Below are 144,179 nucleotides of genomic sequence, written 5' to 3'. Positions count from 1 at the left end.
TGAATGGATCCACACAATGCAAAGCGGGTAATTGAACTTAGAAGTCTCAGTTCCTTTCGTCAATGTTTCCTTCCCTTCACTATACAAGCCTCCAGCTCATTCTACTTTGATCACAGGAAGTCAGAGAAGTCATGAGATTCAAGGGAGGTGCGCAGAGCTTCACATCTTCCTTACGAGACGGGCTCTTTTTTTCTCCCACAAATATAGTTATGATAGACTTCCTCTGGGAGTTCATGATGATGAATGACATCAACCCCAATCACCACCAGAGGTTCAAAAGCCCCCAATACCACTGCCACCTGAATATGTACATGCCTTAATCTCCCCTGGCTCTGTTATCCTTCAAATTCCCACTCTGAAATCCTATACTATCATCAATAAACACCCCAGGATCCCAACCTTTTCTTTCTCTGAAAATCACCATTCATTTTATTTGCTTAAACACAAGTGCTTTCCAAATTTAACTGTTCCCCTAATCACCTGAGTGATCAAGCACAGATTGAAGGCTCATCTCTGACTCAGCAAGTCAGTGGGAAAGACACAGAATTTTCATTCTCATCAAGTTTGCCATTGACATTGACGCTGCAGGGTTTGGGGACCACACTTTGAGACCCAGTGGTCTTTGAGGACACAGTTCCCCACACACCTCTCAAACGGACGCTGTGCATCCATCTGCTCTGTAAGTACAATTACAGCGTAAGAAGGTTTGGGTGTTTGCTTTGCTCCTAACCACTGTACCCTGTATCTTTTCCCTCTTTTTCCAAATATCCTGAAAAGCCATCAGATTATGCCACCTGCTGTGCTTTTTGGGTGACTGTTTTCCAATTATTCCCCTTTTTCCTCAGTGGAAAATTTTATCTTTTCTACTTTGCCTTTCAACGTTCCTGGTGCCTTCACACTCAACATATAGAACTCAGGATCTCTCTATCACCTCACCTGCAACCCCTTCCTCTTTCCTCACACTGATAACATCGAAGACTTGAGAAGTCCCTTGTCTCTCTATTTCCCAGGAAAAAAAATACTAAACCTGGTTAAACCTAAGTCTGCCAATTCTGAGCCTGAACCCAAGACCCCTTACGCTTCTGGGAATAACAAACAAAACAAAATAAGCATAGCTCTGCGGCAAGCTTCCTCTTTAAAGCTATGACACTGGAAACTCTAGATCAGCTTGGGGCCTAGTGGTAATGCAGTTCTATAATATGGTGAGAGGGATCTGGGTATGGGTGGAGCAGGGTCTCAAACTCTCAGGCAAGAGGCAAAACAAAGTCACTATCACCAGTAGATTCTGGAATCAACATGTCTGGTCTCAAACCTCCTTCTGCCTTTCATCCATTGGGTGTACTGGGGCAAGTGACCTAGTTTTTTCAGGGTTTTGATCCCTAATCAAGAAGATTAGGAAAATAATGGTTTATGCTCAAAAACTTTTGGGAAGATTGCATAAAATAAAGTGCATAAACTATTCACCATAATGCTTGTCTGATAGTAAACAGAAAATATTGGCTCTTATTATGATCAATATTTACTTTGAACTTAGGAGCCATGTCTTCACTTTACCAAGACAGCTATATTTTTGGAATTAGAAGGTAACGTTGTCTTCCTATATCTCTTATTTTTACAATGCCGATTCTTACAAATGGTGTATAAATGAGCCTCTGAGCATATTCACAGCATGCATCAAGCTGGCTACCCTGAAGGATTCAGCTCTTTGGGTGTTCTGTAACCTGAAGGAAGTTTTATAACTGGATATTTCAGCAGAGTACCTCCCTGAGCACATATTTGATTGCTTTTCCTGGTATAATTAAATAGCTTCCAAGTCCAGCCATTCCCTTTCCCCCACCTTCAAACAAACAGAGCAAATGAAAACATTCTGGAGGAAGCAGCAGCACACTAAAAAGTGACTCTTACTTGATGAGGTAGTAAATCCTGGTTTCCTTAACAACCATTAAGAGCACCATTCATGAAAAGCAGTCAAATGATTAAGGAAAGAGCTGACCACAGAGGCAAGGCTTTGCTTCTAGAATGCGGTTCGTCATCGACGCAATCAGGTCATGATCTAGGTCAGTTAATACATGTCATAGGGAATGGGCAAGGAAAGGACCTTAGGGGCTCCTAAGGTAGAAAAATATTCTTCTTTTTTTTTTTAATGTATCAGGAAGAAAATAAAAGCAGAACATTGAAGGACAAACTGCAGGTAAAATGGAAAAGAGTTACCATTAGGAAATTCCCATTGGTAATGGCAAGAGAAAGGAGGTAATGATTAGTGGTAATGGCCCTGTGCTTACTAATGGATGTCCTCCCATCTGTCTCCAACGCCAGGGAACCATAAACATCTAATTATACCAAGTTTAATGTTTCGGTAAAAAGATCTTGCTTCTTCCTTAGTACTCTCAGGGAGCAAACATTGTATTTGAGCAAAGGTTATTATAAAATTGAGATCACTGTGAAGACTTTTGTTAGGTAGTAGTTCCTGTCATCAATAGACCGATTCAAAAACATTATTATTTGAACATTTTAGTTTAGAACATAACCATATCATAACGTATAGACATGATGTAAAAAAAAAAATCCTGCAAGGTACAAATATTTCCCTTAGTCATAAAACAAAAGTGAAAACAACACAGTCAGGAAGAAATAGATGAGCTAAAGAGTGGTGAGCCAATGAAAAGCTATATTTGGAATAATTTTTAAAGCTGCTGCTGAGTAAAAGAAATAGCATAGCAGAAAATGGAAAGGTTGAAAGTATATTCTTTCTAATAGCAAAATTTCACATACACACAGAGAGAGAGAGAGAGAGAGAGAATTTCTAACTGTATTATATTTTTTATTTTATTTTGTTCCATAAGTGCATTAAATTAACATAAAACTGGCAAAGGGCTCTGGGTATCTTTTGAAGTATGTTCATCTATTACAGAATTATTGCAAGGATAAAAAGCTAAAACAAGTGAATGATTGGAACAATGCCTGGTATAAACTAAGTGCTCAAACAATGCTATTAGCAAAATATAGGTCTCATCCTCACCATCACTATAAACAACCTGTGTGTCCCAGCTTTTCAGATAAGCCAATTACCAGCTTTTAAAATATAACAAGATTTTTTTTTTTTTTACTTAGCAAAGGCACTTTTCAAAGTTATTTATTGTTAATTATTTCAAGACTTAAAGAACTATTGGCCTACTGGATAATAAATCACGTCACAGAGCTGGAGCAGGAGAAACAATAAATAAGCAGGTGAAACAGGAACAGTGTGTACTGTGGACAGATACAATCTACAGCATCATTTCTTAGAAATTTCAGTAATCTTTGGTGGGATCTGAAATCCGTAGAAATATACCAACAGTTGCATTTCTTGCATTTTAATTAAAAGATAAAATCGTTTCTGTAAGTTGCACAAATCATAAGTGTGCCATTTGATGAAATTTTACAAGAGAAGACATGGAACCATGACATATCAAAATGTAAATCTCACTAACACCCCAGCGATTCCCTGTGGCCCCTGTCCTTTCAAAATTACTTCCTTTTATAATCAATCATCACTTTAATTAGTAGCTCATATTTTAATTTTTCCTGTTTTTTTTTTTAAATCTTACACAAGTAGAAGCTTTTTGATTAGGCGACTTTCCTCCATGTTATATTTATATATTTATATATTATATATTTGTCTTTATTATAACTTTATTATAAACTTTGTCATTCTTATTGTGGTATAAAATTTAATTCTGTGATATATCCAATTTTATTACCCATTATATTATTGATTGACACTGAATCATTTTTATTGTTAAATATTATGTTTCAAGTATGGGATATTGTTATTTTATATTTTTAAATATAATCTAAGTAACTGTACATTCCCCGTGTTCCCTTTTTCCTATTTCTTCTTCTATTTATTATTTGTTAGATGTGCACTATTTTGTTGATTAGTTAACATCACTCAGTGTACGACATACATCTGCAACTGGCATTGCTTTTGTTACTTCTGCATGACCCAAAGGCTTTGTGACAGTGACTCTATTTGCTTTCCTTTGGTCTTTTATTATATTTTTGTTTTATTATACACATAGTCTGGTCCTATATGGCATAATTGTTATTTAAAGTCAATACGTATTTATATCTGTATAATTATACTTCTTGCCTCTTTATTCTCTCTCTCTCTCTCTCTCTCTCTCTCTCTCTCTCTCTCTCTCTCTGGCAGGGATGAGGCTTCATTGTTTCATTGTTCACAACATCATAATGGCTCCCCTCTCTCCCGTCCTTCCAGGTTTCGTCCTCGTACTTCCCCTTTCCCTCCCCACCTCTTTCCCCCTGTTCCTCTTCCTCTTACTAATGTTCCTTCTATTTATTTACAGTTTTAATCAGACCCAGAATCTAAAAATGTTCACTCTATATTTCTTACTTTTAGAGCTTTCAGCTGGGATCATATTCTTTCTTTTCAAAGAAAACCCCTGACATTTAATTTAATGTTGATCTGATGGTGACAAATTATCTCAATATTTGCTTTTAAAAAAATATATCTGTATTTTACCTGCAGTTAGAAAACTTTCACTCACTTGGACTTTAGGATATGGAAGGGGGCCATCTGACTACCATTTTTTTTTTTTCAAAAAAGTCAAGTATCAATCTTATTGTTTTTCCTTTGGAGAAGATTTTTCTTTTTCCTTTAGGTGATTTAAAAAGTTTTTCTGTCTTTGATTTTCAGCATTTCCCTTTACTATGCCCAGGCACGGTTTGTTATTATTTACCCTGCGTGGTGTTTGCTAACGTTTGAATGTTTGGATTAATATATTTCTTTGTTTTTGAGAAAATCATCGACCAGTGTTCCCTCCAATATTGCTGACTTATCCTCTTTCATGTCATCCCAGGTATCAGGTTGTGTGTAATTTTGACTGTTCCACCACATTTCAAGCATTTCTGTTCTTTCCTCTACTTTTTGTTTCTGAGTTTTAGTTTGTATTTTACCTACTATCTCACTGAATCACCCTCTCTTCCATTTTACGTCCAAATCTATTGACTTGTTGATTTAAATTTTTTTTTCCATTCATGGAATTTCCATTTCTAGCCTTCTGAATATTAATCACCATTATCTTGTATCTTCTATCTGGAAATTTTAAAATCTAGGTCACCCTGAATCTCTATTTCTGTGTTTTTTTCCCATATTCCTATTGTATGGCATATTTCATGGTTTCAATTGGATGTCATTTATTATGTATGAACAATTGTTGAGTGTTTGAGTGACATTTGCTTCTACAAATAGTATTAACTTTTAATGGCAGCCCAAGGTTTAGCATTTATGAGAAGCTATTTCCAAAAGTACTCTACCTTCTGGTTGGAAGGCCCTGAGGGGTCACAGCTATAAGTTGGCCTAAACCCAGATGACTATTTCCATAGCACCAAATAACTGTTAACAGCTACTTTGCTATTTAGCTCCACTTTTGCCTTCTCAGACACTGCACACTTTTGCAAGTGTCTAAGGAGCATGTCTTTGCAGACATCTGTATCTGGTCTCTGGGATTGGGGCCCCTCAAGAAATTGCTTCCTTGAAAACCCTCTAATCTAGTCCTTCCTTGATAACCCTCTAACTCAAGTCCCCCGTGGAACAAAGGCAGGGCCTGTCAGGCTCACCTCAAGGTATTTCCTCTCTCAGCGTCTTGGATGGACCCTCAAGTCCTTGCTTTGTAGTTTGCATCCTATAGCCATCAAATAACTTTGTTTCCAAATATTATCTAACTTTTATAATCACTATCCGTGGGAGAATGCGATTGATATTAATAATTTCATTTTACTAGATGTTGATGCATGAATAAATTAATTGTTCTGTATCAGAATTTTGGAGGTAAATGCCTGTGCTGTGTATGACAACTGAGACATGAGAGGCTTGGATGCTGAGTATTCAAGACAGTCATTAGTATAAATAATGATTTTACTCAAAGAAGACATAGCGCCCAAGGAAGATTATACACGGTAAGAAAACTGTGAAGTGTGGTGTTGGAAGCCCTGAGAAATTTCAGCATTTCAGTAGCAACTGCCCTAAATATGGCCCAAAACTGCTTGGTTTAGTCTTCCAATAACCTTTAATTGTGCCAGCAACAATTCAGCTCTTCAAAAGAGTCCCAAGAAAACAGTGAGTATGCATGAATGAATCCTTGATCATTTTAAACCAGTGTCATAAGAGAAGAATGCATATGCTAGACAAAATGCCAAAAAACAGGAAAAATGATTTTTCCATATAGTATTCTAGGAAAATCTGTTTGTTGTTTAGAAGGGTTAAAACAATTGGAACTATTTGGACAGATGATATCATATATCATGATAAATTTCAAATGACAACCATGACCTCTAAACTTAAACTTTTAAATATTTTTAAAACTCCAATAAACAAGTGTCTATCAAATTACTTCATCAGGAATGGCTTTTTACCCTGAAAAGGAAAAGACTGATCATCTAAGATGATAAAAAATGAGGGGGGATTAAGTCTCATATATAGGACAAAAACAATTTTTTATAATATGTGAAAAGGATGTAGAGATTAATATTGAGAATATTCAGTGGATAATAAGGAAAAAGGATATGGGGTATCCATTCACTGGAAAGAGGCATATTTACTTTAAGAGGAATTAGAAATGAATTTTAAAATATTTATACAGGTAAATACTCAAATAAATGTGATTTAATTAATAATAACCTATTCTAATTCTCTCAAGTTATCCAAAATTCAAAAAAAGGGGAGAGATAGGTAATAAATAGCCACCATTGGTGAGGGTATAATGAGCTGAAATAGGCATACTTATAGAAAAGCTTTATAGCTACACCTTAAGAACAGTAAAATATATAGAAAAATTTTCAGTGAAAGTGAGTATACTTAGAAATTCTAATTCTGCCAATAATGATTAAGTAAAGTTTGTAAACTAGATAGTTGAAATGTTATCTTACCATTGTAAAGGTGGTTATTTAGACTGTTATATAATAGTGTTCATGTTATACTATTAAAATAAGAGTATAAAGCCTTATGGCATATCAATCATATGCAGGATGTAGAGAAAAAATCAGTAGAGACATAGATTGTCAGGACCTCTTTTCTTTGCATGACATAGTGGTATATTTAATCTCTATCATATTTTTGGTTCTTCTTATGTTTTCCATATTTTATATAAGAAATACGAACTGTTTTGTAAGTATTTTTCACATGTCATATGTTCTTTATCCAGGGAAATGCATTTAAATGCTTACACAGATCTGTGTAAGGACTGTGGTTGGAGCTCTGGGGGACATGGTCAGTTTTAGATTCTTTTTCTTTCCTCTTTTCCTTTAGAATTATCAATATATCAAAGACAGATATAAGTATATGTATTTAAAATGTATAATGTGATGTTTTGGTTCTGAATATATTGTGAAATGACTACCCCCACTTAAACTATGTGTGTGTGTGTGTGCAAGTGCAGATGAGAAATTATGATCTTTTAAAATATTGAAATGAAAGATTTTTTTGATTTTTTGTTTTAGAGCATAAGCTATATTTTCCAACAAAAATTAAGAGACGAAAGTCACTTACTCACTCGTTTGTGAATCTGTAACTTCTGACCTAATTGAAAACTTGTGTATTCTCCTACCAGCTTCTGTTGTCAGTCAGCTGTGATACATTTTGATAGACATACATAAAGACAATCACATGACAGGTGGCTAAAAAGAGGAGAATAATTTTAATAATCTTTAAAATAATTGTGATAATCTGCCAAGGTCTCGGCTTGGCACCAGAATCACAAGCCACCACACACCTTTGTAGGTTCAAACAGCAATTCTTTATTCCCGCTCTCACACCGCCTCCACACAGGTCCAGGGGCAATCGCGTTCTGCCGTCTCCTCCACAATTCACCTACTCCACGAGGCTATCTCCAAATCCCATTTTAATCTCACGAGAACTCAACGGGAACAAGCAGCAGGAACACCCTAATCCCAGCAATAATCTTCAATCTCCAACTTCCCTAAAACCCATTATCTTAAACTGGCAACGCCTTAAACTCAAGGAGCCGGTTACTTCCTCAAACCTGATCAGCTCTAAACTCGGATCCGCCTTGGTCCTTGAGCAAGGTCACCTTATGAAAGCACGCATGCAATGTCCCATCGAATGTCCTCTAAGCAGCATGGGGTACGCTTGGCAAGGAAATTTCGATGCGTCATTCCTACTTGGTAATGGCCCTCAGCAATAATCCTTGATATCAAACTGACAGTGGACATGTGGTAACCTCTTAAAGATTATTTGCAATGTAGAGTCAGAGACCTTGACAGTGGAAGTTGTATGCCACAGGACAGAAAAATCTTTTAGTCAACCCTGTACTTTGAATGCATCCTTCATTCTTGCATAATTTAATATTAACATGCATTGGTCATTAGGAAATATTGGTTCTCTGACTTATGCAGATCTTACAGTATTAACATACCTGACTCCATAATACAAAATCACTCTTTTTTGAGATAGTCACAAAAATCAGGGTTTAACTATCTTGATGCTAAAGGTTCACAGTAGCTATGGGATTTCCAAAATTCCAATTATCTTGTGAATGCTCAAAGTTTATCACTGACAACAATTACTGACAGCTGAGTGGCTTGAGCCAAAAGGTTCAGTCTGTTCATTTATAAGAAAATTTCATCAAATATATATCTGAATAACCGCAGTTCTGTCAGTTTTTTCTTTCAAGTAAAAAAGCATTCTCATAGGAAAAAATGGGGTTCATTCAGCTTGCCAGTCAAACAATTGCATAAGCACAAAACAACTACTGTATCTCCTCAGGGGGCAGATGTGTCTTATAAATGTGCCCCATTTCATTACACAAAATAACCAAAAATATGCACACCAGATAATGATAATTTAATACTATTAATGAGTTTCATTGATTCCTCAAGGATATTCTTAAATGAAACTGGCATTTTTTAAGCTGTGTGTGCATGTGTAATACTCAAATTACAATTGGTACCTCTTTTCTTTCTGTGCCAAATCCCCTGATATCAACTCCCTTGTGAACTCACCATGAGCCGTTGCTGAAATGAAGGAGGGAGATAACCATGTCTTAGAACCCGGCTCTTCAAATTAATCGAATAGTTAAAAGGTGTTGTAGCAGATGATATACTCTTGAATGAAAGGGAAGATGGCAGGTCTAGGGCTGGAGAAAATTTAGTACCTCTTCTTTATTTGGGGCTAAGATGTCAACAATTATACCCACATGGCTATTTCATCCTGGATATGGATATCAGCACAGTATGCAAGGCAAGCAGTATCCTAGTAATTTTAGGAAAATATATTTATCTTTTGGACTTCCTGAAAGGGTCTTGGGATATCCAGGAGTCTTCAAACTAAACTTTGAGAATGCTATAGTAACTCATTTAGCTCCCAGAACAGCCAGATAATAATAGTATCCCATTTAATCAGCGAGGAAATAAAAAACATAGGGAGGTGAGTAACAAGCACAAAGCTGTGCAACTAATAACTAACAAAACGGTGATTTCACACCAGACAGTCTGGGAGTGTGGTCTGGGCTATTAACTACTGTACTATATTATACTCAGAGCAGAACGAACGTTTTGGGAACTGAGTTGTGTTGAGGAACTTGGAGTTTCAAGTAGAGCTCATGGTTGTGGGTCTTCATGTCACAGTAGACAATATCAAGGGACTTGGTACAGAAAAAAAAAATATAAGCCAGTTGCCGAAATGATGTAGGGCGATAAATATGTATCTTGGAATCAGGCTCTTCACAATAATTAAGTAGTTAAAAGGAAAAAAAAAAGATGATGGGGCTAGGGCAGTGGAGAAATTACTTCCAAGTAGGATCACAACCGGGATAGGACTCTTCAAAGAAGTTAGTGGAGAAATTGAGGTTAGGGGTATAGCTCAGTGGTACAGCCTAGCATGTATGAACCCTTGGGTTTCAATCCCCAGCCCAACAAAAAGAGAGAGAGAGGGAGACGGAGAAAACACTGGAGAGGGGTGTTGTGCTGGATTCCCTCTTAGGGAATGAATATTTAGGTGTTGCAGTTACCATTGATAGTGCAGAAGTATAGCTACTTGTGAAAAAGATCCTGGACAAAAGAGGATTAGCACATATTCAAAGAGGATGTAAATTATAGTAACAGAATGTTACAGAAATGATATATGTGTGTGTGTGTGTGTGTGTGTGTGTGTGTGTGTGTGTGTATACTTTTTTTTCCCAACAGTGATTGGAGTTAAACTTCCTGACATATTTCTTCTTGGTTGATCAACAGTGTACATTTTCTACCCATCGATAATTCTTTGATTTTAGTTGAAGAAGAAAATATTTAGTTTAGGGGAAGAGAATTTATAAGAGTTTTTTAGCATCTTGAAACATGTCCTTACTTGGAACAAACAGCTGATAAGCCAACTCCCTTAATTATGTATATAATAACTCATAATTATATGCCGTGCTAATCCTGGGTAAACGCAGAGTCAGTTTCTGCTTATGGAGGGTATACTACCCAGAGGCAATGCCCCGTTTTTCTTTTTCCTTTCTTCACAAGAAAAATGGACTTAAAAACAAGACTGAAATGTTCACATCTTATTCCGGCATTTACTTAATTTTTACAAGTCATGTCTAAACTCAGATGAAGTTATTAATTTGCCAATTAATGATGTGGTCACTTTAGTCATAACTGTAATGAAGAAAACTTCAACTTGAGTTTGTGTTATACACTTTCCAAAGTTTTTTTTTTTTTTCCCCCTCTTGCTCTAACATTTCCAATAATTGGATTTTGTACACTTTCAGTGCTGGTTCTTTATAAGAGGACTGCCTTTACTATTATAAGGACACTCTTTCCCAGTGGAAATTATATAATGTAAACAGATATTAAGGAAGATCATCATATAATTTCCGTCTAAAACTTTTGACAGTTTCCCATTTATTGTACAGTTGCCTTAATTTCCCTTGAGGGAACATCTGATGTTTCTATGCCATGAGCCACACTAATGTTCTCAGTTTAGTTTCTTCCCTGCTCTAAGAATGCTCTCCACGTCTTCCCACACACAACTGTCTTCAGGTGTGATCCTGGATAACTTCATTGACTTTCCTTCTCTGGCCGACTCCAATTCTCACCTTCTCCTTCTCTGACCAATTTCACTCAAGACTTTCGAATACATTTTCATTTATGCCTCAACATTTGACTGCACTCTACTCTCTTGTGTGTTTTTATTTCATACCTTTTACAATCTGTCTTTGAAGCTATGCTGTGGGTGGTCACTGTTGGAGCAAGTGCCCAGCACTTGTGCCGGAAAGAAAGGAGAGAAGAGGAGAGGAGGGCAGGGGAACATTGCACAGATGTAGCGGATGAGTGGTGGGCCTATGGCCAATCCATCGACGATTTCCCAATTCTTTGCTTGAGCTTTCCTGAGTCAAAATGTTTTTTCCTTCTCTTTTGCTCCATAAGCATAAGCACTTTTGAAACAAGGTCTGTGACTTGCCAGCAAGATATTTTTAATATAAAAGGGATTGTGACCTTTAGGGTGTACATCTTATTGGCTTTGGGTTATTATGATTTTTAATTATAGTAAACTAGATGCTCCTTACAGATTACTTATAGTCTGGGAAGGAAAAATATGTGCTTTTCGTTATGAAGATATCAGGTTAAATGTGAAAATGCATGAGCTTTCGAGGGAGACAACATCAGGTTGAAATTTTTAATCCCCTTCTTATGATCGGTGAGTCCATATAGGGGAGTCCTTGGATGTCTCTGAACCACTGATTCTATTACTTCATTTAGGTAGTCGCCTCAGTTTTGAGGACATTGCTCATCACCTAGCATAGTACCAAAGATGATAGCATTTGATTTGCTAAAGGCATTTTGGGCAGAAGTTTTAATTTTAATTTTCTTACATATTTTGTCTATTGGGGAGAAAACAGAAATCTAAGGGAGGTTTCTGTGAGTGAGAGCTTAGCAAATGGTCAAGAAGACGGACAAATGGTTTGAAATCCCACAGACAGAGTAGATGTTATATCACTCCAAAAGTTGGCTCTTCCCTTATCAGAGTCCTTTCTTTTTAGGAAAAAAATTACAAATACAATTGTGGGGAGTCTCCACATGGGCCCTGATACCCAAATAACCATAATATGCTTGCAAGGAGACTGTTAATGCACTCCTCATTGTCAGTTTCTTAAATATTTGTAAATCATCATTAAAAACCAAGTTCCATTCAATAAGAATCCACAAATAGGGATTTTAAAAATGTTTTATTATCATAGGGTGGTGATCTTTTTTCCACTTCTGGAAGCATTTTTCTCCACTTACAATGGCATGCCCATTAGTGTGATTATTTTATATGTGTCTACCCCAGGCACCTCCACTGCACTGTAAACTCTATGAAAGCAGAACTATTTCAGGACTTGTTAAACATTTTATTGCTAGTGTTTTGCCAGGGAATCTGAAACATAATAATAGGGATTCAATGTGTAATTGTTTGTAAATGAATAATTGAATAGATGAAGAAATTAACTTGAATTTAGGGGATAACATGATATCTTCTTTGGACTCCTGGAAAATGCATGAAGTTTTAGAGATCTGTACATATTTATCAAATTCCTATTACCTGCCTAGAACAAAGTCTTTGCCTTTTAAATTTGGCCACAATAATTTTTTTTTCCAGGATGGAAATTTTAATAATTAGCGTTCCTTCATCCATCTGTTAAACATATCTGTATAAAATAGCACATGCATTTCAACTTTTAAAATCCTCCTTAAAGTTCCACTTTAGTACATGTTAGCTAGTGTTCGCTGCTCGAAAGTTTCACCTTATGGATGCCTAAAGTCATCGGTACAGTGAGTTGAGAGAGAGCATCTGTCACAGAGAATTTATTATCATTTAATGTAAAGGGAAGATACTAAGTGATAAGATACCATGTGATAGTCTCAATGAACTAAAATAGTTTAAATCTCTAATGTGATAGGAATGATGAAAAAGCGAGTAGAATGAACAAGGGGAGATGGAAAGAGCAGTAAATTAGCAGAAGCAAGATATCGAAAAACTCAGTTGGGGCCAAAAATATGGATGGGAGTTAAGACATTATTTTCAATGGTCTAGAGCCAAATGGTCATAAAAAAATACAGCCTCCTGGGATGGGAAATTTATGGTAGAGTCATAAAATCTAGTGATCATAAAGTTGTTAGAGGAGAAAAAAAATCCTAAACACCGTTGACTTTGATTAGACTCATAACTGAAGTCAACCACATCTCAGAGGGGAAGAAGAATGCTGTGGTCCAAGACTGTCTCTGTGTTACTCACAACTGTACCAGCCTTTCTGGGAAAGATGGCTGGTGGGGGTGTCATTTTTTATCACTGCTTCCTTAAAATGATAGTAACTGAGAGCTGAGACGTATGGGGTGTGAATTTCTGACTGGGCTTCTCGTTTCGGTTCCATGACCACCTTGGACTGGACCACCTGCCTTTCTGGCTGGACTCACTACACTACCTCTCCACCTACCTGCTTCTAGTAGACTCTGAGTCTCTTTTAACCCCATAATCAGAGGGATCCTTGGAAGCCATAATTCAAGTCATGTCTTTCCTCTGCTGAACAGGGATTGTTTCTTCTATCACTTGGCTAACCTCGGAGTCCTTTCCACAGCTCGTGAGGACGTCATGAGCTACGTGACTGGCCATTCACTCTTTGATCCATCCCTTCCCACCAGTCTCTTTCCTCCATGGCTCCAGACACCTTGGTCTCCGCCATGTACCTAAAGCATCTGGGGCACATCTGCCACTAGGACCCATACACTGGCTGGCTGTCTCCTCACTGGAGTACGTTGCTCACATTCTGGCCACCTTGAGCCGGTTTTGTCAGGTATTACCTTTTTAAATAGGTCCAGTACTATTAAATATTGAATTATCCTCTTTACTCTCTTCCTATTACCCTACTTATCACATTACTTACCCCCCCTCTGATATGCTAAGTTATTTACTTATTTGTCTTTTAATTGTCATTGAGCCCTCACTAAAAAGAGGGAACAGGGAATATCTTTGTTCACTGATGTATTCCAAGTGCTTAAAACAGAGACTAATACAGAACATGCTGCGTAAATATTTAGTGGATGTTTGAGTTACTTCATTGAATCCCCACATGAGCTCTGTAGAAGTTTCTCGTATTATTTTATTGTTTATGGTTAAGAGACTATAATTAGATCTCTTGACTTTTCCTTGGTTTTAAAATTCACGTTGTCTATAATTCACACACACGACAACAAATTATTTATATAACGGAGCTCTTATGAGAACTGCATTATAGCTCAAGGAAACTTTTGAAACATGAGGTAGCTTGATTTTTTTTTTAAATTTATTACTTTTGCATAAGTGAATTTAAAATCCCTGAAGTGAACAGGCGGCATTTTCATTGAAATTTTTGCTTTGAGACTCATAATACTAGGATACAACATTCCTTTTCAAAACATCATCATCAATCTCCCATTTCTGTTTACATCTGAGAATTCCAATTCATCACTTCCACTAAAGACTGCAGTCATTCGCTCCTAATTGGGCATCGTGTGCACTCTATCTCAATTGCAGAGCAAAGCTGCCTGAAGCTCCTCATTACAGAAGCAGAAGCCTGGCAATAAACATCTTCTGCAGCCTCCCTTTCTGCCAGGAAAAGAGTTTTGCTCCTCTGTCTGGCTAATGGTGTTCTGGGCTCCTAATTGTCTCGCATCAAAATTCCCAAAGTACTTTAGTGTCCTTGCCAGAATAACAGCAGCCACCAGGTCAAGTGTGAAGCTCCGGCACACACTTAGATGGAGGAAAACTAACCTGCTCAAGACCAGCCCCAGGAGCGGAGGAGGAAGCAGCCAGCAGGTTCCACCACTCTCCAGGGGACAACTGACGCTACCTGAGCAAGGGATCTGGTGTGCCCCATTTTTCCTTCTTTTCTCCTTCCCTTTCTCTCCCCCTCTTCCCTTATCTCCTCCTCTTTCTTTGTACTTGATGTGTTGTGGCTCCATAGAAAGCCAAAAGAGGTCAAGGAATTCTCCTAAGTTACTTCCACAAATGAGGTTCTTCCTATAAGTATACGTATTGTTTAAACATATTTCACAAATCAAGAGACTTTTCAGGAGAGATCCAACTTCCCCATAACCCAAATGGAGAAACTATTAGAATATCTATATGTCACCAGAGTGCATTTGGAGAAGTTATCATCCAGATAATCATTTTTTCTATATTAATCATAGTGGTAAGGAGACCAAGTTCTTAACCTTGGCCCACATCAATCCTACTTTGGTTTTGTTCTTTCAATTTAAGTACACTAATATTTCTCTAATAATCTAGACTATTGATTAAAATATATCAGTGACCCAACAAATATTACCTGTTAGTCGTATTGCTAGCCTTATTATAGTTATCATTATTGGACACTAACTCTGTGCTAGGAGTGTATTAAATGTTATTGAACTCTTTAATCAACTTGATGATGAAGGTGTTACTTATGTTCAGTTTTACTGTTTAGAGGTTTGGGGCTTCAATTGTGATAAAGCATGCCCATGGTCACTCTCCAAGGAGGATCATGGTCATGTTGCTGTAGAGTCACGTGTACATAAGCCACTAGCCAGATTTGATCCATGGGTATATTTTGTTTGATTCACAAATAAAAATAGGACTTTCGTTTGAACACTGAGGGTCAGGGTATGCACTACTCAGCTGGATGCCACCACAGTCACTTCCTATCAAGTACCCTCCTGTCTTTATGTGTTTTTGTTTAGTCATTCTACCTCTATTTTCAACAAGTATGCATTGATGGCTTCCTATATATCATAAGGATGGTGGTAATAGCTTTTCCTTTTTCATATTTTTATTGGTGCACTGTAATTTATATAGTAATGAGATCCGTTGTTACATTTTCGTACATGCACACAATAGAAATATAATTTCTTCAACTTTGAGCACAATAGAAAAAAAGTGCTTCTTGTCAAGCAGTCCCTTACTTCTGCTGAGGAGTAGTTGTTATTTCACAGAGGGGATATATGATGGCCAGGATTTTGCAAATAAAGACACCACTAAATATGTTACCTTTTCAATATAAAATAAAACCTTAATGTGTCATTCAGAATGTCTCAACAGATCTTAAGCTGAAAGTGCAGTTGGCTGCCTGAGGTCTATAATTTGGAAAGCATCAGAAACTATTTTTATCCTTAATTAGATTTTGTACTCATACAACACCGAAAACCACCACTTGGAAAACTCATTTCATCTGGCTAATGCAAAGCCTGTGGTATTATAATGCTAAAACACACAATTGTGAAGAATGTTAAAGTTGATGTAGTAGTCATCTTATATATGCATAGTTTATAGGTATGGATAGGTATGAACAGAGATAGATGGTGGATCTAGGGAGGTAATCATTACACAGTAATTACTAATCTTCATTATAATAAATTATTCATATTAGCAATACAAATTCGTTATGGTAGCAGAATGAGTGAGTAGATCCCAGGCCAAATCAGGGAAAGTACAGCAGCTGGGAACACTTGATAGAATTATTATTTTTGGTTCCATGCTTAGAAAACGTGGGAACTCCAGCAGGTGTGTTTTGTGTTGTTTCTTTTCTCCCTTCCCCCCACCCCTGGAATGTTACATCAATAACACTGGCAGTTGCTAAAGCTGTAGTGTTTAGGGGATTGAATCAAATTAACATCACCCATTTTATTAGCCACAGCTCTCCAGAGAAACAGAACCATTAGAAGATGCAAATATAGATATGGATGATATAGATACAGAGGATCTAGGTAGATAGAGTATAGAAATTTAAGAGATTTATTATTGGCATTGGCTCTGATGGTTATTGAGCATGAGAAAGCCCACAATCTATAACTTGCAAGCTGGAGAACCAGGGAAGCCAGTGATGTCATTCATTCTGAGAACTGAGATCTGAGAATGAGAACTGATGGTAGAATACCAGGTCTGAATCCAAGGCTGATCCAAGGTCAAAGGCCTGAGAACCAGGACCCACCATGTCTGGGGGCAAGAGAAGGTGGATATCTTGGCTCAAGCAGAAAGAAAGAATTTTACCTCCATCTCTTTATTCTATTTAGACTCTGAAAGGATTGGATGAGGCCCCCTCACCTTGAAGAAGGCCATTTTTTCTGGAGCAGTTCACCAATTCTAAGGCCAGTCTTTTTCCAGAAATACCCTCCCAGACATATCTAAAAATACTGCTTCACCAACTATATGGGAAGCCTAGTCTAGTTGATACGAAAAATAACCATCACACTCATGGTGATTATCAAAGGGATTCTGTGGATTCTCCTTGTCGAGGTCACATGTTTTGTGTTGGGAAATCCACAGGGGGAGAGTGGATGGATAAAAGGAATGGGCTAGATAACGTCCTTTGGCACCTCCAGTTCCACTCTTTCCGTTGCACACTGGGTTTGTGCCCTGGGAGGATGACTTTGGTAACCTTCCCAAGTCTCCTTTGCTCTCTGACTTCCAGCGGGGTTCAGCCCACGGGGGCATTAGCTGGTAGTCAGAGGGTGAGAAGAAAGTGAACTCAGCTGTTCCTTCCCTGGTGTCTCCCTACTAAACCATAGCTTGGCAGTTACTAGTTTTCTGTTCCAAAGGCTTTAGCGCCTGTCAGTTAATACTATCCTCTCCGATCATCAGTCCTCTCTAATTTTCCATAAACACCCCTTTGACCTCCACTGGTAGCAGGTTTCGCTGTGGTTAGCACTGTGTTTCACCTCCCTGTGAGTTTATTTTAACCCTTCCGTGTATCTTTTGAAATCCTTCTTTCTTAGACTCTTATCAAATTCCCCACTTGTTTCTGCCTTGACCTTGGTCTCCATTACCAGTAGATGATATTAGCTGTCTCTGATCACTGTCTATGTCTGTTAACAGCCAATATTCAATGAGCAAGCGCACTTTGCTCTTTGACATTGTGTCCCTGAACTTGACAATCTATGTGTTTTCTCATTTCACCCCCACCCAGTTGATGAAAAAAATTTTGATCCATCTCCTCATCTTGCAATTAAACAATCAGAGGCAAATTAAAGAATCTGCCCAATGTTAACCAGGGTTAGGAGCGAAGAGTGGAAAACCGAGATGTTCTATGCCATAAAATGATGGCTTGTAGAAGACTTCATGGTGGGAGAGGGAATAATTCATTACAAAGCAGAAAAAAATTCCAGAAACAAAGCCAGCAAATGGCGATCTGAAAGAACTAGTAACAAACAGGAGACTAAACTTACAAGACAAAGGAAAAGAGGCTTCAGCCCCCTTAAGCAGGAGAATGCATTAATGCATTAGCTCAGATGCTAAAAGGTGCTTAAGTGCCAAATACTTTTGGAAAGAAAGCATCAGCATCTCAGAGTTGAAACATTAGTGCTTACAAAGTGTCCAATTTCCAAAAGGAAGGCTCCAAATTAATCCCAGGATTAAAATCTTCCCTGTCTTTAACAATGTCCTCTGAAATTTCTTCTTACAAATGTTTTCTTCCCTCAGCTGATGAGACTAAGGAAAAATGTGAAGGGTACAGGAACCAGATTTAATTCAAATTTAAGTTATCATTTATCTCTTGTATTTTTTGTCACATACCATGAGGGAAAATGCATTTTATTCATTTTCCCATAAAATGGAACTATTCTGATAAAGTATCAGGGCCTTAGAAGTAAGATAAAAATAAAATCAGACTGTCCCAGGAAATGAAACTCTCTACTTAACCAGTATTTTAAAGAAATAATTCTGCTTCTTTTCTACTGAAATATTTAACTTTTTTTGCCAATGATCTTACCTAATAATTTCAGTAAAATGATAATCATTAAATTTGTTTTTTAAATCTGTTTTTGGTTTTTGAAAAGTATTTAGTACTTTAGAAAAATTATGTTTTGAATTTCAATTTTGTAGACAAAACAAATCATTTGACTGCTAAAGAAGGCAGAAACCAGTTCTAAAACTGCTTGCTGAATACCACTAGAGATGTTTTGGTTTGTTCTGTGTGTATGTTAAATGATGATTTAAATCATGCATTTCATCTTTGAGAATTTTACATTATAATTTTTTATTAGTTAATAAATACAAAGATAATAAATCATAAGCTTATTCTATATTTTTGTACTCATTTTAGCCTCTGTGTTACTATTTATGAAATATGAATGTAAAATCTATTGCTTTTCTCTCTTATAAAGGCTTCCTAATTAGTTAGCATTTTATAGCATTTTCTCTTCAGTTTCTGATACAGTTCTTTCTCTCACCATGGTTTATTAACCTCTGATGGAAAAAAAAAAATAGGTAAAAGGATTTTTACCAGGTAACTCAGTTGTGAGTATAGTGTTGGACTTCAACAAAGGATATATAGTAGAAATATCATGAAGGAAATGTTCTTTCTGGATTTGCTGCTATTCCTGAGTTAGCTTCTCTCTCTCATTTCACTCATTTCTTGTACCTTGTTATAATTTCAGTTCTCAACCCTAATTCTAGCTTCCAGTCCCAAGCCTAAACTCTATGCAGAGAGAAAAAGACTGACCCAGCTTGGATCAAGAGGTTGCAAATGGTCACTGCAAGGTCACACAGGACGCAGCATCAACTCAAGTGTTGCTTCCCAAGATAAAAGAACTTTGGTAGAGAAGGAGGGACTTCACAGTGACCTCTGAAGTCATGCAAATCTTTATGCCCTCCTGATCATTAATGGTTGCTGAACTCAATCAATAACTGTTTGTTTTGTCTCCTGCTTTAAATATATATTTAGTGCCTGTCAGTTAAAATTGTTTTTGAAAATACATGGGCTATAAAACTATTAAAGGCAAAGGTCAGATGAGATCATCTGAGATTAGAAGCCAGAAAAATTTGAGGACAGTATCTAAAATGAGAGAGTGGGAAAGGTGAACATAATTTTATCATTTTCAGTTTTGGGTTTATTCTCCCTCTTCCTCCTCACGGGGTCCTGAATATTAAAATTACATTCTATTATCAAACACTATATTTTGCAAAACTGTCAAAAAACTGGAAGTAAAGAAAAAATAGCTATTCATACCGCTCCACCAGAACAAGCAGTATGTCTCTCGTATCTTTCCCTCAGTGGCAAAATTTTTAATCCATAAGGTCCTTGCTTGTGTCTGAACTAATCTCATTCCAGATCAATCCCTAACCTGGGATTATTTTCTCTTTGGTGTTTCTATTCCTTCAATGTGGCTACAGGATCAGCCTCTTCCATTCTCAACTCTTAAATTGTCTGTGCTGAGTTTTGTCTTCTCTTTGCAAGGTCATCTGTTTTCCTATTTCTTTCAGTAGGATTACACACAATATCTGGGTTTCAACCTTCTGTGTGGTGTCCCTTCTGAGATAATTTAATTCTCCAGGAGGAAGCAGGGTATTTACATTCTGGCTTGTATATTTCATTCTGATCCAATCCCTAAACAGTTCTGATGCTACTTTTATATTTTTTATTTATTTTTCTGGCATTTACACTGATTTTTTTTTTCCAATTTTGTTTTCTGCGACAGGAAGCAGACCCTATGCAAGTTGTCTCTGTTTTCACATCTGTACAATTTAAACATAAACTTCAGCATCTCTCCCCTACTTCTCCCTGTATGATTCTGTTTTCTATCACTATAACAAAATATATGAGGAAATGAACCTGTGAAGATAAAATCTTTATTTTGGCTCCAAGTTTTGGAGTTTCCAATCCAAGGCTGGGCAGACCCATGGCTATGGACCTCTGGATGGTAAGGGTAGGGAGCGTGGGTGGAGCAAACCACTTTGACCACAAACCACCCAGCAAAGCAACAGCTGAATGGGCTGCAGTCACAAGATCCCCTGTAAGGGAAAGTCCAAAATGACCTAAGGACCTTCCACAAAGCCTTACCTCCTAAAAGTTCCACCATTTCCCTAATGCACTACCCAGAGATCAATTCTTTAACACATGGCCCTTAGAAGACATACAACTTCCAAACTACTCCACTCCCCTAATAATCCATTCATGTAAAAGGCAGAGAGGTGGCGTTATTGAAAGCCAGTGTTGCTTGGTTAATGAAGAAGATGACTTAGGTAGCACTTTGCCTTTTGAATGCTTCAGATTTTCGTCACATTAACTTTCTCTCCTGTCTGCCATTCAGGAGTTCTTCTCTTCCTTCGCCCTCACCCCAGGCCATGATCAGGTTATCCGTCGCCTTCCTTCTAGCAGATATTCATATCTCCATCTCTTCCTCCTTTTTAGTTCAGGGCAATTTAATTAGGTTTATCGTAAACATGCTTTCCCAGAAAGCAACCCTTCAGTTACTGTTACTCAGAAAGAAATGGTAAATAATAATTTTTAAAAAGTATATTGTTTATGACTGTCAGAAAATCTAGTTCAATCGCAGATTCATATGAATCACATTAGCACATTGATTTATTATTCTATTGCTTCATATTTAAATTTTTTTCTTTTTATTTACTACAGTGATTTACACTGAATTAAAATTGTTCAAATAAAGCTTTCTCTATTTTTTTAAATCTTAATCATTAAATGTGCATGTGCTAAATCAAAGCTCTGATACCTTTAGAGAAAAAATTCTGAAAATATTTCATTGACTTATGGTTTCAGGAAGAATGTATGACAGTCTATTTTACCACATGCAATTATATAGGATTGTTGTGATTCTTCAAAAAAAGGTGTTAAGTAATAAATTAAGATATTTTATTTTAATTTGCACGTCTATTTTTAACAAGTCCTATTGGATAGTTGGTTAGTAATGATATTTCTGAATTTGTGAATTTTAAAATTGTGTATTTATGTTTTGAATAAATCATGAGGGATTGGGTCATGCTGGGATAAGTGCTAACCATAGAAAATCAGTGGTTTTACACAGAAACATTTATTCCTCAATTATGTAAAGCCATTTGGGATCCAGCTGCTCTCTTGGGTATTTTCTTCCAAGCAGGTGCATACTAGAGGCAGTTGCCAGCTTGTAGCTCTGTCAACTGTGATGCATGACTTCCAGGGTTACCAGTTTAGGGGAAGACAGGTAGCATGCCAGCTCTCCACTGCCTCATCCTGGGAGGAACACCCTTCTCTTCCTCTCACAACCCATTGGTCAGAGCTCAACATGAGACTGAGCACACAGAGGGGATTGAGAACCTGGGCTTTCCTGAGCAGCAGTGGTCCCTCCAATACACAGATTCCTCACTGTTTACCCACTGAAAACCTAAGATGAACAAGCTCTTTGTATAAAACATTAGCTCTCGACTTTCCATTGCCATGGGATTCTCTTTTAAAATTTAAGTTTGCTGTTTCCTTTCAATTTATACTCTATTCTGAATTTGCAAAGGCAGTTTTCTGTCACAAGTACTGGGAATGCTTAGGAGGAATCAAGACATGTCATGATATCATTTGTAAGAAAAGATAAAAGGGGAAAAAGCATGTCAATCTTCCAGTGATTGTTCCTTTAAGGAACTCTCTTCAGTTGAGCCCTAAAGCAGGTGGGGGATCTAGTTAAGGACTGTTAACTTAGGGATCCTGCATCGAAGGGGCAAAGTGAATAATGTGAATACTCTGGGATCAAGCTGTTCACTTGGAAATGGGCTATAGGCACCCAACTTATTCTGCTGGTTCTAGATCTTGCCTTGCTTTCATTATGGTTAAAATTTCCCCAGATCATTTGATTCTGTCTTCCCAAAAAGGAGCACCCACACAAGTGAATTAGAATATAAGCTAAATTGAGCTTTGCTCAAGTGAGCCTCCACCCCGTCAGTGTCTTTGCTCCCCATCCTCCATCCCACCCACACCCCCTGGAAGAGAGGAAGACAGTGTGGATATATTCGTGGTTAAAATTAAAATGAGCCGTGAAATCTTCGTAGACCTCCTTAATATCTTCACCAACTACTAATATGAGGGTTACATTTAAACACAAATATTTATTAAAACTCTTTAAAAGCCATGGCTCCTTGATCTTCCCAAGTGAGGCCAGAAATTCGTTGCAACCCTGATATTCCTCCACTCTATAGATAAGATTCACTGACACTTCCTCACACTCTTCCTCCCATCCTTCTTTCATAGATTCTTGAAAAGAACACCTCATTCAAACTAACGCCATCTTCCTCTAACAGTCATTATGCAGGTCAAAATTGCATGCCTTTTTTTTTAATGAAAACTATAATTTTAATCCTATGCATTTATTCCAGGTCACTTTATTGCAGATTTTTGACTTAAATTTTAGTACATATATATTTGAATTTTGAGTGAAGCCTTTGTTTCTGAAATTGCCCTGTACTTTTTGTAATTGCTCCCTTCATTTCCATTGCTTGTGCAGCTTGAATTGCACCTGAGTTAGAGTAAGCAGGTAGGAAGTCTCTGCCCTGCTTTCAAAGGCAGTTCATTACTGACTCAGTTTTGCTAAAGAGTGATTGTGAAATAGGAAAAAAGGAATAAAAATCTCAACAAAGTCATGACTCATACCGGTTAGTACAAACTTACCCAACAAAGCAAGCTGATTACAATCGAGGTGGTTAGCTACTAGTAGGTGGTGTAGTTAGGAAGATGGTAGCTTCTGAATAAAATATAATTTATTAAGTAGGTGAGCATCATAGAATCTGTGCTCCTGAAACATGTTACATGTATTCACAATAGTAAAGGAAAATGTATGGTCCTATTATAACTGATGAAAATCAAAGCTCAATTTCAAAGGCAAACAGGAGTAAGGGGAAAGAATCTCAGATCTGTTCATGTAGTTGGCAGAAATGGGAAATTTTTCCCTGTGAAGTGAATGATGGGTAACTATGGGTAAGTATGTGATTTTCTATAAATTGCTGCTTTTCTAGGAGGTAAATAGCTGCTGAAAAGTTCAACCCATCAGAGGATGCTCGCTGTCATGAATACAGTGCCACCAGGCAGAGTATTTGACATGGAGGAAATGACTCGGTAAGGTTAAGCACAATATTTACCTAAATTGTGGAACATCATTCTGAAAAGATCATTCCTAGACGTCCTTGAATGAAAAGCGTTTTACATAGATCAAGCTTAAGAAGCTCATTAAGATCCAAGATCCTAGTAGGAAGAGTTAAGAATACGGAAGTTTGTAAACTTGCCAAGTTCCTAAGTGTTTTTAGCTCTTTGGTGGCAGAGGGAAGAGAGTTTTGTTCACAAACATATGGCCAAGTTGATAAGATCTAATTATATGTTTGCAGCTGTTTCAAATCTGTAAATATCTAAAGTCGGTCAACATTATCGACTCATGACAAAGGCAGTATAAATAAAGGAAATTAGCTAAAAATTGAAACTACAACAACAATTCCTTTTGAAGGGAGGAAATTAGAGGCCAAGTTTTCTACGTGTGACTTAAACAGGATAAAGATCAGAACAACAATGCTCTCCATACATAAAAAGTTTGCACCTCATTAACAGGAGTTCTGGAACCAATCTGTGTGTATTGGAAGACCTCGAAGAAAATTTCTCACCAGTCTGAATACAGTTTGAACAAACAGTTCATCATTGGTATTATTAAAAGTCTATACTTTGGTCATTTGGAAGTCTTGAAAATACAATTAAAAGTTGTCTCTCATTCAGTGGTTTTTAAAAGAATATAACATGAAGATTTATAAGCTGTCCACTGAAGGATTATATTCAATTCCAATTAAATGTAAATAGATATCTAAGCATGATAGCACCATACACAGGATTATCGATTTTACAAAACAAAAAATCTTAGTAAGTAAAATAATCTTAATCATGATAGGAAAAATCTTAATACATAAAGTTACCAAAAAAGGAGCAGTTTGTGGGTTTAACTGCAATAGTATGGATGAGAAAAATGGAAAGAATGATGGGTATTATGATTCAGATTTTAAAATACATTTTTTTTATTTATTTATTTACTTATGTGTTTTTTAAATTTATTCTTGGAGTGGTACTGAGGATTGAATTCAAAGGCACTCAACCACTGAGCCACATCCCCAGCCATATGTTTTATATTGTTTTTATCTAGAAAGGGGTCTCACTGAGTTACTTAGCAGCCTCGGTGTTGCTGAGGCTGGCTTTGAATTTGAGATCCTCCTGTCTCAGCCTCCTGGGACAAAAATCCATTTTAAATAGGAATATCAGGTAATTTTATTTTTAATGATGAGAAACAATATTTGACAGGAAAGAGAAAATCACATATTATCATCTTCTTTTTGTTTAATGTCTCCTACTTTATTCTGTTATCTTGTCTAAAACAGAATATTCAACACATGGTATTGGCCAAATAAAGGTAGTACTCCCATTGGATCAAAATAATCACTCTTCAGAGCTTAATGTCAGCTATTCCTTTTATGCATGCTTATGTCCTTATGCATATATAAACTCATATACCTCCTGTTTTTAGTAAGAGAGCACAGGGCACAACAACTTGTTATTTACATGAAAGGTTGACAAGGGCCCGTTGGGCATGATTCAGGCATTTTACCCATGAGGTGGCTTGCTGAATATTTGTAGGTTTACCTTTCACAAACTGGCACATGTGTTATATATACCAGGGCCACTTCCACTTACTGCTAACCAGCTCTAACCATCATGCCTTTGTCCATATGATAATGGCCAGGGCGATGTTCTGCAGAATGCCAAGATGACCAAGGCCACAGAGGTCAATGCCACAAAAACGGAATCACTATGGGAATTGTGAAAACACATTCACAAAGTCAGAAGATGGATCCTAGGTGTTTATTTGGTTTAGTAAACACAACCACCAAAACTATGATTGATTCTTTTGCTTGGTTAAATTTGTAATAGTCCATTATAATCATATTCACACCATTTGGTTACTAAAAGGCTAATACTACAGATTGTATTAGAATACAATGGGGGACACCAACCCTGTTTTATTGATACCTGGAGGGTGGTGCTTTCATTGATTCTAATTGACTTTCTTGGTTGGAAGAAGCAAAACAGTTCCAGGGACTTTGATTTGTTACAGCCTAAGTAGCACCATAGGATGAGTTTGCTCACCCATTTGATCCACTAATCCACCAATAAATCAAGGACATAATTTTTCTGTTCTCCATAAGCTTGCACATAAAAAGGACTAAGTCTCCCATGACCAAGTTCAATTCAAGTGTTGCAATCAATGGATACTTTAGAAAGTCTAAAATAGTCTTCCGTTAAGGGGACAAGTCAGTGTCTGTGAAGTGACTTTGAATTAAAAACATTATTATGACTTTTTCTTTATTGATTCTAGAATTTTTCTACTTAGACTAGTTCATCGTGAACTATCCATATATCTCACCTTGGAACTCCACCATCTATTAGACACTGCCATAGATACCTGTGGATTAAGGTAACCCCACTGCCCCTCTGTTCTTGTTGCCCATTGTACTGATAGACATCATGTTGTCCCTATTAAATTTCACAACTTCATGAGTAGCAAGGAGGCCAGATTCCTAGCATCTCCTACGGCCCGTTCTGAAAAGAGGCCATTCTCAATAAGCTGGGTCTTAAAGCTATAGGGATCCCTTATTTGTTCACTCTCCAGTGCCTCAGTAAAGTGGATGTCCTTTGAGCTCAACCAGAGGACGTATTAGGTAGAGGATTCTTTCCTCTCACATAGTAAGTATATTTTAACTTCCCCACGTTGCTGAACTTTTTGACCCCTTTTCCCGCTGAAGCCATAGTACCATCCACATCTCATTAACATTTGTCCCTCTAATGTATCAGGTTCAAGGAAACAGTCTAACAGCCACTTAATATTGCCTCCAGCTCTACTTGACAAAGATGTTAAACTGAAAGTCACAGGATATGCTTCTGTGTTAGTAAGTTATCTCTTATCCAGTCTTGTATTCTGCCCTTTCTCCGTCCATCAGCCTCAAAATCCACGTATGTTCTCCTAGATCCTGTGAACACATGTTAGCCACATCCCGTGGTGTTCTCATTGCATTATGCATTGCCTCCTCAAGTAGGGGCTGAATTCCCCTTCTCAGACTACACTAACACTCACATCTAATTATCGGAGGTGATGAATGAAGAAGAGAGAAAGTCCTCATAGATAGCAAGTGTGAGTTTATGAGGAATCTATTCAGAGGAGGTCCTTGCATTGTCTCTGGGTGCTACCATTCCAGAATCTTCTCTTGAAAGTCTTCTTTCTGGGCATACCTCTACTAATTACTGGAACCTCTGATTCCCTCCAAAGCGGGGACCAACCCACTGATTTTTGACATGTAGTCAATTTAGTCAACCCAGGGAACAGGAGTGAGAAACTAGAAAAAGTGAAACAGGAATTTTAAAAAAATGATTTTAGAATTTAGAAATGAACTGGCTCTTTTACATAATAGGAGAGAGGCCTGCTTTCATTATCTGCAAGAATTCAGGAGAATGTGGGGGTTTGTGATTGTCCCCCCTCTATAACCACATGTCCTCTGAGAACTATTAGCTTGCTACTCTTCTTATATGGATCTGACCGTAGCATAGAGGACTTGAGCCTGGTTTTCAGTCTCCTTACAATTCTGCTACTCACAGTTAAGTCCTGTAAATGATTTTTTTTAAAATCATAGTCTTCCCTAAACATGTAATCATCTTCACAATATTTGAATTCTTTAGTTACCGTGCCAAGTGCTGAGTGCATGGTGTTGTGTTCCTATAAACCTAACATTTCACCTTCAAGTGCACCTCCATCAATCTACTTGTGATAGGCAGAGTAATGTCCCTCCCCCAAAGATACTTAGGTTCTAAGAAGAGGGACTTTGCAATTGTGATTAAATCTTAAAGTTTTAGATGATCTACAGTGTCGCGACCCCTCAACGGCAAGGGAAACATGACACAGGATTCTTCTTTCAGCAGTTTACTCAGGACCTTTGAATCATGATGAGAAAACAGGAACAAGAGAGAGAGCGGTCAGTCTGCCCTGGCTTAAGTACCCAGCCCCGCCAATGAACTAGCACCACGTGGAAAAGTCTAATAGGTATAGCACAGCGGAAGCAGGCCAGAGCCCAGCCCCACAGCCTTACAAGGAGTTGTTTACTTCTAACAACTCTAACCGCTAAGGAAGCGGAAGCAGAGACCAGCGCCATATTCAGGGTGCGGTCGCTGGCTCCCAACACTACAGATTACCCTGGGTCATCAGAAGAGAATCCAATTTAATTCGAGGAAGGAACTTCCTCACCAAAGGCAGGGAACCTGCATTTGTGGGAATGCATTATGATCACAATAGAAAACTTACACACTCTACAGTTCAGAGTCTTTGATACTATAATCACTCACTCACCAGCAGTTGAGTTTCCATTGTCCTCTGATAAGTAAGTTCTATAATTCCAGAATCTTCACTTGAAAGCCTGCTTTCTGGGAAGACCCCCTACTAATTACTGGAACCTCCAAAGCAGGGCCCAAGCCACTGATTTTAGAAATGCAGTCAAATGGGTCACCCCAGGGAGCAGGTGGGAGAAATTAGAAAGTGTGAAACAGGTATTTTTAAAATAATTTAAGAATTGAGAAACTAATTGGCCACTGCTAGAGACATCTTAAATTTGAGTTCAATAAAACATTTTTGAGAAGGTGCACAAGATACATTAAAAAAATTTTCCCTCTGAGGAATGAAAGTGAGACACAACTGCACAATGAATCCAGTTCCAAGTGGGAAGGGTTTCCCATAGAGTGACAAGTTCTGTGAACTCTGCATTGAATATTCTGTTCTGAAGCATCAAATAAGTCCCAGTGATGGGGAGGAAATTGACACAACAAAAACAAAAACAAAAACTGGCTCTTTCCGACCAGTTCAAACACAGACAGCATAGAATGTGATGACCTTAGCAGGTATGGTCATACCTTCACTGATCTCCAAAGTGGCTAAATTATGATAAATTCCAAAGTGTGAACTTTCCATTGCTAGTTATGATCGCTTAAGTAAAAAAGAAATACACCAACTTCCATAAGTGAATAGTCTATGAGAAAAGTTTAGCTATGGTGATTCCAGGTGCAAGTTCACACAATTCCTTTAAGAAACTTGAGTTTGCTCCTCATTAGATTTGTTCTCCACTAGCTAAGAAAAAATCCTATTCATGGGAGAACTACGTTCTATGTCCTTTGCTAGAATAGTGTCATAAAACATCATGTTTCTGACAGTTCCCACAGATTGATACCCAATTCTCCTTGGATTACTTGGATCATATTTTTATCACTTACCCACTTCTCACAGATGATAATATATAATATACTGACTAGTCAGGTCTGGATAAATTATTTTCTGCTAAGAACTTAGGGTGGGAGGAATGGTACAGCCTGGTTCCACCTAGTTGCATGGATTCAGAACTGGGGAATGGAAGAATCAAAAGGATGGAGAAGTGATTATTGACAGGTAAATGACTACAACTCTTCTCTACAGTGAATAATTGGGATATTGTGTATATAAGATAGGAACCAGGGTTAAGAAGAGGTTTTAGGGTTTGATGAAGCTGGGAATTAAAAATGTCGAAGTCACTTAAGTATAAAGAATAATAAAGTCAACAAGACAATAAAAATGAGGTCAAGTTGGGCGAGATGGCCCAAACCTATAATCCCAGGGGCTCTGGAGGCTGAGGCAGGAGGATCACGAGTTCAAACCCAGCTTCAGCAACTTGGAGAGACCCAAAGCAACACAGTGAGACCCTGTCTCTAAATAAAATTTTTAAAAAGGGCTAGGAATGTGGCTCATTGGTTAAGCTGCCCTGGGTTCAATCCCCAGCATGAAATAAATAAATAAATAAATAGAAGTCAGATAAATTCAGGCTCCATTAAATGACTTGGATTAAGAAAAGAATAAATGGGCATTTACCAAACCAAACACATTAAAATAATTTTTAATAGAAGATTTAGGTTAGACATTGTCTCTTATAAAAAGAATTTGTACCATTTGAAGAAAACTTGGAATGGAACCACCATTTGATCCAGCTATCTCACTCTTTGGTTTATACCCAAAGGATTTAAAATCAGCATACTACAGTAATGCATCCACATCAATGTTTATAGCAGCTCAATTCACAGTAGCTAAACTATGGAACCAACCTAGGTGTCCCTCAATAGATGAATGGATAAAGAAAATATGGTATATATATTCAACAAAATATTTCTCAGCTTTGAAAAATGGAATTATGGCATTTGCCAGTAAGTGAATGGAGTTGGAGAATACCATTCTAAGTAAAATAAGCCACTTCTGAAAAACCAAAAGCCAAATGTTTTCTCTGATATGCAAATGATAATTTAAATAAGGTGAGGGGCACTAGAGAAAAATAGCATTACCTTAGAGGGAAGTGGGGGGGGGAGAGGATGTGGGGATAGGGAAGATACTGGAATGAAACAGACATTATTACATTATGTATATGTGACATTATGTATTATGTGACTGCAAGACTAATGTGATTCTACAACATGTACACTCAGAAAAATGAGAAACTGTATCCCATCTATGTATATCAAAGGGAATAAATGCATTCTACTGCCATGTACAACTAATTGAAACAAATTTAAAAAAAAGAATTTGTATGACTATTACCTGAATTCTCTTAAATAAACAACCAAAACTTTCATTTAACAATAAGCAATACTAAAAACAAATAATAAGACTGAACAATAGGAGTATATTTGAGACCCACTAAATGTTACTAGCAGTTACAGAAACATAGATAATCAAGCTACTGTGTTCATTCTTAAGACAAAACATAGAATACAAATATTAATATAAATTACTTTAATAGTATTTGAGATGCATGCTAAGGAAAACGAAAGCAGCTTGAAGGGAATAGTATGGTTAGCAACTACTGAGCTATCGGTTTGGGATCCCACCAGATCATACTAATAAAATTTCATGTAATAGGAGAACAGATGCAGGGAACACACATGACACACACACGTGCATATATACATTCTTTAAGGGGAAGAAAGAATTAATCTGAATAATGCATTTTAAAAGAATCTCAACAATGTGCATTCTAGCTTTAACTATTTCCATAGAATTTTACCAATTGAATAAAGATGAAGAGAACTGTTAATATAATTTATAAAGCAAATATGTAGCCAGTGTTTTTTGATTAAAATGTAATGTCTACTGCAACTAATAGCTTTTTCCTTTTAGGAATTAGAAAATAATTATAAATATAACTCTCATGTCATTGAGAAAATCAAATCTGTGTTTATAACCAATTTAGTAATTACCAACTAGAATACTGTGAGCCACAGATAAAGTTAAAAATTCCCAGCATTCCATTGTGAAAAATTACATATAAAATGAAACTAAATTCATAAACATTTATCTGAACTGGCTCAAAAAGAAGAAAGAGGTGAAGAATATTGGAAGAAGAAATTCTTAGGTAGAAAATCAGAAACTAAAGACTTAAGTACTATAAAAATGATATTTCTAAGGTAATTTTATTTCTTCTTTTAATATATCTGTAATACTTAAATACATATAAATTTTAGGAATAAGAATGATGATAACACTACTTGCAAAATGTGTTTTTAAGATGTATAAGTCATGAAATGTAACTTCATTAAAAAATGTGCTTGCACTAAGTTATTTTCAAGAGAAATATGTTATATAATTGTATAAACTATTCAATAATATTAAGCTTGAAAAATGAAAAAGTTAACGTGGAAAAATCAATAAAAGAAAAGAGGTAGGCAGCAGATGCATTTTCCTCTAAGGAAATCGTCTCATTAATTTTTAATGAAGGTGTAGAAAGACCAGGAAAAGTATAATTTGTTCTATTTGAAATCCCCATTGTGTGGCAATCAGATAATATTCAAGTCCTGGTCTCTCAAAGACGGGCTTTCACAAATATTTTGATATTATGTATTTGAAAAGCTTCTAACTTCCCCTTGGACTGGTTTTCTTTTGAACATTGATGCCAACACCCATGTCCATATAAGGATAGAAGGTGACATGGAGACACTTAAGTATATGGAGGGTACCAAAGCTGGAAAGGATGCAACTTTTGCCCTCAGACCTGGGAGGCCATGTCTTGTCTTTGCCTGTTGATTCCATATTCATATAGTAATTACTTCCTATGGTGAACTAGAGATTCTCCCCAAAGAGAACTGACTTTGGCTGTTTAAGTTGCATGCATTACCAAGAGAGACTCTATTTTATTGTTCCTAAATTATCTATCTGTAGAACACATATTTGATGACTTGGAATAAGGGAATGCTTCTCAGAAACTAAAGGATAATGATCAAAGTTACACTTATGCTAATAGAAAGAACATTAATCACTGTGCTGGTGGAGATAGTTGGCACATGCAAATCGGGTAATTGCAGATGATTAAAAATAGGAGAAGGGGCTATTTACAAAGAATTTAGGCTAATGCAGCACTCTGGGGTTACTAGGGATGCATAAACACACCAAAGCACTAAAGGGCACAAGGAGGGAGCCATCACCAGGATGTGAGAGGAGAGCAGTGGAATACTTCAAAACCCTTGTGGTCATCTGTCAATGTGTGCAGCCACCAGGTAGGAACAGGGCAGGTGAAAGCAGGGGAACTTAGTACCTGGAACTCACTCTCCCACCACTATCACTTCCTGTTGATGCTTCCCATCATCAAAACCAACCTAAAGCCTGGGGACATGACAGTCCATCCATGTAGTCTGCATGAGTCTGCTTCTAGTGCACAAAGCAAGTGGGATAAATGGTAACATGTAGGTCTTCAGGGTACATAGGATATCCCAAACAGAAAGAATCTTGGGAGATTTGTATTGTGACTAAGATGTGAAACCTGCTATTATATTTTGGAATGTACTGCAAACCTTCTTTTAATTAAGTTTTTTGAGAAAAAAACAAATTCACATTTTTGTAAAAGTTGAGTTAGCATAAACTAAATTATAGAACATAAAGCAAAGACTAGCATGCCTTCCAGTTGCTTGGCCAAATTCTATATAGATATACCAGTTTATAGATTTCCAAGTATTGATCCTTTCATGTACTCTCTCAGTCTTCAATACTAGGCTCAATTTTTAACATTTGGAGATTCTGGAGCAAGAGTAGAACCAGGCCCACATACCATATGTGAGATATTTAAAAGTTACATATCAAGATATCAAACTGTTAAATAAAATCTGTTTTATCTTCTATTCTTGACAAATATATCTTCATAATGACAAATTGAAAGATATGTTCAATGGTTTAGCTTTTTTATAACTGGAAGTGGGCAAAATACCAAAGAAGAGTGAATTAACTTATAACTGTTCATGCCTGGTGTTCAGTTCATATTCAACAGCCTTTGAATGAATGAATAATGAATAATACTGATATATTAATAGTTATATATTTTAATTCCACTTATTTTATTGATTTTATTCTACTGAAATTAGTTATGCATAATCAGTATCTTCCCCTAATAGGCATACTATTGATAAATATGATTTAAAACCTTAAAAATAAATGTATATGTAATGAAAGTATATAGAATTATGTTTTAAATTTTACTTAAAATAATTTTCATTATTTTACAACTACTTAATAACTAATGAACATTTTTATTAAATTAATCCAAATTATATATTAAGGGAAATTATTCCTTGAATACTTTTGAAATTCATTTTTCTTCAAAAAATATTCATTAAAATTAAAAGGGTAAAATCCAAATTGTAATTAGCAAATTCCATAACTTACATTGGTAAGTTATGTAGGTATTCTTATGCCCATCCATGTTATCTCATATTCCCACTATACCTGTAGGGAGGAGGTCTTCACACTTGATTATCATTTAAATGCAGATTTATCTGATAAGTGAGCTTAACTTTGCCGCTGTAAATCCTACAGGTAATGTTTTGCAGCATTGTAAGAATGACAATTATGCAGTGAGTTTGCATCTTACCCATGTTCCTGATTCTGTTCAACTAATAATGCCCTAAAAGAGATAGAGAGTTGCCTGTACTAGGAATTGTACAGAGTCCAAAGTTCCTCTCCCGAGGATGTAGTTAGGATATATCTTATTTGAGAAGGAAAACAGATACATTAAGAATTCTGGGAAGATTGTAAATCTTCTTGTTATTATTAAAATCACATTCTTCAGGTTTAGTACTCAAAATTCATGTTTTGAGTTACAACTAAAAATTTGTGTATCACAGTGTTCAAATTAGTTTACTCTAAGACAAGTTCATTTCCTGTTTCTTTCTTCACTTTTCTTTTTTTCGGTGGGGGAAAAGAGTTATAAAATTGGCATGGTTGTCATATATCTTTCAAAGAAGAACTTTCTAAATTATTTAAAATGATTAAATAACTTGTATGTATGGTTCAGTCTTCTGAATTGTAGTTATAGGTTATGACTGCAGACATTTTGGGTTTAGTAAGTCTCTAGATCTTAAAGACAAAATTTGATAATATCCTGAACTTAAACAAAAATATGGTCTTTCGTCCTTTCTGTAGAACTACAGAAACAAGCATGGGCTGATTACTCTAGGAAATAAAGAAAAAAAAATGCAAAAGGTATCACTTAGTCATAATTTTGGGTATATAAAATCAGCAGTTCTTCATGAATGGCAAAGAATTAACTTAATTTGGAATCCTACCCATGATTGGTTCAAGAAATATACTTTTGGCTTAGAAGGTCATTTAGGGATTTGGAGTTGACCCAAATTTCCTATTAAAACTCTACCCTTTCTCTGACTTTGCTCTTTTTCATGAGAAAAAGAAAATTAGACTCAAGGAAAAATAGAACTGATATGATGTAAATTGTGATCTATAAATCTCAAAACCCTACTCATGTTGGTGGCACCAAGCATAAATTACACTCATGAATGAAGACAGCTGGAACAAAAGTTCAGAGTTGTTTTATTGCACAGAGTTCATGGCCAGTAGCTGCTTAAAGTTCCTCTGTTATGTAATAGAGGTGGGAGGAGAGCAAAGAAAGGAGATAAAGTCTTTATTATTAGTTTCCTTTTAGCAAATCAACTCTCCTAGACCTCAGGCATTTAGGATACCTGCAGAGCTTCTCTGCTAATAACAGAACCCTCCTTTACATTGCTGTAGCACAGCAGTGTTTCAAAATATACAAGGTGGTTCTATATGAAATAAAGGTCCTCTATGGATAGCTGAGTATGTATGTCAATCCAAGATACTAACATTTAGAATATTACAAATGTAAACTCAATACAAATGTATTTAGGGTGAGGTTTTCTGGAATATATTTCCTGAAGGTTTCGAAAACTAGTAATTCCATTGATCAAATTTAATCAAGTATTCCCAATTTGTTCCTTTATTTTATTTTTATAAAAATAGTAATAAATTTAAATGTCTTTGGATAGTTCTGTAGACTTCACGATCCCCTATTTTATAACAATGGTCTCATTGGAAATTTCTAGCAATTAGAGTTTTCCTTCCCTCCCCATTCCCTTCATTTTCTTTTTATATAATCCTGTCATATATCTACTCTGATTATTATTTTGTGTCTTGCATGATTTTTATTTTACAAATGCCTATGTTAAATCTGTCCTGAATTGTGGGTACATGTATCCATACTATTTACTGATTCATTCTTTGGAAATATCTTTTTAAGAGTATTCCATCTACCAAGTCTTTTATTTTAATTATTGCTCTTTCCAAATTTCAAATTGCTTATTTTTGTGTAGACACTTGCTCATATTTTTTAATGTTTATGGTTATTGTTTTATTTTTGTAAGTATCCTAAATTCTTCATAATGTCTTAAACCAGAACTGACACTTTTAGTGATATTACATTGCCTCTCTATATCATGAAAGTGAGCATATTATAAATTATGTATATAAGCTGGAAGAAATTGAGATTCTGAATATCGACTGATGTATTTCCAGAGGTCCTCCTAAACACACAGCTCACTGTGTTATAAACCCTGCATGTAACACTTTCAGGCCCCATTTGCACTATAAGAATCCAAATTCCCATATGATTGGGCCTAAAAATAGCCCTCCTCACTCATTTAATTTTCTGAGTTTTTAGTGAAGAATTAGGGCTAAACTCAATGACCAAATTTTATTCTTCTTGATCCAACCACTGACTATTCACAGTGATAAATTTCAGTAAGTGAATATATGCAGACATTGGTGGGTATGTCTAGTTATTTATTTATAAGAGAATTCTATATTAACAGTGAATCCTAGGAATTGGATATTAAAATTCCTATCAGGGGCTGGGGATGTGGCTCAAGCAGTAATGCATTCGCCTGGCATGCACAGGGCGATGGGTTCGATCCTTAGCACCACATAAAAATAAAATAAAGATGTTGTGTCCATCGAAAACTGAAAAAGAAATATTAAAAATTCTCTCTCTCTCTCTCTCTCTCTCTCTCTCTCTCTCATAAAAAAAAAGTTCCTATCATTTGTTTCTAGGGCTACCAAAACAAAGTACTCTAAATTGGTCTAGATAACGGAGACTGACTGTCTCACAGCTCTGGAAGACAGAATCTGAATTCAAGGTGTTGGAAGGATTGATGCATTCTACCTTGGCTGGATGGCCATCTTTTCTGCATATCTCATCTCTTTATATTTTCTTCCCTCCATGAGTGCCTCTGTACCCAAATTATCCCTTTTTATAAGACCATCAGTCATATTGGATTGGTGTCCAACTTAATATATCATCTCTGCAAAAATCCTATGTCTAAACAAGGTCCAGGTCAGCGGTATTCAATGTTAGTACTTCAAGATGTGAACTTAGCATAAAATGCAATTCAATTCATAATGCAATAAATCCTTTTTAAGGTATCAAATGAATGAAGAAATAGACTGATTAGATTTCCAATTTCAGATATGAGTTATTTAAAATTCCTTTTTCATTAAATTTATGGGTAAAATTGTGTTTTCCATTCTTCTCAGTCAAATAAAATATCAATGGAAGTTTTAAAGTTTAATTCTTGAGTTATTAGAGATTCTAAGTTGAATAGCCATTGGATACCATCTGTCAATCCTCCTATCCATTTTATCAATGTGTTCTTAACAATGAAGGAAAGTAGTCAATGAGATGCTACCTCTGCAAATAGGACTTATGGCTTTAAAGATAATCAGCTCCTCCGTCACTTTGAAGACTTCTGATGGGCTTATACCCCCTTGTTCATTAAATCAGTAATGATACACCACAAGGAAATCTAGTCTTTATTATAAATAGTTCACCTTCCAAAAACTTCTTTAACAAATCCCATAGATGTGATAACAAACACCCGCCTTCATCTTTTCCCTGATCTTCTTCAAGGAAAGGAAGTAAATGACTGGAAAATACACTTTAAAAATACCTTATTTACATCAAATCTTCCTATAAATCCACCTTGTTCACATGGATTTTATTGTCTTCAGATCCATTCATCTCTAGCAGCAAAAACAAGTCTAACTCACTTTGTATATAATAACCCATTGAATACTGAAAGATAACTCGCTTCACCATGTCAACTCTTCTTTATGCCAATGGCTTTTTTCCTCCCTGTATTCCCCATGTGCTACTTTCTGACCCAACCAATATCTTTTAGAACTATTTTAGTATGTGTATAAAACATTGGTTCAAAAAATAATATGGATTAAATCAGAAAAAAAAGTTGACTTACAAATGAAGTAATTATAAATATTGTATTTTTTAAAACGTGACAGTGTGTTAATAGAATAGATATATTCCAGATGTGTGTAATTTATAGACGTATCAGACCTTTAGAAGGATAGGCAGAAAGGAAGCCTTTGTTCAGGCTGAACTCTGTGCACATGACCTTGGTCTTTCTTATATGAGTAGAGCTGATGTTATCTGGTAATTTCAGCTCCTTCAGTGTTACATAGTACAGATGAGTAAACCTGAAAAACAAATAAGTTCATTAGTGAGTGACTGTGTTACCTTTTCCTTGCTGTGACCAAAATACCTGTCAAGAACAATTTAGAGGAGGAAAAGTTTATTTGAGCTCAGGGTTTCAGAGGTCTCAGTCCAGGTCAGCTGACTCCATTGCTCTGGACCTAAGATGAGGCAGCACTTCATGGTGGAAGGACAAGGTGAAGGGAAATGGCCCATGTGATGGCAACCAGGAAGCAGAAACAAGAGAAGGAGCAACCTGAGAGACAAGGTATTAACCTGGGGGTCTTGCTCCCAGCGATCTAGTGTTCTCCAGCCACACCCCACCTGCCTATTGTCACCCCAGTTAATCCATTCAAATGATCAAGGCATCAAATGGATTAAAAATCCACTGATTAGGTAACAGCTCTCATAATCTAATCATTTCACCTCTGAACATTCCTGTATTAACACAAAAGCTTTCAGGGGACATCTTATACACAGACCATAAGAATGACAAAGCTAGACTCAAAGCTAGACTCAAAACCCAAACCTGATGAATGTGAATCATCATTTAATACAAAAGAGGATAAACTAGGTTAAAATGCTGTGTATTTAAAAAAAAAGTCTTCTTTGCCTTTATTTCAAAGGTCATTATGACATTTGATGTTGTGGATTGTAAAAAATTTACACCTTTCTCAGAAAATACTGTTTAAACTTTTCTTTGCCAACAAAAATGCCTGAAATCAGTATTTTCATTCCATCTTGATATTCACCTGTACATCACTATTGGATATATATATATATATATATATATATATATATATATATGGTGAAAATGTGAGAGAGGATTCAAAGTTCTTTAAAATTCCTTTAAGTGATTCTCAAGCAAATAATTTTAATAGAGAGTAGAGTCAACTAATAGCTTAGCTGGCTAGGCATAGCTTGTGAAACCTCTGTCCACTTGGAAATGTCGGTCTCTTCCTCTACGGTGCCCTCGACAGCAACTGTAACCCATCAGCTGCCTGTTTGAACCATGTGGGCAGATGCCCATGAATGCCGGAAGAGGCCTCGTTGGTATTTTATTGGCAATAAATCAAAGCTTATTAAAAATCCAGATGGAGAGGGACCTGCAGGGCATCTAAGCCCATATGCCCGAATGGGCACTGCTCAATTTAATTGTTTACATTTTAGTTGTGATTCCCTTTCCCTTTGTCCTGCTTTGATTTTCTCCAAAGTGTTTATATAATCTCTCTGATGATGTCTCCTGGTATCATCTTTAAAACTTGTTCTAATGCTCATTTGTAAAGCACTTAGATTAAATTCTTTGTTCGATATTTTACCATTTTAATATTGGTATTAAATGAACATGGCACACTGAAGAGGCGATTGGGTGAGTCATTTGTGACTCTTTCTATGTAGCTATTAAATTAAAAATGTCTGGTTTTTAATCCAATAAGATTTTCCTAAACACATTAAGCTTATTACATACACATGGCCTGCCATCTCTGTGGTTCGAATAATTTGTATGAGAATCCTGTCATTGCAAATATTGTACTCATTAACTGATACCTAGGACATACCTCATGGTAGTTAGTCAAGCCAGTAGTGCCATTTGGGGTTTTAATAGCATGAAATCAAAATAATTATAGATAAAAAACAATTCATTTGTCCCACTGGCCAGGAACTGAGACCTCATAATTCTATACATAGCCAATAGCCTTTTTATCCTCATCTGTTACCCACTCCCTCAAACTAAATTTAAGTCCTGCTTCCTCTCTTAAATCTTTATAATAGGCCAGGGATCTCCTTTCTGTTTGTTCCTATTACATTTAAAAGGTTTTAACGTTTATTTTATGCTTAATCTTATGCGGTCCTGTACGATTAGTTATTGCTTCACAACTTTGTCTCGCCTCCTGGAAGCCGAAGACTGTGTCCTGAACTTCCATACCTACCCGATGCAGCCAGACTGACAACTGCTTCATTTCCATGAGTTAAGTTAAAGCTCACTGGGAGAAACCTTGCCTGCTTTTGCTAATTATGACACTCTAAACAGTATATGTGTGGGACTGTGACACTCTGTACAGTATGTAGGAAAGGGTTGATAAAACGTGCACCGTTTCGCTGCCTAATTCACCAATTACATAAAATCATGCTGTTGGAATTTAATAGGTGGCAGACACCGAGTGACCTGTGGTGTCCACTAATGACCCCAGAAGTAAGGCAATATCATTATCAACCACATTTGTGAAGAGGACCATTGGACCCAGGTTGGTTCTGATCCTCAGACAAGCCGCTTGGCCTTTCTGACTGCCCCTGTTGATAGCTTGTAGCTGGGGCTTCCTTTCCCCCGTTTCCATCAAGCCATCGCTCTGGTGTCCTGGTGGTACACTGAATGCTGTCTCCCTAGGGACACGGCCCTTGCTTCTTCCCACAGGCAGGCAGTTTTGGATCTCGGCCACAGTATCTGGTGCTCCACATGTTTCTATGTCAGCTAGAGCCCAGTGAAACATCCCACGAAGCGGAGCCTTGCCCTCCTCAGCACAGCCAGCTCAACTAGGGAAAATAACCCTGTGGATTCCTGAAAGCAGGCAGCTGGGGAGGCTTCTGCCGTTTCCACCCCTACGGCCCATTGGTGTCCAATACTTCTGGCATGTACATGATAACACACTGGCTGTCTTCACTTCTTGAATATTCTGAGGCTTGAAAGCATTTAATCCTCCTATGTCTTTTCTTGGTGGAGGGAGTTTATGTTCTTTTATTCCATTTCATGCTGTGCATGCCTAGCTTGATCTCCTACGCATATCTATTCTCCTTTGTGGAGCTCTTAGTAAGAGGTATTAGGTATTCAAGACCTTTGACAGAATTGTGTATGTGTGTGTGTGTGTGTGTGTCTATATGTATATATAATTATATAATTATATATATATATGGGTTTATAAAACATGTGATATATATATATACACATGTATACATACATATGTATATATACACATATATATATGTCATATACATTATGTATCACACTCACATATATAAGATTGATTAAGATGCTCAATTTCAAATGTCCAAAAGAAACAATGTGAGTAATTAGCTGGAAGTTGATATTAAATTGAAGATTTGCTGTTGTTTAATAGAAAAATGATCATGCACAAAGCAGGAGGACATGAGCCCACTGACACAGAGAGGGTAATGATACAACTCGAGGAAGGGAGAACTGGTAAGTTAAGGTCACTAGAAAGTAGAAGGTGAACAGGATAACAGGTATAAAGGAAGTCAGTGTTTCTCTTTGCTACAAGAAGGGGCTTGGGATGGCACAGGGGAGCTCACCATGCCTGTGGACTTACATGGCACACGGAGGAAAATCAGAGATTTTCCATGCTTTGGTTTCTGCTCTGCCTGCAGTGTAGGAGGTGAGATCATCCACCCAGGCTAGAGGGGTTGGGGGCAGTGCTGGCTAATTTAAGAGGCATCAAAAAATTTTTAAATGCCATTTAAATTCAAAAGAGTGAGTTAACTAGCGAAATCTAAGTGGAATTTATAATGAAAAACATTAGATTATTGTAGGCTACATGCAGATCTTGCAGAATGTTATGTAACTTGTCCCCAATATTTGATTGAGTTTTAATTAACTGTATTGAATTGCTCATTTTTAATGTGTTATCTCTCAACTCTCCATCTTCCAATCCTGACTTATGTTTCTATGATAGCAGATGCTTGGAGATCTATCAAGAGATCATATTTGAATGTCAAATTCTGTGTCAATAGAACTAATTATCTTACAGAAAAGCAACCATACCCAGTGATATAAGCCAGTGGCGAAAGCAATTTTGTCTAAGTGAGAAAGGCAAAATTCTTTTTTCTTGCTGAAAAATCTTCCTGTCCCTTTCTTTTTTTCCTTAAAGTCAATTTCAGTTGGGGAAAAAAAAAAAACATCTGTGCTTTGTAATGGATCTGATTCATACCCCTGTGTATTACTGTTATCTTCTAACCTGAGATTTGCTGTCTATTTCTGTTATTCTGACATGGTGACTTGTACCCAGCTCCTGGGACAACCTCAGCCAGGTTCTGAATATTTGTGTTTTTAAAGAGCAACACAGAGATACAACCAGCAGGATCCTGGTCACCTTTTCTGCTGCTTGTTCGTCTCTCTGAAGAGTGGTCCCATTGAACCAAAGCTGTAAGGAGACATCTTCCAGTCTCAAAGGCAGGTTCCCCCTTCTTCACCTGCAACAGGTACAGCAGGCTGCGTTCAGAGGTGCCACTCTGCAGGGGGCTTTCTGGAAGTTCACTGTTCTCCTTTCAAAGGGAAGTTGAGGAAGGAATAGAGCTGGGGCGGGGGAAGGAAGCAGAATTCTGTCATGTCTGTCAACAGGTGAAGCCTAAAAATTTCACTGGAAAAAGTCATGGAAGAAGTAACAGCTGCAGGCCTGTTTGGAGAAAGTCCGCACAACAGTTTCCATCTGGCATCTGTCTCCTCGGCCAAAGAATTTTTTTTTTTCATTTTTAAATAAGTCTAGAGCTGAAAGCCCACTTTATTTAGGAGATGTTAAGTCCTGGGATACTGAGGACTTTACAAGCTGCCCTCCCCTATTGCCTCCCTTGTATGTCTTCTACCAGCCCTTAACTTTGGAGGTTAGGGGAAGGAAAAGAACATTCAGAGATTAAAACAGCTCCACTCAAGGTGAGAACATTCAGCCATGCTCACCTTCCATTAGTTTCCATGAGAAGCCTCAGCCAAGATGAATGAACTGGGTGAAAAGGCACATTTCCCTTTGGGGAGAACCAAGTGCAGCAGGTACACAGTGGATGTTCAATAGACTTATGGAGTTTTTTTGGGGAAAATGTATTTAATTCATGCTTATAAATGAAAAAAACTGAGCACTTAGTCTATATGACTAGGAGGATGAAAATACAGATTTTTGCAAAAGTTAAGATAATATTCTGAGGGCTTATGGTCAAATTGCTCTTATTGTGAAAAACACGGAGCTGGAAATTGCATGATTTCTTTGAGGAATGATGTTGCAGAAGAATAACCTGGTTTCAAATTCCAAGATATAGAAACTAAATTTGAGTTTCATGGACATAATGTCATAAAGTGAACTAGATAAAAAAGGGCAAAAATATTGTTAAAAAGATGGGTCTACTTGAAACTCTTTCTACTCTAATTTTCAGAACCAATGGATAATACAAAAAAAAGGCAAAAAGTCCCAAATCCTCATTTATCTGGATTAAATTGGAGAAGTACACATATTTTTAATAAAAGTAAACTATTCTTCTGATTAACTTCAATCAATTTAATTTTCTTTTCTTTTTTTTTTCCATGTAGTATCTAAGATTGCACAGTGATAAATTCCTTAGTGGGTTCTTGGTGAGGCACAGATTACCTTTATTATTTCTAACAGCATAAGGAGAGATAAAATTGGCACTGACAGGCAGCCAAAGGGTAAGATGTAATCAGAGGTAAAATTCCATGAAGATGTTAAGGATATATATTCACTTGTCTGAAAGGAAGGTCCAAAATCAATTTTTCTTCCTGGAAAGAGAAGTTGATTTACCATCACTTTAAACACGATTTTCTACCCTAGGGAGATTATTAATACCCGTTTTACTTTCACTCCCTCTCAATATCAAATTTATACCTTAAACAGGTCAACCTTCAAGTCACCTCAATTGGGATGATCCGGGTAAGCTGCTGAACAGATTTAATCAGCGGGAGCAAAGTGAGTTTACTCCTCTGACCTGCTGCTAAATCTAAAGATTATCTTTCCTGCTTGGCTAGGATCATAACACGGGGTCAACGGGAGGAAGAGCAAAACAGAAGAAAAATGAGTGATTCATAATTCTTCTTTTATCCAATGCTTCAGGTTCTATAGTAAGCTTATCTCATGATGATGAAATTAAGAGAGAGATTTGTTTTTCCGAATTCCTCTTGGGAATCAGATGATAGTTATGTTCGAAAAATATTTTGATTAGTTTTTGAAAGTTGTGTCTAAGACTACTATCTCTTATTAAAGTAAAAAAAAATGTAGCTAAGAAATATTCAAAGGAGAATAACAGTAGTTCATGTACCTATATGGCCACCCTGTTTAATGATGAAGAACTCTGCTTCTCAAAGTTTATACTGCATAGGGAACATCTGGAGATTTGTTAAAAATTCACATTCTGATTCAACATGGCGGTGGTAGACCTAAGAGTTCTCATTTCTCAGAAACTCCTAGGTGTTGCTGATTTTACCAGTCCAAGTGCCACACTGAGTAGCCACTTTAGAGAAATAAGAATTGTAATGCATTCCACTGCTGCCGTGTTTTTTTTTTAAATAAGATCAATGAAAGATAAAAAAAAAAAAAGAGAGAAGTCACAGATTTAATTTTCTCTGCACTTTTGAGATAGTCATGGTAAGAGAGTGAGTTTTCTTGTCTAACTTGTTCTATTAGAAAAGATGCAAGTCAGAGAATTGGGGTAATGCTCACCATAGTTATTAAGGAGGCCCCATGTGTTATATAGGTAACTGAGAAATTTAGGCTGTTGATTTGAGGTTTACCATGGAAAACTCTTCTCTGTGGCTCATACAATATATTCCGTCAAGAGTTCACAGCAAAACTTAGGGGCTGTCTCTCAATATGTGTCTGAGCAGACTTGGGTTGGGAGGGGTGGGGAATCAAGGACACAAGAGTAGACAGGTGAGAAGCCAAATAACATCCGAATGGGAAAAGCAGAAATAATAACTGATATTTATTGAACCATTATTGTTCAATAAATATCAGTTATTTACACACAAGGAAACCTAAGGCCTGGAGAGCTTCAACCTCTACCCAGGCTTTTCAACTCAACTACAAGGTCCAGCACCAGAGTCAGCCTCTTCAGAGCTGAAATATCTATTTTCATTTTCAACTGGACTGAAGAAACTAAAATATCAATCTTCCTTTCTTCCTTCTTCTCTCCCTTCCTGTTGCTATTTTTTTCTTTCTCTTTGTTTCTGTCTCTCTCTTGTGCTATCCCAGTAATTTAAGAGGACAGTACCACTCAAGAATTCATGAGAGCTACTTTCTAATTCATATCTCTCACCTTACATGATATTTTGATCGTCTTTCCTGTGTTTATAATCCACGTGCTAATTGTCCTTCTGTTAGGTGAATTCATGCTTTCAATGAGTACAGTTTCTTAAGGTAAGACAAAGGAAAATGATCGCAAAAGAATTATAGCAAGTTTTCTAGATTAATTCTCTTTTCTACTTTTAAAGATAGGAGGAAAGATTATACTTTCCTCCTATCTTTAAAAGTAGAATATTACCACGAGTCTTGGAGTCTTGGAGCCCCCAAATATCCTTCTCTGAAAGGTCTTCCCTATCCTACATGTTGCATTCATTAGTACATTACTTTTCTTTATATCCTGCACATAAATGTAGGTGTCCCTGAGACAGGTATTTTCCAATTTTTTACTTTACACGAATGACAACATTTTAAATATTGTTTCCTGCAATTTTTGTTTTCTTGTTTCTCTTCCAATCCACTTTACATTTGCAAGATTATTGATGAAACTTGTGTACCTAGAGTCATTTATTTTTTCACCACTGAACAGCATAGCATTCCTATGAATATGATTCAGTTGATTAATCCATTTGCTATTGGAGGACATGAGTACTTGTCCCAGTTTGCTTTGCTTTCATTATTAGAAACGTTTTTCTTAAATCCATGAGTTCCTCCATCTATCTTCTCTCTACTTTGTGTGTCATGTCCGATCCCACTTCATTTCAATAGTTCTCATTCTTGACTACATGTTAGGATCACCTGGGGATATGTTAACAGCCATTGATGCCCATATTGTACTCTCAGCCAAATATATTGGGATCTTATGGTGGGACTGAATAATTAGTATTATGTAAGGTGCTCTGTGTGCTGGCAATGTAGAGAAAGGTTTTATAGCTTTGCTTCATTTCTACCTTATTTAAAAAGAAATATTGCTCTCTTGGTTCAAGCTACATTTAAAATAATTTTCCAGAAAACTATCGTCCAAAATCAAAGCTAAAATCCTCCCTCACAGGCCTGGAAATCTGTCCTCATTAGCTGGTTTTATTTGGAGCTCATTGGATTGCATGCCCATCTATCTGCTCATGCTAAATGTGCCCGGGGTAACATCATTGCTCAATAGACCACTAGGCAGTGGCTTCTTGAAGAAGAAACATTATTTATTCTTGGGACTTTGGGTAACTTTGTAAAACAGAGCTCTTGTTTACCCAGGACCCAAAGGTTAAGACCCAAAATTAGACTTAATACTTTAAATTTTTTGGATCAGAGGTTCGCTATCACAGCTTTTTGCTCTGAAATTAATAATGATTAAACCTGGAGTCCCATCATGTCGGCTGTGAGCATGTGCAAATTGCAGATATACCATTGCTTTGGGGTATTTTTTTTTTTTTTTTGGCCATTAGCCATTTCTTAAAGCAAAACCCTTGATGGAGGATGACTCAGACTCCAAGTAAAATAGAGAATAAGTTGATTTAATGCCTTGAGAAGGAGCTTGTTTTCCAATTATGTAAAATGTAGCCCAATATCCAAGAAAACAATCATCCAACGTGATCTATGGGTTGTAGCTAAACTTACAACACCAGCATAAAAGCATTAGATAAAGAATTACTATTTATATTTTGCAGAGCTCAATAACAAGGACGCAGAAGTAATTTGGAGGAGTAAGCAACCAACATTCTCCACCACGATTACAGCAAAATCTGCCAGCTACATCTTCAGTTCTTTGGAGGGGATTTCATTTATCTTTGTCCCCAGGTCACGTGGTTTCCCCTAAGGGCACTAGTCCATGAATCATTGGTATTAAGATATATTCTTATCCATTTTATCTATTTCAAACTCCTTGAACAACAAGCCAATTTTGTAAAATCAATTTTCATAATTTATTCTTCTCACTAAGAAATATTAGGAGAAAAAGAACTCGTGGGCAAATATAATTAAAACTTAAACCACATCTGCATATAATCATGTGAATTTTGCTGAATATTTAGAGCATTAGGGTTCTGGTACCTTGCCTGGGAGCTTATTCAGGAAACAGTCTATTTTTTCTATTTGATATAAAAGAGTCATCTGATTTCTCAAAATGACATTGATTCTGTCTTTCAAATTCTCTGAGCTTGGAAGTTTGAACATACTACACGAAGGTTGCTTATTTTTAAAAATTGATTTTTGCAATCACAGTGGCATGTTGCATTTGCCTCTTTCCTCTGCAAGGCTATTTGTGTCACCAGAAGTTTAAATAAGCCTAAATTAAAGACATACTTTATGGGCACACATAAACCTATTCTTGGATAAATGGGTTTTGAACCATTTCCAGAATTTTGAGGTCCTGATGAAGATGTGTTGTCAGAGAAACAAAAAAATTAAAATAACTTAGGTAAAGCTGAGGGTTTTTGCTCTCATGTTTGTATTCTCAAGTTGCAAATTAAATGATAGGTTGATTATGAGTATTCTGCCAGTTAAATTGATGGATATCCCAGTTTTTTTTCTTACACTTCTGAATGCCCCAGAATGTTCAAGAAGGATTTAGCTGCTTAGCTTACAGATTTGTTCCCTATAGTTAAGGATAATAATAGGAAAATACAGATGTTAAAATAAAAATAGGAAATAATAGGAAAATATTCTTATGTTTTAACTTGCAAGAGAGGGTTAAATAAAAGTATCAGTCATCATATTGGTTCATGTTTATTTATCTACATAGGAAGTTGAGGATTCAAAATATTTACCAGAGGTGGTAGAAAGAGGGGGTGAATGTATTAAACAAAGAAGTCAAAGCAGCGGTACAATTGCTATTAATTATTTCATTTTTCTTTATTGGATCCTGTAACTATTTCTGGTTGGCACTTTTGGTAAGAAAGAATAAAGAATATTCCACTCTCCTGAGAAACTATTAATTTGTGAATACTAAGACTAAAGGAACCCTCAGGCAGGTTTGCATTTGGAGGCTTTAGAATTTAAATCCCTACCACTGGATGGGAAATATTCTCAGCAACATGAAAGCTAACAACCAATCACTCTGGGCTTCTCCATCCAGTATGCCTAGAGAGCTGCCTCTCTGTTTTCTTTTATGAAGCGCTGTAGAAACAGAAGGCACTGCATGTTAAGCAATGCTTTATGTCAGTTTACTGATGTTTTAGCTTACCACATTGGTGCCATTGAACTAGATCCGGTGGGAAGACAATTAGTAAGTAAAATGCATTATTAGGGTTTGCTTCATATTTTGTGATTAGCTATTATTAAGTTGTTTTTTTAACTGGTTCACTCTCATGGCAGATGTCCTAAGATAAATTGAAGCAACTCAAATGACTATTTCGTTGCCTGTGGCCATAGAGCTCAATTGGCTAGTGGAACATACCAATGCAGGTAAGTGGCAAGTTCAGTTCAAGCACAAGCTTGGTTCTCTTCTTGGCAAAAGGCGCATCCTTTGCCCCTGCTGGACATCTCTCAAATGCAGTCTTTGTTTTTCCTAAGAGAGAATACAAAAGTGACAGTGTGAGGGGATCAGTGTGCATACACTCAAATGTTTACACGCATGCATACACACACAAACACACACACACACCTTAAATTAGATCTACTTTCAGATGGTGAATCAGAGCTATAATCTATTTATGTATGAGAGCACCATTAGTATGTGTCATGCACCATTGGTCTGATTTAATAAACACATTCCATTAAAAACAGAATCCAGCAGACCCTTTTAATTTACTATCCTCAGAAGTCTGACACACCTTAAGTAAACCTGGACTTATTCCTTAAAAGCAAAATAAAATGGAAAACTAAGACTGACTCCAAAAATAATGTATCGATCCTGGCACTAGTACACATGGGTCTTCCTCTAAGCTTTTATTAATGTTAACAACTCAAAAAAAAAAAAAAAAGGTCTTCTTCTCTTGCTTTCTCTTCTGCCTTCCCATTCTTTCTCTTTCTTTCCCTGTTCTTTTTCTTTTCTCTGTTAATGTTTACTACTGACAGTTATTCACAATAGCCAACACACATATTAGTATGTTCTGGGTCCTTTTCTCAGGCTGACTGTATTAATTGATAGAATCCTCATAGCAATATTATGAAACAGATACTATTATTACTACCTTCATTTTACAGTTTAGGAAGGTGACTTCCAGAGAGACTAAGTAATATGGTCAGAATTACATTTTGAGCTAGGTTGGAGCCAAGATGTGAACTAAAGAAATGTGATTCAGGCCAGAGCACATACCACTGACTTCCATTCTTTTGGATATGGATAATTTATGTTACCCTAAAACATGAAAACGTGCTTCTATTAATTAATGTAAAACAAGCTGTGGAAGATAAATTGCGCTTAAAATGCATGTGTGTTTGTTTTTAAATTGTGTTTACATATTACTGTCATTTTAAAAATTATGAGGTCACTTCTAACTCTACAATATTTGATATATACTGTAACTGTTAAAGTGTTATTTGCCAGACCTACTTCAGATAAGAATAATTTAAAAATTACCTTCACTGTTGGCATGGATGAGAAAAAATGTTAATGCCAACTTGAAAAGTTAAGAAGTCTTTGTATAGTAGGTCTTGACTTCCACTGAATAATGTTTCCTCTACATATAATGCAAAAGTAAATTTTAACCTAGACTTTCTGAATTTTTATTGATTTCCTGATTTGTCAGATCCAACTAGACAAGATTTAAATGTAATTCTGCTATTAATTTTAAGAGATCAAAATAGACTGTTCACTTATAAAATTCAATGCTTTATGGTTATCTGGAAAAGCAAACAAATATTAAACTTAAAAGCTGAATTCTAAGCAGACTCTATACACAGGTGGTTTGCTATGTTGATATGCTATCATTTGTCATATAGAAGATAAAATGATATGTAGATAAAATGATGAGTAAGAAAAGTTCTTAGAGGCCTTCCAATCTTGTGTACAATGGAACTGTGGTGTCCATTTGAAACAGCATTCTATTTTTTCATCCAAGAATTAATTGTGTCCAGTGGATTGAAAATTATTCACTTCTTTCCTACACATTGAATCATGTATCCTGGGGGCACAAAACCACTTATTACCAGGAAGGTACTGGTCTTTGAAGTCCACATAATTACAGGAGATGTTCAACTCACACATTTTTCGTGGGCTCTATGCCTTATAATATGAGATGATTATAATTCTCTCTAATTAGCAGAGTGAAAAGGTAGCTTGAAGAATATTTTCCAGTCCTTGATCGGGTGACTCAGTAACCATTGTCAATCTTCCACCATGGTAATTTAATGTCTCTTGAAATGTTATATGCCAAAATGATTAAGTATCATTACAAGGAGAAAATTTTATACAAAGGCAAATACCATTGCAGATCATGTTCCCTCAATTGCAATTAAAAGTGAATGCATTTTAATAGCACTTGGTAGTTTTGTTTGTTATGCACAATGGAGCAGGTGTTCTACGCAGAAAATTTTATCTCCTTTATACCTGGGGCATGTAACCGAAATCACCCTGTTGTCCATATTCTTTGTTGGAGCCTCATTTATTTCGTAAAGCTTTGGAGGGAAATAAAAATAGGCCTATCACGTAACACAACAAGACCAACCTCTTTCATCACAGCCTTGAGTTGTCTGAGCACCTTCACAGATTCCAAATATATTCCCTGGGTGATATTTCCTCTGGAGTCTCATTAGATTGCATTCTGTGTGTTTGCAAACAGGAAGCAACAAGGTTGTGACCTCACAGTCCTCACTCAGAGGCCTCCTCAATTAGCAAAAGGTGTTGGTGTTATTGGGAAATGGACATTGGAGTCATTGCAAGCTCTCTATGCAACAAGGACAAAGGACCTGATTTTTGTATATTAAAGATGACGATTGTTATATTGCTTTTATGCCATCACTTGACAAATAGAGATATTTTTATTAATAACAGAATTCCAATGGTCATGAAAATCAAGCAACCAATAGATGGAAATCATAATTTAAATATAAAGTATCTTGAGTAAATTGAAGAGTAATTTTTTGATACATAAATGACATAGAAAGTCTCATTATATCAGAAAGAATGTGGGCAAAGGCAAAATTTCATAGCATATGCACATTTTCAACGTATTAAGAAAGAAGTGCCTATCTATAAACTGATAAAATCTTCAGTTTTTTGAAAACTACTATGTGCATCATTATATCCATGAAAAACAGATAGAGAGTGCAAGGTGATTCAACACAACAAGGAAGATTTCATTATTTTAACAATGCCAACTTCAATTCTCTACAACCCTAAATAACCTTAACACAATTATTTAGCCAGAAGAAATTTTATATTTGGTTCATTTTAAATTTTCTTTTAGGCGAGCTCTTGTCTAGGTATTTTTGTAGAGAACACTTTGCTTTTGACATTAATAAGACTGTTTGTTAGGCATTGAAAGGCAAGAACAGTCACAGTATTAGTGACTGGATGATTATAAATTACAATAGCTGTCGAGATATTACTAATATTTATTATTCTGTGTTCGTAACTGTATCCCCAATAAAGCACTACACTCCTAAGAACAGTATATTCTCCTTTCTGTAATAAATAATGGCATGCCCTTTCTACAATCTTCTGAGTGTTAAATTCAACAGTGATTATTTTGCCTATCATTAAATTAATCCAAATACGAATCTAGATGGGATTTGGTATTTTAGGCTCTGGTAGAAATTCAGTGTGGCCCAAAATGATTGCTAAAAATTAGCAAAAGTGAACTTTCTCTAAATGTCATCTAGTTCTTCACCTAGTTACATTGATTGAAATTCCACAGTACATGAAAAGGCACAGTCATGGATTTCTTGTTAGTGAGTCAATTTAATATTCAAACACATTCTTTGGGTCTCCTACTCTGACTTTTAATGGCTTAAGTTGCATGTAATATACACAAAAAAAGAATATTGAATTAATCAATTCAATAACTGATTAATGGATTTATCATCTTCTATTGTAAACTTCTAATGGCAAGTACATAGGCGACGTCCACTTGTTTTCTTTACACGTTACAAGTAATCAGTACATGAAGATATTTAGTAGATTCAAAGTTAAAGATGGCAGACCAGAGAAATTTACCATTTCCCAATGTTTCTGTACATTGTAAATGCTATCATTATTCATTTAAAAAGTGTATTATGTATAAAAACTGTGCTAAATTATTAACGTGGACTTTCTGTGTCTCACTGTTAATCTGCAAGACAGTTATTTCTACTTGTTTGTTTTTTATTTCATATTATTTTATTTTCACTGAACTGGGGATGGAACCCAGGGCCTCATGCAGGTGAGGTAAGCATCTACAACTGAGCTTCACCCTCAGATCTGTAATAGTTAATTAATTACCCTGTTTTAGGTATGAGGAAGCTAAAGTGCAGAGAGAATAATAACGTGTTCAAGATCCCATAGATAGGAGGTGGCAAAGCCACACTTAGAGTCATTAGCATATAAATGTCAATCTCATTTTCTTAGTAAGAAAGAAGCTGTACTGTCTGCTATTTCAGTTAAGTTTTCTCAAATTCAATTGCTCTTCTGTGCACTTGACTATCACTCAACAGGCTAGGAAAGTCATAGCATTATTTTTTCAAAAGGAAAAAAAAAAATCCAGGCAGCACAAAATCAGAGAAGGAAGAAATAGAATCCCAATTGAAGACATGGGTTCAAGAGGACTCAGGGACATTGGATGTCAAGGTGAAGAGATCAGCACACAAATCGGCCAATCAAAGGAAGAAAAGCAGGTGCTCTGGGAATTCAGCAATGCTTTGGATAATGGGACTTTCACATATAGATGCAACAAATGCTTAATGCTTTGGAAGGTCAGAAAGACATTTAAATGGGAGCCGGTCATTGTGTAAAATCCAGTGAAGTTGGATGGAGGGTTAAGGGTAATGAGGCATTTTTCTCTGGAGTTACAGGCAAAGGGAGGGAAATAACAGCAACACAGTTATTAGTATGTTCGTAGAAATGGTTTTTTTCTCAGTATTTTCTTAAGTCAGGAAAAGACAGGCCAGCAGATGCTTATCATTTAATCAGCTTATCACTGGAACTGGGACTCACAGTTCCCAGTAGAACTGATCCAAGCTGGATATAAAGGTTGTAAGGTGATCATTTGAGCTCTACTTCTGTAATCATCTCAGTTTGGATAATTCATTTATTTAAACTCTTGGATGACTCCACTTTTAAATTTAAAGTCTATGAAGGAAAAAAAAAAACAAAACAAAACATTATTTTGAGGCTTAGTGGAAATGCTGTTCATCCTATGTTGGGTGACTTAAAGTATAAACCATACCAAATGACATTTCCAGATCCAGAGAACTGACTCGTGGAAATTACTCATTGATAAATTTTAAGATTATGCTGGATTACACTTTGGAATGTGGAGCATGTAGTGCTATATTAAAACGAGGGCAATTCCACTATTGGGGACAAAATTTTCATCTACTTTTGTTTTAGACGATTTTACTGGTCTGCTCAATTATATTTGTGGGATTTATTATGTAAATTATTTTTATCACTTACCTGGAAAGCCCATGCTGTGCCGTCTATAGTTACATAAGGCTTGGAGTGTGGCATTCAGTTATTTCTAATAGTTATGAAAGGGACTTCCATGGGCAAGAAGGGGGGTAGAATTAAGAAGAGGTGGTGCAGAGAGTGTGCAGTTCTTTGTGGCTCTGGTGGATGGACAAGGACAATCTATAGAGATACACAGGGTAACACTGTCCCTCAGCCCTCAGCAAGTATTAAGTAGTCCGATTTCCAGGCTTTCAGAGTGTCACATGAGCTCAGTCATTCCAGGCAAATGAAGCTTTGAAAAGTGGATGATCAATGAAAATCTAGGAAGGTTTCTTTATCCACCTGAATTTTCATGTGCTTCCGAGGTAATATGAGAAGGTACATGGAGGAGATATGGTGTGACCTAAATGTAAAGAACTCTTAGGCTATTGGGGCTGGGCAGGTGACAAGGAAATCACTCGTAAACCAACTTGGGAAAACCAATTACATGGAATTTTCTTTATATAAACAATTTCAGAATGGTAACTGAAGCAAGTTATAGGCAGTGTTTTAAAGAGGAAACAGAAAAAAAAAAAAAACGGAAAGAGCAAAGGAAAGGATTTATGGACATTTGATGTTGAGATAACATTTGGAAACCCAAGCCCTACTGGCTCCTGTAGACTTCCCTGTTAGGAAAAAAAAAATCATTTCAAAATAATCTATTTTAACCCCTAGGGTCAACACTGTGATTGATAGGAATTTAAAAAAAATAACAATAAAAACAAAACTCTTTTCCCAGGCTTATTTTTTTAATGAAGTGAAGCAGTTAGTGAACAAGGAAATCAAAAATTAGAGAAAGCCACATTTATGATCTGTTGATTATTTTCTCTTTGAAAATCCCCTTGTAACCTTGAATGTAGCATATAAATCATTTACAACAGGAAGAGCTTTGTAGAATACACTAACTCTCCTTTCCCAGTCTTTACCTCTGAAAATAACCAGCTAAGTAAAATATTCAGGCCCTTTTTTGCTAGTCTATTATTAGTTCTTAACTGAAGATACCCTTGTGGTGAAAAGTGAATAGGGAATTTTTTTTTTTTTAATTTTATTTTTATTTATTTATTTATTTTTTTTTATTGGTTGTTCAAAACATTACAGAGCTCAAGACATATCATCTTTCATACATTTGACTCAATTGGGTTTTGAACTCCCCAAATACATAATACAGACTCACTTCTGTTACATACTCACATTTTTACATAATGGCATATTAGTGACTGTTGTATTCTGCTACCTTTCCTATCCCCTACTATCCCCCCTCCCCTCCCCTCCCCTCCCAACATCCCTCTCTACCTCCTCTGCTGTTGTTCAATTCTGAGGGCAAGGGGGTGGGGGGAAAAAGGGGAGAGAATTGAACAACAGCAGAGGAGGGAAATTTTTGAAAGCATTCTTCAGAACTGGATTCTGAAATCAAGTGAAGACATCTAGAAAAGCGGTATCTGCAGGTTAATTATGATGATTAGTCATTGAGTGGGCTGAATTGTAGGTGAGGAACCCAGACTGGGATTTCAATGGCAGTTCTTTAACTAGCCAGCTGAGTGTCCTCACAAGCAATTTACCTTATCTGAGCAGCAGTGTTGAGGGCCACGGGATGACGCATGGCATTTTTGCCAGAAGCAGTGGTTGAGAGGTGACGCCAGCGAGCCATTAAGATGATAACTTTGGAGTTCTCACGGAGTTGTGGAGTTCCGGATGAGCTCTCGAGGGGATTCCTGAAGAGTTTGCATTGGTTGGTGAAGTTCTGGTGGAGGGAGTTCCGTTTGGTGTGTGGTGTGTCCCAGAGCAGGCTGCGTGGGTGGCGTTCGGGGGAGTTTGGAAATAAAGTTTGTTCCTGCTTGAGTGGCTCGTGATTTGTGCCCAGACAGACTGCGGCACAGCAGGTTAAGGTGGTGTCTGCATTGCACCATAGCACTGTGATCTTCTGGTGGAGTCTACATTGCACCATAGCACTGTGGTCTTCTGGCAAGCCACTTAATCATGCGGAGGTTTCTCTGCTCTTCTGCTACATGGAGATAGCGACAGTACTTATCCCCAGAGTTGTTTTGTGGATAACTCCAAAAGCACATAGAATAGGAAGTCATCAACAAAGTGGGTCCATAGTTATCCAAGGTAACATAGGTGTGGTTAAATCCTATGCAAACCATCTGCAGTTGTCAACAAGGCTTGAGGGAATTTGACAGGATCATTGTCATCAAAAATGAGGGATGGGGGAGATGAAACCCAAGCGACTGCTCTTTAGATGAAGATTTGGGGAAGGCATCTCTGAGGAGGAGATCTGAGAGCTTAGACCTGAGTAAGAACCTTGTACCAGGGTAGTCACTCTGCCAGTGACTAACATAAGTAACAATAATGAACCATTATGATTAGTCCCTCAGATCTTAAACGCAAAAAGACAAAAACAAAAATACGTTTTGTTCAGAGTGTGAGTGGGAGAAGAGGGTAACTAGACAGCATTTAACAATGGAAACTATGAATATTCTTTAACACACACTCTAGTTTCTAGAAAATTGCCTGAAGACATAGTAGAACAGATGCTCAAATATGTAGATGGAAATGATCATGACAGTATTTATTTATTATTAATCTTTTTGACTTTACTTTTAACCATTAAAAGCTATTTATATATTAAAGTTGTTGATATTAAAAAAAGTTGCAAACAACCTAAAAGTTCATTGATATAGATGGTTGGTTAAATAAATTATGATAATTACATGCAACACATCCATGACAAATATAGGTAGTCAGTATGCTGTTATCATTTCCTTAGGTAGAGGAGGTTGGATAATTATTGTCTTGACACACATAGCATCAAATAATTGATTCATTATTGTTGTTCTGCTTAGTAGCCATTTTGACTTCTTATCAGGGAGAAAGTGTAAACTTGTGGGTTTGACTTGTCTGTACATCCCACCTTAATATTTGCTATCACAGAACCAAGTTGCTCTCCCTGAACTTGTTTTTGACCATTTTTGTGTTCCAAATTGCTCTCTGGAAAAAAAAAAAAATATTTGATGTACTTTTTCTGGAGCCAGTGGCCAGGATATTTGTTTTTATTTATTTATTTGTTTGTTTTTCCTTTCCTTTTTACAAGTAAGCCCTGAGCTCCTGGAGCGAGTCATTTGCCAAAGAATCCTTATACCATGGCACAGAGCTGGGTGGCTACATTTTCCCATGAGGGTCATACACAGTATCTGCACTTGAATCCATGACATTCCATGATAATTGGGCCAATAGTCTTCAACTCTGCTGTTCAATTCAGCACACATCATGGGTCAGCTCAGTGCCCAGGATGAAGTTGTCATAAAGATGCATGAAATAATGACCCCTGTCTTCCAAGGTTTTCCAATTAAATGGGATGTATGTTTGATATATGAAGCAAAGGAACTTTTTCAGAATGTCAGGTGGGACTAAAATCACAATATTCCATTGTGTATATATGCCACATTTTTTTTTTATCCATTCATCCACTTAAGGGCATCTAGTTGGCTCCACAGTTTAGCTATTGTGAATTGTGCTGTTATAAACATTGATGTGGCTGTGTCCCTGTAGTATGTTCTTTTTAAGTCCTTTGTGTATAGTCCAAGCAGAGGGATAGCTGGGTCAAATAGTGGCTCCATTCCCAGATTTCCAAGGAATCTCCATACTGCTTTCCATATTGGCAACACCATATTGCAGTCCCACCAACAGTATATGACTGTACCTTTTTCCCCACATCCTCGCCAACACTTATTGTTGTTTGTCTTCATAATAGCTGCTATTCTGACTGGAGTGAGATATCTTAGAGTAGTTTTGATTTGCATTTCTCCAATTGCTAGAGATGATGACCATTTTTTTCATATATTTGTTGATTGATTTTATATCCAAGAGAATAAAATCATGGCCTTTGCAGGTAAATGGATAGCATTGGAGAAGATAATGCTAAGTGAAGTTAGCCAATCCCCCCCTCCCAAAAAAATTGCCAAATGTTTTCTCTGATATAAGGAGGCGACTCATAGTGGGGTAGGGAAGGGGAACATGGTAGAAATAGATTGAATTCTAGATAGGGAAGAGAGGTGGAAGGGAAAAGGAGGAGGCAGGGGATTAGCAAGGATGGTGAAATGTGATGGACATCATTATCCAAAGTACATGTATGAAGACATGAATTGGGTGTCAACCTACTTTATATACAGAGATATGAAAAATTATGGTATATATGTGTAATAAGAATTGTAATGAAAAAGTACATGTATAAAGACATTAATTTCCATGAGCATACTTTATATACAAAGATATGAAAAACTATGTGTAATATTTGATTCTTGGTTTTCTATTAAGTACAACTGAATTTGTGTATTGAAAAATAGCACAGAGATCTCTTGGCTCCCCTTGCAATACTTGGTCTGAGGAATTTGGCTCAGTGAAGAGTTTCCTGAGAGGAATCAGCAATTGTTTCTTGATCAATGCATGAGTTCTTAAATGACAAATTAAGCCATATCAATGAGGATGAACTTCACTACAATTTTAATATAATTTTCTAACCTTAGCGTCCCAGAGCATCTCACGTAATTAACATTTTAATACCTTAGCCACATACTTCCTTAATTTTCATATTTACAAATAAACTTTATCTCTGAGAACTGCAAATAGGGAAATTAAAGAACCTCAGCTAAGGCATAGGCAAAGTCTGTTACTTTCTCTTTATGCCACAATTTGGATGTTGTTATGATATTAAACTCCTCCATTTATGGCTTCTTAATTTCCACTATCCATTATACCTATACTTACTCTTTCCTCCTAGTTATTCTCAACACTCACTCTCTGGTCCCATCTCACCATGATCCTCAGCCCCCTTGAATCCTCTTATCAACCCTCTTAATTCTGCTTCTTCTTCAATGTTGCTAAAACTTGATGATATATCACATTGTTAAAACATAGATCAATAATTACTTGTTTTATTGACTTCTCAATTCTCATCAGTGAATACTATTGATATCTGAAGTTTCTTCTGTCACTCCAGAGCTCCTGAATACCTTTCAGGAAATTTATTCAAACAAGCAAACATGAGCCATAGCCAATGGTGGGTACATCTGAAACATCATTTCAGATGTACCCACCATTGCTAGGCTGTGTCTCATCCACTTATTTCTCTCATTACCTTAAAAGCCCTCTGACCCTCTGATATTTTACAATTCTCTAAAACATCATAGTGGGGTAGGGAGGGGGATCATGGGAGAAATAGATGAATTCTAGATAGGGAAGAGGGGTGGAAGGGAAAAGGAGGAGGCAGGGGATTAGCAAGGATGGTGGAACATCCTTTTCAGCCCAAAGACACAAGTAACCTGGACTATGGATCACGGGGATTGGAGAAAGTTCACTCCTACCTGCCTCTTTGATTCCCAGTTCTATGTGTTGCAGATTTCAGGGACATAGAAACACAGGACAGTTTTTAAAAGAAAAAAACTGTACCTTAAAAGTAAAACTGCCTTTTACTGATAAGTGACCTTAGCTCCTCCTTTCAGGGACCATTCTTATATTCTCATCAACAGGTGCAATTTAACCGTATACACAACAGTGCCCAGGACCACATTAGACGGGGCTATAAAAAATGCTTTAATTTTAACACATTTTTAAATCAGAAGAAACAAATAAATATAATAACAATGAATACATAACATTGAATAGTGTCTGTACTATATTGAAGTCTATATCAACAAAATAATTATGATTAAGTACACATCTATGTAAGTGTTTCTAAAATTTGAACTGGGAAAAATGGGCCTAGAGCTAGCTCAGGACAATCATATTGTGGTCCTTCACATCTGACTGGAAGCTTCTGGGCTGCATGGTATATAGAAGGGAAATGGATGTTATTATGGTTTGGATCTGGAATGTTCCCCAGAGGCTCACGGGTTGCAGTCTTTGTCTCCAGTGCAGCAATGTTCAGAGGAAGAGATTAGACCAGGAGAGCTCTACCTTCATCAATGGATTCATCTATTGATGGATTCACAATTTGATGGCGTTTTGGAGTTGTAGAACTGTAGGAGGTGAGTTGGTTGGAGGAAGTCGGTTAAATATCCTAGAAAAGTATATTTTATTCCTACTCCCTCTCCTCTGCTTCCTGGCTGTCATAAGGTGAGCAGTTTTTTTCCACCACAGCCTTGTGCCATGATATCTCATCTCACCTCAGGCCCAAAGCAACAAAGCCAGACAAACACGGTCTGAAACTGTGAGTCAGAAGAGATCTTTCCTCCTCTGAGTTGTTTTTTTTCTCAAGTATTTTGTCACAGTGATGAAAAACGGGCACAGATCATGGGGCTTTATAGCCAATGTCACATCTCCTTTGCCATAAAATAACATACTGTAATCTGACACGATGCAATTGAAGGTACCATATCAATAAATAGAATATTCTGTGTGCCCCAGATAGCAGTGCTGAACAATTAATTCTGGGGAACAAGAGAGTTTGCCTTTTGTGCCTATAACTTAGAATGTAAAACTACAAATATGAATTGATTCTAGTAGCAAGTTGGTCTCCCCAAGGGACAATTCCACATTGCAGCTATGAACAATTTGTGCAACTGCAAGAATATCAGTCTTGGTGAGAAGAAAACAAATCACATTGCTATGAAAATAGCCTCCGTCCTTGCTCTTGCTGTGATTGCATTTTTCAGCAATTTGTGCAAGTATTGAACTAATCGAGGTTAGGGATTTGCCGCCCTATACTACCGCTCCTGGTTGCCATTGATTTGTTGTAGCTGGACTCCACATTCTTTGCCCAACCCAAGAGATCCATCCACATATCCACATACTCCAAACATTTCTTTAATTTTCTAACTTTGTACCTTACAGACACCTACTGAAGCAGCTAAGCCATTTGCCAGTGCCCAGATAGCTACATATGTCCTTACTTTAGGCCAGATGTTGGTCCATACTAAATTAATGACCAGGTGTGCATCTCAAGTGTGTGTGTTTGGAAGATTTCACTTCATCACTGTCTTTCACAAAGTCCACATACTGGGTTATTTCCAGAGTTTGTTTGAGTTAGATCTGAAATTGTCTTCCTCCATCAACAAGGTCATAGAGATGAGCCAAGGTAAGGGCATTAGTGCAGAACTTTTAGGTGTCATGGGGGCATGAGAAACTTATTCATGTAATTGACTTGTGCCTTCTGGAATATCCCAGTAGCAATTCCGAATGTGCCTCTTCAACTTGCTATATGTTTCTGTGGTGTCTGAAACATCTTGTGTCCTTTTGAGCTTCTCAAGACGAATAGTTCCTGTACTACAGACGCAGGGTGCTTCATAGTTAGGTGTTCAGTTCCTAACAAGGGCCAGAACAAGCTGTGTGACTGACTTTTATCCAGCGAGTAGTTCTCTGCTGAATATAGCATGACCTTGCTCCAGAGATCTATGGTTTTCCCAGTCATATGCTAGAGGTGAACTTGTGCTGTCTTGTGAAAGCCAATGTGTGCAACTCTTGCCAACTGCTCTTTGAAGGACATCATGTTGATAATTTGACATTGGCCCTGACAGGATTATCTACATGATGAACATTGGCAAACATTACCAAAAAGACTTTTGCTTTTGTTCATACAGCCTTGTGCCGGTGTGCCAGTGGTTTTGCCTAAGACTCTGATTGCTGCGTTCCAGAGAAACCTCAGTGTTATTTCTGTGATGTTCACATCTCTGCCCTCTATTGAGTGGTACAGTTCCAGAATCCCCTCCCAAGAATTACTTTCTACCTCTATTTCTAATATTCACTCTCATAGTTTGGGTTTCCTAAGAATCTAACCCTGAGACAAAGATTATTGGACAGGTAAGGTAGTTACAAGGACCTCTGATGGGAGAGGGGGAATACAAATCCAAAAGGGAAGAAAATCAATAAATGGTGTGTTCTCAGCCTATCACCACCCGGGGAGAGTGGAGAAGAGTACTTCTGGGGAGTATTTCTAAATATATCAGACATGCTTTCAAGTTTTCCCAACTTGGAACAGGCATATGGATATAGTGGACCGATTCCCTGTGAATCACTGGTTAATCACTGCTTTTGGAAACTTCCACCTTACCTTGTACACAGTCAGATCATATATCCTGCGCCAGAAATAAACCCTGGGGCAAAAATTCACAGGTGTTTACAGTAAATAGCCTTTGATGAATAAAGGTGAATTCTGAGAGTATTTGAAGGCAGGAACAATATTTATGACAGGAAGCAACCCATTTATTTTTTCATGTACGTTTCTTTTACATATTTGGCAGATAATTTTCATTCAGTTCCTACAAACCTAAATTAAGCCCTTGGGAACCTGAGAAAAGGGAAATCTACCTAAAACAAAAAGAACAATGTGTCAAACAATACAGGCTCTCTCGTGGGAGAAAACCGTAGTCACACAAAGCACAGGACAACCCTGGTGGCAAGAAAAGTGGCCTTCCACAGACTCTGTACCCAAAGAATCACTTCGTCTTAAGGAATGAATTTCAGGCTGTGATAATGGAACCATGGGAAAAAGGTTTAAGAACTAAAACTCCCCCGGAAAGGGGTCTGGATTTAGCTCAGAGAACTTCCCTTCCAAACAAATGACCCGTACTAACAAAAAGAGAAAAAAAGAAGAGCAAAGTCCCTTGGTATTTATTATTTGAATCTTGGAGGTTTTGGTTAAGAATATCAAGGATTAAAACATAAAACTTTAGGTGCGGTATCTTCACAAACAGCAAAGGTTCGATGTTAAAAAGTAAACCAGAATTTTGTGATGTTTTTTTTTTCTTTTAAATTAGTATATGTTCTTCAAAAACATTTTAGGTGTATGAGTGTACACACATGTACACTTGCGTGTGACTGAGTGTGTCAGAGAAGGAAAATAGAAGTGCTGGGAAGACTATTGTATTTCCTCAGAGGATTCTTTGAAAGATTTCCAATTTTTTTAATTTAGGGAATTATTCTTTTAAATGTTCAGTTGATATGCTGGATCTATCTTGTCAGTTCTCGGCATTGAATTTTTTCTGATGATCATTTTCTTTGGTTACCAAAGGAATCTGTGGATCCTGCTTTCTAGTTGATTTTTTTTAAAGATATTTAACAACTCAATTCTCCTCTCTGTTGCTTTCAATAGCATTGTCTATGTTATTGACAGAATTATCTCTGCACTTTGAATTCCTCTTAGGGACTCATCTGTCAGGGAGATGAACCTAGAGAAAGTCAACTGCTATGACTCCAAAAGGTTTCTGAAGGAGCAATACCTAAATCATTCCACACATCTTCACATGAAGATTATGGCAGGAGATGAAATGATATTTTCCGGCAGTAAGATTTTTTTTTTTTTCCTGGCAGAAAAACTTGCTGAGCAAAGACCTAGAGAGTGAAAGTATGTGTCATTTAGGGGAAGTCCAGTTTCACCTGCAGCAATAGCATTACAAAGAGAAGTAAAGAAAGCAAGATGAGAAAGACGACTTGAGACAAAAGAGTATGAAGAAACTTGAATATAAGATGTGGTGGAAAATAAGACTATAGACCCAAATTTAAAATAAACAGGGGTTCTGGTGAACAAAGGTGGGTTGATTCTACCCCCTTAGTTCCTTAAAATGACAAAAGGCCAGTTCCACCATATACACAATTACACCCTAAAACCTGTTCAGGACTTGGATTATGATATTCATATAGGGGTGTCCTTCAAATTATAGGTTGTCAGTCTTCAAAAAGTCCCATTTAGGGATTCTGAAATATGCATTTTTAAGATATCACTGTACTTTTCCAATTTATTGAAAACATAGTCAGTACCCTTGCAATCTTCTAAGACACTGGGGTGTTTTCTATACCTAGGAAGTTACATTTCATTTTTTTCTGGCTTTTATTGTACTTAATTATTCACAAAGAGTAAAGAATGATACTTCATATTTGAAGCTTCATTGGTAGCCATCATTATTCATATCTACTATCACATCCCTGGGATTTTTTGAATGGCCCTGATATGATACACCTTAGTCAAAACAATAACATAGATATGTGAATTCAACATTTCCACAGATGTTCCTCATTGTGATATTATAACTAGCTTGTGTGATTCACATGAAAACAAATTTCAGCCTCTAGAGCAACTAATCCAGATAAACCCGGTAAGTTCACTGTGGATGCAGAAATAGGTAATCGTTTTAAGAGAAAGATATCTCTGAGCCCGTATCTTCTCATGGAAACTTTCTAAGGTATAAAAATAAAACAAGCCAATAGCATTATAGAAAATGTGATATCCAAATAGAATTGTTTATAAATAGAATGTTTTGCAAAGTTTCCATTAGACATCAGCTGTTCTTTAACCATTTGCATTCTGACATTTTCCAGCCCACTAGCTAAATTAAGGCTTAGGAAAAAATTACCTATGCATTGTATTTGGAGGTGGCTGTTTATCTATTTTTAAATGCTCTGGACATGTGACAACAGTTCACTTAAAACATATCAAAAGATATTCAACCCTAACCCCAGCCACTTAGTGAGGCTCTAAGCAACTTAGTGAGACACTGTCTAAAATAAATAAATAAATAAATATATATATATTTTTTAAGGCTGGAGATGTGGCTCAGTGCTTAAGCATCGCTGGGATCAAATCCCTTGTACAAAACAGAAAAGAAAAGATAGTCATTCCCAGAAACACACACAACACATAAAGATAGGTGAATATGAGAAAGAATATGAAATAGTTTTTTTTCTTCTGCTTTTATGTGAAGAAAAGAACATGCTTGTTCTTCCAAGTCTTTTTAGGTGAATGTGTTCTCCTGATCTAGTTAACCAGAGCACCCCGTTTACACTCCAAAGTGTCCCACTTTACACAATGAACTCTGCAATCATCCAGAGTGTCAGACAACATATCTGTGAGTCATTATAGCAGCCAGAAGAAGCTGGGCTAGAAATCCTTGAATAAATTGTCTAGCACAGAGAATGCCATTCAGTTAAAACCAGATTTCAGGACAATTGGAATGATGGAACCTGTTCTGTCTGCCCAAAGAGCAGTATCACTACTTTAAAATTAGATATGTTTTTTTCTTTCTCTGCCTACCTAAATCTCTCTTTCTTTCCCCATCCTGACTCCCTGCTTAGTTATAGTGTGCTATACAACAGTGGTTGAGCTTGTGTAAATATAATCTGATAAATATAATAAGCCTAGCTACAGTGGAAGCCAAGCTACATTCTTAAATATAAAAATGTGAAATGTAGATCCAATTCTCTGTCATGAATGCTTTTCCAATTTCTCCTTCCTAGGGACACCCAAACACTCAGCAAATACAGGTAGTTGTAATGAGATTTAATTTTCTGGCCATGGATGTCCAAGGTCAAAAGAAGAGTTATTTATATCTAAAAGTATATTAATGTTGTGTTTTTACACTAATTTAAATGACTATTTATACTTGTACACCAGTGTACACCCACATATTCTCCACAAGCAAAATGCCTGACATTTCCCATAATTTTAATGATAGTAATTTTTCAAAATCATGCAATTTGTGTTTTATATCATGTTCTCTTACTAGATACTTTGATCTTGTTCTTGGCATTTGCTGTACTGATTCTGGATTTAATGAGCAGGACTCACTGCATATGAAGTGCTCAGAGTTGAACCCAGCAATGCTGAAAAAATTCAAACTTGGTGTCAGAAACGTAAAATAAAATTTTGAAAGCCCAAGATGTGCTCAGTCTCCATTCTTCCACCAATCCCAGCAAAGATTTCATCTTTTAAAGTACACTTAAAATGAGCCTTTAATAAGGCCCTTGATGAGTGAGAAGAACACAAAGACTAGGCTGGAATAGCTGAGTTCCCACCCCACAGCTCCAGATCTGCCACCTGCTCTTGAAAATATTTTTTTTTAATGTCTCTCAAGGTCACCTGTAGAAGGGTTTGAATGAACCATCAATATAAAGCTCTCTGTACATTGCCTCACGTACAACTCTGCAAGTGAGGAATCATCTTTGTAAAATATATTTGAATAGAGAGAGACTCCCCAACCCCCACTCCTACTTGGAAGGAACTGAACCCAGGGGCAGTTTACCACTGAGCCACTTCCCCAGCCCTTTTTATTTTTGTTTTCAGACAGGGTCTCTTAAAGTTGTCAAGGACCTGGTTGAATTCTTGTGACTGGTTTCAAGCTTACAATCCTCCTGCCTCTGCCTCTCCTGGTCACTCTGATTACAGGCTTATTACCACCACACCTAAGACCCCATCCTTCTTATTTCAACAGGGCTCCTAACTGTATTTGCTAAAGAAACTTGTAATAAAAAGAATAATTAAAGTTTTTCACTCATTCACTCTTTTTTAGTCACTTTTTTTTTTTTTAACCTGGAAGGTCATCAGATCAATCCCCACTGATCCTCTAATTTCCACCGGCACACAGTTTTAAACTGGTCGACATGTCCTTCCCTCAGTAGCTTAGTAGACAAATTGGTAGTTCCCTAAAACTATTTCTATTTTCTCAGACATCTGCTTTTCCTATAATCATAATTATCTTCGTTGGGCATATTTGAATGTGACCTTGGCTTTGGGAAAGCAGATTTCAAAATGTTCATAGAGAAAAAATAAGTATGATCCCATGGCAGAGAAATCCTTTTATTTTTAACAGAGAGAGAGATGTGATTCTGACTTTTAAGTCCCAAATAATTCCTATGAAAATGAATTAAGGATAGAATGAATGCTCATCATCGTTGCTAAATACATCACAATTTTTTTTTAAAAAATATGCCAAGCACAGTCTAATCTCATACATGAAAAAGGACAAAATTGAAAGGGTAGAGATTAAATTTAATCAGGAAGAAGTCCTAAAAGATTCATAAGGTTCTTTAGAGAAATAAGAAGACATTATAGGCATTGATTAGAAACTGGTGCCAACTCACAAGTGGTAGAGAGCAGGCAGAACTGGATTTTACTTTTGGCACTTTAAGCAAAAAAACAGTAGTTAAATAAAATGGAAGGTACAGAAAGAAATTTGAAACACCTGAGGTGAGGATATAGTAATTGCTAATTTGTTTTAATTAAAGTATTTTCTTAGACCCCTCATGATAATTTTAATAGGAATAATACCAAACACATTGAATTGGGGTCTGCCAAGCCCTGTTCTAAAGGGTTGTAGTCCTCATTACACTCTCTAGAAGTCTGTTTTACCTATTACTATTCCAAGTAAACTTTTGAAGAAACTCAGATGCAGAAATGATAAACAACTGCAGCTTACCCAAGTTTCTATACTTAGAGTATGTCCAAGCTGAGTCAAGTATAGGGCTCTAAATTCTAGAAGGAGAAAATGGAATTTCCCACCTGTTGTTATTTTTCCATGAATGGAAACTATTCTCAGAGTTTTTCTCAGCAGACTTTTCCAGAATTGATTCTTCTTGGCACTTGGCAAGAAAGATAAGACCACCATGATGGCTTAGACTAAATAAAATTTCCCTTGGAGCAATGGAGGAGCCCAGTACCCCTTCAAGGATGCACTGTCTCAGGAAGTGAACAAGATGGAGAGTGCACAGCAAGAGAGGAGGAAGAGAACCCATAACAGACTATACTTGTTATTTTCAACAGCAAGAAGTACATTTAGTATTCTAGAATCCAATAGAAGCAGAAAAATAGAAGTAAAATGAAGAACTTTTTAATTTCAGGTAAATATTTCTTTAGCACAGGAATGAAGAATTGTTTTAAAATCTCTCCAATGTTAACACTATGAAAAGTTTTATCAGGCTGAGTTACTTAAATTTATATTTTCAAAATTTGTACATTCATATTCTCTTCTTATAATTCTAGTTTGTAAAATGTTTATGTTTAAATGGTTGTAATACTCACTAACAACTCTTTATCATTTCTGAGTTATTTATATTAATAATCACTTGATTGGTTGGATTCATCAATATGTTATTCTCATTCTCATATTGAATTCCATTTTGTACTTTATTTCTAAAGCTCTTGCTTTTTAGATTGTTTGAATTTCCTTTGGAACTCTCTGGGTTCTTTTCTTGGATTTTGCTTTTTTAATGGAGTGTACTTCTCTTTCATGGGAAGTTCCTTATCATTCCCCGAAGGGCCTGAAATTATCCTCCTTAAATAAAGACAGATGCATAGTATATTCTGCTTGTCAGACTCTTTCATCCTGACCTTCCATAATGATTATTAGGGATAGACTTACTAATTTCTGGAGGTGTATAAAGGGTTAGTTTTTGAACGTTGATACAGAATTCCTCAACAAAATATTAGGAAATAAAATCTGACAATGTAAAAGAAAAATTATATATGTGACCAGGTGGGATTTATTTCAGATATAAAGAGCTGGCTCAACATATAAAAATTCAACTATTGTAATCCATCACATCCACAGGCTAAAGATAAAAACTTGATCATATCAATAGCTATAGAAAAAGCATTCAAGAAAAATCCAACACTCATTCATGATAAAAACTTATGGTAAACTATAAATAGATAGGAAACTTCCTCGATCTGATAAAGAATATCTACCAAATATACTGGAGCTAGGATCATATTGGATAACTTCATACATGTGCATGTTCATTCGGGGCAATCTTAGCAAGGCCATCAGAGAAAATTTCACTGAGATCTGCAGTCTGGACAGATAACCTTCAATCATAGCTATAGTAGGGACTTCAACCACACATTTGGGAATGGCTAGTTTTCTATATTAATTCTCCAACTATCACTTTTAATAGTGTCTAAAAAGAAGACATGAGAAGAAAAGGTGATTTATCATCAATTTAACTGCCTACCAAAATAAAATTTAAAAATTATGGGAAGAAAACATAATCCAGCGGTTATGTTTATGTAACATATTACTACAATATTCAACAAGCAATAAAAGGGACTGTATATTTCAAAGAAGCATCAAAACATATATTGGTAATCAAAAGGCAAGATGATCAATAGAAACAGACTCAGAGATGATCCAGTTTCTAGCAATGTCATTTGGGTAAGCTTGAAGCTTTACTTTTTACCATGTAAAATAGAGTTAAACAAAAGTGAATCCCACAGATTTTCTATGAGTTAAAATAATTAACTATATTTGGTAGTTAATTAGTGTGATAAAAGTATATACTGTATTATTGTCATTATGCTGCAAAATAAAAGCAAACCACACAACAGGTGATAAAAAAGAAAAAGAAATCCTGATCTGAGAGCAACTATTTTTTAAACTAACTCACTTTTAATTGACCTTTATTTCAAGAGAGAAAATGTAGCTTATTAATTGAGAGCTTTGCAATTAGAATTAGTCAAGTGGCCTTGAGCAAATTTCTTAATCTCTCTGACCTTCAGTTTTCTCAAATATAATTGAAAATTTTAATGATATTTCCCTTGAAGGTATTGGAAATCTTCTGGAGTCAAAGACATGCAGGGATTAGCACAGATCCTGATCAATTGGGGGCCAACATTGTGGGGTGGCTGCTAACATAAAAATTCAAATAATCAAGGTCTCATTTAATAGAATTAAAATGTTCCAGTAACTAGCAGAGCAAACTCTAATGACTGTAAAAAGAGATGACAATTATCAAGATATACAGTGGGAGTGTTTTCTGACCAATGAATAGAGGTGGATGGAACACCCAGAGAGAGTGACATTGGAAGTTGGAACATTGTATGGTGGGAAATATCTGAAAGGTGCTTGAATGGAAGATGGTGAGAAACTCCAAAAGCAGAGCTGTGATTCATGTAAAAATCTGGGAAGGCCAGTCCCATCATAGGGTTAGAGAATGAACTTTTAAACAATTGGAGCACTTCAGTGATAAAGTGGTTTGATTTAAGAAGTAGTAATCGCCCTGTCACCAGGAGCTTTTAAGCAGATGTTGACTTACTTCTGCTTCAGGTCATTACGGAGGAAATTCCTGCACTGGTAGGAAGTTGGACAAGGTGGCCTGTCTGTGCCTTCCAGCATTAAGATTAAAATTTGGGGAAATTCCATATATGGGCCTTCTTATTTTCCAGTAGTACTCAGTAGCCTTTTTTTTTCCAAATGGATTAAGTGGTTATAAATTCCTCATCATTTAAGAGGTGAGTCAAAAGGAAAATTGCATGTACAACAGCACAGCAGCCCAAACAGTTCATCATGCATCTTAAAAACACCAATCTGAGTACTAGGCAACTTCAAAGAGGACCATGCCAATGCCAGAAGTGTTCCCAAGAAGCCAGCTGCTCCTGGAAAAATACGTTTCCCAGCTTGGCATCTGAGCTTGTGATTGCTGTCCAGGGAGGTGAAGGAGAATGAGTTTATAGGCAGCCATAAATAACTAAGGCACTGAAGTTCTGTAAAGGGGCCAGTTTCTCCACCATGATTCAAGACCCAAATAAGAATGAGCTACTGTTCCAGATCAAAGGTAAGAGAGCTTTAACTAGTTTTAGAAAAGCTCCAGGAGGTAATTCAATATTCTCTATTATTCAATCAAGTCCTCTGCAAAATTCTTCCCACTCAATCCTGAATCCATGATTTTCATCTTTGAAGGTGTGGGAAGGAGGAAATGGAGATTATTTCAGAGAATCTCAAGGTGGTGCCATATGATACAGCTGTATATACATGAACTAGGTTCATGCTCCTTCAAAGACAGTACAACCTGTGTGGAACTTGTCTGCAAACCTGTACTTTTGGACAAAGAAATATCCTTTGACTCAGCCCAGCCTCTAAAATTCTTCCAGGATTTTTTTCATTCAAAAAAATGCATTTTTCCCTCTGTGTAGAATTTCTTCCTCCCTATATTCCTTCATTCAATGGTATTTTTTATTTTTTGAGGCCTACTAGATTTTAGCAGCTTTTCTAAGAACTTAGTATTCAGAAATTAATAAGACCTGGTCTCCAGGCTTCACAAATAAGTAAATTATTCCATTTTTTTTGAAAGACAAAAGCTCTGTAACTATAAATCTCAAATACATGAGATATATAGCCATAATGAAACATCTGTTAAAGTTGACAAAAAGACCAATATGTTTGAAGAGAGTTCACACAGCAAGATAATGTTTTCCTAAAATCTTCTCGAGGGAGATTGGAGAATAAATTCCAAAGAACTCTTCCACTCCTCACCTGTAACCATTCTCTATCCTCTGTCACTGTCTTACAAACCCCCTGAATGTTCCATTAAATAAAGCTGGGCTCACGCTTATCCTTTACTTCATGGAAGTAATTCAGTGTATTCATCCATGCACCTGATACTCCTTTATGATTCTCATAAGGACATTTAGAATGTTTAAATCCTTACGAAAACTCCTCCAATCTGTCTTTCTTTTAAACTGTCAGTGCTTAAAGTAATTTATTATTTATACAAAAAAATAGAGAAATGGTAAAGAAGAAATGATTAGTGCTACATATTTTATTTCTGAAATTCTGAATCAGTCTATATGGCAAGAGTTGCTAGGAATTTATTTAATTCTTCTTTGTATCTGTATCTCTCCAGATATGTTTGATGATTATCCACTAAGACTTAAAGATAATTTTCTAAGCTAGGGAATTTTAACCATGGGTTGAACTTAAAATCACACTGGGAAATATTAAAAATTATGAAGTCTATCTAGGTGCAGTGGTGCATGCCTGTAATCCCAGCAGCTGGGATGTTTGTGTATTGAATATGGATGTATCCATGCTAGAGTGGTGGAATTGTATAGGAATGGCAGATCCTTTGCATGGTAGCAAAAGTAATAATGATATATAGTAAATCTAAAAATTGCTTAAGGAGTAGATCTTAAAAGTTCTCACCACAAAAAACAAACAAATAAGAATACCGAAATGAGATGATACATATATTAATAACTTTGATTCAGTTTATCAAAACATTACACTATACCTCCAAATATATGTAATTTAGTCCTGAGTATTTGGAATAATCTCATTTGCCTATTGGTATCACTGTCATCTGCAACTGCTTTTGGAATGTGATGAGCTCTTTCCATACATTGATTAAATATTATTTTAAGGAATATTTTTATTAAGTGTTTAAAACTGAAACCTTTCCCATAATTCTAAGGAGGGTAAAAATCACAACAGCAAAATAACTAAAGTTCTTGTTTGTTAATGAAACATAAAAAGTTAATGGATGTTCAGAGTAAAAAAAAAAAAATCCACCTGGGGTAGAAAATTTGGTTAGCTCTAAAAGAGCATAAAGTTAAAGACTCCCATGTTCATTTCCTGTTGCTGCTATTTTTAAAAAAGCACAGAATCAATGCTTAAAACAATGTAAAATGCATTAGCTTATAGTTCTGTGGTAAAAGTCTAATTAGGCCCAAATTAAGGTGTCATCAGGGCCTCAATTCTTTCTGGGGTGGAAAGAGAAGAACCAGCCTCCTGTCCTGTGCCTTGGCATAGGCCAACTAGATATACCCATCCTGAGTATTAAGTATTAGTGGAGTACTTCAATCACTTAGGATTAAACATTATTCATAGTGTAATGTCAAAAGTGGTAGAGAATTGTTACAGGTACAGTGAAGACTGCAGCTTTGGGAATCCAGATATGGTGGGCTCATGCATTAGAAGGTGACAGGAATATACATGTAGTACCCACAGAAGTCATCTAATGAGAATGTTTTTATGTTGTTATCTTGACCATGATTCCTTCCATCTTGGTGGATGCTTGTTTTTCTTGCCTACATTAGTTATTAGCCATTTGGGGTAGCTGGTTTTCTTAGCTATGTGTGTCTTAGTAATTTCTTTTTTTCTTACATTAGCCACAGTCAGGTTCTATAGCTCATGATAGATATTCTGTTGGTAAGATGCTTCAAGAAAAATCTCATTTTCCATAGCTTGCCATTTGTGGCACAGCATGCCCTATAAGTTAGGGATTTTTGGAAACAAATTTATGTCAGATAACAGCACAGCTCCATTGGCCAGTTAGAACCTGACAGAACTGATAACATGGTATGACTATAATACAGGGGTTAGTCTGTATGAGAAGAGGAGAATGAATACAAAGAGTCTAAGTTCATGGTTGAACTGAGTTTGGATTGGACCCATCTTCATAACTGAGGAAATAAATTTAGGATTTCAGACACGGCAGCCCAAACCTGGGGGGGAATGTGTGCTTGATGCTGTCACTTTGTCCTTGAGAATCAGGCAAAATTCACAGGAGAAAAGGTGCATTTGGAAGCACAATGAACAGAATCCAGCTACACAGAGAACTACATTACCAACATGGTTACATTACCCTCAGAAATTTCATGGTTTCAAAAAATCCAGGGGACTGACTGAGCCAGCAGGTTGGGAATGAGGAAATTTGTGCCCATATGGGGCTCACTCACAATCAAATGGACCAGAGGGGATGTCAGGATAATGGGCTGGTTCCATTCAGCTGGCAGTCCAAAGGGGCTCCTGTACCTTTCACTGTAACTTTGAAATTGAGCCAAGTTGAACCCCAGGTGGAAAGAGTCTGTTCTTTCAATCATTTAGGGCTTAGGATGAGAGCAACTAAGAGGAGCCATGCTTAATCAACATCTGGAAGCATTCTCACATGCAAACAATAGAATTGGGGTAGAATGCTCTCACTAGACTATAAAACAGATTCGTCTAGATTTCAAACTTCTCTGTATTGTTCAAGAACACCCTACCACACTAGTTTTGGTGTGTGAATACTCTTGGATGCAAGGAGGTCAAAAGATGTTTTGGAAATGTTCAGAAATTTCACATACAGTGTTGCTATCACATTGAAATAATAACAACAAAATAAAACCTAGGAAGGTAAGATAGTAACTCTGTAGGAGAGAGACTTCATTTCATCCAGAAATTTGGTTTCAGTTAATAGATCCCTTCTCAAACAGGGAGTGAGGTATGAAATAGTTACACGGATAACAACACTGTAGCAGAAGATGGTTATAGCATTTTCCATTGCTCCAAGATAATCAGATCTTGACATTGACCAGAGACCTGTGAAATTCTTATTTCTTGGTTATGTTGAGTTTCTCAACCTCTGCAAAGCAATGTTATTTTTTTTTCTGACCCCGTGGGATTCTCTGCCTTCTTTGGCATGGGTTTTCCCTGGCTATGTTTTCAGGATGCTCTGAAGGACGCGAACAATCACATTATAACAGAAAGGACACAATCCTCATTCATGTTCCCATTAGGTTAAATGCATCTCGATTATGTTTCTTGTTCTCCTGTTGTTTGTTATTGCTCTTCCTGTATTTGTTCCCAGACACCTTAAAAACATGAGTCAGGATCACTTTTTAGGTGTTGGGGAGGTGGGTGAGAGGAAGGAGAGTCGGTAAGGGGGCACAGAACATTTGCCCTTGTTTCCTGTGCTAAATTTATTAAACTTGACCTTTATTCCAGGGCACATCTGTTGCTTCTGTATCCTCATGTATGTATTTAATTGATCACTATAGATGCATGATCTCTTGGTGCTCAGTAAACTCTTTTTATTGTGATAACTCATTTTCAGTGTCAAAGATCTTCTTTCATATTTTCTCAGTATCTCTTTTTTGCTTTGGTGATTCCATGAAAATAAATCAACTATTCACTCAATGAGGAGATCATGTATCTGATTCTTATTTACTAGGAATGTATATCTTTGCCTCTCCTCTTTTCCTCTAGTGTGTGTGTGTGTGTGTGTGTGTGTGTGTGCACATGTGTACATTTATTTATATCATCTTTTTGATGTATCAAGCAGTAATGTACCTGATGATGTAGGGAGGAGGTTTAATCCAAATTTATATCAACATCTTTGCCAGTAGCAGCAATTTTTTTTTCTGTAAAGGACAGCTAGTAAATATTTGGAGTTTTGCAGACGATATGATTTCTGAGTGACTGCTCAACTCTGCCATTGTAGTATGAAAGAAGTCATGAACTGTGCAAAACTGAATATGGGAATATGTGTTACAATAACCTTTATAAAATCAATCTCTCTCTCTCTCTCTCTCTCTCTCTCTCTCTCTCTCTCTCTCTCTCTCTCAACTCTATACTCAAGCAAAATATAACTCTTTAAGCATATAAGAACTTCTCGAAGCCTTCTTTGAATAGAGTTTTATAAAGACAGAAAAATAAGAAGATAAAGCAAAGTGGATGGTTTTAAATCTGTTGGAACCATCCTTTAACATAAAAGTCATACACAGGCTGGGTGTGGTGGCACCAGCCTGTAATCCTAGCAACATGGGAGGCTGAGGCAGGAGAATCACAAGCAGCTTAGTGAGACCCTGTTTCAAATGAAAAAAATTAAATAAAAAGGGCTGGGAATGTGGCTCAGTGGTTAAGTGCCATCCCTGGTTTCAATCTCTGGAACAACAATATGAACAGAGAAGAATTAGAGAATTGTACACATTTATTGATAACAAATGACAAGGTACATAGATCTAATTTCATAATCAGTTTCTTTCTTCCATGAAGATGCAGTAATGTGAAACTTATTACTAAACTTTAAAAACCTACACAACTTCAGATCATTCTCTGACACCTTAGTAATAAGCAAAAGAATCAAGTAATAAATTTTGAGAGTAATCCTTTTACTCATTTATTCTATGGATAGCATAAAATTCTTAATCTTTATTGGGAATGCACATGGAAACGTATTCTTTAAGAATGTAGGTTGGTGACAAGTTATTGTACACAAAACCACTTCCAACTATTGTTCCTTGCGTGTGAATTAAAGAGTATTTTCAAGTGAGCATCTCCTCTTTTTCTTTCACATGCAACCGCACACACACACATACACACACACACACACACACACTCCAACAAATTCAATCAGCTGCCAATCCCTCCTCCATTCTTGCATGCACTGCACGGTATCTTCACCTTGGAGCAGAGCACAGAAATCTCAGTTTAAAAGTGCAAGTTGACTGAAAATATCAGTTTGAAGAGATGACACTTTTAGTCTTTCAGAATAAAAAGTACATATTGTTCAGTTCAGAAATACCTTGATCTTCAAAAACAGATTGTTCTCCTGATACGAGTGTACATCAGGGTTGATGTTAAGCAAAGTTTTGTTCAGATATATAGATAAAACTGGATTAACTCCATGTAAGTTTTCTCAGTGATAGATCTGGGCACCCTGGAGTAAGGGACAGAGTGGCAAATAATTAGTATGGCTTCCTTAGCAGGAAAGAACTGGGACACTTTAAAACTCATGTTGGAGGCATTATTCACTTTTATAATACAGAGCATACATTTGGGGTGTTAGTATATTGACATGGTCCAGAATTCTTAAAGGATGATAAAAGTTGGAAACAGTTAATCTCTAAGACATTGCAGTTGGCTACAGGGGAAACCCAGATTCATAAAGAGGAGAAAAAAATCATTTTAGTAAAATTTCCATGCTATTTATAAGGACAAGAGTCTCTAATAAGAGCTGAAAAGAGGTAAATCCAAAACACATTGGCATATTTGCCATTGATAATGCTCAAGGGTGAAGCCAAAGGCTGCATTTTGTTTTACAACTAAAATATTATACTTAAAATACAAATAAAAAATCACACAAGGACAAACACCTGTGTTATGGTTTGGATGTGAGGAGTCCCCCAAAAGCTCACGTGTGAGACAATCAAAGAAGGTTCAGGGGAGAAATGATTGAGTTGTGAGTCTTAACCTAAACAGCATATTGATCCCTAATGAGATTAACTGAGTGGTAACTGGAGGCAGGTGGTAATGGCTGGAAGAAGTGGTTACTCTTTTGTATTATGTGGAGACTGTTGGGGTTTAGGGGATATATTTTGTATCTCATGGAGACTCTTATTCTCTGTTTCCTACTTACCACCTGAACTGCTTCTCTCTGCCACACTCTTCCACTATGATGCTCAGCCTCACCTCAAGCCCCAAGGAATGGAGCAGATCTTCTCTGGACTAAGACCTCTGAAACCATTATCCCTCAAATAAACTTTTCTTCTTTTAAAACTGTTCTGGTCAGATCCTTTAGTCACAGCAGTGAAAAAGCTGACTAAAACAACTGGTTTTAAATGAAAGTAAAGGCTTTACATCTGTAGGAGAACACCAGATTTTTAGTACAAAGGCATTGGGTAAATTCAACACATTTTCTAGTCTTTTAAAATTAAATTAAGTGTAATACAAAATTATGAAAACCAGAAAGAATTAATAAACAATTCAAATAGAACAGGCAAGCAATTTTAAATATAAAAACTATTCAAAGTTAAAACAAAGTGATATTGAACCCTTTTAACTTAACCAAATAGAAAACTGACCCCTTGCTAAAGCTAAGTGGGATGTTAAGAAGCTCTCAATATTTTTCAATGTTGTCTACACTATAAATTGAAACAACTCTTTTGATAACAACATTGCAATGATCTCCATTTCAAAACATAATACCACTTCTAAAAATTTATCATCATTTACCATCAAGTTAAAAGCATATATATGTGCTTGTAAATGTGTATACATGAAAACGTGTGTGTACATATATACACATATGCTTATTAAAGAATCACATGTAATATTAATAAAAGCACCAAAATTCCTCACACAAGAAACACATAAATCCAGGAAAATATTACAAAATTATTTAAGGGATTATTGTGTATGCAGGGTAACAATATGGAAAATGATCACATTAGAAAGAAAAGTAAACAAATAACAACAGAAAATGTGCAAAACCTATATGAGGTCATCATTGTAAAATGCATACAAGGAGACTTAAACAAATGAAAAAGCATGCCCTGCTCTTTAGATCAGAAAATTCAACATTCCACGGGTGTCAGAACTCCTTGAGTTAATTTATAAATTCTATAAATTTAGCAAGCTACTTCTGGAGTTAAACAGGCTGATTTAGATAAATAAACATGCAAAAATATCTAGAAAAATATACACAAAACAGAAAACAAATGACCAAGGGGATTAGTCATAATCAGATATATGGTAGTGATTCCATAAGTATGAAGTCTGATATTGACACATAAAAAGACAACTAGAATGGTAAAAAAGAAGAGAAAATTCAGAATTGGATACAATGCTTAAGGAAACTTAAAACATGACATCACGTGATGTCGAGTCTATTTGGAAGTACCCGTGCTTTAATAAATGGTGCCAGGATAAGAAGGTCATCATTGTTTTTAGAAATAATTAATCTACACTCACATTTCACACCATGCACAGTACTTTCAACTGAATTAGGAAAATAAATGTGAAAGGAAAAGAAGCTGTACAAATAAGATGAAAATATCACTGGATTTATTCATAGGCCTAGTCATGAGAAAGACTTTCTATGAATTGAAGTCCATGGGCAATAAAACAAAAGACAGATAAATTTGATTACTAAAAATAAAGACTTTGCTTACCAAAAAAGAAAAAAAGAAAGAAAGAAAGAAAGAAAGAAAGAAAGAAAGAAAGAAAGAAAGAAAGAAAGAGAAAACTATCTACAAATTCAAAATGAGATTTGACAAAGAGGGAGGAGAGATTTTTGTAACCTGTGTCAAAGACAAATGGCTACTCCTCTTATGTATTCAAATTTCTTAAAAATCCAGGGGAAAATATTTTAGAGGAAAAGAACAGAACAGAAACGTAGGAAAAAGATACAAATAATTCTAACTTAAGATGAAAACTGGGCTTCTAACATTTAAGAATATGTTGAAATTTACTCCTAGAGACATTTATGATACCATTTTTTACTTGTTAGACTAGCCAAGGTTCAAAGCATATTTTTGTGTTTGTTGTTTTCAGATATACATGCCAGTAGAGCATATTTTGACATATTAAACATACATGAACTATAACTCGTTCTAATTAGGATCCCATTCTTGTGGTTGCACATGATGTGGAGTTTCACTGGTCTTGTTAAAACATATCTTATACTCAGGTACAATCCAGCAGTTGTCCTTCTTGGTCTCCACTGGAAGGAAGTAAAAACCTCTGTTCACATTAAAACCAGCACGCAATGTTTATGGCTGCTTCAATCACAATCATCAAAACTTGGAAGTAAAAACAATGTCCTTCAGTGAGTGAGTAGAACAACAAACCGGTAGATCTAGACAATGGGAGGTTATTCCATGCTAAAAAGACGTGAGCTTCCAAACCATGAAAAGACATGGAAGAAACCCACAACCGCTGTTAAGTGAAACGGCTCAATTTGAAAAGTCTACTCACTGCGTGATAAGGGCTATACGACATTCTGGAGAAGACCAAGCTACAGAGACAGAGAGAAAGTAGGAGTGGTGGGTAGGGTTGGTGGGGATGGAGGGATGAATAAGCAGAGAAAAGAGGACTTTTAGGATAGTGACAATCTTCTGTACTATACTATGATGGTGGTGAGCTTAGAAAAGCTTTGGCTGGTATAACTGAATTTGAGGAATAGCTAAACAGTAGCTGTTTACCCTGGATAGCCTTTGTTCCACCTGCTCCTCTCATTTTAAGTATCATCTGACTCACTCTTTCCCTTCGAAGCCTGAGACCTACTTCATTCACTCTCCACCTAAACTATCTCTTTAAGATGCTTCTCGATCATCTTTTGGCTTCTTCAAGCACTATTGTTAGCTGTCATGTTGTCATCAAGGATGAGTTCAATCAAGCAACAGCTGAAAGCCAATTTTAGGGGTCAGCCCAGTATTGTGCACATTTCCATAGAGAAGCCAGGGTGAGCTTCAGGCAATTAGTTGCTAATGGTGAGATGGCAAGCAGCCATAAAATTTGGTAGATGTAGATTTTCAAGGGGGGATAATTATTTCATATTATCCCCAAAAACATATATCTACATAATTTTTAAAAATCTCTCATTGTTCACTTTTCTTCGGAAATCTAATTTTGTTGGCAGAGAAAAGAGAATAGCAAAACAATGACTTTTTCTTCAGACAAAGTGAAGGCTGGAACATTAAAGTTCATCATTTATAAAATCAGAAGCATTTCTAAGAAAGCAAAACCAAAAAATCAATTTATTTTGGTTCCCTCAAAAGCTCTTAGTACTTGCTTTTCCGGGTAAAAAGAGTGAGACATAGTCAACTGAAGGGGAAAAGTTAGTTCTCTAGGTTCCTTGGCTCACCCTACGCAACCCCCACACTGTCCCTCCTCCAAATGTGTGGCTGTCACTGCATATGAGCATGTAATATGTCTCATCTTTACTGATGTAGACAGGTTCTGGGACACTTTCTAGAAGATTTTGCTGATGCATTCTTACTTAGCTTTTGTGAAAGTTGATTCACTGTAAAATCAAAAGTGGTCCTGACTGTCTGTCGCCTATAATTTGATCCATTAAATATGAATGCTCCGTCCATTGCTAGATCAGATATCCCCAGGTCACCTAGCATCCCTTTCCAGGGCTAGCCCTCCACCCTTACCAACTCCCTGTACATTTCTGACTGTGCTAAACTACAATTTTCCTTGCCTCAGCTCTCTGCCATGTGCCAAATTTTCCTATGGGAATGGTCTACAAGTTCTTCCTTTGCCATTCCTTCAAATTCCTCCCAAATATTTTTCTTCCTAGTTAGCATTCTTCACACAATATTCTACATAAAGTAGCCCCTTACCCCATCTTTAGAAGCAGGTTTTTATTACAATACACTATTTTTTTTTCAAGGTGCTCATCACACTCTGGAATCATCTACTGACTTTCATTTTTATCATTATTTCATCTCTCCAGGAGACAGCAGACTTCTTAAGGACAGGGACCATGTTCACTTACTGTGTTCTAGACACTGCCTGAACAGCCACACTCTGATCCTGGAACAATCACTATCATAGAGCTGAGAAAAATGTTTCAGAGTTGGAAGGACATGCACAGAGTCCTACAGCTGCAGAGTGCAGAATGTCAAGCCCTTTACCCATTTATTAAGTGTTAAACAAAAATTAAGGGTATTAATACTTAATGAAGGACTGGATACATAGCTCTTGATAAATGGTTGGTTATCAGTTACATCTCATAAGAGCCTAAAAATCACCTCCCAAGAAACAGAATCACACTTTATCTCCATTTAATAAATGAGAGAATAATTCCCAATCAAAGAACTGAAATGATTGGCTTGAGGAAGTGGTACAGCTTGAGGGACCATACATGCTTGGGATTTCCCATTTTAGCACTGCAGACAGTGCTAAACTCCTTGGTGTCTTCCCCCTTTTGGACTGATAGAGTAAAACACCTTAGAATGCTTAACTTATCAGCAACCAACTTTTTCACTTAACCTTCTGGAGACTGGCAGTCAAAATCAAGGTCCTAGCAGATCTGGAATCTCCAGAACGCCTATTGTTCATAGAAGGCTCCTTCTTGTTGAGTCCTGACATGACAGATAGGGGGTGTAAAAGCTTCCTTAGGCATTTTGTATAAAGACACTCATTCTATTCAGGCCTGGACCACCTCCCCAAAGCAGCATTTCTTGGTGCAATCTCCTTGGGGGTTATATTTCAACATACGAATTTGGGGGCACAAAATCATTCTGACCACAGCACCTGATAAATCAAACAATTGGTCATCGTAGTAGAGTCTACATGAAATCAGCTCCATGTGGAACTCAAGTCCTCTAACTCTGCATTCAAATATTGTATTAATGGACTTGTGCCCCCGGACCCTTCTCTCTACTGAATTTAGCCTAATTTATTGCATCATATCATATTCTTCTATGAAATTATTTTCAGTTCCTTAGAAATATCAGAAAGTTAGAGCTATTTATTTTAAGACATATGCAACAGTCTGGTATTAAATCAATCCATATAATGCTGAAAATCATAATTTTGCAAGAATATCATTATGCATTAAAGAGCAGCTAGCCCAACCTCACAGCCATCTCAGAGGAAATCAAGTTATTCCTTTTATATCTCCAGTATTTCATGGAAGCCCTTTTAGAAAGAATAGGATGTCCTGGGTGTTTTGTGAGACTACTCTAGGGAATTCACATAAATGATCACAGTATCTCTAGATGATAAAAGACAGCCTGCTAATGCCTCCTTGTTCAATCTCAATGTCACCCTTAAAGAGATATTAGGGGTGAGAAAGTTTTTCTTGGTCAAAAGATTGAGACCTTCATTGCTTTTCAAAAGGTGGAGAACAGAGAGGGAAAAAGGAGAACATCATTTAAAATTATTTGTGTTTACAAAATAGTTCCTCCTGCCACTTAAGATTTTTAATTTTTTTTTTATATTGAACACAAACCTATCCCTTACTATCCAAATGAACTGGACAGTTGAAATAATTGAATTGGGAATTCTGTACTATGACTTAGTTTTGATGAGAACAATCATCCACACTGTTTATATGCAAAGGTAATTGCAAGCCTCTGATTTGCTCCTTATAAGCTATCTAGATGATCATTCTCTGAAGAATAATCCCTTGGAATTCATGACCTTTAGCTTATCAGCTCTCACAACAAATTTGTGCTGGTTGGATTTTATTACCTTTATTTTACAATGGAAGGAATTAAAGTTTTGGTTGAACAATTGATCTCATTTTCTCCATTTCCTCACTCCTCCATTGAAAAGAGAAAAGGAAATAAAATAAGAGAAAATGAAGGAAGGAAGGAAGGAAGGAAGGAAGGAAGGAAGGAAGGAAGGAAGGAAGGAAGGAGAGAAATACATAGAGATTATCCTTGAAAATGTTAAAACTTTATTCTTTCAAAATCTTATTCTTTGAAATACTATTTTTCTTATAAGTTCTAATAAATGAATGTTCCTAAATATCAAGGAGCATGAGTGGGACATGGTTAGTTTGTCCTCAATGATTGATGTGCTGGGAGCTTGGTTCTTGAGTGTGGTGCTATTGGGAGGCAGGCCCTTTAAGAGGCAGGACCTAGTGACAGAACCTAAGGACTGTGGAGGGCACTGCCCTCAGTGGGATTGTTTGAAGCTGGTCTCTCTTTGACTTTGTATTTGGTGATACATCAGCTGCCTCTCACACACACTCCTGCGATCAGTCATGAGGCCCTCAGTACAGTGGAGCTGATGCCAGCATCATGCCATTGAATCTTAGACATGTGAACTAAATAAACCTCTTTTCTTTATGAAGTTATCCTACCTCAATCATTTATTACAGTAACAGAAAGCAGGGCAATACAGAGCCTTGTGCTCCTTTCTATGTCTAAGCTATGCCTAGAGAAGAACCTCTGTTACTAGGGCCAAACTCAAAGTAACACTGTCCTTTGGATGATTAATTAGCATAACATATCCTATTTATTGATAAAAAAATTTAGGATGAAATATGATTTCTTGCTAAGCCAAATCTCAAGTGAAAATTTATAGAAATAAAAACAAGCATGGCAACCCTGATAACTAGGGGGAACAAAAGGAAAACATAACTTATATTCTAGAGTTTTCTAATCCAAATATTTGAAACCTTAGAAAAGAACAAGAAGTGAAGTTATTGCCCTGAAAATATATTTTTCATGACTGTACATGTGTATTCATACATGACTTTTAAAGGTCTTTATTAATTTATGTTGTTCATAAAATGTATGCACAAATTCTACTAAACTCACATCAGCCTGAGGTCAACTGACATCATTTAAGGGCTAGGAGAAAATCTGTCTCTTCATACTTGATACAATTTCCAAAACAGAATTAATTCCTGTTTCAGCAGGTCTTGTATATCATTTTGATACATATAAAGGGAACTTCTAAATGAACATTTATCTTCTTTCTGGAGGAAGTGGAAAAAATATGGTTCTGTATAGCTTGGATCTGAACATTTCCCAATGCTAGTTTCTCTTAACTTTGCACAAAGTATATATTAAAGGAAATGAATTTACAAGCACACATTTAAAGAAAGAGTATAGACAGACTTTACTTGTCTCATTCTACTCCCTGATCTTAAATTGGGGTTGGTTTTATTTTTCTGTAGCTTGAAGGTAAGTTATTTATGGTAGTATAAATAAGATTCAGATACCATTAGTGAACTACAAATAAGTCTATAGCCAATATTGAGATTATTACTATTTGTTTATTTTTCTTAAATCACTTATGGAAGAATGTGCATGTGTTTTTTGTTTGTTTGTTTTAAGCTTAAGCTTCTTTCTCAGGTAAAACATATTATAATGTGAAAGTTTTCACTACTGATACAAAGCCAACTCATTTCAAATTCCTTTGAGTCAAAACACCATATCTTGGATTTCTGGGTTTCTAGAGTGGAGGAAACAATACTTATGATCATCTATTAATTTTATCTAATTCCTTCGTTTCCTCATTCCATAAACTTCATCCTTGAGAATTATGTTAAAAGTCCTCACTTCAAAATGTATAAAGAACAATCAGATTACAAATTGGATTCTATCCTATCTCCTAAACCTGAACAAGGAAGATATACAGATGACAGAAATCAACATATAAAAAGGTGCTTCATATCATTTGTCATCAGGAAAGTATGAATGAAAATACTAATGAGAAATCCCTATATGCCTAATAGGACAGAAAAATCCAGAATACTGGGAATACTGAAGTATCAGGGAATATATAGAGCAACAGAAACTCCATTCATTGCTGGTGGGAATACAAAATGGTACTGCAGCTTTGCAAGACAAATTTAAGGTTTGTTGCAAAACTAAATTTGCACTTACCATACAATCCAGTAATCTTGCTCCTTGGTACATCCCCAAAGGTGTTGGAAACCTATGTCCACATTAAAATCTTATACGCAGATATTTACATGAGCTTTATTAATGTTTGCCAAACTTGGAAGCTACCAACTTGTCCTTTAAGTGAATGAATACATGAGCATTATCACATACAGATATTGAAATATTATCTGTTCTTATTAAAAAAATAAGCTGTCAAGTCATGAAAAAAGGTGGGGAAAGCTTAAAATGCTTATTATTAAATGAAAGAAGCTAATCTGAGATAGTTACAGTGTATGATTCCAACTAATGACATCCTAGCAAAGTAAAACTGTGGAGTAAGTAAAAAGGTTCCTGGTTATCTGGAGAAGGGAGACTTACAGGATGAATATATGGAGCACAGAGGACTTTTAGGGCCATGAAACTATTCCTCATCATACTGTAACTGTAGATACATGTCATTATAAACTTGCCCAAACCCACAGAATTTATAACACCAAGAATAAATCCTATATGAAGTATAGACTTTGGGTAATATTCGCCTGTCTTTTTTTTTTTTTTTGTGGGGGGGATAGTTCCAGGGATTGAATTCAGGGACACTCAGTGGAGCAACATCCACAGCCCTATTTGTGTGTGTGTGTGTGTGTGTGTGTGTGTGTGTGTGAAATATATATATATATATATATATACATTTTATATATATATATATATATATATATATTTTTTTTTTTTTTGAGTCTCACCGAGAAAAAAATATTCGCTTGTGCTGAGGCTGGCTTTGAACTTGTGGTCCTCTTGCCTCAGCCTTCTGAGCCACTGGGATTACATTCATGTGCCACCATGCCTGGCTGGCATGTCTTTAAAGTAGGTTCATCAGTTTAAAATGACATGGTCTCTAGAGAGCATTTTGATAGCGGAGGAGGCAGTGCCTATGTGGGCAGGAGGTATATGGGAAATTTCAACCTTCTTCATTACTGCTTTGAATCTAGAGAAGCACTCTACAATGTATACATTATCAAACTATCACACAGTGCCCTGTAAATATGAACAATTTTTATGCAATTAATCTTTTTTAAAGAAGACTATTTAAGAAGCAAATAAAACCTTCACCATATGCTCACAGAAAATGGAGGTACAAATTAATGTTACTGGCTTCTCTACCAACATAGGTCTTAAGAGATAATGACCAGATTCTCTTAGTTCAATCGCTTTAAACAGATTTGCCCTTGTGCATTGTCCGTGTATCATTAAAAAAAAAAAAATCCTTCTTATTTCCTTCATTGTTGACATATTGTGATTTGGGGAGAAAAGACAAGCTGAAACAATTCAATATCATTAAAAAAAATGCAATCACTGAAAATTTGTTGAATGACACAGGTACAAAAGCAGCTCTTGTCTGAAGAGAAAAAAAAAAATTCTCTTCAGAGATGTGACCAGGAGTAAATGCATTTTGGAGCCCTCATCCTGACTACTGCCTGCCCATCGTTTCTCTAGCTCATGGGCAGTCAGCTTTTTTCTGTCCTCACTTGCATTCTAACAAAGAGCTGACAACACAGAAAACCACTGCAGATAAGAGGCATTAAAAATTTAAATGAAGTTTTTAAATTTTTAGAAAAAGGAATCTTAATTCTCCTCTCTGGATTTTGTTTCAAAACCTGTACTTTTGTAGATAAGAACTTTTTGCCTTTGCTCCTTCTGAATCTAGTTCTCATCATCTCCAAAATTAGCACCTCTGGGTAAATCCAAATCATTTTTCCAAAAATTTCCTGAGGCCAAAATTTATATAATAAATGAGATAAAGAAATAGGGCATGTCAAGCGCAGTGGTGCATGCCTGTAATACCAGTGGCTCGGGAGGCTGAGGCATCGTGAGTTCAAAGCCAGCCTCAGCAATTTAGCTAGGCACTAAGCAGTTCAGTGAAACCCTGCCTCTAATAAAATACAAAACAGGGCTGGGGATGTGGCTCAGTGGTCGAGTGCCCCTGAGTTTAATCCCTGGTATCGAAAGGAAGGAAGGAAGGAAGGAAGGAAGGAAGGAAGGAAGGAAGGAAGGAAGGAAGGAAGGAAGGAAGGAAGGAAGGAAGGAAGGAAGGAAGGAAGGAAGGAAGGAAGGAAGGAAGGAAGGAAGGAAGGAAGGAAGGAAGGAAAAAGAAAGAAGGCATTTGTTTTGGTACAATATTTTAGATATTTTAGAAAAACAAATGTTCCACAAAGGAGAAAAACACACAGTGACTTAAGTGGTCTCATTTTAGGAATGGCTTATGTTACAGAATCTGGAGATACAATATTGTTAAGATGAGTTTTCTATTCTTCAGGTTGAGAGTAGAGTGATGTTTATTCTTGTAATGATGACTTAGAGACATTCTAGGAATTAAAGGCTGTGTGAATAACAACAATGTAAAATGACATTCTGCATAAGTTTGATAGTGTAATGTTATTGTGTTTGTTTCAAATTATGCAGGCTTTACAACTGAAGGAGTAGGAATAGAAAGGTTGAAGGAACCACCATTCAAAGTCTCAGCCTCAGTAACAAAGCAGGTAATTCTCAGGCACTTAATTGAAAGATTTTGCAGATCCCAAGAACTCCCGGGAATTTCCTAACATCTTTGATGATTATCAATATTTGCTTGGAAGCTGCTCTGAACATCCTGTCTCATCATGCATGCCCTGACCCTGATTCCCAATTATACTCCAATCCCTGCTTTTCATATATTCTCAACTAATATGATATGCAGAAGAAAATTCCCAGAAATGTAGCTGCTCGCTTCTCCTAGGCATTGCAAAGAAACCTCAGAGCAAATTGGAGGTGATAAAGGTGAGAACAGATAGTTAAGTATAAATATTAAGACCCTATGTCCAGTAGCTATTTCTTTCACTTTAAATCCCCAAACCCAATAGATCTGAAAACAGGGATGGATGGATGGATGGATGGATGGATGGATGGATGGATGGATGGATGGATGGATGGAGGGTGGGAGGGAGGGAAGAAAGGAGGAAGGGAAAGAAAGAAATAGAAAAAACAAAGAAAGGAAGGAAAAAACACAAAATTGGTGTTTACAGAGTTTGTGTATCTGCACATATTGACTCTCATTAAATTTTGGATACTTTTAGTCTCATGTCTTCAAATAATCTTTAATTCCCTCCTCTCCTTCTGGGACTCCAATTTCACTTAGGTATGATTGTTAGTGTTTTAAAGGTCTCTGATATTCTATTCATTTTTCTTGAATCTTTTCTTCCTCTGCCTTATTTTCATGTAAGAATATTCATTGATCTATCTTGAAGTTCACTGTTTCTTTTTTTCCCCTGCCCACATGTATCCATAGTGGAGCCTTTTTAGTTCATTTTGCATTTTAGTTATTCTACTTTTCATATCAAAATTTCCACTTGACTCTCTGTATATTTACTGTCCTTTTAATGCAAAAAAAAAGAAAACCTCTCTATTCACTGAGTCATTGTTACCACGTTTTTCTTTAATTCTTTTAACGTACTTATTTGAGCATTTTTGTGTTAGCTGCTTTGAAGTCTTTGTTTGCAAAATCCAAAATCAAGCAGGAGAGCACTCAGAAACAAGGTCTATTGATAGTTTTGACTTTTTCCTGCATATGGTTCACACTGTATTCTTCCTTCAAATAATTTTTTATTCACTATTTTATATTTTAGAAGACGATTGTAGTACCTCTGGAGTTTTACTCATCCCCAAGGTTATTTTGTCTTTGTTTCTCTATATCAAATCCATGTGTCTGTCTTTCCCCAAATGTGAGGTTACTGATGTTTCTGCTTTTTTTGTTGTTGTTGTTGTTATTTTTTCTAGTTTTTATTTTTAAGGCTATTTTTTTGGATACTGATGTTTCTGCTTTTTTTTTTGTTTGTTATTTTTTCTAGTTTTTATTTTTAAGGCTAATTTTTCAGGGATAGCCCAGTGTAGGAATAATTTACAGTTACCTCAAAGGTTAGTTAGAAGTCATATGTAAATACCTTTTCACTCTCTGCTGATGGATCTAGTGTGAGCTGCAGAGGACATTTGAACTTCAGGCTGTTGTAAATTGGCCCATGCTCTGATTTCATGGAATTTTCTTGGGTTATCTCTGAACATGTGTACTGGCTCCATAAGCCATGGATGTGTGAGTGGCTGGAGACGACCCTAGTGTGCCTCACTGTCTAGATCTCATGGTTTACTCTCTACCTATCTTAATTAAAAATTGCAGACCTGCTGGACCTTGCTTCTCATTGGCCATGAAGAATGCCACTTCTATTATGTAGGAAATTGCATAGGGGATAGATCAATGAAGAGCTATGAGAGTTATTTTGGGGAACTAACTCCTTAACTATAGTGGTCATGTCCCAGTTTGCTATATGCAAGCTGCAGAATGAGAAGAGCTGGTGGTATAATTCAGTTCAGATTTGAAGATCTATAGAGGGGGTCGGGTGCTGGTATAAGTAGAAGAGTGAAAGGTTCAAGAAACAGGAGCTTCTATGTTCAAAGGCAGGAGAAGATGAACAACCAAGATCAAGGAAAGAGAGAAAGAGAGAGAGAGGAAAAAAGAAAGAGGTTGGGATTTGTCTTTACTCAGCATTTTTGTTCAATTGAGACTCAGGGGATTAGAAGATGCCCCCCACCCCCATCCCACCGATGAGGATGAAGACAAATCTTCTTTACTCATTCTGCTGATTCCATTGCTCATATCTTCTGGAAACATTCTTTCAGAGATATACATAAATGTTTTATCATCTATCTGAGTGTCTTTTATAAAATTAACCATCACAGTGTCTACACACAAGCATATGTGCATGCACATGCACATACACACACACACACACACACACACACACACACACACAGAGAGAGAGAGAGAGAGAGAGAGAGAGAGAGAGAGAGAGAGAGAGAGAGAAAGATTTACTGTTAAGAAATTGACTCATGAGATAGGGAGTTAAAGAAATCCCAGGATCTGTGTAATTCCAGTTCAAATCCCAAAACCTGAGAACCAGGGGCAGATAGTATACTCCCAGTCTGATGGTAGAAAAAAATCAAAGTCCTAGCTTCAGTAGCCAGGCACAAAGAGAGAATTCTCCCTTCCATCACATTGCTGTTCTGTGCAGGTTCTCAACAGATTGGATGATGCCACCCACCATCGGGAGGGAAATCTGCTTTACTCAGTCTAATGACTCAAATGCTAATCTCTTCTGAAAACACCCTCACAGACACATCCAGAAATAATATTTAACCAAATATCTCTGGCATCCTATGACCCTTTCAACTTGACACATGAAATTAATCATCACATATTTTAATAATAATGCTGTAAATCCTAGCTGCCCTTACCGGTAAGGGCAAGGAAATTGTCAAGGGCAAGAATACTACATATTCATGCTGTTCTTACACACATTTTGTAGTATTCCTGAATAAATACTGTCTTTATTAGTATAAGGCTTGGGTTGATTTCCACATTTTTAGTAATATGAAATGATTGACACTTTAGCCCAAACTTATGGTTGTGTTTTGTTTGTGAAGATGAATGGTGGACTTCCTAATTCTATCATACTGAAAAAAAAACCTTAAGTATACATGTATCTGGAGTGTGAAAAACAACTTCTTTTCAAAATGCAACCGTGCCATTCCAAGCTAACATGGAAAGACTAGATCAAGAAACATATTACTTCACAACACAATGTAGTGAAAGGGCCTTGTAGTTTGGATTTACATTAACCTCAGTTTGAATCTTAGTAGTATAACTTTTGGTTATATAAACATTGAGTGGGGGAGGGGGCTTAGTAGGCTGCATATTTTTGCTGGACTTTTGGAAGACAAATAAATGCCTAGCATATAACATGTACTTAATAGATGTCAGTTCTCTTTGTTGTAGATTTTTTCAGCTTTACAAAGTTAAATGAAGCACATGTATATGAAACCACTTGATTTCATTTATGTTACTTAAAGTTGTTTTGAAACGTGCATTTACTTGTTGGTATATAAACAGTACATAGCTTGGGTTATTGGTAATTTGCAAGATGCAATTGGAGAATTAATTCCCTAAGCAACTAACACCTCTTTGGTTTGATGCCCAAGAATGTAGTCAGTTCTTTATGCTTTTACAAGCCTTATGTTGATTAATGTTTGCAAATGTACTTTTGCTAGTTTTCTTAGGCTGATTTCCCAATGCCTTTCTTTAGATAACTATTATATATAATTGTTATGTATAGTGTTAAAAGAAATGAAAATGATAAAATGTGTGTCGGTTTTTGTGGGATAAATTCCAAATGAACTTATTCTAGTAGACTGATTTTTTTTCATTTGTCAGTATGTCTACATGAGTATTAATACAACATTCTCACCATTTATTCATTTTATCAACTCACTCAACTGCAGCTAGTTACCAGATTAGTGTTTCAATTCTATATACTGATCATGGCTAGAAAGTGAGACAAAATAATGTGAAAGCGATTATAATCTCACTGCGTACTTATATCTGTTATCCTGGATTTTATAACACATGCTCTGTGTATATGTCCAAATAAATTATCAATTTAAGAACAAAATTAGCTTTTTCTCTGTGCCTCTTAAGTCTTTATAGTAAGAGACATGTGATTTATTTTGTTCTTGAAGTGTTACATTTCTTGTAGGTGCAGTATCAGATGTTAAACCTCCACCTGATTTTGTTAAAAAAAAAAACAAAAACCAACCAACAAACAAAAAAAAACCCTTCTATTAGAATGGAAACAGCACACAAATTTACCTATTCCTCACAATTTTGTAAACTTCATTGTATAAATTTTTTTAAAGTTAAGAGTCACCTGTATTCAATAATGTGGTGTTTAACTTCTACCCATAAGTTTTCTATTGGAGATAAAATAATATGATCCTCTAATCATGTTATACTATTGAGGATTTTGCCAATGCCTTCTGTAAATGCTTTTTAAAAATTGCATGCTATATGCCTGATCGTGCCAAAGGTCAGTTGGTATATTTGTTCCACGGGGTGTTGGATACTATTTTCTGAGGCATAATTTAAGATTCTAAGAAGCTAAACCTGTGTCTACTGAGGTTGGGACCTGACTTAACAGTAATGTGAACTTTCCTATGGTTTCCTTAGATGTCTATTTTCTGATGCCATCTCAAACTCCTACAGTACCTTCCAATCTAGGACTTCACCTAGAAGTTATTAAACTGTTTCCTACCTAGCTAAAGACTTTGAAAGCATGCAAGTGCTTTTGATATAGATACAATAAGCAGAGTAGGCAGGGGGAAAACGCACGGCTGGCCAGATTCTGTACCAGTCTTCTATTTGCTTAGCTCAGGTATGAATCCAACCAAGAGTTCAGTCAAAAATCCAATCCTTGACTCATCCACCCTCAGTATTCTGTGGGAACAATGAGAAGGAAAAACAGCCTCGCCCAGGGAATGAGCTCAAGTTTGCACATTTTAACCTCGAATATTCTCAATCTTATTAATGCTTTCATTCTGGCAGATCCTCATACAAGAGTGAAAGACATAAAATCCGCAATTTTACCACAGCTGTTTCCTACTTCCTTCTCAAAGTTATTTAAACACCTTATGACTTCAGGGGAGGGGCGGATAGATGACTTTCCAAATGAATTACCTCCTGTGGGTTGCGTCATTCCAGAAGTACTTACTAATTGGCAGAATAATCTTTCAAAATCACTGTTCACGATCTGAATATTAAAAAAAAACATTCATTTTTTCAATTCCCCCATATACAAAGTAAAATTACTTTAAGGAGAATTATGAACTCATTCCTCATGTTGGAAAGCAAAGAGGATTTGTTGGATACTTGTGAAATCCTTCTGAAAATCTTTTCTTCCATAAAGAGCTCCAGGATCCCTGTTTTCTGAGTTTAGAGATTTAAATTATGCTGTCAAAATTTTCCTTGTTTTTTTTTTAAGGTGAGAAGATATATAAATCTCAAAGAAGTATGTTTTGAAATACCTGATTTGAGGATAGAAAGTCTACATTCATATTAAATTCCAAAGGGAACTGATTTATATAATGGTAACTAGAACACTTTCTAACTAGTCATCTGCTAATTATGCCATGATAAATATTATTTCAATGATTATTAGTCTCTATCAGTGCAACCACCGGTGTCTTTTCCAAACACATAACATGTACACAGACTACAGAAGAGTGGGAAATATCAAGATATTCCTGACTTAATAAGTCAATTTGTATGATATTAAATTATTAACACTTTGGATAAAAATTCAGGAACAATAATTGCTCTTAGGTTTAATCTTACATATTTCCTTTTGTGATAAAGAGGGATCTTGAAGCTGAAAGTAAAATAATGAGAACACTAGACTAAAACTAACTTGACCACCCAGAGTGGCTCACGACCAATTTGTAAATGTCCTAATGCTTTTTAACTGTTTTTTTCTTTTCTTTTACGTGAGATATTGAAAGACACTCTGGGTGATGTTTGCTCAGCTCAAAGTGACTTTTTCCTGTCCACGTCACCCAATGGAATGTGTCCCCTCCAGACAAACGAGAACACAGCTGAGGGAACAGGAGTAAGTGCTTGAGAAACATGGTCACTGATCTATGTCCCCTCTGAAGCTTGAGGTTAGGGCGACCAGGTTATCTCCCACCTGGCTGCTCTCAGGAGGAGAGGAAATGGAAGGCTTCCAGGTCAGCATGCTCCACCTCAGAGGAGGAATGCCACCTTGCCCCAGTAAGCTGTCGGCAAAGGATGACAAACTGCAAAAAATCAAGAATAAAATATATGAGGGAATAAATGTTTCCCTGGGCTCCTCAATCTATTGCTTGCTGCCTCCTGAGAACATCCTAGCCCTGGGTTGCGAAAGACTCCCTGCTGTCTCCTTGTACCTTTGCATTAAAGTTGATTTGGACACTCACATGCCAAATTCCTGGCTGAAACTAATTAGCCACCTTAACATAATTAAATCTATATTGATAAGTGAGAATGAAATGTCATGAAGTCGTAGCAATTTTTGAGAAGTAAAGCTGCTGAAATATATATGATTTTTTTTTCACGTTGCACTTATTAACTGCCTGTTGAATACCTCTTAAATCACAGCAACCCATTTCCCATAGTAACTTAAAATACTAGATTGAGGCAGAATACCTTTACAAAGTTAGAACCACAAATTGCTTTGGGGAAAATGTTATTTTAATATTAATCTGGTTTAGATCAAAGTGATGTGAAGCCCCGAGACTCCTTCTCTTCCCCTCTTACATTTCTTGAACTATTCTGCTCTCAAAAGTTTTTGGAAGATAATATACAATCTTTCTCTTCCTTGGAATAGCATAATGTTGGTTAGGCTTTTATTTCTTGTGTGAAATAACTTTTATTTAATAGGATTTATTTCCCAGGTGTTAAATTTTCCAGAGGAGTAAATTTCCTTGTTTTCATTCCTGGCCTGTCTGGCACTGGTCTCTCCTGACTGGTTTCTTGCATATAAAAAGAGTTATTTTAAATTTAAGTCTATAACCTGTTTTCCACTCTTTGTAGATTGCACTATGTAGTGGAAACTAATATTGGACACCATTCATTTCTTTCTCCTTCAAAAGTAGAGTATTTTTGAACTGGATTTCCTAGTTATTAACAATAACATCTAATTGAAAGATGGCAGATATTGATAGATAACAAAGTCCATTAGTTTGGGAAACATTTCTGTTTCAGAGGACTGGCGTAGAAGACACATACAGGGTAGAGTTCTACCATCTCTGGAATGGTAACCCAAGTGTTCTCATAAAATGCAGGTTGGTGTAAACACTAGTCACTCAGCTACAGACCTCCTTCTTCATATTGTGCATGCATCAAAGTCCTACAGAGTGTGTTATGCAGGAGGAAAATTTCATACTCCCGGGTTGCTACTCGGGAGTAAGAGCTTTGGGATAAATTGCTCACCCCAAGCCATGTGGACACAAGACTCCTTCCCTTCTTTCTCTCTCTTTCTTTATATCATGTTTGGCTATAATCACCTACATTTGGCCAGGGAGGAATTGAAAGTATCTTCCTGTTGCATTTTATTCACATCTTCCAGAATTATGCTTAGCTTTAACTTTAAAATATGTCCTCTTATCATAAATAGGTTTTGACATAAGATGAAAACTGAATTCCAGCTGAACGTTTTCTCCAGTAGAACAGTTTTCTTAAAATTTATTTGGTATTCTACTTCTCTTCTTCCCTATTGCCTCCCACCATCTAAGACCTGCCTATCACCTGTTCTCTCTTCGGTAATCCCTTTAAGACACATGAAAGTTTTCCTTAAAAATTCAGGTCAACAGCTTTGCCATCACCTGCCTGAATAATCATAGTTAGAGTTCATGCTTTTCATTTATAGGTACTGGGTGATACAAACATTTGTTAAATAAGAACTATAAAAATGGTATTTTTAATCTATTGTAATTTCCATCTTACCCCTGGTTTATCTAACTTGGTAAAATAACAAAATGCTTCCTCAAAGCTAAAATATTACAATAAGAACATATTCTCTTCCCTGCTATCACCCAGTTAAACTTCTAAAAAACACAACCTTGCATTTTATTGATTAAGTCTGCTTTTGATAAAGTCTTAAAATTCTCCTATTCCTACTGAACATAGATTAAATTTGTAAAATTTCCATATTTCTTCTCTCCTTCTATCCCTTAATTTTTATTATTTTTGTTTCATTTATTTATGTATTATTTATTTTTTTATCACTGCCTGAGGTTATTAAACTTTGTGGTACTTATTAAGGGGACCTTTTTTTTCGTTTTTTTCCCCAATTAGAACTTGAAGATTCCTACTGTTTATCTGTAAGTGGAAACAATAGTAGCACAACTTTTAAAATTCCATATTTTAAGATAAAAACATGTTTTAACCATGATTTATTAATTGAAATAATTAAAAAATGATTTTCAGTCTTCATAAAGTTTTGGTCATGATAATTGATATGAAACACAATATATAAGACTCTACGTGCTTTTAAAAATAAGAGCAGTTCTCTTAATCATTCATGAAGAAGTGAATATTTAATATATCTATGATTGCACATTATGCCCTTTAATCTGTGAACTTAACACAGAAAACTGGTATAAATAATAAACAGTTGAACAGGGAAAATTATTTGCAGAATTCGACTTTGGGTGACTGGAGGTAGAAGTTTGAAATGCTTTAATTTATTTCTACAAATATGATTAGGAGTTCAAACAAAAAATAAAGTCAGAAAATTTAACTCTTTCTTGAATAACAAATTTACGAAGATGATAAGGACTTAGGTGCTTTTCTTAGCCCTCTGCTCATTCACTTGGTAAACTCTAGGTAAGCTTTCCACCCTGGAACCTCAGGATCACAGTCATTAGCACAAGACTGAAAGCTGTCCAGGAATCCTTCCTCTCATGGAAGGTACTCTGGATTGCCAGAGTCAAGGGAGAAATGGAAAGAATTAAGCAATTTATACTGGGCAAGCATCTTGGTTGCATGCATATATTTCAGGAATCATGACAAGTTGTTTCTTTGTTATAGTAAAAGGCTATCTGCAGTGTGTACTGTTATGAAGCTCTGAGCCCTGTTCTGAACAGTTTGCTAACTATAAGCTGCTGATATGGACTCTTGTCATCTAAAAGAGAGCTTCCCCTCCACTGCAAAATTTTGGTGTCTTACTCTCACTTATTTGTGCATCAAAATGCTTTAACTTACAACTCATGGACCTGTTATCTTTATGCCTACAGGATTAACTCAGGGAAACCCTGCTCTGCCTTCTCTTTCATAGGGGAAACACAACCACACTGTTTTCATGATCTGAATATTTCAGTCCAAGTACTTAGTTCATGCCACAAATCAAAATTGAACATAACAGATAATAGTTTTATTGCATTGATAATAAGATACACCACTTGGAAGCTTTCCAAAAGTAATTGTAAGAGAAAAAGTAAATCTTTGCATCACATTCTGACCTTATGAAAAATAAATAAATGAGTTCCACAATCCCTTCTTTACCTGTCTTCTGTCAGTGCACATTATATTTATGAGCATGGTGTTACATTAATCATAAAGAATGTTAATGATGCTAATGTATAATAGCATTAACTCAAAACTAGTTGAAGCTACAGGAGGAAGCTATAGACCATTTGTAAGCTCAGGGGTATCTTAATAGGAGTTGGTGGGGGAGGAAAATTACAGTCTTGAATATTCTATAGAGAATGCCTCTTCAAGGAGGTGACTTTTTCCTTCGGGGTGTGTGTGTGTGTGTGTGTGTGTGTGTGTGTGTGTGTGTGTGTGTAGGTGTATCACATCTGAGGCTGAGAAGTGTATGAGGTAAAGGAAAAATACATTCCTCCCAACTTAGACAACCAATGGCAAAACATGGCTTCTTGCTATTGTCTAATGAAATAATTTAAATTGCTAAAGTGAATTTTGAGTCTAACTTATTGGAGGAAAAGTTAAGATTAGATATAATCTGCAGAACATTATAGAAATGCATACTTCAATGTTAGAAATAAGATCAAAGCAAAAGTTAAAGTACCCTCTACTCTTGCCTATTATTCACAAATTTTTATTTATTTATTTTTTATTTTTCAGTAATGGCTAATATCAGATGTTGAGAAGAAGAAGAAGAAGAAGGAATGTGATGTTTCTTTTTACATTATAATTTGATTCCTATAGCAACTTCTTGATTTAACTGAAATTCTTCCTTGAATGGGGGGTTCCATCTGGGAATTTTTATAAAATGAACTGCATTTCATAAGTTCGTTGCCAAACTAATATATAGGACAATGATGGCAAGCGGCCCCAAGTTGCCTGGGGCAGGCTGAGGGTGGAAAGTCACTGAAAAGAGACACGGGAGCTGCTTGAAACGATGGAGATATTTGGTGAGTGCAGAAATGTACATGTTTTTCAAATCCCATTCAACTTATACCTAAAATGGATGTATTTTTGGTGTATGTGCATTTTATGATAATAAGAAACATGGATTTAATTGCCTTTCTTGGATGACAAATTATATGGTCCTTTCATTTCTAGTCGTGAAGAAAGGATACCTCACACTGAGATGTGGGTGTTGGGCAACCGGTCTTTTATTATTTTATGTAGGTAATAGTTATTAATAGTCATCACTCCCCCAGCGTGTTCTACCAAGTAGTTCGATATTATTATGGTATTATTTATAAGAAAGATATGGGCTTAGAGACTATCTGTCTTACTGAAAGATACACAGTGGTATGCAGTGACATACCAAGAATAAAATTTATATTTTCATAGATTTTTCCATGATGTGTACGACGATCCCCTTGTAAACTCACTGACCTGAAGGGAAAGAGTGCACTATGAATAATTAAGTTGAATCACAGAGGCCCCAGAATAACCTCTGCCAGCTAGGATGTTTGACACATGGTCACCCAATACACTATTTGCCCACTGTTCTTGAAAGAATGTGTTAAACTGCACAGTCTTAAAAAGTTGATGACTATTTGTTTTTGGACTGAGGTAGTAAAGACATTTCTTTTCTAACACAGGTATACATCAAGACATGACAAGGAAATATATCTAAAATTGATTGATTTTGAATTTTGTTGTCAAAAGTAGAGGTAGAGTAGTATGTCCCGCATGGCCCCAACAGGAAACATGTGGCATAAACTATTACAAAGAAAATCTGAGAAGAATGTATTCAAAAAGGGCCCAATTATAACATGGGCATGGTAGGGAAAGGAACCTCAAAGATAAACCCTATGAGAGAGCACCAGAGACATGACATCAGTCCCAGGATTGCCAAGCAAAATGTAGGAGGTGCTCAACTAAATTTGAATTGCAGATAAACAACAATGAAGTGTTAAATGTAAGTTATTTACTAAACCTGGCAGCTCTAAAACTGCTCCCTGAAAGGAATGAAGGAAGAGAATAGAGAGAATCTTGGAAGGCAGAAATCCAAGCAAAGCAGATGAAGTATTTTAAATACAGGAGGAGACAGACGAGGAGCACATGGAGAAAACCCGGCCTCAAAGTTCTAAACGGGTATAGCAGAGATTAACAAAAAAAATATGTAGAGTGAACTAAAGGAATGCTTAACCAAATTAGGTTTCCACTTCTTCAAAAAAGAAAAGCAAGCCATAAAAATAAATCTAGGGCGTCTATACAGTAAGAAAAAAACATAGCAGCCCCAAACACAATGGATTTCCAATATGGAATTAGAAAGAAAAATTTGGAACTTATATGAATTAAATCAAATATATTTCCTCTAATAACATTGTTTTGAGATATAAAAGTTTTGTTTAAGCCTTCTCAGATATGTCATTCTATAATGAAATTGCTTATAATTGATCCTGGGTTAATCATCATTAATATTTTCTGAACAAAGCATTTGGCAAAATTTATGTGTACCTAAGAGTTTAGATCCTTTAAAAATGTTCTCTGTAAGTAGAGACCTAAAAGTTGATATAAACTGTGTAATAAAAAAATTGTGACAAAGTAATTTCACAAGAGCATACACATAAAGAATACATTCACACACATACATATTTGAAAAATATCCACAAAATGGTGACATCCCTTGTAATTAATTCTGAACATAGAAGGAACAGGTCAGAGTTTACCATGATAATTTTATGTCTTTCCATTCCCAACTCAATGATCTTCAGAATTAATTTAAACAAATAGCATTTTAATATTTTTTAATGATGGGTTCCTAAGATAAAATAACTGTCCTTTTACACTATGTCTGATTCTGATATAAAATGCAGTTCAGTAGAAAAGCACAATTATTCAAAGATAAGACACCGTATGCATCTATTGAACACATCCCAGAGGAGACGGCAATGTGGTATGTTCTTTTAGTTTTCAGAGTAAATGGAAATTGTCAGTAGTCATTGCCAAGAATAAGGCTTTATAACTTTGAGTTTGGCAGACACCATACAATACATATCACTATCCAAATGTTACTGGAAAAATCTGAAGAGATTTTAGATGCTTTTATAAGAGTGAGTGAGGCATTATCTTATCACAGTAAACAATTCTATGTTGCTTCTCTTGAATGCATCCAGGGAAAACATCAAGGGACACTCTGGCCCGGCACCTGGACTCCCTGCGTCTAGCATGCCAGTGACTATGGCTCTGTAATTGGGACAGAGTGCAGGGAAAGGAGAAGCGGTTCACAGTAGAGGACATGGACTTGGCACTGTTCGGGCCATTTCTCAACATTTCAGTAACTGGAATTTCTCATTCCTCTGTGTCGACAGTCCTGAGTAACATAGTGGTACCCAGGAGATCATTTAAAGTCTCATTTTTTTTAAATAGGTAGCTTTTCCAGGCAAGCATAGCATTTTTGCATGTTAAGTCCTGTCATCACCCATAGAAAAAAATATATGATGCATTTCCTTTCATGCATCTAAGTTCAAATTTTTGAGGTCATTCTATTTTCCAAATAATCCCTGAGTGCAGTTCATTTCTTTTTTTTTTTTCCTTTCCAAGTTTCAACAACTTACCCTTAAAAGACATAACAGATTAAAGAAATGCTAGGATTTGCATTTTTCCCCTAAAACTAAGGTTAGCATTCCCTGTATAAAGTTGACATCTTACAGAAAAACAAAAATCATGTGATGGCCTCTAAATTGCTGAGTAAGAACGTGGAAAGATTTTTTTTTTAGGTGTATGCTAAAGTTTTGAGATATAGCTGAGAGCAAATGCAAAAAAAAAAAATGTCAAGTTAACAGAGAAGAGAGCATGGAGCCATAATTTCTTGTGTCAATTCAAGCTTCATTCAAAGGATGATAAGAGGGTCAATCCAGTCAGATGGAATTTATTTACTGCTGTGTTAAGAGAATAATCTATGGTTCTTTTTTTGTAATTTATAAAAGTAAAACAGTGTTTTCTTTTAATCCTAATCTTGCTATAAACAAATAACAATTTGAGATAAACAGGAATGTCTTACATCTTGAGGATGTAATCAGAATAGCACAAACTTGGTCAAAGCATGTTCTTGAGTTTCTTTTGATCTGTTACGAGATTCTTATAATCAGAAATTAATAGTTTACAAATAAGTTTTCCTTGAACACATTCACACACACATATGTACATATGTTGCATCTATTAGCAAAACTCTTTAGACAAAGAATAAGAATGGATCTCCTTATACTAGAAAAAAAAATTGTAATGCTAGGATCTAGGAAAAACCTGCCTAGTATTATCCTGCAAGCATTATCTCCAGTCCAAACCATAGAAACTTGAATTCAATTTGGAACATCTAGCTTGCTTCTTTACTGTTGAAGAACCCTCTCAGTAGGAATTCAGTTTTGCAAGTTCAAATCATGTACTAGTCAGTTGATTGGAGGAAGGAAAGGGGCCAGTCACTGAATGTCTGTGTCCTGCAGAATGATGTATTGAAATCCTCACCGCTAAGGTGATATCGTTCTGGGAGGTAGGCCTTTGGAAGTTGGACCCTGAGAGGTAGTCTTGGGGATAATGACACATGAATGGCATTAGTGTCCTGATAAAAGAGGCACAAGAGAGTTTGTCTGTCCCTTCTACCACAGGAAGTTTGCAGAAGACAGTCCTCACCAGACAGCTAATCTGCCAGAACCCTAATTTTGGAATTCTCAGCCTCTAGAACTGTAAGAAATAGATTTCTGCTATTCGCAAGCCATCTCGTCTATGATATTTTGTTATAGCTGGCCGACTGATTAAACCAGAGGATACTCAGGACACTTGGTGAGTACTCTCACCTACTTTCATTTGGTTGTATTTATCAGAACTTAGTCTGTGTGGCCTTCGTTGCTCTAGTTTTATTCTCTTTGCAGGTGTATCGCCACCATTCTTGGGGAAGATGTGTGGGTGTGAGCCTGTTCTTACTCAAGCATTTGGCCCTTGGAGATTTTGAGCAGAGAGGCTGAGACACAGTGAAAATGAATCAAAACCTCTTGTTGTTCTTATGCTTAGAAAAAGATGGCACCCAGCTTGGAACAGTCCCATTGTATGATATACTAGGTATTATATTTATAAAATTTGCAGACGGTAAACTTGTGAGGTAGTCAAAGTATTGTCTCATGTGTAGTAATGAGTAATTCCTGGGAGACTGGGAGTAGGATTAGCCCTTTGGCTCAGAAGTGGGCTTTCTTCAAGAGACACAGATATTGCAAACTTTGAAGCTTCCCTTCAGGCCCTTTCTGAGGATGATAGCAGATCTGACCATGACAATTTCTGACCCTGAGAGTTGCCACATCTAACTCTAGCTATAGGCTAATTTGTGCTTTTAAGAGTTTTTCCTTCCATATTTGATAAGGCATGAGATATTCAAAGATGCTTCCTGTAATGGGAGAGAATAGTGAAACAGCCCTGTTCTTGACCCTCCAAGGGATCATGTTGGTACGGGAAGACCAGGAGCAGTTTCTGGAAAGACACAGTAAACATTTTGAAGGAGAAATGGCCAATCAAACACTGCAGATGGCCCATACACCTTTATTTCTTCTCCCCTGACAAGTCTCAATAAAATAGTTGCAAAACAACATAAAAAGAAGGGAAAAAAAAGTCCACAAAGACAAAAGGGAATTGGAGAGGACTCAAGTGCAATTCAGAAATTTCAACAGACTTTGAGAAAACCACAGATGCAAGAGAGGAACTGACTCAGCAGATAGGAAGAATTTACAACCTGTGAGGCTGATGGGAATTTGATGAAGAAGCATGCCAACAGACCCTGGAAACCTCCTGACTGAGTAGGTCCTGCCTGTGGTAGGAAAGGTGCTAAAATGTAGAAAGTGGAGGAATTTGATACAAATATATATGGACTTTCAAATAATGTAAGAATCGGTTCATTACCTTTCATTATTTGAAGAAATTAAATCCAAGGGGCCCCAAATTTGCAGAGGTAGAGTTCATAGTGAACTACTGTCTCTGTGATGAAAAGATGCTAAGGAGAACACCCCCATGATTACTGGCTTCTGGTGCTAATACCCTGGTCGTCTGGGTGGTAACTGTGACAGTCACCAAAGGACCTGGTTTCTCTTATCATCATAAAATCCCTCATGATTTTTAAAGTTAAGTGCAAACTTGAGGTAGAGAATGATTGCTAGTTGTTGTGTAACAAAAAATGATTCGGGTGTCTCGTATGGGTAGATTGTTCACGGTAAAGTGCTGTCTCCAACCTATAACTCGAAGTATATTTAGTAGCTCAGAGTATCCAAGAGGCAGTCTCCCAGAGGGAGTACAGATGACTCCTCCTGAGGCCATTATCTATAAGGAGCAAGGATAGCAAGACTAGTAAAGAAAAAGGCTGAATGGAGATGTGGGTTCACAGTTGGTGGCAGTTCTAAGATATGAAAGATGGAAAACTATTGTACTTTTGGTGGGAACATAAAGTAGTAGAGCCATTATGAAAAAACACAGTATGGAGGGTATTGGATAACTTAAAATTATAACCACCATATGATCCAACAATCCCACTACTGGGCATATGTCAACAAGAAATGAAACCAACACTTAAAGATTTTTTTTTTTTGCTTTCCCAGGTTTATTAGAAAATTATTTACAAGAGCCAATATATAAAAGTGTCCATCGATTGATGAATGAATCAGTGAAATGTGATATGGATCCACAACAAAATTTTATTCAATCATGAGAAAAAGAAACCCTGTCATTTGCTACAGCATGGATAAACCTGGAGGAGATTTGTACAGTGGAACAGCCCCAGAAGAGCAAGACAAATACTACATCAAGATTCCATTCATATATGCAATCCAAAAAAGTTGAGTTCATGGAGGTACAGAGTAGAAATTTGATCACCAACCACAGGGCATTTGTGGAGGTTGGGGAGATGTTGGTCAAAAGGTACAAAGTTTCAATCAGATAGGAGAAATGAAGTTCAAGTGTCTATTGAACAACATGGGGACTGTAGTTAATAACATTATGTGATATCTTTGAAATATGCTAAGGGGATGGATGTTAAGTGTTCTTACCCCCCCACAAAAAAATAACTGCAAAATAATGTATATAATGGCACATATTAGCTAGAATCTGTCCTCCCAAATTGTATATGTACTTTGAAACATTATACAGTAATTACATGCAATTTTATCTGCCAATAGGAGGGAAGGAAGAAGGAAGGAAGGGGAATAGGAAGGAAGGAGAGAAGGAAGGAGGGAGGGAAGGCAGGCAGCCAGGCAGACCTGTCAGCCTCATGTCAAAGCAAAGAGACTGGACCTTCTGCAAAGATATATCACTGGACTTCTCCAGGGAAGGGTATGAACTGGGATCAAGCAGCTCCATTCAGCCAAGAGCAATGTTGAGGAGGGATTCAGCTGTGTCTGTGGTTACAGTTCCCATCTCATAGAAGGAGAATGTGTCCTGAAATGCAGATTCTAGTCAGAGCTCTGGGAACAAAGACTCACTGAGTAAGGAGCCCTTTAGCTTAGCTCTAACTAAAAAATAAAAATAAATTTTTAAAAAACTATTAATAATCTACTTCAGTATTTTGAAGTAAAGTAGATCATAATTGAAACTTTTTTTAATATTTATTTTTTAGTTTTAGGTGGGCACAATATCTTTATTTATATTTATGGAGTGCTAAGGATTGAACCCAGTGCCTCATGCATGCTCACCTAGCACTCTACCACTGAGCCACAATCCCAGGCCCATACTTGAATCTTATTTACATTCTGTTTGGAAAGGGACAATTTCTGTAAGTTTAATTATCACTAAACATATTTTCTTAAGGGGTTTCATTTCTTATCATAAGATATTTCAACTGATGGATGCCAAAAGATAGTAAATACAGTAGGTAAATACTTGCGTTGAAGAAAATATTTTTGACTTTTTGCATTTTCAAAAAGTAATCTGTGAGAGTATTATTTTTATTTATTTTAATGGTGAATGGAAAAAGTAAGATAAAGCTATTTGAGGTTTCTTGATGAGGTCAGTTCAAGCCACTTAGATACGAGCTAAGTTACCGGGTCACATCATTGGAATCATAAAAAGTGGCTTATATTACACGGAAGCTAACAAAAATATTTTAAAGCCAAGATGTCTCAAGTGTACCTCCTGTAAGGGAGCCGTGAGACCTTCTTGGTTATGAGATATGGAACAAGTGTCAGACAGGAAGACAGCCAGGATGGATTGTGACTTACACTCTTCGTGTTCTAAGGTGAATGTTGCCTCCATTTCTAGTTTTTACTCATATTGGACAAAATGAAGCTCCAGTATTTACCTATTCAAAGTGACTATATTGTAACAAGTTTTTCTTAAGTCTGTGTGTGTGTGTGTGTGTGTGTGTGTGTGTATTGTACTTATTTATTATGAATTCAGCTTCAAGTCTCAGCCAAGCTACAAAAATAGATACAAAGATTATAGTTGTCTGTTGCATAACCGTCATGTGATTCTCAAACTAAAAGGGATAAAATAAAACTCAATTCAATTTGAAGAATTTTAGGTCTAAATGTTAGCCTCAATTTCTATTTTCATTGCTTATCCTGAGTTTTGGCTTCTCTGTTTTCTGGAGTAAGTATTTGAAAAGAGAGAAAAAGAAGAAAGAAAGAAAACCATGTAGCGATCGATAGCAACAACAATAACAAAAGAGTCAGCTTCAGGGACCTTTCAGCCTCAAATACTCTTTCAAAGCCATTTTACTAAAATCACTTCTGACATGGTGGATCATCATAAGCAGTCTTAAATTCTGATTCTGACTGAAGCTGCATTTGTTCCTGGGTAAACTACTAGTCACAGGAATCCATTGTATTCTCTATGAACAAATATTGAAGTTTAATTTTTAATTGGCTAGGAGAAGAATTTAATACTTTTTATCAAATACTCCTACATGCCTTGGTGGAAATGTTATCAATGGTTGGTTGCTGCAGTCTGACTGGGCACAATTCAGGAGCCACTTGTCAAAAGAAACGAACTTTATTTTTAGAACCACACACGCACTACACAGCTCCTCAGGAAAAACCCTCAGAGCCCAACTGCCACCACTGGCTTCTCACAAGCCTCTCAACCTCCCCCACTCCTCCTGCTCTTGAGGCCAATTGGCTGGGTCGCATGGGCGGAGCCAAAAAAAGTTCCCCAATGAGCAGCTTCGTAGTCTGAAAGGGCGGGGAAACAGCCCAATGAGCATCACCCCAGAGGAGCCAATCAGCTAGAAGTTGCTGGGGCCGCTGTGAGCCAATCATCAGCTGGCAGCTGGAAGTTTGCTGGCAGCTGGAAGTTTGCTGGGGCCCCTTCGGCTGTGGCTCTCAACAGTTGGTGGAAAACTACCAGCAAATATTAGTTCCATAGCGAAGAATTACATTTGACTGTTTCCAATAATCCACAACCTTTATCTTGCTAATGATAGGGAATTGGGCACTCAGGATATTGAGACAGAATAATTTCCTAGGCGTTGCTCTAAAGAGGAAAATATATTTCCATTAGCCTCAGAGTGGTTGGAAAGAAAATAAAGAATAAAATTTCCCTAGTCTACTCTCCTCACTCTATAATTTAAAAACCACAATTCTCTATTCCCTTACATTGTTTATTTTTATTCACAATATCTTCTTGATATTATATTGCACATACTTTATTTTACTTTGTTGTTGCTTTCTCAACAGAATGTAAATTCTAGGGCAGACCTCGTCAATCTATTTCACTGTTAAATCTCAGTACCCAGAACTGTGCACTGTCAATTGCAGATACTTAATATATACTCAGCAAATAATTATTAAAATTTTTTTCAGAAGAAAAGAAATTCAGCCAACATTTAAATGCACATGAAACATTTAACAGCTAGGGAATTTCTTAACTATTATTGATGATAAGCTTCTGGCTGTTACAATTACTAAACTGCATGTTAATGGAAATTAAGTCATATCAAAACCTGTTCATTTACCTTAGTGGCTAAGAGCCCAGCATCTGGGGTCAGAATGCCTGGTGGTGTATTGACTCTGCTGTGTGGCCTGGAGCGAATCAATTCACGTAGTGGATTTTATCTGTGCCATGCCAGCATCTCTTTTCTGAGCAAGTGTCCTTACCCCCAAGCAGCGGAGTATTGACTGCTAGCGTCAGAAAGCTGCCCTGTCCCCAGAAATTTGCCCTCAGTTGAGTGACAGCCACCTCACCCAAATGATTAGCTGAGAGAAGGACACAAAAGACTAGTTAGTTGCCTCTAAGGAATTCTATCTCTGTGGTGTAATTATGCCCAGAACTCCTTGTGGGATTGGGGGGAAGTTGATCTGCAGGTAACTTACTCTTCCTTCCTGACTCTGTTTCCCTCAGTCCCCTTCTGAGAGTACAAACACCAGAGTCTTTGTTTCAGACAGCACCTACTGAATAAAACCTAAGATGCATAATATCCCCCTGCCTCAGTATTCTCAACTTCAAAGTTGGGGAGCAATAGGTTTTTTTTTTATGATAATGACAGCTCAGTAAATGTGATAAAATATGATCAGCATCATTTCTTGTTATCTATTCCTTATTGTTTTTCTTCTATGCTACATAATTTCTTAGCATGTTTTCTTTTCATAGAGTTTATTTTCCCTCCTAAACCACTGTGATTTGGATAATGAGGATGCATCCAATATCCCCAAAATATAATAACCTCCCCATTGATTCAGACATATATAAGCATTGGGACCTTAATATTGTCAATTTACAAAATTATTTTCTGAGTTCCCAACATAAAAATACAGCACATCATTTTCTGTATTCTCTTAGAAATGGGGTAGCACCAATCACCATTCGGGGCGTTAGGTCAGATTTGCAAAATGTATACTATTCTGGGTATTTAAATAAAAGGGCTGCAGTGAAAGAAAGCAATTGAATTTGTTTTCATCATCGAAAGATTTTTACCAGGCTAGGATTACATATATACAATTGCTAAAGCAGTGCTTCATATTTAGTCAATCTACATTCAGAACAGCAAAGGATGTAATATCAGCTTTATTGGAAAAGAGTTTTACTAGCAATGGGTGTGAGACTATGAGAGATTCATCATAGTTGATGGATTTTTATTTAATTTTCAACCAGTGTGGGATTAATTACAGTCATCTTTATTGAAATGTCAATACCGGCAATTTTCATAGATAAGAGGACAATAAGAATTTTATACCCATTTTACTCCAACTGTCAGCATACTATTTGTAATTCTATATATTGTTAGACTTTTATAGAAACAATATATTTGTTTAATAATGTTTTTTTCAAGAATTTTAGAGGTAATTTCTAAAATTTTTGAAACTCAACAGAAAAAAAGTGGACCTATTTCTCCAAGAAAGGAATAATGTACTACCCCCTATATAATGTCCAGTGGATAAATTGTTACTTCCTAAATTCAATAGGTAAGTTTTATTTCAGCAATAAACAGGCATTATTTTTATTCCATTTGATATTTTGGAAAAAAATCTGAGATTTCATATTATTTTGATATCATGCTGAACTACTAAAAAGTAATAATAAAATTGATTACATTTGATGTAGGTTAAAACTACGTAGTTACTGCTAAAAGCAATTTCTAGAGGGAAATAGTAAGCTAAATGGGAATTTAAGTATTTTCTATATCTTTTAACTTATCTCCACTTTTAAATATATGCTTAAACTTTTATTTTGAGCCTTCTAAGTCAAATTTTTTTCAAATGAATCCTCTGCATATGACATTCAGTATGATTCAATCAGGTTCATTATATTGTTTTCCTTTATCATCATTTTCAATAAATATTTTTATTGACAAAGTAGATACATTTGATCTTACGAAAATAATCACATTTAACCTTTAATTTTTATTTTCATTGCTCCTTTATATATTATATACTGTGATTTATTTTATGTGCTTTTATTGGTATGTGTTTTTCTGATAATTTGGAGCTTTTTTATTTTCATGGTTAGGTTTATTTGTATACAGTAAATTATATATCAAATAGTTTCTATTCTGCATCTTTATGCAATATCTACTGATTCCTTCCCTGAGCTATTAATAGAAATAATTATTGCTTATACTCCTCACCCGTCACCCATAGTTCTATTTATCCCACTGTTCTTGCTTTTTACCTTGAAAAATGTATCTTTAGTTTGATTTATCATTTTGAAATTATATCAGACTCATTGGATACCTGCAACAACAACAACAACAACAACAACAAAAAACTCTAAATGTCCTCCCACTGATTTCTTCCCTGAGCGGTTTGGTTTGCATTATATGATATTCTTCTGATGTGGGTTCTTTATCTGTTTTCTGCCTGTAGCGCAAAAAAAAAAAAAAAAAAAAAAAAAAAAAAGTCTTGATTCTAAACCACAGTTCATTGAATTAAATGCCCAGGGACAGGATCATTGACTTAAAAATTGATCAGTCATCCTTATGTTGACAGTTGTTCATTTTTCTTCCCTGGGGCATGACTGATTCTAGAAATCCTCCAAACTCAATGGAACTCTTCCCAAAACAAAGTGTGGCATAGGGGTCCTTCAGGAGTGTGTCGGAAGAAATGGCAAGAATATAACCCAATTTTCTTAAAAACTGATCCTACTGTTACAAAAGTTTGCTAACTTTCAAATTGTTGAAGATTTTCTCTTAAAATTTTATTATTTAGGCCACTTTGAGGTGTGATTTTTTTCTTAGTTGCTTTAATGTAATCATAATTGTTAGAAAAAATTGTAGATACCATATAATTTACACATAAATTATCTGGATTTCAACTCTAAGTCTTGGTGTTTTCATAGTACTTAATGATTTTATTCATTCAAATGGCATATAGTTATGTCCACCAAAGGAGTTTCAATGTAGATTACCAAAAATGATATTTAGCCATTAAAATGAAACTTCTGTTTATTCAACATTTGTTTCCATAGACCTTAAATTTACCATCAGGTTTTTAATCACCAGCTTTATTATTTTCTTCCTATATATTTCCTCAACATTCTTATAAATGCAAAACAGTGTTTTATTTTTGTTATCAGGGAGACATATTTCCTCTACTATTCTAGCTGTGAAATAAACATATAGAAAAAAAGCCCTTAGTATAAGTCGTCTTCTTGACAAATGAGAGTTTAAAGTTATTTTGTTTGCATTTCCAGTTTCTGAAAATATTGTCTTGAAGGAATATTATACAATAGAGCATAGTCAGTTTACTTTTGTAACAGTGTCATGTCAACAAGACTAAAAGTCACGCAACAGTTATTTCAGGTATTCAATGTGACAGTCTTCTTTAGACATGCTAATTTTAATCAAAGGAGTGATGAGAGAAAACTACTAGTTTTTTTTTTTTTTAGGTTAGCAAAGATTCATTGCATATACGTTGTTCTAACATGCTGTGAAGATGTGAAAGAGTTTTAGTATTTGCAATGTATCTTTTATGTATAAAGATATCCTGGGCAAATTAAAAAAAAATCCCTCTAGAGTAATAGGTGGAATATTTGAGTAGCCCACTCACTGTTGCATCAAGGGTAAAGAAATAAAATGTATTTACTGTCTAAATTTCCTTATCAATAATGAGTACAAAAGTACAAATTTGGCATTAGTCTTTCTTTGGACATAACAATTTCTTAGAGTTTGGGTCTTCATTGACTACTTTTGAAGTAGCTGGTTGTATTACAAATGTTAAAAAGTAATAACTGAAGAAGAATATATATGAATTAGGAAGACTACATAATGCAGCCAAATACCCAACATTATTCACATGGACTGGTATTGTTTTGAATTTTAGATGATTTTACTTTCTCTTTGACTCTTCATCTAAATTTAATAAGGTCAGAAAGGCACATGGGCTCTTCCCTCATAAAAAATTAATTTTTCTTCTTTTTATCAGAAGAATTATACAGAAAAATATCATCCATTTATTTCCATGAGTTAAAAATAAAGATTTACATTATTCTCTGGATGATAGAAGTATCTCAACTCACTTCTTATTGAAAACCAACAAGTTGAAACTTCACAGTAACTTTAAATTGAGCCTTCTTTATTGTCTTGATAAAAATGGTAGAAGATATGAATTTTCCCTTGTATTTAGTGATTTCACTGTTCTGCTTTGTAATGTCCAGGATTTGTAATCATCTGATGCTGTGGAAACATGTTTGAATATCAAATCATATTCAATGTATGAAACTAAATACCTTTTAGTCGTAGTTGCACAAAATTGTATGCAATTATTGACAGGAAAAAAAACTTACAATACTTTGTTCTGATAATTTATCTTCATCTCTAGTTCTCTCATTACTATGTTACTTTTTCTTATTCTGATTATTAGAGATAAAAAGAAAGTGTTGCAAACTAAATATTAAATTATTGTATTTTTTCATTGAGCTGGGCAGGCTGACATACATCTGTCATCCCCACAACTGGGCAGGAGCTTCACAGTTCAAAGCCAGCCTCAGCAACTTAGAAAGGCCCCTGTCTCAAAAAATGAATAAATAAAAATGAAAGAGACTGGAATTGTGGTTCAGTGTTTAAGAGTTCCTGAGTTCAACTGCTGGTACAAAAAAATTTATTTTTCATTCTAAAAATTTGGTTATAATATTAGATTCTATGTACAAAGGTGAGTTGATAGGGTGTGATAGCAAACTCTGTATTCTTATCTCACCCTTGTCATCCTGTACAAGCTGAGATATGATTGGAGATGATATCCAGGAGAGATGTTACCATGATAGTTCAAAATCCAAGGACAAGAACCTATCTGGAAAGGAAAAATGGATTTCTTAATTCATTTGAGACAGGGCTATGCATAGCAAGCTAGGGAAGCAAAGAATGGGTAAGAATTAAAAAAATAGGGATGACATTTTCAGCTGAAATTTTTTTAAAAAAAAACTATCAATGAAGAGTGTCAGTTATGACATATGCTAAAATTTCCAGACTGATAACATGAAGCTTTGCAATGACATGGAGATATGGAATTCTCATCATTGGTGGGAAGATTCACTGATACAGCTACTTGGGAAACTATTTGGTGGTTATCTGAACATTTAAAACTGAATCTACGATGTAACCCAGCCACTGGGCTTGATATTTCCTCAAGGGAACCATACATCCTTACAAAAATGTGGCCATAAACCTTCTCATGGCAACATTATGCACTTTTTCTAAAGAAGTTGATGGGCATTTATTTTATTCATTTATTTATATATGTTTCTGAAAATTGAACCCAGAGCCTCACCCATGCTAGACAAGCCCTCTACCACCAAGCCACAACCCCAGTCTGTTATGCACTTTATTTGTAATAACATGAGGGAAAAAAAATGGCAACAATGTGTTTATCTATCCACAGGTAAATGGGTAGCACATGCCTGCCACATACACAGGAATATTACTTAGCCATAAAAGACAATGAAGTGTGAATAAATACATCAACATGGTTTAATCTCAGAAAATTGTGTCATTGAAAGAGCCAGAGAACCAAAAGAACGCTTGCTGTATGATTCTATTTACAGAACATTCTAGGAAATCACAACTAAAATATAGGGATAAGAGAGGTAGGATTGCATTACCTGGGAAAGATGAGAGTGGAGAAGAGGGAGGAAGAGGCTTATAGTGGCCAAAAGGAAAATTTGGGGGTATATATATATATATATATATATATATATATATATATATATATCTGTGGTCTCTATTATAAATATTATTTTACAACCATCTATATGTGTCAAAATAGATCAAATTGCAGACTTTGTATGTAGCCAGTTACACCTCCACAAAGCCATTAAAAATCAGGAAAGCAGTTGCCACCAGAGGAGGAGTGGTTTATGATAGGAAGGGCCCCACGGTGGTTCCTGGGGTGCAAGAACATTCTGTCCTCAGCTGAGGTACAAGTTGAACAGATGTCGTTTTTATTGCCGTTCATTAAGCCTTAAAATGACACCGTTTTATGTTTTGTGCACTACTTACCTCTTTACTGTATTTCACAATTTTAAAAATTGAATTGATAATTAAATAAAACTGGTACTTTAATTACATTAAATTTGTCTTTAAAATTAAATATTCAATAAAATACATATAAGTGGAAAGCATAATTTCTTTTTTTAACAAAGCAATTATTCTTAAGATGTAAATTTTATATTGTCTCCTTTAATAACAGCTAATTTTGCCCTTATTAGTAGCATACATACACACTTATTTGGCTTTATAAATTATAAGTAGCTTATATTTTTCTTTGTGGAATAAGTTTCTGCTGTATCCACAGTCCCATTCCTATGCTTTCTGTTTTTGAAAGATAAACAAAGAAATTCACCCTGGAATCCTATCTCTGTGGGCCTCCCTCAACTGTGCATCACGGAAGTGCCCTCTGATCACATATTCCATTGGTGCTGCTAGGTTTATGGCAATATTTGGGTGGGTGGCTGTTGGGAGTAGTGCATCCTTTTTTAAAAAAAAATTTACTTTTATGGCTTTATTGTACTCTATGACCATTAGGTGCAGTGGCTCTCACCCCCTGGGGTGTGGTATATGCATTGATCTGGTCTCTGTTGCTTTTCTTTTCCATCCATGCTGAACTGCTTTGTACCTTCTGCATCATAACTAGGAGCCCTTCTTTTCAAGGGCTCAAAATGCTTCCTCATGATATGAAACTGAGGAATAAAGGTAAAGAATCTCGAGTGGTAGAGGGCAAGTGTCTATATGTATAAACCCATCCCAGAAAATTTTCTCAGTAGTCAAGAAAGTTATGAGAATTTGTATCTTGTAGAAGGAGAGGAAGGGTACAGAAGTTCAGAGAAATATTAAAAATAGAACTGTTATATGATTCAACAATCCCATTTCAAGGTGTGTATGTTAATAAAATAAAATAGTTTTCTACATCTGCACTCCCATGTTATAGCATAAGCACTGGAACAGCTAAGATACAGTATCAACCTAAGTGTTCATCAACAAAAGAATGAATTCATTCCTTTGTGCATGTGTTTGTGTGTGTGTGTGTGTATAATATTATATATAATTTTATTATATATATATATAAACAACACACACACATCTTACCCCTTTAACCATTTTACCCACATATATATGTATACATGTTATTCAGTCTTAAAAATGAAGGAAATCTTGTTACTTTGCAACTATGTCAATCATCAATGACCTCAGAAGTCATTATGATAAAGAAAATAATCCAGGAATCCAAAGAAAAATACTGCATGATCTCTCTTATAGTGGAATCTGGAAAAAAGTCAAAATGCTTAGGAACAAAGTGGAATGGTGGTTGGTTGCCAGGGTAGAGAGGAATGGGGAGCTGTCCATCAAAGGGAACCAGTTTTCAATTATTCAAAATGAAATAGATCTGGAGTTTTAACATACAGCATAGCATGGTCACTAGAGTTAATTCTTTACTGAACTTGAAAATTTTGAAGAGAGATCATCAATGTCCTTACAACAAAAAGAATGATAAGTGTTTAAGGTGATAGATGTATAATTTAGGGTGAGTTCATCATTTCACAATAAATACATTTAACACAATATCACACTGTACTTCCTAAAGATATACTACCTTTATTTGTCAACTTCACCTTTATGAAGTTGAAAAAATTTTAAAGCAGGAAAAATTTCCCTTATTATTATAAAAAAGTTATGTCCATACAGGAAATGGGAACCCAGTCCTAATATTAGGGAGAAAAATTAAAACAGATGGAAAAAAATGTGCTTTGGAAACAGTGACAGGAGACAATCTTCTCAGTAGTGACCCCTAGTCAATGAGCTAAAGTGTAGTGATTTTCCTCTGAGCAGTTCCTGGGTCTTATTGTGAGGTCCAAGACAACACAGAGAAGCAGAGTGAAAGTAGGATTTTAGTCTCCTGTGTTCTGAAAAAAACAGGAAGAGTTTTAATCATAATAAAAAACATGATACCAAAGATATAGATAGACAGATAGATAAATCGATATAAGAGAGGAGGATAATGTCTTTTCAGAATGAGAATGACTTGAACACTTCAAATGGTAATATTCTCATCTGTAACATCCCTAAATCCATGAATTCTAAAGACAGGTGCAAATAAATTTATTTTTGTAATAACTTATTTTTCTCTTTTATTTTCTCTTATCCTCCATACCATCATCTTTTGATTTCTCATTGCTGGAACACATTTGAAAGATGCTTAAATAGAATGCCTGCTTTGGGTTTTCAAATAGCTCTTCATGTAATGTAAATTATGTTACATGCATACTCAAATATGTAACAATGAATCCCACTACTATGTTTAATCATAATGCAACAATCAAAATGAATAAGCAATAAAATATGTATGTTAAGGCCGAATAATATTTTATACACCATATTTTCTTTAACTATTCATCTATGGATGGAACCTTGATTATCTAGGCTGTTGTGAATTGTGAACTCGAGAGTGCAAATATCTCTTTGAGATAGTGATTTTATTTCCTCTAGATACATTCTCAGTAGTGGGATGGCTGCATCCTATGGCAGTTCAATTTTTAATTTTTATGTCCATACCAATATTTAGCCTTAAAAAGAAGGAAATTCTGACATTGGAGGCAAAAAAAGACATTATATTAAATGACATTAGCCAGACACAGTCAAATGCTGTATGACTTGCTTATAGGTAGAGTCTAAAATAAACAAACACATAGAAATAGGCTAGAAATATTGTTTCCAGAGGCTAGAGAGGGAGGAGATAGTGATCAAAGTGAACAAATTTGCAGTTATGACTAAATTCTCGAGACTTAGCATACAGCATAGTGACTATAGATAATAAAAATGTACTGCATAATTAAAATTTGTTAAGAGATTAGATCTTCAACATTTTCTTAAAAAATGGGTAACTAAATAATGGAATGGTAATTGACAGTGACAATCATTTTGCAAATTATACTTACATCAAAACATCACCTTGTATGCCTGTAACATATGTAATTTTTGTTAAATATGCTTCAATAAAGCTGGAAAAAATAAAAATTAAAAGAAAGTAGAAATGTTCAATCATTCAGGTGAATGGAATTTCTTTAAAAAAATATGGCAACATAGTTTTCACACAAGTCTTTCAGTTACTCATGAAAATAATTCATTTAAAAAGGATTCATAGACAATCTTTATAATTAGACTGCTGATTTTCTCCAAATATAATGTCTTAGTTGGGGAGAAATTTAATAGGCTACATTAACTTTAAAGATTCTCAGGAACTGTATTTTCAAAATTAATTACTTTTAAAAGCAGCATTCATGACTGAAAATTTTACAGTGGCATAAATGAGGGAGACAAATATGTGTAGTTTATTCTTATCTGAAACATTAAATGACAAATCTATTATGTTTGATGAGAGTGACATTTGATACCCATTATCTTATTATGAAATAGAGGAAAAAGACTGATTTTTTTTGTGATAATTCTGGGGGTTTCATAGTTACTGGACAAGTATTTTTAAGTGATCATGGACCAAATGCCATAAAATATATTAAATTATACCACTTAAGATGTATTTAGGGTTTTTTTATAAAAGTTTATTCATGGACATTGCATGGATTAGACAGAAAAGATTCCTTTACCATCTTTTCTACTTAAAAAATTTAGGCACACTTCATGTAACTTTTCATAACAAAGGCCATTGCTAACCATTCAAAAGGTGATTTAAATATTTCCATACACAAAGATTTTTGCTGGAATAATGTAGACCTTTGGACTCATTTTGAAAATAATTAAAATAATTCCACTGGTTGGAAAAGTACAGTGGAAAAATTTGGACTTTCCATTCTCTTGTAACTTGTTCACAGTCCTAGCAGCTTGGTAACAATTCTGTCTTTTCTGGGGAATGAGGGAATGGATCAAAGAGGAATGGCTCCTAGATTACCTTTAAAAATTATCTTAGTGAAATGAGTCTCTGACCTTTCTTCCACTGGATATGGAAGGCATCCATGTGTAGGGAAATATTCATATTAGCCTCTCGAGGAAACTCATCAAGGAGGGAAGGATGTCAAGATGAACCTGGATCATTTTTGTCAGAGGGGCCCTAGAGATGGTGCTACCCAGGACAGAATCCAGCAGGGTGGAAATTTCCACCTAATTGGTCAATGCCTAGGACTCAACTCATTGAAAAGCAGCTTGAAACTACCTAATATTTGTTGAAACCTACCTCACATTATTTCAAACCCTTGAAACATTGTTAGCAGAGTTAACCTTAATATCCTAATTGTATAAATGCCCAAACTATGGTGCAGAGCTGTTATATAATTGCTAAAAGACATCCCCATAGCGTATCATTTTTACTGCTTCCTAATCTGAAAGCAATATATGAAATGTTCATTAGATCAGAACCTCTTACACATTAAAGTATATATATAAGCTGTGAAGAGATTAATAACATAATCAAATAATAAACTTCTTTAGCTAGTGGCTCTAAAATAGAAACATCCTAAGTGAGTCCTAATGGAGTGAATGGCTTTAGCTTTGTCCAAGTTATTTCACAAATGTTCTTTTTATATCATCAGAGTCTTAACTTTTTAAACACATGATTGCAGTCTTGATAGTAACAATGTTGGCAGTCTGCATTTCTATTCAAATTAAGGCTTTTGAAATTGGCATTGAAGCATACAAAATTTTGTAATGGTTTCATGGAACACATGTCTCAAATCTACTTCAATTAAGTAACAATGGAACTAAGTGGCTACTCATGTAAAAGTATGAACTAAAAGGTAAAACTCACAAGACTTGCATTATTTCATTCATGCCAAGAGAAGTAGCAAACATTTGGATAGTCTCGCTTTTCATTTACTTCCAAAAATCATATTTTTTATTTCAGAAAGCTGACATAGTTTTACATTTATCATGACTTTACAGAAGCAACTTGAAAGACTAATAAAAGTTAGGGTGTACAAACCTGTACAATTGTTCTTATCTACAACAGGCTGTGTCTGGGTCCTCATCAAGACTCTGGTTAATGCTGGCATGTTTTATAGAATCTGTTTTTGAAGTCATGTTTTAATCCTTTGCCAGGTAGCAGGGCTGTTGTTGTTTTATTCATTTTTCTTGACATGATTCCAGAAAATTTTTGAAAATAAAAAGGATAACTAAATTCTGAAAACTAACAAATGATTGAAATATTATGAGAAAAAAGGAAAATATTAGTTTTCAATGTTTATAGACCCCATGGCTTGCTTTTCCATGGTGGGCCTTGGTCTTAAGATTGTCCTTTTTTTTTTTTTTTCCATTTATGGCTCCAGGATTACTTTCCAAAAAATATTCCATGCTGTCCAAAGCGTAGCCAGCCTTCTGTCTTTGGTTGACAAGCCCATACATTTCTTAATCCAGCACTTCTCTTGAAAAAAGAAACATAGAAAGCACATCACAATTAATGGTAATGGGGATAGCCTCCATTTCAGGGGGAATTTGGAAAATTGCCTGCTGTTCTTTTTTATCCCTTGGCTGAAAGAAAAACCATTCAGATCCAAGGAAGGAAAACGGGCCCAGGAATTCAACACTGACACGGAGGCTGTGGAGCCAGACTGCATCAGGCCATATTCTTGCAAGTCATGCCATTTTCATGTCATTGAAGTGCATTTATAAATAATTACCCAAGACTTTCAAAAGTGCCACACACCTGTAAGGACAAACATTCCTACAGCCAAAATAGAACTTCCCCTTTATCCAGTGAGGTTCTGTACACAGCTGCTCATTATCTGTCATTGATTTAACATCAGGTTCAAAGGCACTCTAACACTTTAGTGTGAGCCCTCTTTCCTTCCTTCTTTATTGTTTCCTGGTCCCTCTCACTCTGTTCTAAGAATTTAACTGTCCATTGTTATTGTTGTTTGAGATTCTGAGACCCAACATGGCAATATCGCTGATCAGCATGTCATGTGTGTGATCAGTACAAAACTATCTCTTGACCCATAAACTCCTTGGAAGTTCTTCAGTCCTGCTATTTTATCTTTGGGGAGGCTCCTTGTCTCTCAATGAACTGTGGAGAAAAGTGACAACCACCTTTACTAAACCTGATTTCATTGAACGCCCAACATGCATGAGCACATGTGAATGCAGGTTGTAACAAGTTATATCACATTGCATTTACCTCCAGAATCTTATACTCTTATAGCTTTGCCCAGGGGCTGGGTGGAATGAGGACTTACTAACAATTCAAACAGAGAAGAACAAGAAGAGGAAGGAGGAGGAGGAGAAAAATCAGGAGGCAAGAGAAGGAGGAAGGGACGAAGGGAGGAGAAAGAGAAAAACATTTACTTCTCTTCTAGGAGGAATTTTTTTTTTTTTTTTTTTGGAAAGAATATCCCTGAGATCTGGGATACTCAAGGAGGGCTTCATTCACTAGGTGAGACTCCAAGAGGACACCCGAGATGGGAGATAATTTGCATAAGTGAACAAGAATAGATGCCATTGGGTTTTAATGGTTTCTTCTTCTGCTTTTGAATTTATGATTCGACGTGCAGACATTATAAAGTGCCTACAATGTACCCATCCATGACAAAAGAGGCTTCTCTCTGTAACAACAACAAAACTTACTGAGATTGCAAAGAAGAAATTATAATAAAACAGTTAAATTTCAGGATCAAGGGAAAACGAAGGATTCAGAGAGCTGAGAGCAGTACACAAAAAGGCCGTTCTTGCCAAGGAGTTACCATTGAATACATGAGCACATGAGGAACAATGTGACCGAAAGCATGCTTAATTCAAGTGCACATTGAAGAAACAAGCAAGATTGCAGAACTTACACAGACCCAAATGTAAGGAGAAAATCCTGCTTGTGTTTGGAAGACAGTCAATGCCAAAACATTAAATTACATTTAAAAGGTTGACCCTTTTGATAAGCATACATGGAGCTCTGCTTCATAAAGAAGTTATTCTTTAGAGTTAGGGGATTGATTCAATAGTTGTGTAGCTTGGATTTTGTGTTTGTTATTATTGTTAAAGGCTTGAAGAAAGTGTAATATTGGTCCATGGGTTGTAAAATTCCTGATGCATCTGGAAGATGTCTCTTCAAAATTATAGTCACCTATTCTAAGATTTAACATTAGAAGATACTTTACAAAAAAAAACATAATCCCTAACCCACAACTCACATTCATGTAGGTTCCATACATTAAGTACTATTTGATGTGCACTTACATTTATTCACTGATTGAACTCTTCTGAGAACATATTATTAACATTATCTATAACATTATCATACTCCTCCTCATTTTATGAATTTTTATGAAAGATAAGAAAATGCTGAGTCAAAAGTATGAGAAGTTCAACCTTCTGATAAAAAGTGAAAATTATGAAAATACAAATGTTTTCAAAGAGTTAGAAATAAGACTCACCTGTTAAAAATTTTATCTGCCAGGCATGGTGGCACACATCTGTAATCCTAGCAGCTGGGGAGGCTGAGTCAGGAGGATTGCAAGTTCAAAGCCAGCCTCAGCAAAAGTGAGGTACTAAGCAATTCAGTGACAGCCTATCTCTAAATAAAACACAAAATAGGGCTGGGGACATGGCTTAGTGGTTGAGTGCCCCTGAGTTCAATCCCCAGTAACCCCCACAAAAAAAAATTATTTAACTAATTAATTTTGTGAACAAACTAGTAAGATGTTACAACGTATTGAAATAAGCCTGCAATTTATAGAAATGTGTATTCTCTAACAGAGAACAGGAATCATATGCATTGCTCCCAGTTTCCCACAAATTAACTTATGCCCTTCAAAATGGTCAAATTGATAATAACAGTGGATTAATTAAACAACGTACACAACTTTCTTGAATCATCCAATCCCTAGAGAGCCTCAGCACCCAGACCTCCACTGAAAGGGCACCTCGTTGTATCCTGTGCTCACCTACTTTAAAGACCTGGACCATTTTTCCTGGTATGATGAACTGCTTAACAGTTAGATTACATTATAGGAATAAGCCACAGGAAGGAACTAAGAGAAAGACCATACCTACGTAAGAGCTAATAAACTGTTGGTAAAGAAAATAGATACCACCACCAACAAAAGGCCCTTTATTCAAAATACTGGTTTCAAAAGATTATGTTCTGCAATAAGTTATTGTTGTTCCTTTTGCATCCATGACTCTCCTCTGTCCCTAGCACACAGTTCTCATTTCTTCACCATCTCCTTCCTGTTCCACCTAGACTAGACATTCTCGAGATGCACGGTCTTCCCACCGGCAGGTCTAGGCAGAGGTAGAGTGGCTGTGAAAGTCTTCCACTAATGTTGGAATGAAAAAGAAAGATCTAGATAAATCAAGTAACTCTTCTGGTTAAATCCACAGTAGAAGGAAAATCTGTGTAACTAAGAGAATTTCCCAATTTCACAGCCATTTGGAAACATGTAAAACCTTGACTTACTGGAAATGACTTCAATCCTGGGTTTGAAGACCACCACATTATGCATTGTCAAAGTGTCAGAGTTGTTTTAGATGAAAGGGTTCTATTTTCCTCCCAGTATTTATGAAACAGAATTAAAGATTCCCTCCTCCCTCTTTCTCATTTCAACCAGATAAAGTTTGAAGCCTGAAAAGCAATTACATTTATGCTTTGCCATATTCAGCTGAAAGTTTAAACTTGAAATAGAGTTGAGATTGATAGCACTTATGTTCCTTTCTTCCACAGCACAATTGTCATCTGCTTTCTGGAAGGCAAACAGAACCAGAGAATAGCGTTTAAATCATATTTTTTTTTTAAAAAAAAATCTTGACTCTGTTCCTTCCCATTCACACAAACCCCACACACAAGTCCATCGAGAAAGTTTATAAACAACCTTCGATGTATAATTCAAAGCTTATCCTAACTTCTAACTGCTTGGGTGGTTAAAAATAGGTTTGTTTCTCTCTACACTAGAAAAGCATCTTTCAAAAAGAATGGCACCCTGCTTGAAATGGTGCAGGGAAGCCTCTCTCGCCTGGAACAGCAGTTTTTCTCCAAGGAAGCTTGCCTGCTGCTCAGGTTCCCTGGCCATATTAAAAACAGATTATTCAACTAGCCTGGGGTGGGCTAATTAAGATTCCAAACCTCAGGAAACAAAAGTGTGTAACGGGACAGCCATAGGATAATCTCTGAATGATTTTAAAACAAGAAAAAGAATCTAAAATGTGGCCGCTTCCACAAAAAAGAAGAGAAAGCTGTAGTCCTGACTGGCAGGAGATGGGAGAGAAGGGGGCGTACTCCACTTTGTATAAGCTCTCATGGTGATTTTTTAACCACAGGTACACACTGCTCCCATGCTAATGAAGGAAGCCTAATCATAACCACAGACAGAACTCCCACAAATAAAGAGAATTGTGCAGATTTACCGTAAGTATCGTGGTGTTATCATGAAGTGAAAGATACAAAAATAATAGGTAGATTTTAACTAACTCAGTCACAGAAAAACATAAGTGTATTTATCTGTGTTTATATTCACGAAAATAAAATCTAGAAGAACAGGTCACAGTGGTGCAGGCCTGTAATCTCAGTGGCTTGGGAGACTGAGGCAGGAGGATCGCGAGTTCAAAGCCAGCCTCAGCAAAATCAGGGTGCTAAGCAATTCAGTGAGACCCTGTCTCTAAATAAAATACAAAATAGGGCTGGGGATGAGGCTTAGTGGTTGAGTGCCCTGAGTTCAATCCCTGGCACATACACACCCACCAACAACAACAACAAAACAACAACAACAACAAAAAACTTCTACCAGTCTTTATTTGTGAGGAGCAGATATGTCAGAGGCAGTCTACATTGTATGGATATTTCCATAAACAAAATTTAGTTTTTTCAAGTTGCTTTCTATGTGCCAGATCCTTTTCTGAGCATGTTCCATGTACTTACTCATTTACTATTGGTTCATTCAATAATGGATTAGTATAAAGGAAATAAAATGAAAAATATTATATATGTAACTTTCAAAGAAACATAAAAGTCCCATCACTAATATAAAAATTCTATGACAATTTCTTTTCTTCCTCCTAATATATATTCCTTTAAACTATTTTTCCAACTATAAGGATTGTTCTAGTATTAAATACTGATATTTATAGTGCAGAGTCTTTGTCATGTTAACGAAGGGAAAAAATTTTTAAGAACTTTTTTTTTTTTTAAGATGTTTGAAGGTAAGTTGTATTTTATGGCTGATTCATTCCATTGGATAAGATCTTCAACTGATCCATCTTGGACAGTTGTTCTCAAAGTTGGACCCCAGTTCAGCAAGATCCATACAACTTCAAGAACTTGTTAAAAGGCAAATAATTCTGAGCTCCATTTCAGACCAACTGAACCTTAATCTCTGGGGTGGGACTCAGCAACTTGTGTTCGAGTGGGTATTCTATATAAGTCTAATTAAAGCTCAAAATCATTGATCCAGACTATGGAGTGTTGCCTGTGTGTTTTTTTTTTTCCTATGAGAAATACTGGGAAATAACAGTTTCTAGCTAATAAAATTTTGAAATAATATATTTAATATATTTGTGTTTTATTCCATTCCGTTTTTATGAAAATATCCTCTACTGCTATGATCTCTGCATGGCTTAACTAAATGCCCTCTCTGACTCTGAATAACGGTATCACAACCACCTCTTCCATTATTTTTTACATAGATGGAGAGTAAAATGATGCTCATCTGGGATAAACTTTGAATGAGTCATTTTTATTGAGATGATCAATAATAGGATGAGTGGAAGAATAGTATCTACAGATAGATTAGTCAGCTTTACCATCACTGTGACAGACATCTGAGATAATTTGTAAAGAGAAAAGATCCACTTTGGTTCACACTTTGGGATCTTTCAGTTCGTGACTGATTGGACCCATGGCTTTGGGCCTGGGCATAAATGATAGCACAAAACTGCTCACCTCATCAGCTGGGAAACAAAAGAGAGAAAGGGGAACCTGGAGCCCCACGATTGATCCCCTTCAGGACACAACCCAAACAGACTAAAGAACCCCTTCTAAACCCCACCTTTGAAAAGTTCCACCACCTCTCAATAGTGTCACCCTGAGGACCACATCTTTAACACACAAGTCTTTGGGGAGACATTTAAGATCTAAACTTAGCAACTGAGAGTCCTCAGCATTTTAGCAATATGAGAAATGCTATAGAAACACTGTCAATTTGTCACTCAGAGGCATCGGTGGAAAGTTTTATGGGAACTTAATGTAGTTCTAAGATGCATTCGCATTTCTCTGTACACATTTTTGGCTTTTGCAAAACGTGGATCAAATTATGATCAGCATCTCCCTATTTCTTCATACTTTGACAATTCTTATTATGTTGCTGCATGTTGATGTAAGAAATCATCATTGCTCCTCTTTCTACACTTGTAATTTTTAAGCACTATTTTTCATAGATATACCTTTCCTTTTAATAAAAAGTTTTGTTGAGATGCTGCAGTAAGTTGAACCAGTGTTTCACCAAAGTTACCCTGGCCCTTCAGAATGTGATCTTCTTTGGGAATAGGATCTTTGCAGATGTCAAGGTGAGTTCATTCTGGATCAGAGTGCACCCTATATCCAATGCCTGGTGTCTCAATTTGAATAGAGCATACAAAGAGAAGAAGTACAGGCAAGAAGCAAAAACAGAAATGGAGTAATTCAAGTCCAAACCCAGGAAAGCCAAAGGTTTCCAGGAACATGAAGAAGCAAGAGTCTTCTCTGGAGCCTTCACTGGGAGGGAGCTTGGACAAAGCAATACCTGTTCAAAGTTTTATACTGTGCAACTCTGAGTAAAGACATTTCTGTCATTTTAAACCACCAAATTTGTGGCAATATGTGATAGCAACCTTGGGACACTAACACAGAATTTGTATCAAGTAATCGTAATAATAATAATAATAATCTATAGAAAAGAAACTGGACTCCAAATTTTGTCTAGTAGACTGGAAGTACCTCCATGAAACTCTGAGTATTCCTCAGAAGTCCACTACCCAGGAAAGAGCAGGGTCAATGCCCTGCGACTTCATGCTTTGCTTTCAGCACATCAGGTACTAGTTTTCCAAGACTTTAACAAAACACTTTAAAATAAAAAAATGGTTTTAAATTTTTATTTCAAAAGACATAATGTTTTTATGACAATGAAAAATAAAAAAAATTTTCAGTATCCCAAAACTTTGAAAATATTTTATGCTAATTCTTTCTCTTTGAGATTCTTACAAGGGTCTGAAAGATCCTGAGAAAGAAACCAGGCTTGGTTATATTTACATAGACCACTCACTTTCAGAGAAATAGACAATGGAGTTGAGGTAAGCTCGGGGAGAAAGCCGAAAGAGACTCTCTGCTTATGGACAACATGAAATTTTAAAAAATCTAAAGATCCAATTCTGAATAAAACTAATGCCACATCTGATGACAACACATTACCTTGTCCATCATATTTATATTTCAGTGTTTCCCACGTTTTGTTTTTATTTTGTTTTTGACTTACATCTTCCAATGCAGAGAAAAAAGATGATATTTCCATTGTACCCTCTTTCCGTCCTGTTACATGTATTTTGTATACTGTTTGCCACCTAGAGGACACAAAACACTGCTGGATTTAGGCTTGGAATAACAGCTACCGGCCTGTGGGTAAGGTGTATTGATGAGCACACATTGCAAACACATCAATGGAAATTCTGAAAGTATTTTTATTCTTCAAATTTAAATACTAAAATTATGTATGTGCACATCTATACGTTTTATTATACATAAGTATATGGAAATATTTCCAACAACACACAGGCACACTCGGATGATGTTGTTTTAGTAAAACCTATCATTGGTCTGTAAAAACAGATTCTTCATCACATTCTCAACTGAACATTAAACCAAAAAAATGAAAAGGTTATCTTTTCAGAAAGTATCTGACTCACAACAAGTGTGCTATAATTAAAGCAAAGTGATCATTACTAAGGATTTGACATACCACCAAATTGAAGTTTAAACCGATCAAACACAACCACACACACACACACACACACACACAAACACATCACTGATGTACAGAACATTCTGTCAGATATTATTCGTTGATTAACAGAACTTTTCCAAAATCAAGTGCATGCCTCAACTTCCACTGAAAATATTAATTAAGGCACACACACGCACACTGCCTTGGTAGGATAAGGTTTGTGAATAGCATTCAATCGTTCAGGTATTGGAAGAATGGTACCCAGTGTGGTGGTGTTAAGAAATGGTGGGACCATTCAGATGTGGAGTCTAGCGGGAGATCGGTAGGAGCAGTGCTTTCTGGATAAGCTAAGTAGTTCTTGCGGGACCCCAGTTAGCTCTTGTGAGACTAGGTTGTAATAGTAAGATCAAGACTGGCCTCTCCCTTTGCCCTGGCTTCCTGTTTTGTCATGTGATTTCTCTTATCTCATGGACTCCCATAATGATGCCATTCCCCCCTAGTGATGTATCCAGTGAAGCCCTCACTAGAGCCAGAACTATGTTTGGACATTCAGCCTCCAAAACTGTGAGCTTAATAAACCTCTTTTCTTGATAAAGTACCCAGCCTCAGGCATTTCTTATAATAACAGAACATACACACACACACACACACACACACACACACACACACACACACACAAACACACCCCTCACATGTATATTGAAAAGTCTAGGCAGTATGAGGAAAAGATTCTACATCTGAAGGACAAGATCAATTGCCTACATCATTTGAATTTTCCTGTTAATTCCTTAATTCTTTGGTTTGGTTTATTCATTTTGAAGTTACTTCTTAACTAAAAAATGAACTTAATATTTATTGCAGTTCTATACAGATTAAACAGACTTTCAGAGAAAAATGCAACTATCAAATTTCTAATGTTGTTTCTCATAAAACATGCAAAGAATGACTTATTTCTTGTCACTTATAAAAACACACATTTCCGCTAATGGAATTTCATAAAACTTGTCTCTATAAAATACTGCATGGCCATATGTAAGCAATGTGTAAAATAGACTGGATATTTTGCCATGGTTTGCAATATACATTTTGGTGTTCCATGCCAACTTTCCATTCTTTTACTGAATAAGTTGTCTAAATTATTAAAGCAAAATATTTTAAAAACAGAATTTCTTCCAAAACTGCTTTACCATAAATACACTTTTTAAAGGAGAAGTGGTGACAATATTCCAATCAATTGACTCACTGCATATTGTTTAGACATCAAGTTAAGCCAAAACTGGGACATTTGACTGTTTTCTTGTTTATAGAGAAATTGCTGATAGATTGATTACTGAGTTAATAATCAAAATAGGAATAAGGAGATAAAATAGGTTATGGAAGACCAGTAGTTGCTGCAGTATTTTGTTTATTAAGGAGCAATCTTGAACATGGCAATTTAATTAGAAAAACTCTCAAGAAAAATAGATTCAAATAGTTAATTCTTTCCATCTTGTAACAATATGTAGAAACATGAGATTGGTAACTTAGAATAATATTTTAAGAAACATGGGCCACTTTTTGAGTATACGGTTAATGCCATCTTTCCAGAGTTGAACACTGGCCATGTAGAAATGATGGGCAAAAGACTAAAAACGGATTTTCATCGCTTGCAGCTATTCCAAATGAGATGCTATGTTTCCAAAGAGTCTTCCATGGAAATAAAAAGCAAGTTAGAAAAAAAAAAAGAATTTCCATGTGTTTATGAAAGAACAATACATTCTTTCCAGTAGTGCTGTTAAGACTCAATCCTCACCAAAACTATGAACAACAAAACAACAATAAAAATTTGATTAATTAAAAAAAAAACAAGAATCAAGGGTAGCAACCAATACTGTGAATCCCACTGAAAATTACAATATCAGTTCTTAGTTCTGGGTTATCTAACATAGACTTTTATCAGATACCTTTAAGATTTCCTGTTCATCTCTTTTTGCTTTTTTTCCCTGTATAAAATAAAAGAAGATTCACATACTTTGAAAAGAGCTGATAATTTCTATATAAATGTAGCATGCTACAATTTCCAAAGCTCCTGAGAGTATACAGCCATCTCCAAGAAAAGAAGGATTAGGCTTTAGTCTCTCCAGGCATAGGTATGCAAATCTTTCCACTCCTGTTAGTTATTCCTACTAATCATTTATCACTTGGCATAGGGGATGAGCATCTTACTGCCCTTGAGCAGGAAGGCCAGGGTTATAATTGTACCTTTACAAACCCTAGTTCTATTGCTTAGGAGTTTGGGTGAAGTTTAACTGGATGTTTCTGGCTTGGAGTGTCTAAGAAGTCACAGTCAATATGGTGCCCAAGCTACAATGACCTGAAGGCTCCATTGAAACAAGATGATCCACTTCCAAGAAGCCTCACTCACTGGACTTCCAAGAAGCTTCTGGCTTTAGGCAAGAAGAGGCAGCTCTTGCTAGTGCAGCACTGTAAGGAATATAGATGCAAATGATCAGAAGGAAAAAAAAATTCAAGAAATGTATTAGAATGTGCAATCTTGGTTTTGAGGAGTTTTATAAATATCATGCCCAGATATCATAAAAGAATATATTGACAGATATTAGTCATGTAATAAAAACTGGTTTTGTATTAAGGCAATAAATAAAGTATAAAGGGAAAATTACCTATACATGATAGATATATATGTACACACACATATATGTACACACATACATACATACATACATATATAAACATAAACTTCAATTTATTTTAAAAAATACTAGCAAATACAACACATCATTAAATGAAAAGTGTAGCACATGAAGAGAAACTGAAGTTTATCCCAAGAATGATTTGCATTAGAAGATTACTTTTGAAAAGTAGTATCTTAAACTAGAAACAAGTCAATGTCTTAAACATGCTAAAGGCCATAAGGAATCTATAAAAATCTAAAAAGGTTGTTAATAACACATTTTTTCAACACGTAATAAAACAATATGGAGAATATCCTTACATGTCTATTTAATATTCTAATTGAAATTCTAACTCACTTCAAAGAATAAACCAATGTAAATGGTATAAAAATGGAAAGAAATGAAATAAATCTGTTAAAGTACTGGATGTGACAATTGCCTATATGGATAGAAAAAGTGTAGGAATTTTATGAGAAAAGAGTTAAGTAATTTAACTGGATACAATCAACTAGAAAAATTGGTTGTGTTTCTATGTCTGAGGGAGAAATAAGAAATTTAATCCCAGGTCTAATTGGACAATGCAAGGTACAGACCCTACAAAAACCCTTTATAGAGAAGTCTGTAATATATGAGTAGACATTAAAATGGGCCTTCATATAAAGAAATTGTCACTGATAGGAATATCAATATTCAAGTGATGTTCATTCTACCCAGCTTGAGCTAGTTTCAATGCAGTTCCAACATAAATACCGACATGATGTTTTCAACAGTATGCCAAAGAAAATACAAGTATGCATTTGTTAGAGAAAAATATACAAGCGAAATGCTCTTTTGACACTGCACTGCAATTATAATGATATCAGGATTCTAAGACTATACACAGCATATAGTTGATACTTTAAAGAAGGCACAAATTCTCAAGTTTGTAAACTGCCAAAACATTGTAAAGCAAGTGTCCATAGCTTTTTTTTTTTTAATTAAACTTTTGTTGATGTATTATAAGCTTATATAACATTGGGACTCTTTTCTACATACTTGTGCATGCACACATATAACAATATAATTGAGGCAGTATGATTCCCTGTATTCCTCCCTCTTCCTTTCCCCCTTTCTCTACTCTATCAGTTGCCCTTCTATTTTCATGAGATTCCCCCCAACACACACACACACACAAACACACACACATTTTTTTTCTTTTCTTTTACCTCTCTAGCTTCTACACATGAAAGAAAAAATTAGAACCCTTGATTTTCTGCATTTGGCTTATTTCTCTTAACATAATAATCTCAAGTTCTATCCATTTTTTTTCTTGCAAATGACATAATTTAATTATTCTTAAAAGAATTAATGGAGCTGAATAAAACCCTATTGTATATATCTAATATGTTCTCTTTATCCCTTCATCGGTTGAAGGACACCTAGGCTGGTTCCATAGTTAGAAACAGAAATTGCATTAATTGTTTAGGGCTGCCATAATAAAATCCATAGACTGGGTGGTTTAAATAACAGAAATTTATTCTTTCATGCTTCTGGAGATAGGAAGTCTAAAATGTCCTCACACTATTTCTTCCAAATATTCTCCCTTAGGCTTATTGATGTCCAATTCTTTCCTGTGCTTTCATATGTCCGCCCCACTCTGTGTGTGTGTATATGTATCCTAATTTCCGCCTCTTACAAAGACATCCATTTTGGGCTAGGGACAACTTATATAAACTTGTTTTATCTTATACCCTCTATAAAAGCCTTATCTCCAAATAGTTACATTATGAGATACTGGGGTTTAAGATTTGAGAACATAAATTTGAGAAGACATAATTTGGCTCACTGCAGAAGTCAAATTTAAGGATTGTTGCATTAAACTAAAAAGAAAAGTATTTTTGCTCGAAGCTTCCAATGAACTCATTAGTAACAAAAAAGACAATTTAAAATTGATGCTTTTCTTGTAATTGAAGATAAAGGGATAGAATGCATACAAAGGAATTTTGAATCATGAGCAAACCATGAAGCCACTTTTGGTTTAGTGTAAGGCTTTGAAAAGTTATAGGATATCAGAGGAAATATTAAAAAGTTATTATATGAATTTAAATTTAAATTAAATTTAAACTTCTATGTAAATGACCTACATGAAGAGTTAAATCTTTTTGAAAAAGTTGTTTCTTGTGGATTATTAGCTCAAGATGTACTTAAACATACATTTTTAAATAACTAATCTGAAAATAATCATGAAATCTACTATAACTGTCATGCCTAAAAAATTCTTTTAGTAGCTTTAGTCATTGTGAAAGAAATCTTCTCAAAAATAATATTCAAAAAAATATTTTCAAACTTGAATTTGCCAAGAATGAATGGCATTGCTTTAAATCATATTAACTGAAAATGAATCTAAGTGTATATATTTTGATGAAATAAGTAAACTTGCCAAAAAGTGAATCAAAAACCCTTTATAATCAAGATATTAATAAAATATTATTTATTATGTACTCATATATCATTGTCTGCTATATTATATATCATAGATTTATAAATTTATTATTTATATAAACTTTGAAGGATAAAGTTTTGTAGTTTACTATCTTTAACGATACCTTTTCTTTGCTTTTTGAAAATGAATCCCAAATTTACATTTTGCACTTGGCCTGTAAATTATTTTGGTATTCCCCACTGGCTAGACATGGGAGAATATCAAACCAAGGGAGGAGTTACTCTGAGATTTGTCCCTAAATGTCCACTTCACAAGCACATGAGATGATCTAACCTTGAAATGCTGGTAAGTTAGCATGAAAAGAACATTACACTTTCATAGAAAAACAAAATAGAATGGGACAGAGTTATTTAAGCCTCAGAATAGAGTAGAATAACATATTACAATAAATGTGAAAAAAAGGCAGTCACAAAACAGAGATGGTCAGTCTGGAAATAGTGAAGAAGAAATCGGGTTTTAAAAACACACCTGGGCAAAGCCTGTTCTTGCATGGATCATAAGAGAGAGCCTTATTCTTAGGTCTTTTTGCATTTCAACTTACTGAGCAGCCCCTGGCTACAGTTTGCATTGGAATTATACACTGAGACATTATATACTAAGTGTCCTTTGAAGAATGTTCCACTGAAGTGATCATTTGATGATTCTTTCTCTTAGGATATATAAATAACTTATTTGCCTAGTCTGGGTGATGAGCTGGATAGCTTTGGTGCTTTAAGTTGCTACATTTTAAACTCTCCTTTATCTCTAAAACTGTATCAACCAAAGAATTTGTACAAAATGAGATCAGCTAGTGTGAAAAGTATAAATTAGGTAAAATTTGTCAATATCGGTCATCTCCGTGTGTGTGTGTGTGTGTGTGTGTGTGTGTACATGTGTGTGTGTGTTATACCTCCGCAGGTATCTAGTACGCATGTTAAATATTAAGGAATTAAAATCTAACTGTGTTTTTTCCTACCTAGTGCCTGGGCCTCACATTTTATGCATGATCAATGTTTCCTTGACTTGAAGGCAACTAAAATAAACCTGGAAGCTTTGGAATAATACAGATTTTTATAAGATCCTTCTTGATAATGTAAATCATAATATCCCAGAATTATGCCTTTTAACGTGTCACCAATTTATGTGGCAGATAATTGGGACGGAGGAGGTATGGACTTGGAGTCTGGGAGCTGCTCTTTCTATACTTCTCTGATGTTTTTGTTTTTATCACAATCTATTTGGCCTACATCCTATTGTGGATTCTAACTCTACCAGTCTAACTGTTTGTGGAAAATACTGGTTTCAAATAGTGTGGTAGGTAACTGGTATATAATATATGCAATCCAGTTAGTTATTAATGAATCAAAGTAAGATTGACAGGCCCAATAAGAGACCCACTATGGAACAGAGAGTGATTAAGGATATAGTAGAATGGGGCCCCACCAATTGATCCTAAGTACATTTCCTAAAACTTACCCTGGTGAGCTAGTCTTGTATTAATGTGACAATTATTACTAGTGTTCTTTTATTGGATTTCTTCATTATTTATGAAAACAAAGTTCTTGCAGGATATAAAAAATGAATAAAATGGAGAAATGTCAGAAATAAATCTAGCCTTGCTGTGAAATCCATGAACCAAGAGATGAATTATAAATAGACAAGGAAAAGCTATAGACACAGGAAGTGGGCATGAAGACCAGGAATGAATGACTAGATTAATAAAAATCAATGGGCTTGGGAACACAGTGGGAGAGTTGTCCCATGACGATCTTTGGAAAATGTTACTTTTTTCACTTTGTGACTTTCTGTACCAGGGCCTATTTGAGCCCTGCTTAATTAACAGATAAAAACCTTTAACTATTTTTGAAGCATTCACAAGACTGAAGTAGCACCCTTTTTGCCTATTATTCCTCAGATTCTCAAGGAATCTGATAGTGAATTTGCTAGTAGTCTAATCTTCTGTTAACATATTCTGGTATATTATTTTAGACTGCATAACCTGAAAGATGGAGGAGAGACATCAAAGCGTAACAACAAAAAAATAGTAAAACCAGAGCAGAAACAAATGGAAAAGTTGTTCAAACACTTATTAAGTGTCTTATTAAGTGTTGCTTAATAAGACAGGTTTCTATGAACAAAGGGGAGAAAGGATGATATACACTTAACCTTTTTAACTACTAAAGAATCCAGGGACTGATTCCGTTAGTGTGCTTGTTTTTTGACCCAGTCATTTGATGGATGTGTAGAAATGAAATTAAATGAATTTTTCCACTTTGCATTCCCCAGAAATCTTCATAATGGAGGTTACTCCACCAGCATTTGGGCACAACATTTACATAGGTATTACCAATAATATTTCCACCCTTCAAAAATGGATGCATTGCACAAAATCTTAAGCCATATGACCATAGGACCACATCACTACTTTGTCACAGAATTGAGTGTGATACCTTGTCATTGCCCTGAAACAAATAAAACATACACTGCATCCATGGTAATGAAATAACAGGGGCTCTCTCTCTTTTTTCCACCTCTTCTCTCTAAATCTGGGATTTTCCAAGGTGAACACCAATAACTAATTCTGGAAATGGATATAGGGTACGAAAATATCCTATGTGGGAGGGGGTGTAGAGATGGTATAGTCAGAGAGAAAAGTTCATAGGACAATTAGGTGGAGAGATAAACAAGAGCATACAAAAAGAAATCCTGGCAACACACCTTGTTTTTAGCAGCTGGGCTTCACACATCCTCTTTTAAAAGTCATGGGACAGTTAAATACACCACGTGAAAAATGTTTAAGATCACTTTCCGACCCAAATTTATTGGTTCCTGTTAGGAACTAAATCTTTTTTTTTTTTCCTCAACATATGATTTTCTGTAGAAAATTCAAAATGACTGGCCAAAGGGTAGTTGGAAAGCGAATTTGTTCTGTTACCTATCTTTATAGTTCTCAGAATGATTCCTCTTTTCAAATATTGATCATCTATATTTTGAGCCTGTTGTCTACATAGGACAAACACATTTATTGTGCCCTCTTAGCTCCAGTGATTTAAAGTAGCATATCATTTTGTTTTATAAGTCCTGTGTCTTTAGCTAGTCCTGCAATAAACCTCTTGAATCACAGTAATAGCATGACTCAAGCCAAGAGAGAGTGCATTTTACAGATGTGTCGGGAAATTTTCAAGTTGCAAATATCATTCATTGTTAAAAAGAAGAGAAAAATTAATAGAAAAAAGAACATATCTTTTTCTTGTTGTTGTTTATCTCTTTTCAGAATGTTTTGGTGGTGTAAGAGATTACAAATTAAAATGTATGGAATTGTCCGTTCTCTTTTCATGTCTGAAACAAAATAAGTATGATACAATCTAAGAAATCTTTCTGAAAGTGTTAAGTACTTTGTTGGGGTGAGGATACTGAGTATTGGTCCCAAGAGTGCACCCCTACAGAGCTACATCTCCAACTCTTTTAATTTAATTTAATTTAATTTATTTTATTTTTGAGACAGAATCTTTCTATGTTGTCCAGATTGGCCTCAAACTTCTGATCCTCCTGCCTGAGCCTCTGAGTTGCTGGGATTATAGGTATGTGCCATTATGCCCAGCATAAGTATTTTTGAGAACATATTTAAATACACATAATTCTTAGGGGTTGTTTCTAATGTCAACTAATATATACAACGAGAATTAAACAGACTGTTCTCAGGTCATCAAGAAATATAAACTCTTTTAGAATTATTTAGAATTTGAGTGGAATCAACTACATAGATGAATCTAGGTAAGACATTTGGTTCATGTTTCTTTATTTTTTTCCTCCACTTTAACCAGTCTTTAAGTTTCTTAGTTCCAGGGCAATAACCCAAACTCCTACATTCCAATAAAAGCTCTATTTAGGAGGAATGTCTAATCTCTTTAATAAAAAAGGAGATAGGTAATCTTATAAAATAATGCTTTCATGTGAAATTTGCACTGTAAGTTTTCAGCCCAAAGAAGGATAGGTGAACCATCCTGTGGTCTGCCATTTTCCTACGTGAAGAGGGGTCAGAGAGGAGCGACTCCTGGAGTTCCTTGGAACAGAGATTGGTCACAGAGTCCTGTCTTTTCTCTTCATTGGATGCCAGTTGTTTACTTCATTCTAGATTTTATCAACATTCCGAATCCTGCCTCTTCTACATTGTCACCTGGTCCTGGAAGGTTGCCATCCTTTGCATCTCAGCCACATGGAGGAATGTCTGTATTTCTTCAGAGAGTGAAGAATGACTTATTGCTTCTCCCTTTCAGTGTCTCCTCCACGTTCTTTTTCATTTTGTTCAAATCAAAAAAGAAATGAGGCACAATGACTTGGTGGACAGACAAAAAGACAGATCTTGATATGCAAAATCAAGCCCAATCTTTTAAATAGACCATGATCAACCACTGAACTCTGAACAAACTATTTCCACAAAAGCAAGAGTGATCTCAGTGTGTGTTGGGAAGACCAAAAGTGTAGCATTCTCTCAAGGAAATGTGCTGTTTTTGTTTTTCATGAAATGGGTTTAGACTCAGTTTCTGATATATTTTTAAGTGCACACTTTTCTCTTAAAATAAATTCTCTCTCTTTCTGTACAAACCATTATGTATGTACAAGTAAAATACTTAAGCAAGACCACATAGCTGGGGCTTTAAGCCAGGTGTTTATTGAGAATATTTTAATATATGATACCATAACAGTAATTGTGTTGGCTTAAAGTCAAGTGTCAGTGCATCCAAGACTTAGGATAGACCTCTACCTCCTAAATTCTGGTCATGCAAACCTAGTCACACATTTGCTTTTGCTATTTTTTGATGCTATCCATACTGATATTGTCTCTAAAGCAAGACATTTTATGTAATATAAGTGGATATCTGGGTCACGTGGTTAATACAATCTCCATATAATGGAATGAGAGTATGTCATTTAAATATTTTAATTTCATTTTTAAAAATATCTACTAGATTCAAAAGAGCATCACTCTGAGTTACTGAAACTCGCTGTTGGCATCACAGTTGTGGAAACACTGGGTAAAACATGATGGGAAAGAAGATAGGATGGACTGTCTGTGGTTCCCCAGTGTGGTTCAGACTCCCAGGTACGTCCAGGATTTCACCCATTTGAACGCTTTTGAAGCACGTCTTGAAAATTATCATCAGTGTTTTTCTTTCCAAGGGATTGCAGAGATGGCTGGCCCCACCAGAACAGATGTCCTACTGTTCTCTGGCCGTCTACACAGTTCTTTGTTTTCTGTTCTAATAGGAATAGCACAGAAAAGAATCCTTAGATATATCATGCTATTATTTATTTTACTGGGGAGGGCTGTTTGGGGCTTGTTTACACCCTATGGAAATCCCGTTAGTGCAGGTACATCATTTCTTTGTTCAAACTCTAAATGTACGTTGGTCCTAGAAGCACAAAGGCCTCATCATAAAAGGTCCCTTAGAACTAGACCAGCACAGGGCCTGGCTTTTGTCGGACACCCATTCTAATCTGTTGACTCTGAACAGTGAATGAGAAGCATTGTTCCCTGGTGAGCAGGGAAGCCAGGGAACCCAATAAGGGACAGCGCAGACACAAAGCTCCCAGTGGCTCTGGTCCTTGGTTCCTGTCACCAGTGAAGAGTTCAACCTGTAGGTTCCTCTGCTTCCAGAAACTCACACCAGATGGGTTCAGGCCAAGGAGCTCTGAGAGAGGAAAGAATCAGTGAATTAGGGCTAGGAAGAAAGAGAGAACTTAAATGAGAACAGAAAGAAAGAAAACAAATAAGAAAAGCTTCCGCTGGAAATAAAGAATTCCATGAGGCACTCTCAAAAAAAAAAAAAAAAGTGATGCAAATTCATATTTTTATGTCTTTTGAAACTCTTAGCTCAAAGTTATTCTAATAACCATTATTCAAGGCTCAAAGGCCTTTGGTACAAAACATCAGGTTTCAGCATTTCGTCAAACTCACAAACACTCTTGAGAGTAATATTGGGAAAATAAGATGGAGAGCACTAGAATCTGTCGGTTGGTTGCATCTTTAGAACCTAGGATGAAACCGTGAGGAACTGCTGTTGGGCTGATGAGTTCTCTTTTGGTCTGTTCCACCTTTTTCTATTGTTCCCTGCAAGAACTCAGGAACCTTTGGCCACATTTTCCAGCGCTGATATTTCTTTCTGCCATCCCCATTTATGCAAGAAATAGTTCTTTTAATTTTTTTTTCTGCCCAATAGCACATATCTTCAGATTTTATACCAATTATTTTGGCTTTCCGAGTGACCAACTATGTTAATCAGCTTTCTATCAATATAAGGAAATACCTGAGTGCATTAACTTGTATACAGAAAAAGGTTTATTTTGGCTCACAGTTTTGGAGGTTTCCATCCATAATCATTGGGCCCCATACCTTCAGGTTTGTGCTGGGGCAGCCCATCAAAATAGGAATGTGTGGTGGAACAAAACCACTCTCCTCATCATCCAGAAAGCAAAACCAAAAGAGGAATAGACTTGGGTCTCACAAGCCCCATTAGAGACATGTCCCCAAAGACCCTGGGAACTCCCATAAGGCCCAGCCTCCTGAAGGTACACAGCACCTCCAATAATGCCACCCAAGGAGCAAGCCTTTAACACATGGACTCTCAAGGGACACTTTCCTTAGAGATGTTTCTTTTTTTCAATTTAATTATTTTAGATGTTCTACTCTTCTTACTGAAATTGGAATTTCAAGGCGAGACTCTCAGACTCGGAGAAGGTGAACAGAATACTTCAATTCAGAGAGTTCAGAAGAAGCTCCTTGTTCTGTGGCCCACATCAGCCACTTAGGCCAGCAACACTCAGGAGTGAGTCTGAAGTAGTTAAAAATCCAGTCCACAGTCAGTGGGCCTGGATGGCAGCTCTGCTTCCCAGCGGACTGCCAAGAATCTAGCCAGGTGACCTCCTTCATCTGTGAAACGGAAACCCCAACTGTGGCTACTGCACCGACTGCTGTGCCCCTAGATGACCGAGATGCAGTAACTGGCGGGTTTTCTAGCTTGTGTTGGGTGCTGTCTTTGGCATGTGGGTAGCTGGTCTTATTGTGGGGGTGCGACGACCACTGTTACTACACTACTGCTACGAGGAACTGGGCTGAGTGGAATGACCCTGCTCTAGGAAGACAAAAACAGGCGTAAGAGGAAGGGTCTTGGCAGGCAGCAGGCAGCACAGTTACCTCAAAGGGTTCCTTGAAGAGAGTCTGGTGACAGGGCCATTTGTGAGGACGGATTTCACAGAATCATACAGGGATGGCAAAGTGCCCAGAAACAACAGTAGAAAGGCCAGCCACAGACTCCTAGGCCGGCAGAAGAGAAGAAAGCAAGCTGTGTTCCTCCAGCCCAGAGGGACTTAGAGACACTGGAGGGGGTCAGCTTGCAAGGGCAGCATCTGAAGACAGCCTGGCAGGAAGGGGCAGAGGAGGAGGTAGCCACACTTTTAGCTTCTCTCCAGGAACCCGAATGGGGCAATCCCAAAAGATAGCAGAGGGGATGAGCTGAGGCTGGGCAGCCTCTAATGAAGCTCCCTGGGTGGAAAGCTGAGGCAGAGGCCGAGCCTGGAGGGGAGAGGAGATCCATGCTGGTGGGAAGGCACTCTAGAATTCTAATTTAGTTTTCTTCCTCCTCAATTCTTGAAGGCTGGGTTAAATTCTTGCCATTTAAAGAATCTCAAAAGATGCTGTATGAGGCCGGGAGTTTTACGGACTAGAACTTGATCCGTGTCTTTGAACTCGGAGGCAGGACTGATTGGCCCTGGGAGCATGACTTCTAAAAACTTGGTTTTGCTTTTGAACAGGAAAGAGCCCAGTTTTCTGTCAAGCAGGATGTTATTCATTTAGAAATAGTTCCTAATAGAGAATTAGCTTCAATGTAATAATCCGGTTCGGGAGTTTAGGTCAATACATTTAAAACCAGATTGTTTACAAAATTCCCATCTGTTTCTAACACAACCAAGTTTACTATAGAAGAATTCACTACTCAGATTTAGCAAAATTAGGAGTGTAATTTTTTTTAAAAAGTGCATTCTTTATAATTAATTTTTTTAAATCAACTTTCTACTTGAAAATTATGCTTAACTAAAATATTATGACTATTTTACAGCTGTCTTTAATACTATTCTGGATGCTTGGACTTTCATAATAAAGTCTGATATTAGGATTAATTTTAGACACAATGGCTAACTTATATTTAACATATGCATTTTAAATTATCTCTACATTATCATAAAAATTTGCAAACTGACTTAACATTTTTAATTTATGATATCCAATAATTATTTCAGAAAGCTCCAATGTATTGGAATATTTGTTTTTCTTTAATCTTTACATTTCTTGAAATGAGATACCATTTCAAAAGTAAGTAACTAGAGACAGAAGTCTTCCTTGGTTAGTCCAAGCTTTACATGAAGTACTTACATTTCCATATAGCTAGTAGAGAGGATTTTGAATGTTCCCAGCACAAAGAAAGGATAAATATTTGAGGTAATAAGCATGCCCATTACCTTGATCTGTATACCTTGTATGAATGTATTAAATATCACACTGTACCCCATATTATATACAATTATTAAGTTTGAATTTAAAATTCAGAATCAGTTTTAATTAATTTTTAACTCAATAGATATAAGGATAGAATCCAAGAAAAAATAAATTTATATATGTTAATACAAGTAACTATTTGCAACCTATTAGAAATAATATATTTAACAGCAACCTGCATTAAAAAACCAGGCATAGTGTGATTAAACTCACTTGTAAAATATTCCAAATAGCAGGAGCTAATGTCAACATCCAAAACTCTCATTCATTCCACACGCTCTTACCAAACCATGACCTATTAAGAAGCAAAAACTAAACAATTCAAAAAGATGATCAGGAAGCACTTGACATAATGATTCAACCACAATAAAATATTTATGATTCTTTCTTTCATTCAGGAAACTATTTGATATCATCATGGAGTGAATAAAGTTGGAAGCGAGGAAACAGTATTGACGTCAACACCTATTATAGAGGTGAAATAAATATGGAGAGGAGGGTTAGACATTCCCAGGACAATGAAAGCATAGCACATTCACTTTCAACCAACACACTGGGAAAAATGACAGTTTTATTTGACATCCGATGTGCTTTTTAAAAAGATTCTTGCATGATATTAGGAAACCAAAGTATCTAGTTGATCTTTTCACTGGAAAAAAATAATTTCAAATATCATCATTTAATTTTTTTTAAAAAACCTATTATTAACTATGTGTTCTCTGATCACTCATCACCCATGATTGTCTTCACTGAAGACATCACTGCTACTAGTCCATGTTTATTAGATTATCATTTCTCCCTAAAAGAGAAGATATTCTCCATATTGTGATGGAAGCCATCAGAACTATGAACGTTATCAGAAAGAATAGTAGAGAGATACTAGGGGTCAAAGGAAGCTTGCTCCCCCCCCTCTTATTTTCAACTGGCAAAGTCAAAGAAGAAATATTAAATAGATTCATAAATCTAAAAGTGTGAGAGTGAACAGAAAAGGAAATTGGTAATATGTACTTCTAGGCAGATAATGCTATCATCAATATCAAGATTTATCTCACTTAATTCCAATTCTTATGACATGTTCCCTCCTGTGAATTCTGTTATCTTCAAACTGCAGCTGTCAGGCGCACATGCTATTTTTATTCTGCTTTCTTGCTTTCGGGAACTGGGTAAAAAAAAAAAAAAAACAAGTACTCCAAGAGAGTTAAGCCTAGAAAGCCAACTTTCTTGTTGACCTTTCCTATCTATATGCAGCATGTACTTTAAGCGATAACAAACACTATTTGGGAAATCATGACGAATTCCAGTTCTTTTGAATTTTTCTCAACTGCAATGAAAGGAAAAAAAATAAAAAAGTATTCTCCAAGACCCAAGATATTTCTCTACTTCTTGGCTGCTATATTCAGAAAAATACCCCATAGGAAGCAATAAAAATGCCTACTTTTGATGCCTGAGTCCCACTATTTGAAGTGCATTTCTTGGGATTATTAAGGAAATATATGAGTTTAAAATTTTTTGTTTTTAATCCAATGAAACTGCCATTAGGCAAAAGTTTCCCACAGAAGCAGGTAAACTGAATAAGAAGGAAAGCAGAGAAAGGCATCATCCAGTATTAGCAAGACTAGAGCCACAAGCATCTGTCTTGGGAAGGGAGACTTGGGGACAAAGGCAAGTAAGATTCCCAGTCCAAAGTAGGGAAAGAAGAGAGCTCTCTCAAATGGAAGATTCAGTGATAAAATCTTAAGATAAAATAAAGTTTTAGAAGGTTATTTGGCAAGAAAGTATTTAAGAACATGAAAATATACTACCTAACTCCTGTGCTTCTGCCTGGGGGGGTCCTGGGACGAATTGCTGTGGCATCTACACAGGTCTTCAATCTCTTTATAAACATATCCAGAATGGGAGAGGTGGGAAATAAAGTGTTATTGTAAAACTGACATCAAAGCTGAGATGTAAAGATGAAATTGAAGGAGTAGGAGAGAAAAGAGCTACCCAGGCCGAGAGAGCCAACTGCCAGGAGGCCGCGGGCCTAGGGGGAGCTCATGAACAGAAGAAGACCTGGAGAAGCAGCTGATACGGAAACGAGAAGGAGAGCCAGGGCATGTGGCCAGTGGCAGTAGGGGCAGTTCTTCCCTGGACTTGGCCTTCTCCTCTGTAATAAGCTGGGAGTCCTCAAAGGGTTTTCAACAGAACCACTGGACTCTGATTGACTAGGATGCTTCCAGTTGTTTAATAAGACAGGTTTCTATGAACAAAGAAGAAAAAAGATGATATACACTCAATTAGTTACACTTTCGGGGGGCAGAAGATAAAGGAAAGTTACGTTTTGTTTCCTTTTCTCTTTCTTTATACGCCTTTGAATGATTTTTTCTTATTGCAATAAGAATGTATTATTTTTTAGAAGGACAGGTATATTATGTCTTTTAATTTCCTGGGTTCCAACACACATGTAACCCTCTCCAGCCGGCCTTTTAAGTAGTCACAAGGAAGCTGCCTTCTGTTCTCACCTTATGCCAAGTCCATCTTATTCTTGGACAGCTTCTGTTATTAAACAGCTCTCTCTCTCTCTCTCTCTCTCTGTCTGTCTCTCTCTCTCCTCTCTCCCTCTCTCTCTTTCCTATCAAAATTCTCTTTTCCTATAATGCCCCTCCTATTTTTAATCATTAGGAAACACTGAGAAGACGCTGAATACTTTTCCTACAAGACACCTCATCAGCTGCCTGTAAAGAGATGCTAGAAATTAGAGAAGCCTAAGGAAAATTTTGTGAATTTCACAACTTAACCAAAGTCTGACCCTGCAGATTGGGCGGAAGTGAACAGCAACGCTTAGAGGAAGCAATAAGCAATGAAGGAAATGTAGTGGGGCCACGTACTTATCTTGGACATAAAAAGAAACTTGGCATCTAAGGTTGGGCAATCTTAAAAGCTGTAGGGGAGTGACATGGGAAGGTAGTTGAGAAATGTGAGGTCCAATCTGCTTCCAACGGCAGTGCCATGAAGAACAATTGAGAAATTCTGTCTGGAGAGGACTTAACGCCCTCTTACTGGTTTCAATATGGTCTGCTTCTGTTACAAGGATTATTTTTAGAAATGTTATCTCATATTTTCCATGCTTTTATTATTTCTGTCCCTTCTAATTTTACACCTGACTGCTCTGAGTGGGTGTGTGTACATGACGGGGTGGGTAAGGGGCCAAAGGAGGCCATGCTAGTTTCAAACCACAAAGGAGTAAAGATCTCTTGGGCCCACGTACAAGAAGCTGACAAGCCTTTCTCTGCTAAAACATTCTGAGGCCGTTCAGGGGACATATGGGGCCCGTCCCACAAAAGGAAAACACTTGATATATTCCAAATAATTATAGACAAATGAGTTGAAAAAATAAAGGCTGTACCATTTAAAAATACATTAACGGTTTGCTGATCATGCTTGCTGAAAAACACCTAGAAGATGTTGGAGATAGGATTAGGAAAACTTGTCCCTTTGGAAAACTTTGTTTCTCCTTAAGGGAGAATCTGTGATTCTCACTAACCACAGTACCTTGTGGAACACTCCTGAAAATAAAAATTTCAATTTAAAAGTATTTGGTTTTTTATGTATGTTAGAGATGGAAGTAGGTTTATATACCTCTGAACTGCCTCATAAAACTGACTTACAGTCTGCATCAATATGTGTGCAAATGCCAACACAGAAAAATCACTGTGAAAGCCAGTGACCAGAACATAACGTGGTCCTAGGCATTGTGAGTAGGAAAAGACTGTCAACAATTTATATAAATGCATTACCCCAAAAAGATGACTTTTCACTCATCTCAAGGTCCCTTCCCCTCCCCCCGAAAAAGAGAATAAACCCCAGAAGAAACAAAAGCAAAAAAACCCAAAAAGTTCTAATAAGTTTTTAAGCAAATATAGCAATAACCACAAATATTACCTAAGTGTTTATAAAGCTCTTTCTAACTTCCGGAAGCAAAGTTAAGTGTTTGATGTTCTTTAAATGACTTTATTCACTCAGAAAACCATCCAGATCTATCAAAGATCACAATAACAAGACTGCTGGTCTTTCTCAAAGTTTAACCATCACAGGCCTCTGACAGACTGTGTGTCTCCCTGCAGGGACATGACCCATGGAGATGGGAGAAGAAAACTCAAAAGAGGTTCCTTTCAATGTTCCTGTTTCTTTTAATAAAAAAATATGTTTATATGAGATATAATACTCACAATATAAATATAAAAATTAACATGTACTCTGGGTTGGTGACTAAAATCTGTAGGGGCAAGGATGCTCAATCTAAAAAGTTTTAAGCACAATCATTAAACTGCTAGTCACATAACTCCCTAAATCCAGACTATCCCATAAAGTAAGGTTACAGGTTTCTTTCAAAAATCCATAATTTTTATTGTTCACTTTACATATATTCCTACCAGTTTTGTCAAGCCAAACAAACATCTCCTTGTAAACTTTAATTTCCATTTCACATTTCACAAAAAAAATTAGCAATTCTATCACTGCCATTACTTAAATACTGGTGGTTTAAGTTTAAGATTACAACCAGAAGCAAAATGGTGTCATGAGTAAGTTTTAACTAACGGAGATTAAAATACATTCACAAAAAAATAAAATTAAAAAAAAAACTCTTGTAAAAAGCAGATAGTGAATTTTCAAATTATTTCATCTGGGGAAACATTTAATGTCTATTTTATTTCATTGTAACACAATACATAAGGCCATAGACACACTGAAAATTGTTCCTTCATGATAAAACACCACCCTATCATATTTTCTGTTTAATAAAATAATAATCTAAACCATATCTGGGATAAAGGCCTATCATAGGTCTAAGTGCATTCATTAAAAGGCACAAAGACAGCTGTCATTATTATATTAGTTTCCTATTTCTGCTGTACACATTAACACAGATTGGCTGCCCTAAAACAATGCAAATTAGTCATCTTACATTTCAGGAGGTCAGAGGTCCTGGATGGGTCCTATGAGAGAAAATCAAGATCTGTCCTGGGATCCGTTTCTTCTGGAGGCTTCAGTTGAGAACAGGCTTTCTCAACTCTTCCAGTGTCTAGAGGTCACAAGCATCCTCTGCTTTGGGATTCCTTCCTTGGCTTCTAAAGCATGTCACTCTGACCTCCGCTTCTGCCATAACACTACCTGCTCTTACTTCCAGCTCCTGCCTACCATCTATAAGGACTCATGATTAATTGGGACCACTAGCGTAATCCGAAGCCATCTCCCCATCTCTGGATTTTAGTTCAATTACATCTGCAAAGTCACATTTTCCATATAAAGGGATGTATTAACAGGTTCCTGAGACTGGGACATGGCCTCCTTGGGGGAATCTTTATGCGGCATGCTGCACAGCCTTCAATCCAGCTCCCAAAGACTCAGGTCCATCTCATTTGTAAAATACATCCACCCTACTTGAAGATCCCCCAGAGTCTCAACAAGGTATGGCCACAACTCAAAAGTCCCAAATCTAATCATTGATATCATTTAAATTTGTGACTCTGTGTATGATCCATGATGGAGAAAAATATTTCTCTCTATATGTGGATCAGTAAAACTGAAGAACCAAAGTATTTGCTCCCCGAATACAATGTTCGAGCTAGTGTAGGATAACAGTGATGGAGGACAGCAGATGGGAGGAAGAGAGGAACCACAAGAACAAAGCCATTTTAAAATCCAGCTGGGCAGATCTCGATAGGATTCAAAATCTGGGAATGATCTTATGTAGCTTGAATAATGCCTTTTGGGCCCAGAACTCTGTCTTCAGAGTTATCCTTCCTTTTTTTTCTTTATTTTTTAAGGGTAGTTTGCATTTGTGGAGGATTATTTTTTATCAGCTTGTTTCCTATCTGAATAATGGTGGATCCTGCAGTCTGCTCTCTTCACTTTTTTACTTTGTCCCTTTCACTCTTAGCTGCAGTCTTTCTACTGACATAATAATTCTCTCATTTCTTATGGATCTCTTACGCATGTCTGGGGATTTCATGAGATGAGGGCCACCTCTACCTTTTTTTTTTTTTTTTTTGATAATTAACATCTTTATTCCTGGCTTCTGCTCCAGTGGCTGATTGGATTCATCCTTCACATACCTAAAGAGGTGAATGAACACGGTCACCTTTTCATTCTTGCCAGACACCAGCAAAATGTGGTTCAGCCACATCCTTGGCTTTCTGTCCAGGACACACTTTCTTGTCAAGAGACACTCTTAATTTTATTATATGTCGAAGTACAGAGAGTCTGAGAAATCTTCAAATCA

At 36.2% G+C, this 144,179-nt stretch overlaps 1 long non-coding RNA gene across 1 annotated transcript; it reads left to right on the top strand.

The window, feature by feature from the left end:
• The first annotated feature begins 47,261 nt into the window (after positions 1 to 47,261).
• LOC144375992 (uncharacterized) lies at positions 47,262 to 109,888 on the top strand. The gene is made up of 6 exons (XR_013435965.1): positions 47,262 to 47,851; positions 47,941 to 48,030; positions 96,106 to 96,395; positions 100,047 to 100,221; positions 100,311 to 100,497; positions 102,015 to 109,888. It is a non-coding gene; the product is annotated as an uncharacterized LOC144375992 (long non-coding RNA).
• The last annotated feature ends 34,291 nt before the right edge of the window (positions 109,889 to 144,179 follow it).

This window comes from Ictidomys tridecemlineatus, chromosome 3, assembly GCF_052094955.1.
Source record: "Ictidomys tridecemlineatus isolate mIctTri1 chromosome 3, mIctTri1.hap1, whole genome shotgun sequence".
Lineage (NCBI taxonomy): Eukaryota > Metazoa > Chordata > Mammalia > Rodentia > Sciuridae > Ictidomys > Ictidomys tridecemlineatus.
The sequence above is the reverse complement of the archived record's forward strand: the minus strand, read 5'-3'. Positions and strand labels throughout refer to the sequence as shown.